At 43.1% G+C, this 144,179-nt stretch overlaps 4 protein-coding genes across 9 annotated transcripts; 1 reads left to right on the plus strand and 3 right to left on the minus strand.

The window, feature by feature from the left end:
* Positions 1-3,156: 3,156 nt before the first annotated feature.
* Positions 3,157-81,330, minus strand: KIAA0319 (KIAA0319 ortholog). Of its 5 annotated transcripts, none has more exons than XM_034762427.1 (21): positions 80,791-81,330; positions 63,944-64,108; positions 44,609-45,357; positions 43,330-43,525; positions 40,097-40,201; positions 37,383-37,480; positions 35,848-35,935; positions 34,613-34,705; positions 32,812-32,944; positions 30,365-30,593; positions 27,141-27,264; positions 25,399-25,549; positions 24,009-24,157; positions 21,168-21,319; positions 19,488-19,626; positions 17,288-17,447; positions 13,234-13,376; positions 11,158-11,280; positions 8,298-8,388; positions 6,055-6,143; positions 3,157-4,833 (listed from the first exon to the last, which is right to left on the minus strand). In XM_034762427.1, the coding sequence occupies exons 2-21, from the start codon at positions 63,990-63,992 to the stop codon at positions 4,655-4,657; spliced, it is 3,240 nt and encodes a 1,079-aa protein (XP_034618318.1). In that variant the 5' UTR covers positions 63,993-64,108; positions 80,791-81,330; the 3' UTR covers positions 3,157-4,654. The 5 variants fall into 5 exon arrangements, with proteins under 5 accessions (XP_034618318.1, XP_034618317.1, XP_034618322.1 ...); XM_034762426.1 differs by having other exon boundaries at positions 6,055-6,146; XM_034762431.1 differs by having other exon boundaries at positions 25,417-25,549; positions 80,791-81,329.
* Positions 81,331-94,983: 13,653 nt separating this feature from the next.
* Positions 94,984-107,526, minus strand: TDP2 (tyrosyl-DNA phosphodiesterase 2). The gene is made up of 7 exons (XM_034762433.1): positions 107,234-107,526; positions 107,069-107,154; positions 105,905-106,072; positions 104,547-104,638; positions 103,952-104,070; positions 96,833-97,003; positions 94,984-95,640 (listed from the first exon to the last, which is right to left on the minus strand). Exons 1-7 carry the CDS (start codon positions 107,489-107,491, stop codon positions 95,359-95,361), a joined length of 1,176 nt encoding a protein of 391 aa, XP_034618324.1. The 5' UTR covers positions 107,492-107,526; the 3' UTR covers positions 94,984-95,358.
* Positions 107,527-107,845: 319 nt separating this feature from the next.
* Positions 107,846-112,460, plus strand: ACOT13 (acyl-CoA thioesterase 13). 2 transcript variants are annotated; one of them, XM_034762434.1, is made up of 3 exons: positions 107,846-107,985; positions 111,160-111,344; positions 111,841-112,460. In XM_034762434.1, exons 1-3 carry the CDS (start codon positions 107,902-107,904, stop codon positions 111,995-111,997), a joined length of 426 nt encoding a protein of 141 aa, XP_034618325.1. In that variant the 5' UTR covers positions 107,846-107,901; the 3' UTR covers positions 111,998-112,460. The 2 variants fall into 2 exon arrangements, with proteins under 2 accessions (XP_034618325.1, XP_034618327.1); XM_034762436.1 differs by having other exon boundaries at positions 107,866-107,997.
* Positions 112,461-121,077: 8,617 nt separating this feature from the next.
* C2H6orf62 (chromosome 2 C6orf62 homolog) lies at positions 121,078-137,639 on the minus strand. Its single transcript, XM_034762437.1, has 5 exons — positions 135,494-137,639; positions 132,249-132,425; positions 131,372-131,497; positions 126,926-127,060; positions 121,078-122,378 (listed from the first exon to the last, which is right to left on the minus strand). Exons 1-5 carry the CDS (start codon positions 135,620-135,622, stop codon positions 122,253-122,255), a joined length of 693 nt encoding a protein of 230 aa, XP_034618328.1. The 5' UTR covers positions 135,623-137,639; the 3' UTR covers positions 121,078-122,252.
* Positions 137,640-144,179: the final 6,540 nt, after the last annotated feature.

A 144,179-nucleotide genomic window follows, 5' to 3' on the forward strand; every position in this document is an offset into this window, starting at 1 on the left:
CTCCCAGCACCCGGGGCATTTTTAATATTTTTATTTTGTCTGTCAGAGTGGATCTTGAGTTCTTCAAGTCCAGTACAGTCCATAAAAATAGGCAGAATTCCCCACTCAGTTCCACCAATGCATTTAACCCTACCAGTTAATAGCCTTGCCCTCCCAGTTCTGGGAATTGCCTGGGCAGAGACTCCAGGAATTCGGCATTATTAGAAATAAAAATTACACTGATCCAAAGTTCAGGGCTTGTTATATTCAGTCCTGAATGCCTGACAAAAAAAGTCATGCTAGACTTAAGGACCACTGAGGATATTAATATTTGATATCACAAATTCTCAGAGCCAGAAAGGTATTAGCATTTAACTTAAAAAGGAGAACTACACAAAAATGAGCATGCTTGTTAGATGGAAATCAAAAGGATTTGTCACAAGGGTCAAATGCCTGCAAGCAGAATGAGGACTATTTAAAAACACCATAACAGAGGCTCAGAATAAATCTATACCACAAATCAGAAAAAATAATAAGAGGACAAAAAGAATGCCACCATCGCTAAACAGCAGAGCAGTGAAGGCCGTTAGCGGCAAAAAGGCATCCTTTCAAATTTGAAAGCCTACTGTTAGGTCCAAGGAAAATGGAGTACAGAACACTGTTTGGCCAGCTTAGCCAAAGTTAGGCTAACTGTAGTTGCTGGGCCATTCCTGTCTCTCTGTGAAACATGAGGACATGCTTGCTTGGGCTTCAAAGAATGAGATAAAGGGGGGGCCGTATTCTTGTACCAAATGTACTAGGAACGGTTTGTTTAGACATATGGAGACTTGCAGTCTCCACTCCCTGTTTCTGTTCCTAACTCCCTACTTTCTCCTAGTTTCTAGTGCATGACGAAAAAGCTGATAAGAAGCTGCTGAGGAATCATGAACTGTTTGTACTGTCAAAGAACATAGATATGCATGAATATTAGAAGCTTTTAACTAGTAAAGGAAGGGATTGGGTTGTTTTAACTATGACGCGACGAAACTGTCTATATAACCTGACTAGTTATTGTAATCAGGGCTGGTTCTCTCTGGAGACGGGCCGCTCTCTATTGTTGTGTGCACTCTTCAATAAAGAGCTTGTATTGGACCTTGCTGGTGTTGCCTGTCTCTCACTCTGCGGTCAGACAACGAACCTTGCCGTCTGGGTTAAAAAGACCCCGACACTAATCATAGTGAAGATAAAGGTGCCACAAACTCTGACAGGTTACATCTTCAAGTATAAGGCAGGCCACAAAAGAATTTGAGAAGCAACTTGCTAAAGACACAAAAACTAACAGTAAGAATTTTTTGATGTACATCAGAAGCAGGAACCCTCCCAACCAGACAACAGAACCACTAGAATACCAAGATGTGAAAGGAGCATTCAGGGAAGACAAGGCCATTGCAGAAAAGCTAACTTAATTCTTTGCATCGATTTTCACTGCAGAGGATGTGGGGGCGATACTGACTTCAGAACTATTCTTTTTTGACCACAAAATCTGAAGTACCATTCCACATTGATGTGTCAATAGAAGATTAAACAGTAATACGTCACCAGGACCAGATGGTATTCACCAAAGACTTCTGAAGGAACTCCAATAAGAAATTGCAAAACTATTAACTGTAGTATGTAACCTATCACTGAAACTCTGCACCAGCTGACTGAAAGGTAGTTAATTTAACACTGATATTTAAAAAGGGCACCCAAGGAGATCTTGACCAGTGAGCCTAATGTCACTGACCAGGCAAACTGGCAGAAACTATAGTAAAGAAAAGAATGATCAGACACAAATAAACACGATTTGTTATGGAAGAGACAGACTTTTGTAAAGGCAAGTCATGCCTCCATCAATCTATTAGAATTCTGAGGGCATCAACAAGCATGTGAATATGGGTGATCCAGTGGATATAGTGTACTTGGATTTTCAGAAAGCCCAAGGTCCCTCACGAGAGGCTCTTAAGGAAACTAAGTAATCATGGGATAAGAGGGAAGGTCCTTTCATGGATCATAACTGGTTAAAGGATCAGAAACAAAAGGTCGGAATAAATAGTCAGTTTTCACAACGTAGAGAGGTAAACAGCAGGGTCCCAAAGGATCTGGGATCTGTGCTGTTCGACATATTCATTAATGATCTGGAAAAGGGAGTGAATAGTGAAGTGGCAAAGTTTGCAGATGATACAAAATTATTCAATATAGTTAAATCCAAAGCAAAGATTTACAACAAAATGGAAGATGAAATTCATCACTGATAAGAACAAAATAATGCACATTGAAAAAATGGGGTTGCTTTTTCTTGAGTGGTAACAGCTAATTTATAATCCATCATTATGTATGTGTAGTTGGGATTATATTTTCCAATCTTCCCTCATAGGTCATGTTTTCTAGACCTTTAGTTATTTTGTTGCTCTTCTCTGGATTTTCTCAATTTGTCTACATCTTTCCTGAAATGTGGCACCCAGGACTGGACACAATACTCCAGTTGAGGCCTAATCAGCGCAGACTAGAGCGGAAGAATTATTTCTCATGTCTTGCTTACAACATTCCTGCTAATACATCCCAGAATGAGGTTTGCTTTTTTTTGCAACAGTGTTATACTGTTGACTCAGATTTAGCTTGTGGTCCACCATGACCCCAAGATCCACCATGACCCCTTTCTGCAGTATTCCTTCTTAGCTCTTAGGCAGTCATTTCCCATTTTGTATGTGTGCAACTGATTGTTCCTTCTTAAATGGAGTACTTTGTATTTGTCCTTATTGAATTTCATCCTATTTACTTCAGACCATTTCTCCAGATCATTTTGAATTTTAATCCTATCCTCCAAAGCACTTGCAACCCCTCCCAGCTTGGTATCGTCCACAAGCTTTATAAATATACTCTCTATGCCATTATCTAAATCATTGATGAAGATATTGAACAGAACTGGACCCAGAACCGATCCCTGCGGGAGCCAACTTGTTATGCCTTTCCAGCTTGACTGAACCACTGATAACTACTCTCTGGGAATGGTTTTCTAACCAGTTATGCACCTACCTTATAGTAGCTCCATCTAGGTTGTATTTCCCTAGCTTATTTATGAGAAGGTCATGCGAGACCATATCAAAAGGCTTACTAAAGTCAAGACATACCACATCTACTGCTTCCCCATCCACAAGGCTTGTTACCCTGTCAAAGAAAGCTATTGAGTTGGTTTGACATGATTTGTTCTTGACAAATCCATGCTGTTACTTCTCACCTTATTATCTATTAGGTCTTCGCCAATTGATTACTTAATTATTTGCTCCATTAACTTCCTGGGTACTTAAATTAAGCTGACTGGTCTGTATCCCCCACCACCGTAGCCATGAACAAATGAAGTACTGGGTTCTCCTTACACAGATCTCAAGGATGTGATGGGCACTTCAAATATGGCACCCCTGAATAATACCTGGGTGCTGAATTATGAACAACAGTGAGCTCAAAACTCAGAATCTTGCCCGTCTTCCTGACCCACGACAGCCAACCCCCTAGCAAAGAGTAAACAAAAACCCCCTCTAATATTCAAGTAAAAGTTTCAGTCAGCCCTAACCAATCCTTACTGTGTGATCAAAGCTCCTGCTTCCTATATGGCTCTTTGTTACAAGCCTTTGCTCAGTAACAGCCTTGACACATTCTAACACTCCCCGGCTGACATAGTCTAGTGTCCATCTCAATTTAAGTGCATTAAGGGTCCAATCTTGAAAGGTCCGGAGCCCCTTAAACTCCCATTTAAGCCAAAGGAAGTTTAGGGTGCTCAACACATAGCAGGAGGCATGCAGGTGCTAAGTCCTCCCTGCCCCTCTCTCCTCTTTATTACATACCCCTGGCTTGGGTCTTCAGGCCCCAGAGGGAACAGAAATACATGCCTCAGTCATCATAACGGAAGAGAATAAAAAGCAGGATTTCTGTGCTGCCGTCATTTTTCGACATAAATATAGGGGGCATATGTTTTGTATAGGATACAAACGTATCACATTAGCTTGCAGCTGATTAAATGAAACTGCTAGATAGTAAACATCCCTTGAAAACAGAGGCATTTTCACCTGAGGCGTGCTACCCTAAAAACCACAGTCATAAAGCAGAGCGTAGAGGCAAATACTATGTATTAAAAATGCTATCTATGGACCTCCCCTTTCTGTATCCAACTTAAAAACTGTATATGAAGACGGAGCTTGTAGCCAAACTCTTCTCTTTGCAGCTAGAAGGGAAACGCTGAATTCTGGCTTTTACAGTTTTACATTAGCTACATAACATAACAGTGCTCCTCCAAGTGACGGAAACAAAGTAAAGACACAGCCTGTATATAGCTCAAAGCCTCAGACAGTCACCGTTGTTCGTAACAGAACACTCCTGGCTGGGGTCATAGCTGTGATTCATTGGTCTACTATAGGAAAAGTGTCTGCTGACACTTATACATAAAAGTTCAGCACAGAGCAAAGGAGGAATTAAATGTGCTTCTTACATCAAATGACAAGAGTTAGTAGTCTGTTTAATCCCCCCATCACTGTACTGGAATTTTACTTCATCTGCTGTTAGGATAAATTTTAGGAAGCTTTTGATTTTGAAAAACAAAAGGTGGATCAACACTTTCTTGGTGTGTCAAATCAGCACGTCCTTTCATTTTACACTCATTCAATTATCTGTCTTTCGAGCTATAGGTGAAGGAAACTCCATTTTTGACCGAACCATTCATGATGTTCTTAGGATTCTCTCTTCCGACCTTTTCTCTGCTGAAGATAGTGTCCTGGTCACTGTCGAACTCTGACTCTGAAACCATCAGACTGGAATTGTGTTCTGTACTTCTGTGTTTTATACCTGAAAATATCAAACCAAAAGATTCTCTGGAAAGTTTTACTTTTAAATTTAGTAACCTCTCCCCAGTGTAGTGTTGTGCAAAGTCAGTGATGCTGGGCTGCATTGCCTCAAAGAGTAACTATTCAGACCACCATCCATATTAAAGATTATACAAACAAATACTAAATATTGGGGGCCAGATACTCCATTGACCGCAATGGAGATTGACATATTGATACTATCTGAGCAGCCGGCGCCTTGTGCCTTGTTCGGCCTCTATTTTACTACAGATGTTCACAATTCATTTAAAGCATCTCATCATGCAGCACAGTCCTTTCTAACAGTTTGAACCAATCAATTAAATCTATCCACACACACAGCTCTAAGATTGACCACGAAAATTCTGTGCTCCTGGGTGAATTTATTACTTTTTAGGATGTCTATTGTTCAGGAGGTTTTCCTCTACTGCAAGTGTCCCCCCATTAGACTGAGGGAAATTAAAATTAAAAGCCTTTCATTGTGAATGGAAGCTGTTAACCAGGGGCATGTTCCAAAGCCCATTGAAGTTAAATGGGACATATTTGGGCCATGCAACATTGCTATGTATTAGCTAGAAAAGCAGGGGAGGTGGAAGGGGGGGGAGGCGTTTGTTTTGTTTTTTGTTTTTTTAACCTGTTACAAAGTTAAAAGTTGTTTGCATGTTTTCTTTTAAAATGAAGAAAATATGTCTGGAAGAGAATGTTGTAACTAACTGCTATAAAATTAAGAACATAACATAAGAACAGCCATACTGGGTCTAGCCCAGTATCCTGTCTTCTGATAGTGGCTAGTGCCAAGTGCCCCAGAGGGAATGAACAGAACAGGTAATCATCAAGTGATCCATCCCCTGTCGCTCATTCCCAGCTTCTGGCAAACAGAAGTTAGGGACACCATTCCTGCCCATCCTGGCTCATAGCCATTGATGGACCTATCCTCCATGAATTTATCTAGTTCTTTTTTGATCCCTGTTATGGTCTTGGTCTTCACAACATCCTCTGGCAAGGAGTTCCACAGGTTGACTGTGCGTTGTGTGAAGAAATACTTCCTTTTATTGGTTTTAAACCTGCTGCCTATTCATTTCATTGGTGACCTCTAGTTCTTGTGTTATGAGTAGTAGTAAATAACTTAAACAAAAATTAAGACAAACATAGGAGTTTAATGATCCACTGCTAAGAAAGGCCCCAATTAAAAAATAAATCTTACCATATTTGGGCCTTAGCTCCATCCTCTCCTGGTCATCTATGTTATCTAGGATAGTGTATTTGGTTTTCTTTCTTATCTTTGTCCTCTTTCTGCTAAAAGGAAAGTTACCACCAGTAAATCAAGTTCTCATGCACAGTAAATAAATTCACACACATACACTGAACAGGGACAGCCAAAGAGGCCAATTTTGCTCTCACACCATCGCTACACAGATGTAACTCCACCTATTCAAAGAGTCACTCCTGATTGATGCTGATGTAAATGGGAGCAGAATCTGCACCACTAAGTGCAAGTCTTCCTTTCATATGCAGATGGTGGACAAAAGTGGGCCTGCTTAACTAGGAAACAGACTTCTACACTACCTAGAGATGGGCCTGAGGCACACAGTTTGGTTCCAGGACAAAATTTTCCCAAAGCTTAGGACTGTGTCCAGACCCAGCATTTTGGTTTAGCCCTTACAGAGAGCAGATTTCAGATCTGGGTTTCCACCTATGAATTTATGTAATAGATTTATCCTAGGAGTTACTTGTTCATTTACAAAGCAACAAAGAGTCCTGTGGCACCTTATAGACTAACAGATGTATTGGAGCATAAGCTTTCGTGGGTGAATACGCACTTCGTCAGACACATGTGCTTGTATGCTGTATCCCTTTCCCACACCTTTCTGCTGTCTGTCTTTTTTATATGATAAGCTCTTCAGGGCAGGGACTGACCTCCCCTGTTTGATAAGCACGTAGCGGGCACTATTGCAATTTCAATCAATAAATAGTAATAAAAATAATTTGGACTCTGCACTCTCCAGACAGGCTGACTTAATCTGAGATGTCAATAAAGGTATCTAAAAAACAATCCAGTCCCTGGAAGCCATGCCATCATTTACTTATAAACCCCATGGGGCCAAGGATATCTCCTACCTCTGACCCCACCCCCCCACAGTCCCTGCCCCTTCTCTCCACGTCGATCTCTGGACCAGTCAGATACTCTCTGCAGAGTCTGAGGCAAGGGAGGACAGAGTCAGAGAGGCAGATGAGCCCCAGTTCCATGCAGGAGTTCCACCAGTCCCTGCCACATGCCAGTCTCAGAGGTCCAACACTGGCCACCCCCGTGTCAGAGAAAGCAGCCCAAGGGGGACAGCTTTTCAAACAATATCCTGTATGTCTCATTATCCTCAAAATGTCATTGTGGGGAAGACTAAACACCCAGACAATTTATTTTTTGTTTCATCAAAACAAACTGTCTCTCTACTGGGCAGTTTGATAAGCAACAAAACATTCACACCAATGACTTGCACCAGCAAGGACCAAGTGGACAAACACGTTACTTGGGAGAGAATTACTGATTGTCTTGCTGACACACGATTTATGCTTAAAAGTTAGGTCGACATAGCTAGGTCGGTGAGGGGCGGGAAAAAAAAAATCACACCCTGGACCTATTAGCTATGCTAATCTATCCCCCAGTGCAGATGCAGGTATGTCGACAGAAGAATGCTTCTTTGTCCATAGCTACTGTCATTCATAGCTACTGCAGTTCCTACACGAATGGAAAAAAATCCATTCCATCAGAGAGGGCTGCTTTACACTAAGGGGATATGCTGGAGTAGTGATGCTGATATAGCTAAATCAGTGTAGCCTCTCTAGTGTAGCCACACCTGAGATTGATAATGAGATCAGAAAAAGCATATTAATAAGGCAGACAAAAAAAAAAAAAAGAGCTGGAAGCAGGGAGAAGCTCCTGGGATAGACAGCATTAGCATACTTTGTACAGACTAGTTTCTTTGGACCTAAGCCAGACCCAACCTGCCGAGCTATGGCCATTCTCCATGAAGTACCCTCTGCTTTATAATTTCCTTCCTCCAGGTCCAAAACAGCCCTAGTTTAGTGACCTCCAGGAGATGTGGCTTTATCTAGGTGTGAGAGACTGGGAAGATTCTAGAGGGAGGATTTTAAAGATCTTAAATATGTTTTCAGCTGCTGGACTAGGATATATGTTAATTATTAGGTGGAGAGGTGGTGGGTGGTTCCAGTAGTAGTCTCTTTTTATAACTGTATTTTTAAAGTGTGTCAAGGAGCACCTCAGGCAAAGGACAGGTCCTGCTTCTCAGTGGGGTAAGTATATAAACCCAAAGACAGAAAAATATCCACAGAGGACAGTAGAGTGTTTGAGACAAGCAGAGTGGTTTAATGCTGAGGTGCAGTGATGTCACGTTTAAACACACTGCACTGAAAACAATACAAAACACATACCTCTTGCAGTAGCAGATGCAGAGCCATGCTAAGCTCACCATGAGCACAACCAAAATGAAAGTGGATACTGTCACGTAGAGTATGCTCCATTCTAGAAAATAAAACAAGAGAGTGATGTGCAAAGGTATCATGAATGTAACTGTCTCAATAACTGATCCCATGAGGTGGAGTGCGGCTTCATTTTTCATTAAGACTGACTGGAACTTGAGCGTTGTTCTCTTAAAAGGGAATCTGTAAAAATGACATCACCAGGATCCCTATTTACCATTGCTGAGACTTAGACTTCCGGATCAAATAGTCACAGGTTGTAAGTAAGATATATTTTTTCTCCTGCCAGCCCAGCAAATTCAGCCTGAGATCTCAAAGTCAAACTGGGTTCTTTCCAGCTTGGGCATTTCACCCAAGTGAGACGTGTACCTTTATGCACCTTCTGTACAGTACAGCTCTGATAAGGCACGTGATTGATGATAGTGTGCTGTTAGAAAAAGAATTCCTTCATATGAAGAAACTGAAAAAAATCTCATAGGATCAGGGAGATCCCTCCTGCACCCCAACGTCCTGCCCAAACCCGGAGCCTCCTCCTGAACCCAACTCCCTCCCAGAGCCTGCACCCCTCACCCCCTCCAGCACCCCAACACCCTGCCCCAGGCTCAGCCCAGAGCCCTCTCCCACACTCTGAATCCCTTGGCCCCAGCTCAGAGCCCGCGCCCAACTCTCTGCCCTAGCTTGGTGAAAATGAGTGAGGGGGGAATGGAGTGGGCAGGGCCTCAGAGAAAGGGCAGGGCAGAGGGTGGGGCAAGGGTGTTTGGGTTTGTGTGATTAGACAGTTGGCAACCCTATGTACAAAACACATGGGTCCAGATTCTGATACCCTTGCTCATGGGGAGTAGTATCTTATTCCTCGAGTGATGCTATAGAAATCAATCAATCAATCAATCAGAGTACTTGAGGAGTAATGTATTTCTCAACATAAGAGTAGGAGACTCTGTCCCATGCAAAGAATAGAATTGTATTTTGGCTAAACGAATGCTATTAAAAATTTTTAAATTAAATTAAGGCTATTAAAACTAAGTATAGAAGAGGAGATTTCAAATAGGATGTCAAAGGGGTATGCCTAACAAAGGAGTGATAGTCCTGTCAAACAATAAAACGTAAACCAGTGACAACTAAACTCTATTTTCCAGAGGTAACTGTAATACATGGGAGATAAAGAAAATGGTGAAAGTTTTTAAAACTCACGAGACTGTTTAGTATAAAACACAAGCATTTTGTAGCTACTGCTACAAATATCTAGGCCACCGTATTAAAACATGCTGCACAAAACACATTCGCCAGAATGCTGTGGAGTGTTATCTCTGTGTTGTTCCTTTTAACCTGAGCAGAAATCAGAAACTCCCAAGCAACTGCAGGTGTAGTACCAGGATTATCTACAGAAACATCCATCTGGTCCAAAATAATTTCAAAGTGCCCCAGAAGTAACATTTAGCTATTTTTATACTTTTTTCCTAAAACCATTATGCAAAATTTGAAAAAAAAAATTTTAAATGACACCATCTAGTATTATTTAGAAGATGATTCTCAATCGCTTTAAACTCTCGTGCAGATCATCTTCCACAGTGTAATATTGAGGGGCTGGACAGCCAGAGAGCCTCCCAATTTTCTTTCATTATTCATTTCCAAATTTTCTCCATTTCCACAAGTAATACAACTCCAACTGTGAGGTGCATTCTTCCTTCCTTCTGTGCATGTAACTGCTAATGTCAGTAATGGGGTCACAGCACACACACGGAGGTGCCCAGGCCTGTGAAATGTCCTGCAAGTTGCTGAGTTCCCTCCATTTTGGCTGCAGTTTGTGGGAGTGAGGTGTTCTGCACCTTACAAAATGGAACTCTGACAAACTGTTTTGGGGAAAAATAAATCTTAGTAAACAGCCAAGGGGGAAAAGAATTGGAGAAAGGAGACCGAATTTCCTGCAATATACATTACACTAACATTATCTCTGTCTTTTTTTTCTAAGCTTTGCCCGTTACATAAAAATAAATTTCCCCTTTAAAGAAGCAGCTACATCAAGTCAATCCTATAAGGTGCTGAGCACTCTGGTCCCATCTGGCAATTATGCACATACTTTCAGTTAAGCACGAGAAGTCCTACTGATGTCAATGAGATTGTTCGTGTGCTTCAAGTTAAGCAGGTTCCTAAGTGTTTTGATGGATCAAGCTAGAGCAGTGGTTCTCAAGCAGGGATACCTGTACCCCTGGGGGTACACAGAGATCTTCCAGGGGGTACATCAACTCATCTAGATATTTGCCTAGTTTTACAACAGACTACATAAAAAGCACTAGTGAAGCCAGTACAATCTAAAATTTCACACAGTGACTTGTTTATACTGCTCTATATACTATACACGGAAATGTAAGTACGATATTTATATTCCAATTGATTTATTTTATAATGATATGGTAACGAGAAAGTGAGCAATTTTTCAGTAATAGTGTGCTGTGACACTTCTATATTTTTGTGTCTGATTTTGTAAGCAAGTAGTTTTTAAGTGAGGTAAAACTTGGGGTTGGGGGTACGCAAGACAAATCAAACTCCTAAACGGGGTACAGTAGTCCGGAAAGGTTGAGAGCCACTGGGCTAGAGTGCTTGGCACCATGCAGGATGAAACCCATACGGACTTGCTTCTCTCATGTTATACGACTGCATTTCCTTGTCTGGTTGGTTGGTTCTGGAAGAACAGTTGTGTGTATTGTTCATTGTTTTTCAGCATGCGTAATATTCATAGATACATTTACAGAACTGCTACACACAGGAAAGGGAAATCATTCTTGGAACATGTCACAATGTCATCCAAACTCACCACAATTACTCTCTCCATCATTCAGGTAACGCTGGATCAAGTTCTCCATCCACAGCTGATAGCAAATACAACGCTTTGTGATGGGGTCACAGTGACCATGTCCAGAGCATTTTAAAAGGCAGACTAAGAACAGAACAAAGGTGAAGATAATTACAATGTAAAAGGGCAACTTGTAAAGCACACTCTGTTGAGGCACTAACGTGGGGGCGGGAGGGTGCATGGTGCATTCTGTTGCCCACAACTCCAGTGCAGAGACTGACAAATGAAAAGGTCACTTAGAAATCCAACCGTGAAAATTTCACTGATGTGTTTCCATGAATCATTGGTAGACAAATATACCCCAAACCATTGCTTTAACTGTCACTAATAAACGGAACCACTGCTGGTTCCTAATCTGCCAGTCATTTGTTGGGGGTCTGAGTTAGGCAGATTTACTTTAAAGGCCCAGCAGCCTGGTGGGTGGGATCAGAAAGATGAAAATATATTATCCAACTGAATAGCCAGCCAGGGAGCCAATGTTAATTTACTGACACTAGACCTGGAGATCGACCTGAGTCAGGGAGTTCAGTTTTATTTGTTTCTGTATCATTTATTGGTATTTCTATGGTGTACAGTCTCCAGAATTCCTGAGTACTTGAGAAATATTAGTGTTCCCAGACACCAGCATAATGATCATCATACAAATACCTGAAATAAATGTACCATCAGAACTTCTTAGGGCACAGCATTCATATAGTTAATTTTTAATCGTAAACGCACCAAGATGTAGTGTGATGTGTGTATTTTATCAAAATATAAAACAGTCAAAATAAATTGCTTTCCAAAAAAATACATAAAACTTGCAGCAGCTTTTTTTTTGCCTGAAAACCTGCTATGTAACTAAAAATGAAGTGAATACAAATTTGAAAATTATACCTCGTTTTCTTCTATTTCAAAGTGGGGGAAAAAACACTTAATTTTTACAGTATAACAGCTGTAGTTTTTTCCTCGCGGAGTAAATTAAAAAATAAGCCGTATTAATCAATGAACTACAGCTTATATCTCTCCCCTTGCATTCTGATCCTCAACAAAAAACTCCCCTTTGGCTATAAATTATAACAAATTCAGATCTGTAATGCCCCAGTGTCATGAAGTGTTCTAATTCCCAGCAGCACTGCAACTTTATGGCAGATTAAAACTTGAAACTTGGCTTGAAAGCCCAACCATCATTATGAAAAGATCTCTCATTATGAAGAAATACGAGGGGCCTGTCTTCACCAGAATATTTATCACATTAGGGGACTGGGTTATAATACAATGATGGCCTGACCATTTCGCCTGGGGAGATGGGAACGAATCATATTATAACTCTGTTGGAGAATAGAGTAACAACCTCAAAGGAACCAGGAATAACACACAAATTCTATATTACGGTTACAGCACAGTTTGTCCCATCCACAGAGTAAGAACAAACAGTGTTCTATCCAGGGATGAAAGTAGAAATAGGGGCTTACCAGTACGGGCTGGGTTGGGGCCGGCTCTTGCCCCCGGAAGGGGCGGGGCTTCTGGCAGAAGGGGTGGGAGTGGGCGGGGGGGTCAGAGCCAGCCCTTACCCGCCCTGTACCGGTAAGTGCCCTCCTCTTCCAGCCGCTGCTGGGAGCCCCAGGCCCTTTAAATTGCCACCTGGGGAAGCCGGGCCGCTCCAGTACAGCGCACCGGCTCTTGCCGGTATGCCATACCGGGGCGTACAGGCTTACTTTCACCTCTGGTTATATCACAGCTGGGATAGTATAGTGTTATAACATGGTTTCCCAACAGAGTATATTTCCTAGTATACAGTAAATGAGCCTTAGTTTACAAAATGATTGACAGCCGTCATACTCTTTGCCACTTGTATCTTTAAAAGGAAAGCAAGTAACTGGCAAAAGTCTGTCCTAGATAAACAGATATTTCAAGCATTATCAGCCTCATCATTCAGAAAACCAAATGCAAAACAGTGTAGAAAGGAAGCTCCTGCATACTGTACCATGTTGCTATGCTAATTAATATTCTGATGGCTGTAAAACTCAAAAATAGGAAGCAGCAGGCAGAACGTACCAGCTGTGTCAACCCGCAGAACTTTAAAAAGCAGGAAGTCAGCCTTCTCCTTTAGCAGCTGCACGTGCAGCATCCGTGCGACATCTGAAGCTTTTATTACTTTGAAAGGATGCCCATTCTGCACATAGAATACAACTGCTGTGCTGCAGAGAGAACGCACAAACAAAATTAAGATTTATGTTGTCCAAGGAACTAATATTTTTCAATTTGATTGTAAGAGCCCATACTCTGGAAATTAGAAGTTTAAAATCGTTGTCTTTGGTGTATAGATATTATTTAATCTGCCACCAGGTTAACCAAATTCATCACAGTGACATGGCTCTTGCATTACCATGCAGTTCAGGAGCAATAACAGTTCTCTAGCTTCTCAGCTTCATGGGAGAAAGCTGAGGAGAGGGGGACACACTCTTCCTTCCCTCATCCTCCCATTTGTTAAACTTCCAGGCCCACTTCAAAGCCCCCTCCCACACCCTACCCTGCTTTCCCACAAGCATCTAAGTCAGGGGTCGGCAACCTTTCAGAAGTGGTGTGCCGAGTCTTCATTTATTCACTCTAATTTAAGGTTTTGCATGCCAGTAATACATTTTAACATTTTTAGACAGTCTCTTTCTATAAGTCTATAATATATAACTAAACTATTGTTGTATGTAAAGTAAATAAGGTTTTTAAAATGTTTAAGAAGCTTCATTTAAAATTAAATTAAAATGTAGAGCCCCCCGGACCAGTGGCCAGGACCCAAGCAGTGCGAGTGCCAATGAAAATCAGCTCGCGTGCCGCCTTTGGCACGTGTGCTATAGGTTGCCTATCCCTGATCTAAGTTCTGATCCAACACCCATTGCAATCACTGAGAAGACTGGATCAAGGTATTGGAGGACTGGCAATCAAAAGAGAGCCAATCTAAAATCATTATGTCACGTTATGCTGCATTTGGGTGGGATGCTTTGGGGTGGGTGGGGTGGGGAGGGAGTCTTACTTGGAGATTAGTCATTGGGGTTTGAAATACTGTAGTGATGGTATTAGATTTTCTAATAGTGTATTTTTAAATTGGAGAGGTGCATAGAGATCTGAATAGATTCCAAAAAGGATTTAAAAAAAAAAAAAAAGATTGATTAGTTAATTTAGGAAGACAGTTTAAAGATTAGTCATCTCAATAGATTCCATCAACTGCATTGTCAGGTCTCAGTAGATGTGCAAGCGACACTGAAATCTGTGGTAGGTTCAGCTGTGTACAACCATTTCCAGTCTTTTTGCTCTGAATCTGCCACTCAAATGCATCCATGGTATATACGTAGAGCTGTACCAAATTCACAGCCATGAAAAACAGGTCATGAACTGTGAAATCTGGTCTTCCGCCAGGAAATCTGGTCTTTTGTATGTTTTACCCTATACTACACAGATTTCACGGGGGAGACCAGCGTTTCTCAAATTGGGGGTGCTGACCCAAAAGGGAGTTGCCAGGGGGAATCGCATGGTTATTTTGGGGGGGGGACACAGTATTGCCATCCTTATTTCTGTGCTGCCTTTAGAGCTGGGCAGGCAGAGAGCGGCGGTTGTTGGCTGGGTGCTGAGCTTTGAAGGCGGCGCCCTGCCAGCAGCAGTGCAGAAGTAAAGGTGGCAACACCATCCCAACACCCCTACTTCTACGCTGCTGCCTTCAGAGTGGGGCAGCCAGAGAGCGGCGGCTGCTGACTGAGGGCCCAGCTCTGCAGGCAGCAGCGCAGAAGTAAGGGTGGCAATACCATACCGTGCCATCCTTACTTCTGCGCTGCTGCTGAAGACAGTGCCACTGCCAGCAGCAGCACAGAAGTAAGGGTAGCAGTACCACGACCCCCCCACAACTCCTTTGTGGGTCAGGACCCCTACAATTACAACACTGAAATTTCAGATTTCAATAGCTGATATCATGAAATTTATGATTTTTAAAAACCTATGATAGTGAATTTGGTAGGGCCCTATATACCAGGGTGGGCAAACTAGAGCCTGCTGGGGAGCGGGGTCTCGGGCTTGCCCTGCTCCGGCACGCCAGCTTGGGCACTGGGTTGGGTGCTGCACCACACGGCTCCCGGAAGCTGCGGCATGGCCTCGCTCTGGCTCCTACATGCTCCAATGGCCCCCTCCGGCGCTCCAATAGCAGTTGCAGGGGCGGTGCCTGAGAATGGGGCAGCATATAGAGCTGCCTGGCGCGCCTCCGTGTAGGAGCCGGAGAAGGGACATGCCACTACTTCCGGGAGCTGCTTGAGGTAAGCGCCGCTCGGAGACTGCACCCCTGAGCCTCTCCCCACGCCCCAATCCCCTGCTCCAGCCCTGATCCCCCTCCCGCTCTCCAAACCCTTCGATCCCAGCCCGGAGCACCCTCCTGCACCCCAAGCTCCTCATCCACAGCCCCACCCCAGAGCCTGCACCCCCAACCAGAGCTCTCACCCCCTCCCACACCCCAACCCCAATTGTGAGGATTCATGGCCCACCATGCAATTTCTATTCCCAGATGTGGTCCTCAGGCCAAACAGTTTGCCCACCCCGATATATACACACTTCTCCAGGCTACTCAGAAGCCAGGTAGACTGCTGAGCATGCTCAGTGAGCTTCTGCTCTCCCAGGGGGCAAGATCCCCCAATACTGATTGTGAAAAACCATCTAAAGCACCTGGGGCATCAAAAATTTTAGAGGGGAAACAAAAAGTAGCTTTGATCATACAGACCTCGGCCAGACGAGTACATTTGTTTAATGAAACATTTGCTTATTGTGACAGTCTGTCTGTCTCACTCCATCTAGCCTTTGGAAGGACAAAAAGACAGTAAATGAAACAAAGACATCAAGATAAAGAAATGCCGTCTCTTTGAAATAAAGGGAAAGATGTGAAAGAAGGGTCTGCAGGGAGGTTTTTTAAAATGAGGTTCTCCAGTTCCACATTCCTACCTCAGGGATTTTACCACCTATAGAAGAACTTCTGTTGCTAAAACATATGCTCCAGGGAACTCTCTCTCAACTTCTTTACTCTTCCATGCAGCTTGCCAAAAAGCTACTAGTGATGAGCTTTGGCAGAGTCAAGAAGAATCACAAGCTCATTTACTAGTTTTGAAAAGTAAAAATTGTCTTTTAAAATCTATCTTCTGCCATCCTGCAGCCCCACAAAAGACTGTCAGTGAAAAAGCCATCTTGAAAGGAAAATCTGCTTATAGTATTTTGCTGGTATAACTTATATCAGTTCTTCAAGCAAAATAAATTATACTGGCAAAAGCACTTTTATGCCATCATAACTGCACCTATAGTAAAGCTTTTGCTCGTATAGAAATGTTGTCATCTATTTTTTATATATATATATAAAAAAAAAATCAATCTCATCACACACCCCTGACATTGCTAAATTAGCAAAAGTTTCTAGTGTAGATCTGGCCTCAGTGTAGCTTATTTATAAAATGTATACAATGTCCTAGTTCCTTGAAGAGAGCTGGTAAAAAATGGCACATAGACATCTCCCTTTTGCAAAAAGCTCACATAAGGCTCAACAGCCCTGTCCAAGAAGCAACTACCTTGGGCTGCCCCTCTCTCTGGTGCCTCTTTTCCTCCCTCAGCCTCATCACTTTTCACCGGGGAAACCCTAGTCCAATACTCCCCCTTGGACTGCAAGATTTGGAAAAGATGGTGAGACAATTTTTGCAGCTTCTCTGCAGCGCAAAAGAAACTCAGAAAGGTCTAACAGCCCAGGCAAAGAAGAGTGCTTTAAGCCGTACAATATCCCTTAATAAAAACAACAAGGAGTCTGGTGGCACCTTAAAGACTAACAGATTTATTTGGGCATAAGCTTTCGTGAGTAAAAACCTCACTTCTTCGGATGCAGAAGATACAGATACAGACTAACATGGCTACCCCCTGATACTTAATATCCCTTAATGACTCTCTGGGTGCAGTTACTGTAGTTTCCCTAGGTACTTATACACAAGTGACCCCTAACATGCAACCCATTAGCATCTATCACAATATTTTAACTTTTATTTTATGATGTCACAGGGGGGCTGTCACCTCCATAATCTCACACATCCTGATATCTGCATACCTTAAATCTGAATAGGCTTGTATCTTCTGAACTTTGATGTCTGAATCCAAGACATTCAGCAGCACGGCTAGCTGTCTCACCAGGGTGTCCTTTTGTTGCTCAGTCAGCTGGCCAACTGCAACTTGCAAAATCAACTCCACCAGACCATTTCTTTTAGGGTCTGAGAAAACAAACACACCTGGTTTTTTTTCCAGAGACTGGTAAATATTTCAGTATTGAATGAAGGGTGTGATCAGTAACCCAGATTCCCCTACCCTTGATCTTTATGGGCGAAATAGTAACTTGGAAGGGTACTTAGTTAATTTTGAAACATACCAAAATATCTACGTTTCTATCTCATTACCCTCTACCCCAGTTAGTTACAATCCAGCACTGTTTCTACAGACAGGAATAAGAAATCAATTAACCTTTTCAGCTAATGCCGAGTCCTGCAGGGGTTGCTCATGTATAAAGAGGCCAGACCCAGTTAGTTAAGTCAGTGGTTCTCAACCAGGGGTACGCAGAGGTCTTCAGGAGGTACATCTAGATATTTGCCTAGTTTTACAACAGGCTACACAAAAAGCACTAGTGAAGTCAGCACAAACTAAAATTTCATGCTGACAATGATCTGTTTATACTGCTTATATATTATACACTGAAATGTAAGGACAATATTTATAGTCCAATTGATTTATTTTATAATTATATGGTAAAAATAAGAAAGTGAGTAATTTTTCAGTAATAGTGCACTGTGACACTTTTGTATTTTTATGTCTGATTTTGTAAGCAAGTAGTTTTTAAGTGAGGTGAAACTTGGGATACGCAAGACAAATCAGCCTCCTGAAAGTGGTACAGTAGTCTGGAAAGGTTGAGAGCCACTGAGTTAAGTCACAGTGCTTGAGTTCAGTCCTTAAAACCCTGAGAGTGAACTCACACTCATTTATATGTGATCCATGTAAAACAAGCCTGATATCACCTTCTCCTAAAAGCCTCCTTAAATGCTGTCTCATCAGTCTTTAAGGTCCAGAGTCAGGAAAAGCACTTAAGCATGTGCTTAAATCCATCATTACTGGGACAGCATGTGTTTAAGTGAGTCTAAATGAGGAATATAAACTTGGGACAGAAAAGTTTGACACATTTTTGAGGCAAATTTAACTCGATAATTGTAGGTTTTGTTAAATATAATAAGAACATAAGAATGGCTATATTAGGTCAGACCAAAGGTCCGTCTAAGCCAGTATCCAGTCTTCTGACAGTGGCCAGTGCCAGGTGCCCCAGAGGGAATGAACAAAACAGGTAATATTTTGCCCTTCTATAGGGCTTTACAAACATCGCAAGCCTCACAGCAACCCAGTGACATAGTAAGTATTATCCTGATTGTACAGATCAAGAAAACATGGCAGAGAGGCTAAGCGACTTGGCCACAATCACACAGGCAATCGGTGGCAGAACCAAGATTAGAATTAAGATCTCCCAAATACCCGCCTCATGCCTTCATCACAAAACTATCCATCCCCAAATAAGTTGTATAAAAAAAGTTAAACCAAGAGAACATTTTTATATATATAACAATTGAAATGTTCTCTTGGTTTAAATTTTTTAATACAACTTATTTGGGGATGGATAGTTTTGTGGATGGATAATTATATATATATATATATATTTTTATATATTATATTTAATTAAAGAATTCCAACTGAAATTAAGTCTTATTTAAGCAAATGAGGATTCCGTGGAAGCATTTTTGCACCCAAACACGGCAACTGGATGTGAGAACCAGGAAGTGTAACTGAGCGGTAAGTGACTAAAAGTAAAAGTGATTAGTCCTTTTGCACTGTCCAAACTGACTGAAATGCAAAACTGAAACAAATAATGGAAAATAAGTAATGTAGATACATCTTTCAGTTTTAATAAAGAAAAGGTGTCTTAATATAATCAAGAAAGCAACTTTTTTTAAAACTATGGGGCCTGATTCTCCATGGACTGAAAAGGATGCAAGCATTTATACCTGTGCAAAGTGGATGTACAATAGTATCACCAATGCACGTAAAGGGAGAATTCAGATGACAGTATTTTACACCCACTTTAAACAGGTGTAAATAGCAATGCAAGGTGGTGGTGAATCAGACCCATGATTTTTAACCTGACAGGATCTTGCCAGCAGCAAAGAAAAGAATGTGGAGGTATACACAGCTTATAGATGACCTTTTAATGATCATACCGGGCCGCACTTCAACAGTGGCAGCGTCAATAGCTGAATCTCCTTTAGCATCTGTGACTTTCAAGTGAAAAGTATAGAGTCCTTCCACAAGATTGGTTAGCTGCAGAACTGCCTCATGGTCTGAGCCATGAATCACATCCTGCAAAATAAAGATAGCAGCAGAGGGTTAAACTCCTTGAAAGGACAGAAGTTTGTGAGCTGTACATCAATCTAGCTGCAGAATGTGAATTCATAGATTCCAGGGCCAGAATGGACCCTGTGATTATCCAGTCTGGCTCTTGTATAACACAGGCCATTGAGCTCCTCCAAAATAATTCCTAGAGCACATCTTTTAGAAAAACATCCGATCCGGATTTAACAATTTTCTGCAACAGAGAATCCACCACAAAGCTTGCCCTCTGACCTTCAAAACAAACAACAAAGGGACCACCCTGAAAGAATCCTTCCCAGGGTTTACAATGGACCAGTGCAAGTATGGGAGGTGTTAATTAAGCTATGTCTACACCGCAACTGGAGGTGAATCTGCAGTTTGTGTAGACAAACCCGTGCTAGTTTTAATCTAGTTAGCTCTCTAAAAATAGCAGTGAGGACACAGCACAGTGGGTTTCAGCATGGATTGTACAAGCCACACCGCTGTGCCCCCTCACTGCTATTTTTAGCAAGCTAATTAGATTAGAGATAGCACAGGTATGTCTGCACAAACTGCAAATTGCACCTCCAGTTGCAGCACAGATATAGCCTTAATGCTGTGTACATCCCCATGCAGTGTGGACACCTTCGATAAAGCTAGTAAAAGGAGATTGTGTGTTCAAGGCAGACATACAGTACTTAGATGCACATTTGTTTGAAAAATAGAAGATTCCGTCTACATTTTTGTTTTTCAATTTTATCCCCATATTCTTAATTCTACCTCCTTGGACTCTAAACAATTCCTCTCCTTCCTTGGTGTTTATGCCCTTTATATGCAGACTTATCACTCTCTGCTGTTGTTATGCTAAGCCTATTTAGTTCTTTTAATGTTCTCACATAAATCACTCCCTTCAGATCCATAATCATTTTGCTCCTCCTTCCCCCCACCTCAGTTCCTGCCAATTTGTCACCATTTTTCTGATATCGAAGAGCTCTGACCCACACTCAACATTCTGGGGGTAGTTCCACCAGTGTCCTATTGAGATAGATCATCAGCTCTTTGGTCTAGGATAAAACCAGACTGGTTTCTTATACCATCTCACATTGCAAGTTCATATCTGATTTGCTGCTTTCCATCATTCCTCAGGCTTTAGCAGCACTTTTGCTTTCCAATGATCTTCCTCCTTTTTGAATACCTGCTTTTCACATTATTTTCCCTCCGGCGCATTAGCTTGTATTTTTCCCAGATGAATCTCATTTTACGATCACATGGCCATATTTCTAAACTCTTTATCTAGTGTCTTTAGCATCTCTGTCCTCACTGCTCTGGCCCTCCGAACAGAGTATACTCTGTAAATGTAATTAAAGTGCCATTTACCCCTTGTACCAGTTTATTAATATAGAGTTGTGAAATAAAACCAGATGTAACACCAAACCCTATAGCAACTGACTGGACACATCTGCCAGCATGGTACATTGAAGTCAGAGGGCTTGCATGAATGCAAGAGAGGGCAAATTTTGTCCCCAATTAAATACTTTCAAAATACTTACGCCAGCGGCTGGGCTCTGGCCATCCCGAATCCACAGATACGATACAATCCCTTGGTCGTCAGTAGACCGTGAGCCATCCAATGTAATAGAGTTATTCGGAAGCACAAGAACGTGTTTGCCTCCTGCATGAGCCCGGGGAGGAATGTTGTTTTCTAACCACAAAGACAGTAAAGCAGGAGGATTTTCTCTCAAAAGGAGCAAGATATAAATGACACACAACTGCAGAGAAACACACACAGCCTCTCCATAGTACAATCCTCGGTTTCAGACAGTCAAAGGCAAGAAAAATAATTCTGTTCAAAAGTGTCAGCAAGGGAGTAGGTGAAATTCAGCCTCAGTGAGAGAAGGCAGACGATTCTACTGATGTCAATGAAGCAGTTACGGCAGGGCTGAATTTGACCCCAGGATTACTACAGTCTGGAAAAACAGCTGCATTACTGACAGGATTACTATTGAAGGGCACTCCCACTTTGAAAAGTGACCCTGTAAACATGGCACTGTGGGGTTCTATATTTACTGTCTCTCAATTTCCAGATTAGATTTTCTCAGTTTACAAGGAAAAAGTTTTTTTCCCCCCACAAGTGCTAGCCTCAAACTCAACTTGGGATCTGAGAGTCAAGCTGGGTTCTTCTCTTCTTGATCATCACCGCTTGTACAGCCTCCACAGCTCATATGAGGTCCTCAGGGGCACCTGTGCAGCCATGCTGTCTTCAAATTATGCCCTCAGCAATACCTGTGCAGCTCCTTTGCCTTCAGTGAGTTTGCACAGGTCACCGATTGGATATGTAACTGGAATTTGGTAAACAGTTCTGTTGATAGCAACAAAGAGTCCTGTGGCACCTTATAGACTAACAGGCGTATTGGAGCATAAGCTTTCGTGAGTGAATACCCATTTCGTCGGATGCATGTAGTGGAAATTTCCAGAGGCAGGTATAAATATGCAGGCAAGAATCAGTCTAGAGATAATGAGGTTAGTTCCATCAGGGAGGATGAGGCCCTCTTCTACCAGCTGAGGTGTGAACACCAAGGGAGGAGAAACTGCTTTTGTAGGGCCTCATCCTCCCTGATGGAACTAACCTCGTTATCTCTAGACTGATTCTTGCCTGCATATTTATACCTGCCTCTGGAAATTTCCACTACATGCATCCGACGAAATGGGTATTCACTCACGAAAGCTTATGCTCCAATACGCCTGTTAGTCTATAAGGTGCCACAGGACTCTGTCACTTTTTACAGATCCAGACCAACACGGCTACCCCTCTGATACTTGCAGGGCTGGCTCCAGGCACCAGCCCACCAAGCTTGTGCTTGGGGCGGCACCTGGAGGGGGACGGCGCGGCGCTCCGGCCGGGGAGAGCGGAACCCCGGCCGGGCTCACCGCCCCCCGCCCGGTGCTCTCGCCGCTAGGGAGAGTGGAGCCCCGGCCGGGCTCGACGCCGGGGAGAGCGGAGCTGCGGCCGGGCTTGACGCCGGGGAGAGCGGGGAGCCCCGGCCGGGCTCCCCGCCCTCCCCCAGGCGCTCTGGCCGCCAGGGAGAGCAGAGCCCCGGCCGGGCTCGACACTGGGGAGAGCGGAGCCGCGGCCGGGCTCGCCGCCCTCCCCCCGGCGTTCTGGCCGCCGGGGAGAGCGGAGCTGCGGCCGGGCTCTCCGCCCTCCCCCCGGCGTTCTGGCCGCCGGGGAGAGCCGAGCCCCGGCCAGGCTCTCCGCCCTCCCCCCGGGGCTCCGGCCGCCAGCAGAGCCGCGGCGGGCTTGCTGCCCACTCCCTGGAGCTCCAGGAGAGTGGCCCGCAGGCGGGCTCGGCGCCCTCCCCTGCCGCGCTGGGGGGGAGGGGGCGGGAGGCTTTTTTGCCTTGGCCGGCAAAAAAGCCAGAGCCGGCCCTGGATACTTGACAGTTCTGTTGATGATGCACATGAAGAAGAGAGACCAGATCTTCCCCCAGCTATGCTGGTGCTGCAGTGCTAACCAGAGCAAAAAGCCTTAAAAAACACATTTTTGTTACAAAAGCCAGCTCTGTTGTGTAAGAAGGTGCCATATTTACAGAGTGGAATGGCAGGTAAGGCTACAAACAAATTAACTTGGCAGAATACACACAAGCAAAATTTTGCAATAAGGGCCTCAGCTGATTTGCATGCAATAGAACAGAGTGCATCTTTAACACAGGGATGCAAACCCATGGAGATCATCGGCCCCTAGATATTCAGACCAAGAGGGAACAATAGATGCTGGGATTGGCCACCCCCACCCTCTGCATCTCTCTATTAAAGATGAATGTAAACTGCAGGGTGAAATATAGATTGCATTTCTCTCCAGAGTTGTACTTGGGCCACTCCTGTTATACAGTGCAGGACAGCAGACAAACCACATTGTAACTACAGCAGGGTTTTCTGCAGGGATGAGTGTGGGGCAAAACACTGTTTCTCTGTCTCTGTCCTATAGATGAACAAACATGTACTTACTGTGAGATTTTAGTTGGGACTTGAGCCTGTGTTTCTTGAGTATTACTTTAACCACACAGGCAGCGGCTGCTAACGCTGTGAGAGTGCAATATTACTCTATTCACAAAGGATACATGCTGAGGTTAACACATTCTTGTGGACATTTATTAAACAATTAATACATGTATTATTTCTGTATGTAATTAACACAAAGAAAGTCCTAAAAGTAATTATATTACAGTCACATAAACAATATCTCTTGATTAGATATTGGTTTTAGTCCAGTAGGTGCTCCGAGTTCCCTTGAAACCAAACCTGTAATCTAGTTCTGTACTAATTTCCTCCCATTTTCTAAATGATCAACATAAATCACATTGCTTTGCACATGAAGAGGTGATTTGGCTTACCTTCCTTCACTGTAACAGACTGTGTAGCTGTGCTGCTTAATCCCTGGTAATCTTTCACAGTCAGTCGGAAGTGATAGGTACCAACCTGTAGACCACTTACAGTTGCCACTGCTTTGTCAATGTTTCCTATTTGCACAGTGGTTGGCCCACTGAAACAAAACACCACAGGAAAATAATCAGGACAAATTCTCCCCTTCGTGTCACTCCGTCATTCATTCTATTTGCATTTATGAAGCACTTATAACCATAGTGTTTAAGCACCTACTGTACTGGAATTACACCAGGCATGAATTTGGCTCATAGAATTTGAATTTTTATACCTGTTTTACAGATAAACTAAGGCATGCAGAGGTGCCCATGGTCACACATCAAGTCACGAGCAGGAAAAGAATCCAGGAATACTGATTCCCACTCTCCTTCTTTAATATTTCAACACCACTTAAGGACACATTTGCTGTAAACATAGGAGTGCCACACAGTCACTAAATATACTGAGTGCCAGCAAATCGGGTGCCTGTTGTGTCACAAGTGTGACAGCTGAATGAGTTTGTATCTGTTACTTTTTATTAAGTATCTGGTCACTTGCTACATACAAATGCAATTACAAAGTTTTGTAAAAAATATTGTAAAATCACTGTCCATAGATGTTAAAGTTATAATACTTAAACATAGAAACAGTCCAGTGCAGTCTGTTGATGAAAGCCTGGACTCTAACATATTGGGGATTTAAACTATCATTCAGTCCCCTGTATTCACTGAGAAGTCTAGGAACATACAGTGGTAACTGTGTACATTACTGATGTGCAAGTCTCTGGTTCACTTTTTAATGGGAGATGGGTGAGTTCCTGCCATTCTTTTTACAAACTTTCGTTTGTACTAATCTGCCATGACTCATGACAGGATGCAGGCAGAAATCTCACAAGCTTTCAAGTTGAATCTGACATTCCTGTAGGCCACTACCAGACACGCTGCTAATCCCACTTAGCAGAATGGCGCGTAGATGCAACAGCATTACATGGCATCCAGGAAATCCAACGCCTTTTTGCTTTCATATTTTGGTTGAGGTGGGGAGGCAGAGGGACCCAGTATCAGAACACGATCCTTCCTTTCCTCCCACCATCCTCCTGGCTGTGTACAAACAGTGGTACTTTTCGTGTGAGTAAAGTTACTCAAATTTGTAAGTGTTTGTAGGATCAGGGCTGGTTTACAGTGAAAGAAACAGGCTGAAGGGTTTTCCAGTCAACATTGTGGGGCATTAGTTTGCTCTGTTTAAACCCTTTCAATCCCATCCTCCGCCAAGCAAAGCAGCATGAACCCCAAAGCTATTCTCAGTCTTGCAACTCCTTTATAATAGGGTTGGATACTCTTTCAGCCAAGCAATTGGACTAACCTCATTTTTACTAGATACCTGATATTTTCCCAGTGATAGAAAACAATGCCTTGGTCATCATGACTTTTGCTTCCGTCCAGTGTAGTGCTTTCTACTGGAAATGTTAATTCCTTATCTGGACCAGCCACCGCTACTGGAGGACTGTTATTTTCTGTAAAAATATTTTTTAAAAATACAACATATTTCCTAATCAGTCACTTGTGGGGGTTATCAATCACTGGGACCATTTTTAATGAATACAGAGATTTAGATTTTATATGATAAGCTGCGCCCACTTGCTCAAAGAATATAAAGGCAAGGATCCCCAGGGTCTGGTTTATAAAAGAGTCTGCAAGATCCTCCCGGGTGTTAGTAAGTAGTTCTGCAGAAACCCTACAGTGGGACAGATTCTGTCTGTCATTTAAGGGAATGCTCAGAATGGGGCAGGGCACGTGGAGTTCTTCTCCCCCCAACCAGTGCCATTTTTACAGTCACTTTTCATGGAACAATCACACTTAAAGAGCTTTTGCATCTTTTCATACATAACATTTAAAAATGCTTTGCCCCCATCAGCATCGGGGTATTTTTTCCTACTTTATCTGTGTTCCACTTAAACTCCTAGTGGTCACGTGGGATCAGATGCATCCAGCCCTGTGGAAGTCCACTGACTCCCACTAACATGAAAATGGCCCTTGATTATAAAAGAAGGAATCTTGAGCCAGATCTTAATCAGCAAAATGCTTTTGACTTCACTGGAGTTATGCCAATTTACGCCAGCTGAGGATTTAATATGGAAATGGGTTTCATACGATTCTCCTTTCAATCCTTGCTGATACCGTTACGTCACAGTCACGATCCCATTCCCCAGGATATTGGGTCATCCTTAGACCAAAATTTTCAATTTTAAAGGCACAGACATGGGCTGCATTTGGGATGTGTGTTCCTGATCACTGCAGTAAATAGCTATAGTAGAGCTTTACTGCAGCGAGGTCATCTGCATAGAACTCTATTCTCGGGGTATGTCTACATGGCAATTAAAAGCCTGCGGCTGGCCTGTGCCAGCTGACTTGGGCTCACGTGGTTCAGTCTATGAGGCTGTTTAATTCTGGTGCCAACATTTGGGCTCAGGCTACAGCCCAAACTCTGGGACCCTTCCACCTTGCTGGGGCCTAGAGTCTGGCAATCGCATTACCCAGAGAAAACCTTCATGAGAATCTGATGAGACCTAGACCATTTGGGGTGTCCACCAGTCAGCTTCAAATCCAGAAGATAATTTGAAAGGGGAAATCTTTGAACATTCATAGTGCAGTTTTCCAGCAACACTTATCAAGCAAGCCTATTGAGAATTCAAACCACAAAAAGGAATCCTGAAGGTGAACTGCAGAGCAAAATGAAAATTGAGTGAAGCACTGATTTATGTGCCGAATGACCTCGCTAAGCGGGCTGGCTGTGCAGGAAATTCAGCACAGAACTGCATTTCAACTTTCCAAAAGTCAGTTGTGCTGAATGCCTTATGCAGTCTGCTTAGTGGGAGCTTTCAGCACAAACAGACGTGCTCTAGTCTATTTTTATTTTTCACTTTGCTGTTCACCTTTAAAAGAAAAAGCAAGAGAGTCTTTGATGCAGCAACCATTGGATACTCAGTCTGCCAGCTGAGAGATTCAATGCAGAAGCGACTCAGGTAAGCAGGGCCTTCAAGAACAGCTGTAATTATGATGCTGATGTATCAGCTACAAAGCTAAAGCTGTTTCCAGTCTACCTACCATGTTGTACAATCACAGTGACCTCAGCTGTGGACCGCTGTCTCGCTGAGTCTGTAATAGTCAGCTGAAATGTATAATCTCCTTCCTGCATTGCAGATAACTGGAGGTATGGAGTCCGCACTCCCTAGTCATTAGGTAAAAAAGAGGATTATAGGAGATGAAGAAAGAAAAAGAAAAAAAGGTACAAAATGGTCTAAACAATACAACTTAGTATAGTAGCCAACTAACAACAATAAACATTGTTTGTCTTTGTCTGCTCAAATGTGTCTCAAGGGAAAAATACATATAAAAGCAAATTTCAGGTACACTATTCAGACTCGCGTATGCAAACAGCAGTATTTCATTTGTAGTCAAATTAAAATTTCTTATTTTGCTATAATTGCTGATTGTTTTGAAAACAATGGCAATGAACAACAATAATTTCTTGTGGCGCACATGTGACATTTACATTCATAATTAACAAGTTAAATTATGATCATTATTATTACAACTTGTTTCATTTCCTTGAGGATATGTCCTTTTATTTAAACACGGCAAAGCTGTTTAAATGTAATATTTGTAAAAAGAACAGCTTCTCTCAGTTAATATGAACACATAGTTTAACTAAAATGTCATTAAAATGCAAAAACAGATTGCATTCATATTGGGAAGATAATATAGGTTTGGGTATCTATTTCATATCAGTAAGACATCTTATAACATTATATTTTGTTTATTGTATATTATTGATATTTTCACTAGAAGACAAAGAAAATATTTAGAATACAGAAGGCCCAAATCCTGGACCCACTGAAGGTTAATATCACTAATATCATAATAAGTTATGTCACTGACTTTAGTAGGATCCGATTTGGTCCTAGAGGTAAATTGCCCATCAGGTACTCTCTCATAATGCTCACCACACAATTAATGGTAATCCGATATTTAAATATAAAAGTGTGTAAAGGGCCCTTTATAGCTCACCTCCCAACCACCATATTAATAAGTGATCATTTGTGGCATCATAACAATGCATACCATAGCAAATTATGATGCAGCACCACCTATGTCTTTGAATAAAGATGTCATTTAAAACAATCTAAAGTGTAATTTTTATTATTAATTACCCAGAGCTCATTTCTGTACTAAAAATCAGCTACTGGCAAATGCAACACTCCTCACATCCTCAGCTTTGTAGCCACGAAGACTATTCCCAGTTCTTGAGCAGAAATTGTAACATGCCCTCGCATTTTAGCATCAGCTAATTGATGAGCCCATTAGACATATTAAGCCAGCGTCCCATTCACACAGGGGAGTTGCTTTGGGCTGTAGTAACTCCCAGAGCTAGTTACAGGTTGTACAGACACCCAATTTCTCAGACTTAGAGCTTGTCTGCACAGTTTCTGTACCACTGAATCAATTTAGAAATGAATATAGCTAAAAATCAGTGCAACCTTCTATTGTGAACAGTTATAGCAGTCGAAAGCTGCTTATATGACTGGGAATAACTCAGTCCATGCGAAGGGTTTGTACCAATTTAATTATAATCAGCTTCTAAACGAATATAATTATAGTGATACAAAAACAGTGTTGGCAAGCCCTGAAGCATCCTCATTTTCAACATGGACAAGCCCACGTATCCTACAAAAGTGGCTTCTGTGGTTCAGCTGCTCTGGAAATTAATTAAGTCAACTCACTGCAGAGTGAAGAGCTGTGGCCTTGCAGAGTGCAAAAAGCCCTGGATAATTTTCATTAAAGTGAGTTCTTAAAAGGGAAACAGCCATAAAAATTAATAGAGTAAATTGGCTTAACTTTAATACGACTCTACAATGTTACTGAGAGTGGAAGATACTGTTATGATGAATGTTGAGGGACTGAAGCTGATGGATCTAAAAGCTGCATTCTATTCGTGACAAATGTAATAAGCAGTTAAGCTTATTTTTGGAGTAAGAGAGCTGAAACAATAGGATCCACCATGCAAACAATAGGCCACATGCCCGGCTGGTCAGAAGCTGATCTATGTAGGTGCAGGGGTTTCACTGGGGACTGAATGCAAACATAGGGGGCTGGGTATTGTTTGGTGAAGCCCCCTCTCTCTGTGGGAGAAGCAGCCAGCAAGGGAAGCACTGGTAATGTGTGTCAGAAACCACAATGGGGATGGAGCAAGACCATGGCTGGAGCAGGACTAGGAACAGGGCTGGAGCAAGGCCATGCCTGGAGCAGACTAAGGCAGGTAGGGGAGAGTTCTAAGCCCTGGAGTGACATTGAGCAGACTGGGCTACTGTTCCTCCTGTGAAGCATATATACCTGCCCTGAAAATCACCAGGCCAGTTCCTGGCTTGTGGACTGGCTGGAGCCTAGCAACGGAATGACTCATCAGTGCACAGGGCCGGCTCCAGGCACCAGCGCAGGAAGCAGGTGTTTGGGGCGGCCAATGGAAAGGGGTGGCACGTCCAGGTCTCCAGCGGCAATTCGGCGTCGGGTCCCTCAGTCCCTCTCAGAGGGAAGGACTGGCTGCTGAATTGCCGCTGAAGAATGAAGCGGCATGGTAGAGCAGCCACCGAAGTGCCACCGATCGCGGCTTTATCTTTTTTTCCCCTCTTCGCCGCTTGGGATGGCAAAAAAGTTGGAGCCGGCCCTGTCAGTGCATGTGATTTAATCAGACTCTAGTTCGGGGATGACTCGTCACCTTACAATGTGGCCCTGGAAAAAAGCCAAGTGAGAGTGGGCAGAGTGCTGGCTGGAAAGAGATTTGGAAATGTGAACAAAGAAACTGTCCTCTTATCTGTCCCTACTGTGTTCAGGGAAACAGGACTTTGCGTACATTCTTTTTACATAAACAGGATTGTGTCAGAGAAATACCTGACCCCACCATCAATTTCTCCTCCTAATGGAAACAACTTGCAAGACCCTGAATGCTTGAGGCAGAAGGGATAATGCTGCTATTAACAGCTGGATGCAAGGAGAGAAACTGGGAGCTGGTATTCCTGTTGAACCAAAAGGGAACACATAATGGAGCTGCTCACAGAAATCAAACATGGCCAAAATAAATTAAAACAACATCTCCAGACTCTAAAAAGAATTTAATACAAGAACTGCATATTTTGCATGAGTCAAAAGGAGTAACAATATGTTTTAAGTAACAACTAGCAAATGTGGTGAGTGACAATTTCTAGGTATTTATCTGCTGAAATTAGAAGCAAAGATAAAACAAGCTTTTGATATTAAACAAGAAGTAAGCTTACCTGCATTGCTACTACTTTGCCTTTACTTTTGGGGCTAAGCGACCACTCGTAGCTGACAATCTCATGATCATCACTGCTCTGGTTTCCATTCAGCGTGATGAAGTTTTGGGGCAAAGTTATTGCCTGATTTGGTCCTGTGTTGGCAATGGGTGGGTAATCCACTTGTTTGTTGACTGTCAGAGATGCAATTGTGGAGTTAGCTGCTCCATCTGAATCAGTTACTGTTAACCTACAGGAGGAAGGAGGATATTGAAAATTCATTAGTTTGGATTTCTGCCAAGTTCTGAGTTCAGATGCCCAGGTTTCTCCTGCAGCAGGAGATGGCAAAAATAACACCTAAAACAAAGCAAAGTCAAGAGCACTTTCCCACGCGGATGTAAAGTGTTTCTAATGTGATCAACTGCTACAAAGGAAATCCAGGTCTTAGGTAAATGATGCGGCAATGATTTTCAAACACTGCCTTGCACTATACTGAAAATATACCTGAAATTTTTAAACTCTCCCTGTTCTTGACCACAGATGAAATTTTGACTCCATTTAAGTCAATGGCAAAGCTCCCATTGACTTCAACAGAGCCAATATTTCATCCCAAGTCCCAAATTCCTAACACTTACTGAGTAAGAACCCAAGGATTTAGCTCCCCATCTAATTCCTGTTAATAACTGAAGAAAAGATTGTTTGAGAAGTTCTGAAATTAGATACCAGACATAGCAGAGGTGAAGAAATTAACATTCATAGTGTCCTCTTTTTCCTTTGTGGAACTAAAATTATTTACTTTAGTGGGGTTTAGCATCCTCCAAGTTTTTTGAAGACAATGTCAATGGAGGCTAAGTCACAATACCAAAACAATGACGTATAAAGCTATATTACTGCTAACAATAAACAAAATGGAAATCCCATTATACGTTAAATTACGATTGAGATCTAAATCTACAAGTGAATGAACTTCTGAAGTAAAGCTACCTGGTTTAGGCATTTATACCGTGCTCCTCATTGTGGTATCAGAACACATCTTTAACTGAATTCGGGTGTATCTAATGTACATAACGGAACACTTAGAGGGAGTGCACTTTGAAGCTGTCCACAAAATTGGGCAAAACTAGTGTAAAGCGAATCTATCATGAGGGGAAGGATAGCTTTGCAGTGAAAGCAAAAGGACTGGAAGGTAGGCGCTCAGTGTTCTATTCCCAGCTTTGCCACAAATTGCCTTTGTAACCTTAGACAAGTCACTTTAATGTCTCTGTACTTCAGTTTCCCCACCTGTACATGCGTATAATAAATGGTCACCTGACATAGGTCCTTTGAGACTTAATTATTGTATGAAGAGCACTTTAAGATCCTTATTCGGAAGGGATTCTAGAAGCATCCCCAATATGGGCAATGGGTCAATTTCCATTCTCATTTACACCCCTGAGAATATGGAGTAACTCATGAAGTCATTAGAGCAGCTCCAGACTTACATCTGCATAACTGAGAACACAATATGGACCTAAGCAAGTATTAGCACACAAAGCTTGCATAGAGCACCACACTTTACACACATGTACGTGAACTCTAAGTTCCAACACCTCAATGATATTCTGTTATGTTAAGAAGCAATTTTATATTAAATTTAGAGCTCACATTAGCGGGCAAATCGCCCGGTGAAGTCCATGACAGTTCTGCCTATAAAGGGAGTGCAAGACAGGGCCCTAAACTAAAAGCTGCTAGAAAATGGAGAGTTTATCCTACTGAACAAGCACTCAGAATTACGACAATCTCTGCTGTTGCACAGAAACCTGGATTGGCTCCAGTTTCAGCAGGCTATGCTGGGAGGCAAATGGTAACAGTGAAAAGGCTTTACTGAAGAAGTTAATGATTCTTGCAATATTGACTCACCAGAATGCTTTGCAGTGCTGAGTCTCCTAATCCCATTCTGTCTACAGTTAGTTCTAGAGCCTGACTACAACAGCTGACTACATACGGATACCAAGGACACTTGCCAACTTGTGGAATGAAAAATAATGAAAATAGTCTCTCCTCAATTATAGAAAACATTGGGGCAGGGGGGGTGTTGCGTTTCTGATGTATCATTTTGCATAACACCACGCTGCAAAGCAAATTTTGATTTGCTGCAACATGTCAGTCGTGTGAAATCCATGTAAGTGTTTCTGCATTATCCTACTCTCTCAGATTCTGCAACAAGCTAAACTGAGGGGAATAATTAGTCAAAGACATAGCCCTCTGTTTGAGGCAAACATCACCACAAAGATTATTGTTTTATTATTTGTTTTACCATAGTACCTAAGAGCTCTAGTCAGGGACCAGAACCCCAGTTTGCCAGGCACCATGCAAATAGAACAAAAAGTTGGTTCCTGCTCCAAAGGACATACAAAAAGAAAAAAATCTTGAATTAAAATCATGATGTGAGACTTGAAACACAGGAGGAGGGAAAGCAACCCACTTACCGGAAAGTGTAATTTCCGGGAACAAGGTTAGACAAGTGCAAAACAGGCGTGTCAGCTGATGCCTTCTGTTCTCGCAAGGGACCTTTAATTTCCTCCCAGTGGTAGCTCAGTATCTTAGTGTCATCTCTACTTTCTACACCAATTAAAGAAAAATACCAGAGTCCCGTATTAGCGCTATGAATATTAAAAACTCTCATACTAAGAAACTTTAATTGGTTTTCTATATTTATCTTTTCAGACATGTTCACACACACACGAATACACAGAGCAATCTCAATTTGCTGACAAGTATTAAACCACAACATCTGACACACAGCAGTATTTCCCTATACTTAGAATATGATAACTCCTGGTTATGTTGAGGTAAATGTTGATTTTTTTAAATGGCAACAAGTGTATAATACAGCAATTACATTTAGAAGGGGGTACAGTTAGCTTCCTTATTCCATTTTAAAAGGGAAAAAAAAAATCATGAAAGGATATAATATACCAAAGAGACCATAGGTAATTGCACTCCAGCACTTAGGGTAGCTATCTATTTAAACTTCAATCCTGCTTAAATTTTAAAATATGCAAGTAGTTCCATTGGCTTGTGTGTGTTCAATGGGACTACTTGTGCATGTAAAGTTAAGCAAGTGTGGAAGTGTTTGCATGATTGGGGCCCAAGGGTTGGTGATTAAATAACACCAATAAAAACAGAAAGAACGGCTCAGATGATGATGAAGAATAAGAGTGATATTCAACACAAAGCAGAAGGAGCAAAGGCAGGCAGCAGCCTTCAGAAAGCTTAACTCTATACTGAAGCTGTGAAGAGTAAGAAAAGCGGTTGTAGAAGAGGTCTCAGCATCCCCTATGTCACATGGAGAGATTTCCATACTGGTCCTGAACAGATTGCCATGACGGATGACAACGGGAACTGGAGGAAGGACAGGCTATGAGATTAGTAGGTCTGTGGGTCCAATGGCCCCCAACACACTGCTCAAGTGGAGAAGCAGCTGAGGGGGCTGCACCCTGGCCCCAAATTGGAGGATGCATTTCATCTTCCCAACCTCCCCATGCAACTTGATTATGTGAAGTCTGATTGCCTGAGCTTTCTGTGGGTGAAGAGAGTAGAAGGAAAGAGAGAGCTCAAGAGTGGATTATTCCATAACGAACTTCATTCAGCCTCACATCTTATACATGTTCAGCCTGAGTATCTCCTGCCATGCACCTTGTTTAGTCATATATGCCCTGATTCAGCAAAGGTACTTAAACACATGCCTAACTTTAACCCCATGAGTAGTTCCATCGACTTCAGTGGGACCACTCACATGCTTGAAGCTGGGCATGTCTTAAGTACCTAGGTGAATCAGGATCTTATCCCTGTGCAAAGTGAATGTAAAACACCACCACCAGTAAGAGTGAACGAATGCTGACTTGATAGCATTCCCCACTCACATTCCCAGGCATAAATGACTGCAAAGTGGTGGAGAATTAAGGCCAAAGTCTATGCCCATGTTGCTTTCCACTTGAAAATGGATCTAGTGAGCGAAGCTTTCAAATTTTTAAAAATAAAAGGTAAACAAAAACTAGAACTGAAACAATGGGGCTCAAATTTCCTGACAAACATCATAACCAAGTGTCACTTCATCAGCAGGACAGAGATAGAGGATGTAATGTTATAAACATATAGTGCCGAGACTCTCATATGATATGTTGGAGATGGTGGTAATAAATTAAATTTACCATCCATAAGAAACAACAACATTACAATTCTATATAAGGATCATAGCATAAAAACAAAGAGTTGCCCAGTACATACGACTGCCATCAATGAAGGTAGAAGTTGTAGGCAAAGACACCTCCTGTGCGTTGGGGGAAGCAACTGCTACAGGTGGTTGGTTTACTCTGACTGCTGTGTGAAAAAGAGGAACAGAAAACTACGTTTAAAGAAGACCTGTGCATAGAACTCTATTCTGCTGAGATTGCTATCTGCCAAATCTATAGGCAAATCAACATCCAACCAGTGAGCAGGAAGATTAATGCTTAGGCACTGGGGAAAATAATGGAGGTTTTGTGTGAAATCAGATAGAAACTTTGCACCTAACAATGTATTATTTTCTATGATGAGAAGCTAAAGAACAGCACTTAAAATGGTGTTTTCTTAAAGAACTATGAGCTAGATAATTAAACAGGAGAAAGCCACTCAGCTTTGCTCAATATATTGTCTAACACTACCAGAAAATTGATTTCCTGCAAATTTTGAGAGTCGCAATGCAGTTTGCTGGATACATGAAGTAACCCAGGCAGTTTTGGAGCCATATTGCAGGTCTGTAAAACAACAGTCCCTCTAACCTTAAATTTAGGAGCCAGACTGTGAGTGATTAGGGAGAATGAATGATATGCTCATATACCACTACTGGTCCAGATCCTTAGCCCAGGCCAAGTCCCCTGTGGGCCACTCTAGCAACATTAAGTGGATTTAAGGCCACCCTATTGGAGTATCTAGGAATTCCCTTGATGTAGGGGAATGCCCTAGTGACAAAGCTAGCACAGGCAGCTCTAGAATACCTGCTGTACCTTCTGGGGCACTGTAGGGCAGAGCAGGGGAAAGGATGTTAGGTCAGAGTGCACTGTGCTCCAGCAGTCCTACCCTAGAGACTGTTCCAAATGGCCTACGTTAGATCAGTGTTGTGGCTGCTTTAACTTGTTGGGGGCTGAACTGGCCCCTTCCACAGCCCTCAGCGGCTCACTATTGGGGGGCGAGAGGGGGAAACGGGGTCTTCAGGGAGACAGACAGGTGAAATAATGCCCCTCCCCATAGGTGCATGGAGCTCTGGAACAGCTTGGGATTCTGCACACTGCACTTAATTCAATTTAGAAAAAAATTCCCTGAAGAAATGTGTGGGACTGAATACAAATGTGTGTGTTGGGTTAGGAGACTACTTATTCTTTTAACCCAATAAAAAAAAATTTTTTTTTTTTTTTTTTTATTAAAGGTGGTAAACGAGCCCTTGTGTTGAAAAATTTAGTTACTATTCCGGCAAACTGATTTACCTGGTTTGACAGTGACATTTACAAATCCTTCTCCAAATGCGTTTTCACCAGAAACGGTCACTTTGAAGGCATAGCGGCCTACTGACAGCTGAAGCATAGAAAAGAGTGTTTCCAGTTACAGGCAGGAATGTCACAGAGATCTGAACATTTAAAGATTTGCCCGTCAGACTGTAAATAAGTGACTTGAAATCCAGGCCTCCATCTATAAAGGCATGCACAAAGTGTGCTGGTCATAGGGTAACCAGATAGCAAGTGTGAAAAATCGGGATGGGGGTGGGAGGGTTATAAGAAAAAGCCCCAAATATCAGGACTGTCCCTATAAAATCGGGACATCTGGTCACCCTACCTGGTCATTGCCCAGTGGTGGGGATTGAGAAGGAGCCATTTAAGACACATTTACTTTCCCCTAAAAAGCAGTTCTCAAACAGGGGTCCAAGGTCCCCTGCGGGGCCATGAGCAAATTTCAAGGGGTCCACCATGCAGCGCCAGCATTAGATTCTCTGGGGTCCAGGGCAGAAAGCCGAAGCCCCGCGGCCCCAAGCCCCCGCCATCCAGGGCTGAAGCCAAAGCCTGAGCAATGTAGCTTCACGGGGCCCCTTGTGTGGGGTCCAGGGCAGTTGCCCTGCTTGCTACTTCCTAATGCTGGCCCTGGCTTTGATATACAGAAAACCAGTTGTTGTGGCAGAGGTGGGCTGTGGTGTTAATAGCATGTTGGGGGGGCCTCAGAAAGAAAAAGATTGAGAACCCTGCCCTAAAAGATCAGACTCCTCTGAAAAACTTTATATGCCTAGTGAAGACTCTGACATGGGCAGAGGAAACAAGGGAGCCTTAACAGTCAGTAAACAAGAATAAACTTCTCTGGGATGCATAACATATAAATTAGAAGGACAGGAGGGTCCCATTTCACTCTAATGCTATAGCTCACCAACTTTTTCTTTCTGTTGAGGAATGTTAGGCCAGATCCTCAGCTGATGTAAACTGAACATGTAACAGCTCCATGGTCTTCAGCAGAGCTCTCCTGATTCACATTAGCTGAGGATGTAGCTTTTAGGATAGCAGTTAGAATTGATTTATAAACCAACAATCCTAAAGCCAATCTGGTAACATGCTGAGGGAAGCGCAACTGAAGTACTCATACCAAATCAAAGATGCCTCCAATGCAGACTGAAAAAAATCTCATGCAGCGGTTATGAGAGTGAAAACAATCAGGAGTCCTTGTGGTACCTTAGAGGCTAACAAATGTATTTGGGCATAAGCTTTCGTGGGCTAGAACCCACTTCATCAGATGCATGGAGTGGAAAATACGGAGCAGGTATAACTACATGAGAAGATGCGAGTTGCCTTACCAAGTGTGAGGTCAGTCTAAGGAGACAATTCAGTTAATAGCAGGATACCAAAGGAGGAAAAATATCTTTTGAAGTGGTAATGAGAGTAGCCCATTTCAGACAGTTGACAAGAAGGTAGGAGTAATAGTAGGGGGAAATTAGTATTGGGGAAATTAGGCTTAGGTTTTGTAATGACCCAATCTCGCTTACTTGAGAGAGTTTCAGTGTCCGTGTACGCTTCCGCTCCATTTCACCCTCATAGTCAGCAGGGTGACTGATCAAGCTCCACTCATAGCTGTAGGCTGTTTCTGGGAGTGAAAAATGGTACAGTACTTATTAGCCTTGCCTTCCATTTAAACAACTATACAGACACATGGGGAAACAATGAAATGAGGTTGAATGTCTACAATGCAAAATAATATAGTCAGAAGCAATGACTTAATAAAAACATAAGAACGACTATACGGGGTCAGACCAATGGTCCACTTAGCTCAGTATTCTGTCTTCAGACCGTGGCCGATGCCGGATGCTTCAGAGACAGTGAACAGAACAGGGCAATTATCAAGAGATCCATCCACTGTCATCCAGTCCCTGCTTCTGGCACTCAGAGGCACAGGGACACCCAGAGCATGGGGTTGCGTCCCAGACCATCTTAGCTAATAGCCATTGATTGACTATCCCCCATGAACTTACCTAATTCTTTTTTGAACTCAGTTATACTTTTGGACTTCACAACATCCCCTGGCAACGAGTTTCACAGGTTGACTGCATGTTTTGTGAAGAAGTACTTCCTTTTGTTTTAAACCTGTTGCATATTAATTTCATTGGGTGACCCCTGGTTCTTGTGTTATGTGAAGGGCGTAAATAGCACTTTTCTATTCACTTTCTCCACACCATTCATGATTTTATAGACCTCTCCCATATCCCCCTTTAGTCGGCTTTTTCTAAACTGACCAGCCCCAGTCTTTTTAATCTCTCCTCATATGGAAACTGTTCCATACCCTGATCAATTTTGTTGCCCTTTTCTGTACTTTTCCCAATTCTAATACATCTTTTTTGAAATGGGATAACCAGAACTGCACTCAGTATTCAAGATGTGGGTGTACCATGGATTTATAGTGTGGCATTATACTATTGTCTGCCTTATTATCTAGCCCTTTCCTAATGGTTCCCAACACTGTTAGCTTTTTTGACTCCTGTTGCACATTCAGCAAATGATTTCAGAGAACTATCCACAATAACTCCAAGATGTGTTTCTTGAATGGCAAAAGCTAATTTAGATCCCATCATTTTATATGGATAGTTAGGATTATGTTTTCCAATGTGCATTACCTTGCATTTATCAACATTGGGCAGGAAAATGGCAGTCATCAAGTCTTGTGAGATCCCTTTGTAATTCTTTACAGTCAGCTTTGGGCTTAACTATCCTGGGTAATTTGTATCATCTGCAAATTTTGACACCTCACTCTTACCCCTTTTTCCAGATCATTTATGAATAGGTTGAACAGCACTGGTACCAGCTCAAATCCTTCTGGGACCCAACTTCTGATGTTTGAGTCTGATCTGAATCATTGCTCCATACAGTACGTGTCAAGCTGCTGCAACATGCTGTAACTCAGTGATATGAACGGTGGTGGGGGAAGAGGGATGCAAATTAAGGGATTCTGCAGGCATTTTAGCATGAGTACTTACTCTCCTCACGGTCACTGACACCAGCTCCTGAACTGTCCTGGTGCTAAACACTCATGCACAAAGATTTCATTCTTTGCACCAGGAGCCAACAGCATTAAGAAAAGTTCAGCTTAGTGTTCTCAGCCTAAATTTGTTTCCAGCAGATAGTGTAAGTGGACATATTAGTCCAGATCCTCCCTAGTGTAAGTCAGTGTAGCTCCAGAGGAGGAGATGGTTAATTAATCTGCATGCTCAACACAAAAAACACACCCACTAATCAGAGTCATAAACGTTAAGGTCAGATGGGACCATTACGATCATCTAGTCTGACCTCCTGCATAACGCAGGCCACAGAATCTCACCCACCCACTCCTGTAACAAACCCCCAATAGCTCAGACATAGGCTAGAAGTCCTCAAATCATGGTTTAAAGACTTCAAGGTGCAGAGAATCCTCCAGCAAGTGACCCGTGCCCCACGCTGCAGATGAAGGCGAAAAACCCCCAGGGCCTCTGCCAATCTGACCTGGAGGAAAATTCCTTCCCAACCCCAAATATGGCAATCAGCTAAACTCTGAGCACCTGGGCAAGACTCACCAGCCAGACATCCAAGAAAGAATTCTCTGTAATGACTCAGATCCCACCCCACCTAACATCCCATCAGGCATATTTACCGCTAATAGTCAAAGATCAATTAATTGCCAAAATTAGGCTATCCCATCATACCATCCCCTCCATAAACTTATCAAGCTTAGTCTTGAAGCCAGATAAGTCTTTTGCCCCCACTGCTCCCCTTGGAAGGCTGTTCCAGAACTTCACTCCTCTGATGGTTAGAAACCTTTGTCTAATATCAAGTCTAAACTTCCTGATGGCCAGTTTATATCCATTTGTTCTTGTGTCCACATTGGTACTGAGCTTAAATAATTCCTCTCCCTCCCTGGTATTTATTCCTCTGATATATTTATAGAGAGCAATCATATCTCCCTTCAGCCTTCTTTTGGTTAGGCTAAACAAGCCAAGCTCTTTGAGTCTCCTTTCATAAGACAGGTTTTCCATTCCTCCATTAATCTCTAAAAACCCCTTCGAAATGCCCCTCTGCAGCTGGTGTCACAGAGAACTGCCTCCGCAGATTAGAAGGGGAAGTTCTGCCCCCTAGATCCCCTCCTAGCTGTGGCTGTACGTACAGCCTCAGCGCCAAACTGTGTTGATGTATCAATATTTTATGTCTCCTTGTTTGAAAAGATTGTTAAATTCACCTGTTGGGGGTGGTGGCACAACAAAGGCATTCAGTTCAACTTCGTTTTTTGGTAGAGTCACCTGTAAATTATCTCCAGCTGACACCACGAGTTCTTTTACTGGATCTGAAGAAGATAAAAGCATTGCATTTTAAAAAAACAGAATAAGGGGAAACTGATTTGAAAAAGAAATTGTAATAGGGATTGCATATTTATTGTACATCATGTGACAACTTTCTGGGGAAAGATGGGGAAGAGTTACATTTTCTTGATAAATTTGATTACGGATTAATCTTCTCTCACCAGCCTACACTTGAGATTGGCTCCCCCTGAAGATGAAATCAGAATTAACTCATTTTTGTTTTACATGATGCTTCCAGAATACAGACCAGGAACCAGTTAGCAAATTAAGAAGCAGTCTAAATCTTGAGAGGCATAGCCAGGCAGACTCGGAGAAGTCAGTTCCTGCAGACCTGCTAACACCCAGAGGTCAGTGCTTACTCTTTTTTACAGGTAAGTGCTATTGCTGCATGCACTCTCCCTAGCATGCCCTGAGGCACTCTTTTTCCTGCAGGATGCCTCTGATTGCATCTGCTCTGCCTCTATAGCTCTACGCAGACCACCAAACCCAACTGTGTCTGTTGTGCTTAAAGGCACAATTCAGCCCTAAATTCAATCAAATGCGTTTGAGTCATCAGTCAAACAACTCTCAGTGATTCTGATAACAGGCTTCTGAACAGTTTCTAATGCTTCTTGGAAGCATTCCAAAGAAATCACAACCCCCAGCCGAGTCAGAACTAAAAAAGATTACACCAAATAAAGTAACACAACAACACTTACTAATGCAATAGGAGCTCGCTTTTCCCACCAATTGTGTACTTTTTACAGGTTGGCATGATGCCGCAATTGACATGATTAATAGGTTATTCATAGCGTCACATTTTCAACGTCCATGAAAATAGCAGGAGAACATGGAAAAAAACACAGCTTGGCTAAAAGGTGACCATATGCTTTGCATCTTATTTCATGCTGCCCTCCCACTAGGAACAGTCTTCCACTTCTTGGCCACAAAGAGTTCTTCCTCTCTTCCTTCAAACCACTCTTCAATCTACAAGGTCCACAGATCCTTTAACCAATGGGATTTATGTAGCAGTGCACTTTCAGGCAGGGTTCAGTCAAACAGAACTATATATACCTAGGGTTTTATAATCCTTCCCCACTACTCAGAGACCGCAGCCTGGAGCACCCTGCTACCAGAGGCTGCATTTGCTGATGCCCAAATGTCGTTTGTAAATTTTGAGCAGGTATGCCCAGCAGACCTCATCATCTGGTGCAGAAGATCTCTCAGCCCAGGAAGCTGCTACCACTCTGAGCAAGTGCGCTTTGATGCTGGTTGCTGGAGATGTTCTTGTCTGAAAGGCTTCATATATGCACTATCCCAACCATCTTGAAATAGTAGATTTTGATGCTCTCTTTTCTTTGGATGATAGAGAGCAGATCAAGCACTGAACTTGCAAAAAGCCTGTATGCAATTGATTTAGAGCTGAGGTCTCCACGAGCATCCAATGTATGCCAGAGCTTCTCTCTTGGGTGGACAGGATCACAATTTCTTCAGTTCTGAAAAACTGAGTTAGTTTTTGGGATACAGGCTGGGTCTTTTTGAAAACCACCTTTTCATTGTAGAATGTGCTATATTGCTTCTCAATAGGTGAAGCCCCAGACTCTACACTTTCTGGGTGGAGGTGATGTCCATCAGGAAGGCATCCTTGGTGGAGAGGAAATACAGGGATACCTTCCTGAGGGGCTCAAAGGAATGCAAAGTCAGTGCGTTAAGAACCACATTGTGGTTCCATGGCAGCACTTGATTAATCTTAAAAGGATGAAGAAAGATGCAGCTCTGAGGAAACACTAGGGGGAGGGAGGTTCAGTGCTACCTGCCCCTTGACTTCTCCCAAGTCCCATTTTGAGTCTTCTTCAGCCCTCCCCCTCCCTTGGATGCTACTGAGGAGAGGCAGGAGGGAGAAGAGAAAAAGCTGCCTGGCCTGTGGTTGAAGCCACACCCCATTGTCTGAGGTGGGGCTCATCCCATTGCTCAGGGGGCCCCTTTGTAGCTTTTTTTCCTTTGTCATGGTAGGGGAGACTGACACCTGCTTCAGGGTCCTGCGTTCCTGCAGGTTTGGGTCCAGGCTGGCTACGCTTGGCTCAAGAGAGAAATTCTGCAAAAATCCCTGCTCTGATGGCTCTACTGAGATGTGCCGGGCTCTTCTGCCAGGCACTCTCATGAGCAGAGTGGAGCAAACAGCACACATTCAGGCTTTCCCCTTCTTCCCAGTCTCCTCCATGCTGAATTCAAGTTTTGCCCTCTAACAGTTGAGCAAAACACTGACTTTTGGAAATATATTTGCACACTGACATCATCATCGTCATCTCCATAGCAGGTAGGGAGTAAATGACTACACTGCATATTAAGTCTGGGCTCTGACTCAGGTTTGAGTCCAAGCCCCACTGCTGCCCACAAGCAAACCAGTCTGACTCAGGCCAGCAAACACTCAGGACTGGGTCCTAGGGCACTGCTGGGGAGTGGGTCAGAGCCCAAGTACTGTTGTGACTTGGGTCCAAGCCTGTCGTTTTGCAGCGTGGATGCAGCTCAAGCCACATACCCGAGTCAGAAGGGCTGAGTAGTGCAGTATGGACGTGATAACATGGCTGCGAGACCCGGTTCCAGCAACTGTAAGCCCAGGCTTAGAATGCAATGAGGAAAACGAAGTGTGGACTTGGAAACACTTTGTCCACAAGTCTGGGTCTTCCAGGACCTGGCTCAGAGCGCAGTGTGGATATACCCAGAGTGAGAAAGCTTTAATCAAACAGGGCCAGGATTGCAGCACGCTGTAAAAGTAGCGAGACTCTAAATTAGCCTACTTGCCTCTGGAGGCTCATTTCACAGCCAGTCCTTCTCAACTGAGAGTGCCTTCTAAGCATTTCCATACTATCCATTGCCAAAGATAAACCAATGAACTCTGGTTTTCAGGGGTTTTTTCCCATGCAACCTGTGTCACCATCTTAAAGTGCTGATAAGCTGTGTTTTGGTAAAAACCTGCACTGCCCCATTGAAGTTGGTAATCAGAAATGACTGGAGCCACCAACATGGCGCTCAGTGTCAGCACTGTCTGGGCATCAGAGTAGGGCTATTTGCCTTAGGAGGAGTCAACAGTTCTCATTTTATTTTTAAAAGTTCTGCCTTGAAGAAAAGTTACCTGCTTTAGCAGCAGTGGTGGGAGATGGGACCTGCTGCATGACAGTGGCCTGAGAGATGACAGAACTAGCTGGAAGTGGTGTGATCCCATCTTGTGTCAGACTCCAGGGGGCTGTTGTTGGGAATTGAGTTCTCTCTGCAATAGCTTGGGTAGATTCCAGATTGTCTGAAGGAGGATTATGGGAAGGTGTTACAACCTATAAGGGGAACAAGAAGGGTAAAATTATTATGAATCAATCATTTTTCCTATTCAGATATACATTATTTATAATGCATAAACTGAGCCCAGCAATGTGTGTCATTGGGATATCCTGACCATGAAGAAAAACATTACCAATGAAGGCCCACATTCTCCCAGTATATTTTTAAGAAACTGCTTTCAACCTCAACAGGAGTTTCCACATGCAGAACAATTCAAAGATATGGCTATTAACATATAGTTTGTCACATTCACTTGTGTCTACTCTTAATTTAAGACTAAGCTTTTCAGGGCAGGGGGTGTGTCCACTTTTGTGGGTAACGATCCTTATCTACTCATAAGTACCTGAACACTGATCTTCTAGGGTTAAAAGCAGTGTTTCCTGTAACTTTTAATGTCCTTTAATAATACTTAGCATTTATATAGTGCTTTACATATTCAAAGCACTACACAACTAATAATAAATCACCACAACACACCAAGGACATAGGAAAGTATTAGTATACCCATTACACTGACTTATTTTATTGAACAGAGGCCGGGACTTGAAATAACTTGGGCAAGGCCACACACTGACGCAGTCCCACGGCCTGGATTCAAACGCAGGAATTTCTGAGTCCCCACCCTGTGCATACTCCCCTAGACCGCATTGCCTTAGTGCACATTAGAATGCATGTGGCACGTGGAGCTGTTAAAGGAAGATGCATTTTGAAGGCCGGAAAGCCAGAATACCACACAGACACATTGTAACCCAGATGCATGTCGACAAGTCTGAAAGTTTAAACTGGAATCCCTATAGCCAACTACCAGAAGTTTTACTCCTCATTGTCTGATAGTTATCTGAGTGCCTTCCCTTAATCTAAGTCGCATTGCATTGCAATTACGTTAGCCAGGAGAAGGGCTGTTTGTTTGTAAAGAGCACAGTATTTTCTTATACTGTCACATGATAATAGTGGACAACGAAACACTGATTTCCTCTGGGGATACTATACTAATCTATTTTGATTTGAAAAGGGCCTACAAAGCAGAACATTATGGTGCACACTTCACTACTACTTCTGGGATCTTGAGGCAGCCCTACCTCTTTCCCCAGGTTGTCACTGGCTTGTACAGGTGGTTGCACTGGGAATGGTGTCATCTCAGCGAGAGATGGCAGCTTCTCCTTGGCGTGTTCAATAGGAACAGAGTTTGAATTGGACCCACTTTTAGTCATGAGATTTTCCAGTCTACTGCCTTCCCTCTGCTTTTCAGCCAAATCCTCATGGTCGTCTTCGGTATCAGCTGCTGTAGAGTTGAAGCCATTTTCACTGGCCACCATGAGACCCCAGTCAGTGTAATCAGTGCTCTCTTTCTGTTTGTGCTTGACGCTCAGCTGAAAGGGGTCCTGTTCCAAGTCCCTGTAGTCACCAGTGTATTCAGGTATCTCCTCAAAGCTGTGGTCTTTACTCAGCAAAGACAGCTCCTTCAGGTTACTCACTTCCTCAGAGGGCTCACCCTGTAGTCCCACAGAGTGAACCATATTTGGCAGCACCTGTCCATACCCTAGCAATGCACCTGGCCTCTGAGAAGGCCTAAGTACAAACGTAAGGTAAGACTTCACTGTTTCAATTTTCTTGGGTTCACAATTTTCTTTATGCTGGCAGTTCACAATGTAGCAGCGCCGTTCAAACATCCAGGACAAGTCACAACCCGAAAGATCGCAGCAAGCCGCTGTGCAGTCTGACATCGACATGGCATGGGGAACTCTCATGATTTTAGTGGTGTCTAAATTAGGAGATATCACTGCGTCCGAGTATGTGGCTCCTTCCGTGCACTGCTCACAGAAATACCCTGAAACACCATATGCTGACGTTAGGCAAAGAACTACAATCACACAGCTGTATAAGTTACCATCGTGCCTTGGAGGGACTTTTCATACAAAAGGGCAAAAATGTAAACCATATTAAGATTAATTATAAATCCTTTTACCATGCACAAATTTTGCCATTATTTTTCTTACAAGGTTTGCTAATTCTTGAAGATGTGTGTGCATTAATATTTTACACTCAGGTAGCATTTCTCATCCGATGGTCTCAAAGCTTCTTACAAAGTATCTCTTATCCCATTTTACAAATACAGATGCTAAGCAAAGAAGTTACATGACTCACCGAACATCCTACAGCAAGCTAGTAGCAGAGCAGGGAACATAAGAACCCTGATGGCACAACATACATGTTGTGACACTAGTAGACCAGATGCCAACTTTTGCCAAGGCTGTAATCATCGGCTGAGCACTGACAAATTCAGAGCTGGAAACCAGACCAACTCACATGTATGTTAGTATTGTTCAAGACAGGTGTTAGACTTGTAAGATGTGTTCAGTCTTTAGGAGATATAAAATGCTTTTAAGTTGCTGTCTGCACTAATTTTACTTGTAATGTCTGTATCCCATGCTATACGGCAGTATGTAACTTTTGCTTTAGAACTGTAAAAATGCCTGCTCTGAACTTGTGAACCCAGGCAGAAGGAGTGGTTCACCACCCATCAAGGAGGACTATCAAAACTAAGTGGGCCATTGTGAAACATCACCATACAAAGGCTGGGTTAATGGCCCTCTCACCTGGGAAGGTGCTACATGCAAGGAAGCTCGTCCCATTAGCTTGAATTCTGGAAGAAGGAAATAGAGAACTTCCGTAGACGTGCACGGGCTGAAATTGTGGAAAAACAGCATCACTTGCCCCATAACCTCAGCCGTGCTGAACACAATGCCATCAACCACCTCAGGAACAACTCTGACATCATAATCAAAAAGGCTGACAAAGGAGGTGCTGCCGTCATCATGAATAAGTTGGAATATGAACAAGAGTCCGCTAGGCAGCTCTCTAACACCACATTCTACAGGCCATTATCCTCTGATCCCACTGATGATTACCAAAAGAAACTACACCATCTGCTCAAGAAACTCCCTGAAAGAGCACAGGAACAGATCCTTAGAGACACATGCCTAGAATCCTAACCAGGGGTATTCTATTTGCTACCCAAGATCCATAAACCTGGAAATCCTGGACGCCCCATCATCTCAGGCATTGGCACCCTAACGGCAGGACTGTCTGGCTATGTGGACTCTCTCCTCAGGCCCTACGCTACCAACACTCCCAGCTATCTTTGAGACACCACTGACTTCCTGAGGAAACTACAATCCATCGGTGATCTTCCAGAAAACATCATCCTGGCCACTATGGACGTAGAAGCCCTCTACACCAACATTCCACACAAAGATGGACTACAAGCCGTCAGGAACAGTATCCCCGATAATGTCACAGCAAACCTGGTGGCAGAACTTTGCGACTTTGTCCTCACCCACAACTATTTCACATTTGGCGACAATATATACCTTCAAGTCAGTGGCACTGCTATGGGTACCCACATGGCCCCACAGTATGCCAACATTTTTATGGCTGACTTAGAACAACGCTGACTTAGCTCTCGTTCCCTAATGCCCCTACTCTACTTGCACTACATTGATGACATCTTCATCATCTGGACCCATGGAAAAGAAGCCCTTGAGGAATTCCACCATGATTTCAATAATTTCCATCCCACCATCAACCTCAGCCTAGACCGATCCACACAAGCGGTCCATTTCCTTGACGCTACTGTGCTAATAAGTGATGGTCACATAAACACTACCCTATACCAGAAACCTACTGACCGCTATACTTACCTACATGCCTCCAGCTTCCATCCAGGACACACCACACGATCCATTGTCTACAGCCAAGCTCTAAGATACAACCACATTTGCTCCAATCCCTCAGACAGAGACAAACACCTACAAGATCTCAATCAAGCATTCTTAAAACTACAATACCCACCTGCTGAAGTGAAAAAACAGATTGACAGAGCCAGACGAGTACCCAGAAGTCACCTACTACAAGACAGGCCCAACAAAGAAAATAACAGAACGCCACTAGCCATTACCTTCAGCCCCCAACTAAAACCTCTCTAGCGCACCATCAAAGATCTACAACGTAGCCTGAAAGATGATCCCTCACTCTCACAAATCTTGGGAGACAGACCTGTCCTCGCTTACAGACAGCCCTCCAACCTGAAGCAAATACTCACCAGCAACAACACACCACAGAACAAAAACACTAACCCAGGAACCTGTCCTTGCAACAAAGCCCGATGCCAACTCTCTCCACATAACTATTCAAGGGACACCATCATAGGACCTAATCACATCAGCCACACCATCAGGGGCTCATTCACCTGCACATCTACCAATGTGATATATGCCATCATGTGCCAGCAATGCCCCTCTGCCATGTACATTGGCCAAACCAGACAGTCTCTACGCAAAAGAATAAATGGACACAAATCTGACATCAGGAATCATAACATTCAAAAACCAGTAGGAGAACACTTCAACCTCTCTGGCCATTCAGTAACAGATTTAAAGGTGGCAATTTTGCAACAGAAAAGCTTCAAAAAGACTCCAACGAGAAACTGCTGAACTTGAAGTGATATGGAAACTAGATACAATCAATTTAGGCTTAAATAGAGACTGGGAATGGCTGAGCCATTACACACATTGAATCTATTTCCCCATGTATCCTCACAGCTTCTTGTCAAACTGTCTTAAATGGGCTATCTTGATTATCACTACAAAAGTTTTTTTTCTCATGCTGACAACAGTTCATCTTAATTAGCTTCTTAGAGTTGATTGGCCAACTCCCACCTTTTCATGTTTTCTGTATGTGTGTATATATATATATATATATATATATATATATATATATATATATATATATATATTATATATCTCCTCACTATATGTTCCATTCTATGCATCCGATGAAGTGGGCTGTAGCCCACAAAAGCTTATGCTCAAATAAATTTGTTAGTCTCTAAGGTGCCACAAGTACTCCTGTTCTTAGAGCTGACATGAAAATTCTTCATCTCTTTGCTGTTTGGACTCTCAAAGGACTGGAGTTAGGAAACAAAAGCAGGGATCCCCAGGGTCAACCTGGGTTAGCCCTGAGAGGCATTCAGTGTTGACAGGTTACTACAACTCCTCCTCCTAGGAGAAATCTGCACCAAAAAATTAAAAGTTCTGTACATGATATTTTAGAATTCTGCATATTTTATTTGCCAATATAATCTTGCCAGTTTCAATTTTGGTAATTTATTTCCAAATACCAGTCAGCGAGTATGTCTGTAACAATACAGACAACCAAAAAAGATTCAGGAAATTTTTTTTTTTTTGACAAATAGATTCCTTACTAGGCATATTAATACAGAACTTTGAGTAATACTTCATTTAAACTACAGAACAGAAACATATTTCAAGCATCCATCAGAAGCAGTGCAAAAGCTTGGGGGAGTCAGAGGTAACAGAGGAGCTGAAGGAAAGGGAAGTAATTGGTGGGTAGGAGCCTGGGAGTGAACCTGGAGGGTTGTTGGGTGTGGGTAGGAGAACTACGGAACACGGGAGGTTTGGGGGGGGGGGGGGGAGGAGAAATTATTAGGGAGGCTGGGAGCCTCACCCATGTAGACCCTGGCTGACCCCTAGCCTCTCCCATTCAATCAGGTACATCTGCCCCCATCCCCAATTGTCCCTGCACCACCCTTCCCCTGTTTCCATGTGGCCATGAACCCTTACTCAGCTGCCTCTCCCTCCCCCATCACCATGTGTCCCTGCATCCCCACTCAGCCACCCCCTTCTCCCCCATCCCCATGTGTCCCTGCACCCCCACTCAGCCACCCCTCCTCCCCCTGGGTAGCAAGATAGACTGAAGTGCCCAAGAGAATTGTCTGACTCCACTGTAAGACTGTTAGAGTGCTTCAGGAGTTCACATTTGTTACTTGGTTCGTGAAATCTAGTTATAGAATATACAACTAGTTTGGGGTGTCTTCCCTGCTTTTGACAGTCCACCCTGACGTTGGCAGTCACCCAGGCATGGTCCTGCACCACTCCAGACAGTGTGACACATACTTTTTAAAATCAAATTCAAAAAGTAACACACACATTTTCATTCCGGTAAGAAAGAAGGAAAGCGCCACATATGTCAGATGTTAGTCACATCACTTAATGAACCACATGATGGTGCTCAGATACCAAGGTGATCTAATCTGACTCCTAGTCCCCTGCTTTAATCATTAGCTCCTGCTTCCTCCCAGGAGCTTGCTCCTTCCAACACAACATTTCTTTACTACTGGATCTTGCTGTGACATCATGAGCTGCATGTGTGACATCACAGTTATTTCCATAACAAGAGACTATTAGGTCATGAATGCAGGATTATGACATCGTTGTAGGATGAAGTGTGTGGGGGGGGGGATGACTTTCAATCAAGCACAAATACAGACAATACTTAGCTCAGTCAATTACTTTTTGTAAAAGGAATTATGTTTCAAGTTTGCTCCAGTGTAAAAAAAATTCCTCTTCAGATTTGATTATTTGTATAAATAGTCTCCTCAAAAATCCAGTTGCTATGTAAAAATGGCACACATTCTTATTAACATGGTTTTGAGTCAGATTTCCTGACTTAACTGATGAAACCAAGATGTTATGGTTAGTGCTGCAGAACTCACACAATTTTGGAAGAGTGAGCTGGATTCTACTCTGCCTCATGCATCATTGACAAAAGCGTCAGCCGAGTTCTGATGACAGAATCTTTATCACTGGTGATGGTAAAAGAGTCAGAAAGAAAACAACCAGGGATCTGACATTCAAGCTAAGGATCAAATCCTACTCTGCTAGACTAGTGAACGAGCAAGGATAAGGTGCACTGCAAAGTATGGTATCCCCAGTCAGCACCGGCCTTTGGGCAGACAGACCCTCTGCTCGACTGTTACTGTTCCCCCCACAGCATGACAGAGAGATGGCAAGGCAGGATTTGGCCCTGAGTTTGCAGTGCTGGCACTTTGAGAGGAAAAATAAATCTTTAGACTTGCAAATGGACAACATTTAATAAGGTACTAATAGAGCATAAATGCCTCCCTGTCATATTTACAGCAGCACTTTTCTGACTACAGCTAGAAGGCTTAATACAGTGCTGCGGTTTTGTTTGTGCCTGTATTTGACACTTCCAGCAAGACCTCTATTCAAGGGAACATGAACGTAAAATAACAGCTCCTGTACAACATAACTACAACAGTGTGTGATTCTTTAGCTTATCAGCACCCCAGGAGACACACTTATTTTCATTCTTCTCTCCCACACCAAGTACACTATAATTAGTTCCTCCACATTCCCATTCACCTCTGAGAATATCAGGGATGCTGTTGCAGAGGTCTATGAAAACACTTACCATAAATCAGTACTTTAAATGTGCTACTCAGCTTCTGACAGGGCAGACACAGGAGCTCATGGGTAAAGGAGAGGCCTGGGAGGTAGGAGACCAGTTTAACTGCTGTGTAATTTAGACATATTTATCCACTTCAATAAAAGCAGAATAAACAAGAACTTGAACAAACAACAAAACCGCTTGTAGGGTAACACAAAAGTGTGCCTCAGGTTCGTGTACAATAAGAAGTAAACAACCCTTCATTAAAAATAGGTATAAAGCCCAAACTTTCAAAAACTACTAGTTACTTGGATGATCAGCATTTTCTGTGAATCAGGTGCCTTTAAGGTTTCTCAAGATGGGCACCCAAATATTCAGGCAACCCAAACAGTAACACCAATAATGACATGCAGCCCTTATATAGCACTGGTCATCAGCATTTTACCCAGGAGATCAGCATCACTTCCCTCACTTTACTGGTGGAGGAAACTGAGGCACGAAGAGGTGAGGTGACTTACCCAACATCACAAAGCAGATCAGTGGCAGAGCTGAAAACAGAATCCAGGTCTCCTGAGTCCCAGGCCTTTGATCTAGCCACTAGGTTCTACTGCCTCTCCTATCACTAGTCACTTTTGAAAACCGTGGCCTAAATTTCTATAAGTGAACTTCATGCTGATGCAACGTGGTGGATTGACATTCCGACAGATTGAAGTCCTCCATTTACCCACAGAATAGGTACAGCATGGATCAGTTTTACCTGTCAAAATATAGTTCAATCTTGGTAGTTGTTTCAGATCAGTGATTCTCAACCTTTTTTATACGGTGTCTCCATGTCACAAAAGCAGAAGTTTCAGGACCGCTTCTAATTCATTCATTCAGAAAGGAAGATTAGCAACAACCCTCCTGGACCTGTTCACAGCCCCCAGGTTGAACACCTATGTTTTAGATCTTTTACAATTTCCCCTGCATAAGCAGGAATTCACCTTGTTATGTCTAAGCATTACAGCACAGGTAAGTAGCTTGATTTTCAGATATGCCGAGTACCACAAGCTCCCGCAAATGTCAAATTTGGCCAAAATACAAAACAAACAAACAAACAAAAACGGTGTCAAATCTGACCATTGGAAAATCAGCTCAAGAAGTTCAATGGTGCCCAGCATTGAGCAACACGCATCACCGAGGGAAGCTCTACACTTAAAAAGATGCAACAGTTCAGCTGTGCCACTGTAGCACTACAGTGAAGATGCTTCTCCCGTCAGCAGAGTTAGCCCACCTCTACGAGAGACGCTAGCTATATCGATGGGAGAAGCCCTCTGGTTGACATAGCGCTGTCTATGCCAGGGGTTAGGTCAGTATAACTGCGTTGCTCAGGGGTGTGAATTTTTCACACCCCGAGCGACACAGTTATACCCATGTAAGTTTATATTCTAGACCTGGCCTGAGTGTCTTGGAAAGTCAGCTGCTGCCCTTCCATATGGATGCACGGGAGCGGATTTTTCAAGAGATGCAGTGATATGCATCACTCCTGCAAGAAACAATTGAGCCTACGGGGCCTAAGCCAAAGCCCCATGAAGTCAATGGAAGCTTTTCATTTTCCATTCCGGCTTCAGCAGGAGCACCAACTGGCCCACTGTAGAGTCTGGAGAAGTAACTGGGCACAACTGGATGATGCAGGGATGAAGTTTCAGCCTCAGCACTACATTTCTTGGTTGGTTGGTTTCAGCTGGGATATGAAAACCCTGCTTTCAAAAGGTAACTCAGTCTGATTTCCAGTTTTCCCATCTGCACTCCATAGTGTTCCCAAGTGAGAGAATTTTGATGTCTGTCTATCTGATTTGTGAGAAACTTCCTGAAAAATTAGGTACTTAGATGGTCACGTTTTAACACTTGTGCCTGCAAAACTGTGACCCCAATTGACTGCAGGCATAAAATTAAGCAGTTTTTAAAAAAAACTGTGCCTACAATCAATTGCGGTCAGAAAGTAACATGCCATTCCAGTCTGGAAAGTGACTGTGCAAAAATAGCATCAAGCAGTTCCACATTTATAGTGCCTGAATGACTTGCAGATCATATGTGCTCAGTTTACAGTTAAAAAGATGGTTTTCCTAATTGCCAGCGCTGCAAAGTCATGCTGTGAGCTTTCTGGCTCATGCAGCGTTACCAGCAGTAAAGGTTCTGTAGGCCAAATACACCTACATCTGTGCTACCTTATACCTACAGCAGGCTTACACAGGCATAAGTGAGGACATAATTTGGAGATAATGGAGTTGCACAAGTGGCTCTATCACAGATGTTAATAATTCTGTTGATAATGTGTAAACCAGTAAAGAATAAACTCACACTCCCAGAGCTGTTTTGGGCTGACTTTAGGACAAATTAATAAATACAATTTTCCCCCCACTAAAGTCAGCAGACTTAGCTCTTCATACACGTGCAGGAGGGAGCAGATCTGCTGAGTAAAAAGGCACCATTTTTACAGTTACTTTGTAAAGTTATTCCTTATAAGGAATCCCCCAAGCCCCTCTTTGAGCTGCAAGGTTCACCTGTGCCACACACTTCCTGCTTTACTTCTCTGCCTTCACTGCCTGAAATCATAACAACGATCTTTCTACCTGAGCAACATGGGACAGCACACCTGAACTGGGCAGAAGGATTCCAACAAAAACTGAGGCTTCCTATTCTCTGTCAGGTTTATAGGCCAACTGAGGCATGAATGGCATGGAGATTGTGGTAATTTATTAGGCACAAAATTGTGTGTGGCCTGGTGATTACATGGTAATATATTGGGAGTCATCAGGGTTGTTTATAGGGTAGATGGAAGCTCTTGCATGATTACGATGACAGTGCACATGGACTGGTTTGGTCATTGGGTCTAACAGTAAGCTGTGCAGCAGGAGGGTTTTCTGTATTTTACGTGAGAAATAACAGATGGAATTAATCCAGCCGTTAAGGACTGCAATGGGGAACCACTGACAAGGAAGAGCAGGTCAATTTTAACCCCTGTCCCTTTAAGAAACTGATTTGATGTCAAGCTGATGCTCTGAGATTCCCCTCCATCCCACTTACTCCCTCTCCAGCATTCTTGGCCCTGGCCTCACCATAGCCAGTCAGAATTGGCTGTGGCAGAGGAGATCTTAGGGGAACAGCTCAAAGCAGTCCTATCTCCTGGAGACTGAGCATAAGAACATAAGAACAGCCATACTGGGTCCATCTAGTCCAGTATCCTGTCTACCGACAGTGGCCAATGCCAGGTGCCCCAGAGGGAGTGAACCTAACAGATAATGATCAAATGATCTCTCTCCTGCCATCTATCTCCACCCTCTGACAAACAGAGGCTAGGGACACCATTCCTTACCCAACCTGGCTAATAGCCATTAATGGACTTAACCTCCATGAATTTATCTAGTTCTCTTTTAAACCCTGTTATAGTCCTAGCCTTCACAACCTCCTCTGGCAAGGAGTTCCACAAGCTGACTGTATGCTGTGTGAAGAAGAACTTCCTTTTATTTGTTTTAAACCTGTTGCCCATTAATTTCATTTGGTGGCCCCTAGTTCGTGTATTATGGGAATAAATAAATAACTTTTCCTTATTTACTTTCTCCACATCACTCATGATTTTATATACCTCTATCATATCCCCCTTTAGTCTCCTCTTTTCCAAGCTGAAAAGTCCTAGCCTCTTTAATCTCTCCTCATATGGGACCCGTTCCAAACCCCTAATCATTTTAGTTGCCCTTCTCTGAACCTTTTATAGTGCCAGTATATCTTTTTTGAGATGAGGAGACCACATCTGTACTCAGTATTCAAGATGTGGGCGTACCATCGATTTATATAAGGGGAATAATATATTCTCCATCTTATTCTCTATCCCCTTTTTAATCATTCCTAACATCCTGTTTGCTTTTTTGACTGCCTCTGCACCCTGCGTGGATGTCTTCAGAGAACTATCCACGATGACTCCAAGATCTTTTTCCTGATTCGTTGTAGCTAAATTAGCCCCCATCATATTGTACGTATAGTTGGGGTTATTTTTTCCAATGTGCATTACTTTACATTTATCCACATTAAATTTCATTGGCCATTTTGTTGCCCAATCACTTAGTTTTGTGAGATCTTTTTGAAGTTCTTCACAGTCTGCTTTGGTCTTAACTATCTTGAGCAGTTTAGTATCATCTGCAAACTTTGCCACCTCACTTTTTACCCCTTTCTCCAAATCATTTATGAATAAGTTGAATAGGATTGGTCCTAGGACTGACCCTTGGAGAACACCACTAGTTACCATTCTGGGAATTTACCATTTATTCCTACCCTTTGTTCCCTGTCTTTTAACCAGTTCTCAATCCATGAAAGGACCTTCCCTTTTATCCCATGACAACTTAATTTACATAAGCGCCTCTGGTGAGGGACCTTGTCAAAGGCTTTCTGGAAATCTAAGTACATTATGTCCACATGTCCCCCTTGTCCACATGTTTGTTGACCCCTTCAAAGAACTCTAAAAGATTAGTAAGACAATTTCCCTTTACAGAAACCATGTTGACTTTTGCCCAACAATTTGTGTTCTTTTATGTGTCTGATAATTTTATTCTTTACTATTGTTTCAACTAATTTGCCTGGTACTCATGTTAGACTTTCCGGTCTGTAATTGCCGGGATCACCTCTAGAGCCCTTTTTAAATATTGGCATTACATTAGCTATTTTCCCGTCACTGGGTACAGAAGCCAATTTAAAGGGCAGGTTACAAACCATAGTTAAATGTGAAGTAGCGGAACTATTGAGTTCTTCACACACACAGACTCCTGTCTCCTGCCATTGTGGGAAACGTGGGACGGACTCAAAGCCCAAGCGAGGCCATGCTGCCACTACTCAGCCGGGCTAGCCGTAGATTTTAAAGTTGTAGGCAGGAATCCTGCTAATGCACAAGAAAAACAAGCTGAAACTGCAAACAGGTATTTCTTGCTGAGGGGCTGTTTCCAGCCATTTACGGCATAGCTAGTTTTCAATCCCCAGGCTTGCTGGAGTCACAAATTCAAATTCTCAAAGGAGTGACTCAGCTCTTCATCCTTCCAAGGTAGATTACACAGAATTCAGTGTAGTTTTCTATATGAGCATCTTTTGAAATAGACCTTAACTGAGGTCACATGGGCACAATCTACATGAACACAGAAGATCCAGTGTTAGTTTTCATAAGGGTAGGGTAAGGTGGGGTCTGCCCCAGTATCCTGGGCCAAAAATCTCCTCTCCCCACACCACTGGCTGGCTTCCACATCCAGAGGTGGCTGCATTTTAGTGGTGTTATGTGTACATTTATTTTGGTCAGAACTTTGGGAGCCTTTGAGAGAAAAGATGCAATAGAAGTGCAAAATATTGTATTTTACTATCCTTCTCCAGCATCATAAAGGGCTGAGACACTTTTGATGAGATTCTGGAAATAATAATAAAAAAAAATAGCTGTCTCCCAAGATGAGAACTTTAATTCCAACTTTCAAACCAAAGCCAATTTTCACAGCTGAGTTATAAGCCTCTGAAGAATAGGATTTATAACATAAATGCTGACAAAGGCTTAACTCCAGCAGCCTTAGCAGGGACCTATAAAAATCACTATCCTCAAAACCAGAGAAGCCAGATTAGCCAGAAGTTCATCAAAATCTAAAGTGTCACTGCATCAGTTTCTGAGGGGATGGCATACACCTCTGTACATAAAGAATATGATTTCACTCTCTCTCCGCAGGCTGCTTCCATGTTATTTAGAGCCTCCCCGTCCCTGAAATCTTGTAAGCTTTTACACAGAGATACTTCAGGGAAAGCAGAAGGCCTGTTTCTTGCTTCAGAGACCATTCTAATTGCAGATTAAACACTGGGGGAGGGGGAGAGCAAATAGAAAAAAACGCTAAAATTACATAAAAGCAAATCCTTGACACAGGACAAAACCAAGAGTATTGCAATTAGATTTACAAACAATGGGCTGCAAAGCTTTTACAGTAATTAGAGCTGCAGTCTGTTTACAATTCTGTTATAGGGCCCAGGATCAGCTGCTGAGCCTCTCTAATTGGTTCACTGATCTTGATGGTTCACTTGATGGTTCATCTTCATTTCACAGGTTGCCAGGGTCCCTGTTTGTTGCTGATAAATCAAGAAGTACTGGTGGGCGGAGTAGATGGATTCAATTTCTCCCCAGTACTCTCTTGACCACTTGGTGGGAATCTTTCCCCACAGCTGTGTTTATGCTCTGGGAAGAAAGAGGCTACTTACCCGCCTCATCCCCAGTATCCCTATGTAATACTGGGCAGGGTTTTGAGAGACACAGGTCCAGTTCTCTGCTACTGATTTTTTGTAGGACCCTGGGTAAATCACTCATTCTCTCTTTGCTTTGGTTTCTCAGCTGTAAAATTGGGGATAAAGGTACTTCCCTAACTCACAGAGTGTTGTGAAGGTAACTACGTTACAGACTGAGATGCTCAGAAAACAGGGGCCACATCAATACCTTAAGTAGATATAATCTCCTTTTTTTCTGAATGGTGAGTAATTAATTCAATTTGAAATATACTTAAAATATGTCCGTATGGTAGGTGATGTACAAACCCCATAGACAAAGATAGTCCCTCCCTGAAATCCTATAACCTAAAAAGCCTGATGCTGCAGAGACAGGACTCACCATGAAATCCAGAGGAGGAAATAGCTTCACGCGCAGTTCTGTTCTGAAAAGTGACTCTAAAATGGGATTGTGGTGTTTGTTGATATAGATATTCCGGCCTGTCTGCCAAGGCCTATACTTAAAGAATTTAGGTGTATTCTTATCACTTAGCTAGTTATAGAGGTATAAAAGAAAGAATCAAAATCACTCTCTGTATGTGTAAGGGACAGTCTAAGGCCTGGTTCTTAGGCTAAGGCCTTCGGCTAAGCAGCAGAGGCAGCCATAAACTGGGAAATGTATGGTCACATCCTTACATTCCAAACTCGTCACATTGAAATAAGGTGCTATTGGGCTGTTAGGAATACAATCCTGTCCTGATATTCCTATCACCTCCAGAGAAAGGGAAGAGCCTAGAAGATCTGAAAGGAAATTTAGTTGGATAGTTTTCTGTCTGGTAAGAACTCACTTATCAATAGACACACCTGGAAGACCTTTAAGTCTGTATAGATGTAGTTGTGAAATCCTCGCTTCTGTATTGTTTTGTATGTATTTGCATGGTCTCTGTCTGGTTCTATGATTGTTTCTGTCTGCTGTATAATTAATTTTGTTGCGTGTAAACCATTTAAGGTGGTGGAATATAACTGGTTTACACCAATTATATTACAATATAAATAACCGTGTTACAATGTGTCAGGATTGGTTAGTTAAATTTTAGTAAAATAATTGGTTACGGTATAGCTAAGCAGAACTCAAGTTTTACTATATAGTCTGCAGTCAATCAGGAAGTAAGGGGGGGGAAAATGGGAACAGGGACTGGGGGTGGGGGAATTGGGATCATGTTTTGCAAAGTGGGGGAATGGGAACAGGGAATGGGAGCTGGGATGGCTCTGTGGTGTCAGAGCTGGAAAGGGGGATACTGAGGAAGGAAACTGGAATCATGCTTGCTGAAAGTTCACCCCAATAAACATTGAATTGTTTGCACCTTCGGACTTCGGGTATTGTTGCTCTCTGTTCATGTGAGAAGGACCAAGGAAGTGAGAGGGTGAAGGAATAAGCCCCCTAACAGTGTTCAGTTTTTATTATCTCTTGATAAGTTTAATATCGAACTCAAACAACTAAAAAGTTGGTCTTTCCAAGTCCTGCACATACAACTTGACCCTGAAAGTCAAGCTGGGTTCTTTTCCTCTCCAGACATCATCAAACTCTTAACTTGTTGCTTTCGGGTCAAATTATACCAGCTGTTGTGCTGGACAATCCCACTATTTGAAAATTATGCCCTCAGTGACACTTGTGAAACCTCACTGCAATGAGTAGGCCTGCACAGCTGTACCTGATTGGAACTCAGTAAACAATTCTGTTGATGATCTCAAGAAGGAATAGACTCTAGGCCCCTCAATAAGCTATATTGGCTCCACAATGCTAACAGCTATAAAAATAGCCTTTACTCACTGGAGACAGCAGCTATGACTTTGCACAAATGAAGAAAGGAGCTGTGTTGCAGAGGAAAGTGCCATATTTACAAAATAATTGATCAGAAGAGAATGACACATTTTGTTTATGATGTTGCTAACTCTCAGGATTTTATTGTGACTTTCGGCATATTTGGAGTTTTTCTTAAAGCCCCAGCTCCTGGAATCATGTGTTCCATGAAAATCCTGTCTTTCATTTAAAAAACAAAGTTTCTAGCCCCTGCGGTTGTGAAGAAAAGTTTTAAAAACATGAACCTTAAAGCATCAAAAATCAGAAAGCAAATCAAAAGTAACCAGATTTTTAGTCTCATTGTGATATTTTGGGGTTTGACTCATGATTTTTGAGCACATAAGGTTGGCAAAAGTGTGCGGAGAACTTACAGCTTGTAGGAATCTCAGGAGAAGTGTGTTATTAGACAGAGAAACAGGAATGGCGCCTTTGTAAATGGCATTGAGAGGTTGCTTTATGCACGCAGGGCTGCATTGCCCAGAGCAAGGAGATGGGAGTTCTACAACACCTGTAATTGTGACTACACACTAAACTATCTTTGTGATTTTGTTATAAAGGCTAATCTCAGAACAAAGTAGCAGAGCATGAAAATGCAATAACTGAATATTGCGAGTCAGACATTATGGCACCTCTGAGCTTTATTACGCCAGTAGAAATGAATTGCAATAAAATGATTTTATAAGATTACTGTGATGTCAGGTTGGAGTAGGTCTCTGCAAGTGTGCCATACTGAATTTAATCCAATATATTGCACTGTCAACTAAACAGTTGTGTCTAGGATGGTAACCAATGCAAGCTGCCTTTATCAATGAGACAGCTGTACATTCCCTGCTTTAGTTCAGTTGGAATGGCATTTTATAGTTATATGAGATATAAATAAATATAAAATCAATTTTGGAATGCATTAGCACAACCACTCTTGATAGTTAGCATGGCCAGAATAAATTTAGACCTCATTCAACACAAAATGATTTCATCAATTAATGGATTTATATCAGTGGCAATAGACTACATCAGTATTTCCCAAACTTGGGATGCCGCTTGTGTAGGGAAAACCCCTGGCGGGCCGGGCCGGTTTGTTTACCTACCACATCCGCAGCAGGTCCGGCCGATCACGGCTCCCACTGGCCGCAGTTCACTGCTTCAGGCCAATGGGAGCTGTGGGAAGTGGCATGGGCCGAGGGACGTGCTGGCCGCCGCTTCCTGCAGCTCCCATTGGCCTGGAGCAGCAAACCGCGGCCAGTGGGAGCCGCGATCAGCCAGACCTGTGGACACGGCAGGTAAACAGGCTGGCCCGCCAGGGGCTTTCCCTGAACAAGCGGCGTCCCAAGTTTGGGAAACACTGGACTACATTATAAGAGACTCATACATACTTAAGGCCTTGTCTACACTACACAGTTTTGTCAACAAGTCAGCTTTCAACAACAAAACTGTGGAGGTGAACACACAGAAATGCTCCTCCCACCGATATAACTCCCCTTTACTGATGACATAATAAAACCACCTCGACAAGAAGCGTAAGGCTTATGTTAGTTTAGTTAGGGCGATGCAGTGTCTCTGTGGACACTGCGTTCCTTATATTGGTGATCATTCTTGTCTGTTTCATGGCTCCCAGCAAGAAAGCTGGCTTCTGGCTCCCAGCCAGGCCTCCGCTCCGGGCTTGGGTTCCCCACTGGGAGCCCTGCTGCCCACCAGGATGCTGTCTCCCCGCTGGCAGCATGGCAGCCATCTGGACTCCGGGTGCAGATCACACACCCCGGAGGCGAGATCAAAGCTCAGATGGGAGTAGGGAGGCAAGAACTCCCGGGGGAGGGAGATGGGCTCCCGGTGGAGAACTGAACGGAGCCGAGAGCCCTGGCCCTCAGTCCCCCCACTGTCCCTCTTCAGTCGGTGGAAGTGCTCCAGGCGAGGATGCGCACCACTGACAGGAGGAAGGTACTGTGAACATCAGCCACCACAGTAATTAATGCCGTGGCTGTAAGTCATAGAATCATAGAAGATTAGGCTTGGAAGAAACCTAAGAAGGTCATCTAGTCCAACCCCCTGCTCAAAGTAGGGCCAACACCAACTAAATCATCCCAGCTAGCGTTTTGTCAAGCCGGTCCTTAAAAACCTCTAAGGATGGAGATTCCACCACCTGCCTGGGTAACCCATTCCAGTGATTCACCACCTAGTGAAATAGTGTTTCCTAATATCCAACCTAGACTTCCCCCACTGCAACTTGAGACCATTGCTCCTTGTTCTGTTATCTTCCACCACTGAGAACAGTCAAGCTCCATCCTCTTTGGAACCCCCTTCAGATAGTTGAAGGCTGCTATCAAATCCCCCCTCACTCTTCTCTTCTGCAGACTAAACAAGCCCAGTTCCCTCAGCCTCTCCTCGTAAGTCATGTGCCCCAGCCCCCTGATCATTTTCATTGCCCTCTGCTGGACCCTCTCCAATTTGTCCACATCCTTTCTGTAGTGGGTGGCCCAAAACTGGACACAATACTCCAGATGTGGCCTCACCAGTGCCAAATAGAGGGGAATAATCACTTCCCTCGATCTGCTGACAATGCTCCTACTAATGGAGCCCAATATGCCGTTAGCCTTCTTGGCAACAAAAGGGCACACACAGGTCAATTTAAGATTGTAGTGTAGACACAGCCTTAGTGAGATACAAGGAGAAATTATAAGTTGCAACCCGAGTTTCATGAGGCCAGTTGACCCAAGCATGGGAGGTGCTGAGTGTCAAAGGCAAGATACATAGCAGTAATAATACGACACCAATATTCATTGCCACACGTGGGTCATTCATCACATGAGTCAGTGTTACATAAAGTCACATAAGTGTGTACATAAGGTCACACAGTAGGGGTCAGTACCCACTGACCTCAGTGTCTGCTGTTATATGTTCCCTTTACAAAAAACAAAAATGCTCTCAACAAAAAACAAACAGCCACTCCAATCTAATTCAGCCAACTAATAAAAATACAAATAGAACCATCCAGCGTACAGGTCAGGGTAGCTCATCTCAAAGCCTTTGACAAAGGAGAGGACTGTTCTGCCTCTTTTTAGCACCTTCCAATCACTACTATTCTCTCTTAAGCACATGCATCAAGCCCTTATCATGCAAAGTCAAGTGAGCTAGTGAAAGAGTCAGCTCAAATAGCCCTGGGAGACTTAACAAATCCATGCTTAGGACTATTAGGAAAATGCAACACACTTCACAGTTCTTAGTTTAGAGGATCACTAGTTCAGAGAATCAGAGACAGAAAAGCTAAAATTTTTAGCACAAACATCTAACAAGCTTCTTGAGCCACAGACAGTTCACCTGGAAGGTATTACAAAAGACTATGTCACTGTCACACTGAGTGAGCATACATTGACTTATTACAATGAGCATCTCCTGGAAGATGCTGAACACCCTGCAATTCAGTTCGGGTGTACGGCACCTTATAGAACCACACCCATTACTGATCTGTCTTGGCAGGGCACTGAAAGGGATAGTGCCCCTGAATTTTCTGCCAGAGTTAATGGAAGTGTGCAGAGGAGGGAAGGCACACAACCAGCATAAAAGGCTATATGATAACAACATTCATTAACCCCTAATTTACTGTTCAGAACTATTGCCTCAGGGACAGAGAGAAGTCTGGAATACATACTCATCTCTCACATCATAGGGTAATAGGTTTGCTTTGGAAAAATAATTGAGACAGGGTAACAAGACATAATTAATGAACAAGTCTTTTTAGATGTCATGAAGGACTTTTTAGCCTAGTAATAACTAACTAGAACCATTATTATACACTCCTATAATTTGAGAACACTCTTAATGAGTCAAATTCATTATTCCTTTCACACAATGAGCTCCCACTGAAATTTTCTTCAAAGAATACCAGTGTGGGCCACATATCAGGACCTCAAATATGGCTTAAATAGGATTGACTACATGAATAGACACATGCATCCACTGTTTACGATACAAAAACAGGCACATCTTCCCCTCAACGGATATTCGGTACGACAGTTTCACAGTATTCTAGAGGATGGTTCTAGACTCACCACCAAAATATCCCGGAGTTAATGCCATCTCATTCCCAAATTCAGCAGTTTTATTAAAACTAGGCATACTAGCAAGAATCTCCCTTATTAAGTAGCTAATCCTGCTTGTATCTCAACAGACTTGCTGGAGTCCAAATAATTCCTCTATTTACATTACTGGAATTCAATAATGTAGATTCTGCCAGTATCTCCACAGCCACAATTCCAAAAACTGTTAGCCCTCTGGCAAAATAAAGACCTTATATGTGCATTTAACCTTTGCTCTGTAGTGTCTGTTCTAACACTGCCAACATTACAGATAAAATGACGGATGATAACGAGGTAGTAGTGAGAATCTATACTACTTTTCATTTGTTTGTTTATAGTTAAAAAAAAAAAGTCACCAGTGGTGGTTGGGGGGTGGGAGAGAATTGGTAGCATTTCCCTAAACTGTGTCTTTGTGAAAAGAACGTCTACTTACCTGAAAAAATGCATTTTTATTTTCCATGCACTAGTGGTTTGATCAGACCTCAGTTCTGAGGCCTGAAAGCATCCATCCTTCAAAACACTGTGCCTTTCATACACACCTGTGAGGGCCTGCTCCATCTAAACAACAGGTGCGGTCAGTGCTTCTTCTCTACCACAGTGTTGCTGGTGCATATGGCCCTGCCCATACCTAGATATGCCTCTTATAGTGCTCCGATCCCTTTGCATGCCCCAGCACCTGTACCTAATTATGGCTGACCCAGAATAGATAGGGAAGGGTTTCTTGGAACCTTTCCTCCACCCTCACCTGCACCCTATCTGTAATGGCCAGAAATCAGTTTTGAACAGCCTCTGTATAAAGTCCCCTTTCTGCGATCAGATATAGAGTTGTTATGTCACCAGAACTCTTCTTAGTGAGGAACAGCAACAGTCTCCTTTCCTCAGCCTATTCTTATTACAAACATCAGTAACGTTTGCCTCATTCACTGTGCACGATTCAGACATTAACACAAGAAGTAAACTCCTACCTGTTATTGCCCACAGCAACAAGAACAGAGTGCTGAGCCCAAATGCCATTCTACACCGGGTAGGCAGTGACAACCAGGCTTCTGGCCAGCTGTTTGGAGATGATATATGACCTTAGTATAGGTTTCCTCTAATACTGTTTAGTACCTAGCAGGAGCCTTGAAGGACTGTAATAGACAGCAGAGGAAGAAGTAGGTTAGACGTTAGCATTTTAGACTGTCACAGCACAAGCAGAGAGGATAAACGTAGGCTGCACAATTACTTCCCCAGCTTCTGTGTGATGGATGAAATAGGAGATTGGGCAAAATGAAGATAAAGAATTACTTACCTGTAACTGTTGTGCTTTGAAGGTACAGAAATAGCCTACACTCTTGGGTTCCTGGATCTACAAAACACCAGTAACCCCTCTATGCACTTATTGAACAAAGGGAGTTTATTTCTGCGGAAGTGGAAAGTGAAATGCAACCTTCACTGTGGAGCCATTAAAAACACCTTCAATATTAAAATTCCAGGCTTCAAAGATAAGTCTGTTAATTTATGGGACTTCTTGTGTGAGTAGGGCAAACAAGGGCCTCTGGGATTTTCAGGAAGAAGACCTTTCTTCTCAGGACAGTCAAAGTTCCTCGGTGAAACCTGAGCAACTAACATATGGGCTTAATAGGGAAGAACTCGTTCCAACATCCCATTTGAGAAAGAAAAACAAGTTTTATTTAGCCAGCTATTTAGCTACAATTTACTATGCATACAAAGGATACAGAGGCATACCCATGAGGGAAGGGAGCTGAACCTTTCACTTGGGTATAGCCCTTTCAGTACAGAGAATCACAGATAGTTTCCTTTGATAGTCAGTGAATGACTGGAGTTTGTTACCTTTACAAGTCAGTCACTGAGCTGGTTACTGATGTGACCCTTACAACTTGGCCTTATATATGGCAAGTGACTGGCCTGCTACAAAACAAAGAGAAATACAGGAAGAAGAGAGCTGTTTTGACATGGTTCTTTTACACAGGCTGATCTAAACAGGGTAGATATTGAAACAGCTCCAGATTCCAGTTGGTCTTCATCTGCTCCACATACAATCCAAGTGGCCATGCAGCACCAATTCATTAGGAAAGGAAGAATCACCAGGGTCCCCACAAACAATCTGCAGTTTTGGAGAAGGGGAAGGTTAAAGTAGAAAAACATTTTCCTGAGAATCTCAAGTCCCAAATGTGAAAAGCAGTGAATTTGGCAAGCTGCCTGCAAAACTGTGGAAGGTTATTCACTTTTCAGAAGCCCAACACTCATTTTAAAATATTGTTTGACATTTATAAGCCTAATTCTGCCAAACAAGCAATAAAATTCCTTTTTGAGAGACACACTGTTACAGAGACTCCATGGCATCAAGCATCAAAACGGTTATCCTGAGTTATTCAAGTGATACAAAACCAAGGAAAGAACAACTATCTGTCACAAAACAACACTACTTTATGCTTAAGAGTGTTTTGATATTTGCAATTACAACTCCCCTTCCAAAAGAAATTCCTAGAAACAGGATGAAAATGTATTAATCCACTACCTCTTCCCACTCTGACCATCCTTTGGTAAGCATCAACTATTAAACAAAAAAATCTTTATTTTAATCTAGGACTGCAAAAGCTTGTGCAAAGCTGGGGTGTTTGGGTTTTTGTAATTATTCAAATAGACTAAATTCAACCCCGGTGTAGCTCCACATAGGGCAATGAAGTTACATTAGGAATTAATCTAGTCCAGTGTGCTTAACTGAGAAGGAAAATAAGGATACTTTGTTCTTAAGCAGCACCTTTTCCCAAAGGATCTCCAAACACTTATAAGCATTAGTTAATTTTCATAAGACACCTGTAAGCTAAGCAAATATTATTTAATCCATTTTACATTTTAGGAGTTAGGGACAGCGATTCCTATTATTAAAGTTGCCAACCATTTCCCATTATAACCCCCAAAGTTCAACTACTTATAACTTTGTCAAACTTTAGCTACTGGGACTGAAACTTTCCATGTTTGGTCTCTGTTTCAGGTTTAATTTCTTTAGGATGTTTCAGCTGTTTTTGAGAACAGGGAAGTTTTGCCAACCTTAAAAATTTTTACAACTTAAAAAACCCCCAGCACCTTGGGGTTTGAAACAGAAACTTGCAATCTGGAAGAGGGATAGGTTCCTAGAGTCAGAGAGAGATCTTTCTGTGCCGATAAAAATCCATCCAGAACTGGACAAGTCATGAGCCACAGAAAACTGCCATTTGTGCATGTGCAGTAGAACTTATTAGGAGCTTGAGCCTAAAAATCTAACCTCTGGGCATGCTCTGCCCCCTCACTGATTTCCTGAAGCAGTCCCACAAATCAGATGTGTCTCTTTAGGATGGACTGGACACATATGCTCCTCTGGCCTAGGGGAAGGTGCATTGGACTGGGAATCAAAACAAAGGGTCAAGTTTCACCTCTTCTTCTGACTGGTGTTAATAATAAGGATTGTGAAGTATACAGAATTATTAAGCAAGGCCTTACACCCTTACCCCCAAAGGGAGGTAAGTATTAGTCCCTTCATTTTACAGAAAGAGTAAGTAAGGGTTCTACAAGGTCATATTGGGCAGAACTGGGAATAGAATTAAGGTCTCTAATACAAGACCCAAGACTTAGCCACTTAGCTACACTGCCTCTCATAAATAATATGCCAATTCTAAGATGGCTTCAAAATGGAGCTCCTCCTGTATACATAACCCATTGTTTCACTGTACTATATTACATAGGTTCCAACTCCATGGGTGCTCCGAGGCTGGAGCACCCACGGGGAACCCCCCCACACCTCTTCCCCTGAGAGTGCCATGTCCCCACTCCTCCGCCTACCTCCCAGCACTTGTCACCTCCAAACAGCTGTTTGGCAGCCCAGCAAGCACTGGGAGGGAGAGGGAGGAGCGGGATCCTGGCATGCTCAGGGGAGGAGGCAGGGCCAGGGCGGGAATTTGGGGAAGGGGTTGGAATAGGGGCAGGGAGGGGGTGGAGTTGGGGTGGGGACTTTGGGGAAGGGGTTGAAATGGGGGCAGGGCAGGGCAGGGCAGGACAGGGGTGGAGTCGGGGCGGAGCCGGGGGCAGAGGGGGATTGAGAACCCACCGGCGTGAGCAGAAGTTGGTGCCTATACTATATTCCCCCTTTACTGGCTGGTTCACAGAGGTTAACAGCTTGATGCTGATGCTAACTAATATAGATATTGCTTTAGCAAAAATTATTATTAACATCTTTGCACTGTTGAATCTCTTGGATTCAAACCCTACTCATGATGCCTGTGGAACATAGGGTTGTTTATACAACAGAATTTGTATCTTTCTAGAAAATTAGGTTTTCTTAAAACTACTTTATAAGTATTAAAGTAAGATGTCAAAGATAAACATTAAAAAGGCGACAAAAACTTAATTTCACCCAACTTGCATATGCATTATAATACAGACTGTTTTTACCCTACAGGACACCTGCCTTACTCAGTGCTTTTTTCTGATGACAGGTAACTATTTTTATTTACTTTCTATGTAACAAATCGCCAAAGCCTGCTCCCACTGAAGTCAATTGCAAAACTACCTTTGATGTCAGTGGGCGCAATATCAGATCCAAAATGTGTATAATGCTAATACTAAGAGTGCAGCCTTTCCTCCATTAAAAAAATAGAAAACCTGTTTATAAATAATAATGACTTTAAATGTCTAAATAACTGGGTCCTTGAACACTCTCCAGAGGGAGGCAGGGTGTAGCCGTGGGGAAGGATTCCGGGGTTAAGCAAGTTCTGCAGATATGTGCCACTAAAATGAAACTATTTTCTTTCATAGGAATGCCATGTACCTTCACCCCTCTGATTTACCCCACAATAGTATACTGTCTACATACAAGTGACATCAGACACACTACATCAGAGCTTGCTTACCTTGATGTAGATAAATCAATAAATGCATATATTTAAAAAATGATGTGGATGAAAAGTCTGGTTTAAAATCAAAGCCAGGGGATCTGGTATTATAGCTGAATCTCTGTCCTGCACTCACACATCACTGAGCCTTTTTATTTTCATAATGATGCGAACAGAGAAGATAATGCTGCCAGAATTAACTTTGAATTTTCTTGGCTTTCATTGGCTTAAGTCAGACCTGTAATCTTATTCACATTTCAGAGGAAGAGCTGCTCAAGATGGACTGTATGAAAGTTTATATGACAGTAAAAATATACATCTCTACCTCGATATAACGCAACCCAATATAACACAAATTCAGATATAATGCGGTAAAGCAGTGCTTGGGGGGGGGGGGGGGGGGGGGGGCCCCCCCCGGGGGATAAAAGCAAGTTCAATATAATGCAGTTTCACTTATAATGCGGTAAGATTTTTTGGCTCCCGAGGACAATGTTATATCGAGGTAGAGTTATATTTTGCCTTACACTGAAAACCACTTATTTTTTTTCTGAGCCAGCTTTCAGCTTTACTTGACCCAAATGGAATTCTGTATCTGGGACCCTGAGACAAACATTTCCACTTCATGATTTTTAACATGCTCCGCAGCAGGGCAGACCTCCAGCACCGGACTGTTCAGAGGACAAAAAATAATAACAACAACTCAATTTCCCCCAGAAGCTTTCTCTGTATTTCAATCCTCCTGGGTTTTAACATAGACTAAAATAATTTTCCCTGTTAGAGAGAGAAAGGGACCAGCCAAGCAGTAACACATTAACATTCCCTACACATAAAAGTTACCCCAGGGTTAGAACAATAAAAACTTTACAGACTGGATTACCTAGATTAGGGACTACATCTAAATCCTTGGTCTGCAGAGTGGTGAATATAGCATAAGGCACCATATCCAGGCCCTATCTTCCTCCCATTGACATTAGTGACAAAACCCCCACTGGGCTCAGTCAGGCCCATACAGGAAAGCTCAGAATCTTCACATGTAGTCACCTTTGGTATTGATGGTACTTGCATCATCTGTGAGAACAGTTCACCTTCAAGGTAAAATAATCAAAGACTGGAAAGTGTGTGTGGTTAGGATAGTCACAGAGCAGCTCTGTAGAACTTCAGACCGACCGCCAGTGGAATGACAGGACTCTGAATACCTTGCTCGTTAGCAACAACTTTACTCCTGGGGGAATTCTAATTTATATTAGCTACTGACCATCTCCAGAAAGGTCAGTAGCAACAGTTCATGGAGCACATTTTGATAGGAATTTTTTCAGTCCAAAAATTTAGACCAGTTCTAATTAGTAAAGTACCATAAGCATTTATAAGGCCATTCTGTCCTTTACACCACTCTGGCAACGTAAAGGAGTCTTAAAACTTTTACACCTATTCTATACTCCCGTGGGAATTCACAAAGACAATGGGAACAATTCACTAAGCAGGCAGACTGCTACATTCTGCTCTGCCTGAGGGGAGAGAGCCTGCCCCATGCCTACCTCCTCAGAAACCCCCCAAAATCCTGCCCCTCCACGCCAAGCGTGTCACAATAGCAAGCGAGAGGGACAGTGTCTCTCTCTCTCACACGCATGACTGCCCAGCCCTCTCACCCCCAGGAGTAATTTATGTCTCTACTGGCTGCCCCAGGTGCCTGAACCAACTTGCCTATGCTGCCGGGGAGGGGCACATGATCGCTCTTGCAGCTTCCCTTTGCTTCTCTGTCAGAAGTCATTTTTCTGCGGGGAAGCAAAGAAATTTGCGGGGGACATGAATTCTGTGCACATGCAGTGATGCAGAATTCCCCCAGGAGTAAACATCAGCTCAGGGAGGATTTTCCACTGCCAGGAACCCTGCATACTTTGGGTTATGCTGACAGAAGAAGAATAGGTAGAAGTAATATCTGAAACACTTCTTTTTTTAAAAAAAAAAAAAAACTAGCCAGATTTTATGTTGATGATGTCCCTTCCCCAAAACAGGAAGATACAGTAAATGAAACCTCCTACTTATTAGACTGTCCTGTTTTTTTTTTTTAACAAAAAACAATTTCAAACTGAATCTTTCCATTAAATACAGCATTAAACAATCCTTCAGAAAAAGGGTTACCTCAAGTAGAACTTCTCCACCAAGTGAACCATTACAGTAACCTCTGGCATCTCTGACTAACACAGAAGAGAAGGGTGAAAAACCATGACAGCAGCACTCACCACTAGTATCACAAGGAAACTATCTGGGGCACAAGCAGGCATAATTCTAATGCCAAAGGATGATGTAACAGTGGTAAACATTTCCAAACTTAGGTGTCTCATATTAAGCATCTAAATAAAAGAGCTAATTTTCAAACTATCCAAAACTGCTGTTGAAGACAATGAGATTTACTGGGGCTCAAAACCTATGCAAATCAGCTCCCTTATGTAGGTATGTCAAGGCTGGATCCCTACTTTGAACTTTAGGGTACAAATGTAGGGGCCTGCATGAAAACTTCTAAGCTTAACTACCAGCTTAGCTCTGGTCCGCTGCCACCATTTCAATGAATTCCCTCCCTGGGAAGCCTTGAAAAACCTTCACCAATTCCCTGGTGAATACAGATCCAACCCCCTTGGATCTAAAACAAGGAGAAATTAACCATTCCCCTCCTTCCTCCCACCAACTCCTGGTGAATCAAGATCCAAACCCCTTGGATCTTAAACAAGGAAAAATCAATCAGGTTCTTAAAAAGAAGGTTTTTAATTGAAGAAAAAAGTAAAAATCATCTCTGTAAAATCAGTATGGAAATTAACCTTACAGGGTAATCAAACTTAAAGAGCTCAGAGGACTCCCCTCTAGTCTCAGATTCAAAGTACAGCAAACAAAGATAAACACTCTAGTAAAAGGTACATTTACAAGTTGAGAAAACAAAGGAAAACTAACACACCTTGCCTGGCTATTTACTTACAAGTTTGAAATAGGAGAGACTTGTTTAGAAAGATGTGGAGAACCTGGATTGATGTCTGGTCCCTCTCAGTCCCGAGAACAAACACACTCCAAAACAAAGAACACAAACAAAAGCCTCCCCCCCCCCCCCCCCGAGTTTTGAATCTATCTTGTCCCCTTATTGGTCCTTTAGGTTAGATGCCAGCCAGGTTACCTGAGCTTAACCCTTTACAGGGAAAAGGATTTTGGAGTCTCTGGCCAGGAGGGATTTTATAGTACTGTACACAGGACAGCTGTTACCCTTCCCTTTATAGTTATGACAAGGTGCCTAACAATAGGCACCCACTTTTTAAAATGGGGACCCAGGGTTATAGACAAAACCTTCTTTACTGCAACTTCAGTACATATCTGTGATTCTGATCCTCTGTCTGTTCAATTTGTATGGAGTTCTGTATGCCTTGTTTAATAACTGCTGTAGGTTATTATAGCCTAATTCTAGTCAATTTTGCCAGTCAAATTCAGAACTCCAACTAGACTCAGACTCATAGACTTTAGATGATCATAATGGTCCCTTCTGACCTTAGTCTGACCTCCCGCATGATGCAGGCCACAAAAGCTGACCCACCCCCTTTCCCTTAACTCAGCTGTTGAAGTCCCCAAATCCTGTGATTTAAAGACTTCAAGTCGCAGAGAATCCTCCAGCTAGCGACCCCCGCCCCATGCTGCGGAGAAAGGCAAAAAACCTCCAGGGCCTCTGCCAATCTACCCTGGAGGAAAATTCCTTCCCGACCCCAAATATGGCAATCATGCAGCATGCAGGCAAGATTCTCCAGCCAGACCCTCATTGACCACTGATACTATTTACCAGCGATGGCATGTTGTTGACTAATTGACTAAAATCACGTTATCCCATCAAACCATGCCCTCCATAAACTTATCTAGCTTAATCTTAAAGCCAGAGAGGTCTTTCGCCCCCACTGTTTCCCTTGGAAGGCTGTTCCAAAATTTCACCCCTCTGATGGTTAGAAACCTTCGTCTAATTTCAAGCCTAAACTTCCCCACGGCCAGTTTATATCCATTCGTTCTCGTGTCCACATTAGTACTGAGCTGAAATAATTCCTCTCCCTCCCTGGTATTTATCCCTCTGATATATTTAAAGAGAGCAGTCATATCCCCCCTCAGCCTTCTTTTGGTTAGGGTAAACAAACCGAGCTCCTTGAGTCTCCTTTCATACGACAGGTTTTCCATTCCTCTGATCATCCTAGTGGATTACTAAAATAATTATGAAAAAAAACAACAACAACAACTACCCAGTTAAAAATATCCTATTACGTTGTACTGAAGGACTGCAGGGTCACTTGTCTGTGTGATATGCCCAAACACTCATCACTGCTATCCAATGCAAGTAACACAGCTAAAGCAGAAAAGTAATGATTCATTTAAAGGGTCATTTTACTGTACAATACTTAAGCAGATATGATAGCTACCTAAATAACAAATGACTTTGTTATAATTCCTGCAGATACAGCGAGCAACAAAGGAATTCCTAATAATGAGACACTTAAAAAGGTTACACAGTACCAAGAACAGTTTACAGTAAAAAGTTTATCAATGAACTGTCTAGTGCCATTGTCAGCACCAGAATTTACATCACATTGTGACATATATAGTGACTGGAAACAAGTCGAAATCATTCAGGATTGCTGCCACTTAAATTGCAATACAGATATCATTTGCATAGCACTTCGTGTATGCACATGCCAGAGCACTTCATGCAATGTGGTAAAAATGAGCTGAACTCAATAAATGCATCAATAGAAGACGCAAAGATGCCAAAGCACTTTGAATCCTCACTTGGCATAAATCCTAATCTTAGAAGGGAGGCACCTGAGGACAAAAACTGATGGATTGTTGTGATCAACTGGGACTGTGATCAACAGATCTTTTGGTTTCCACACATTCTTGATTTTTGTCTGAAAATGGTATCTCCTATTAGTTCTCTGTATCATTGCTGAAGCTCCATTATGAAGGGGAATACAGTTGTCAATTTTCAAAATGTACTGTCAATATCAAACTAAAGAGGAAAAAAAACAGGTTTCAAGGGATTGCTAATGGGACAGACCACCTCAAAGATCTTGGTATGAATTCAGCTTATATTTGCAGTGCTGAAAGCCATGACTGCCTGATGGCTGATCAATGGCCTCTGTGATGAGGCTGCATGGACATGGTCTCAGTTCAATTCCTAGTGGATGGGTCCTCATCATAAAAAGCAGTAGCCACAACTGGCTGCCTCCCTCAGCATAGAAGTCAAAATCTAAATGAGGACAGCGAGTGAACTACCCTTTCATATCAGAGGTCTTGCAGGCCAGACTGGGACACATTTGTGGGACAGGGCAAAGGAAGTTTGCACTGCCGCTTCCCATCCTGTGCATGAACAGAAAATATCAGTCTCCAAGACTGATACCTTTCATGAGCACTAAAATAAAGAGAACACATATATTTTTATATATATATATAAAATCTGAACTAAGTAGTGTTTTAATAGATATATTTAATATATATAATATATTTACATATTGCATATATTATATATTAAAAATACAATCTCTGATCAGATTAGTTTAGAGTATTTTTGCACTTCTTTTGGTGCGCTTTTATATTGTCAAAATGGTTTACATGGTCTTTTATTAGATGCAATCAAAACTTCACTCTTAGGGACACAGACTAAGTTGCAGCTATCATCATATTTTTACAATCAAGTTTTAAGACCTTCAAAATAAAAACAAGTTACTCAATTATGCCAACTCTCACAATTTGATCACGAATCTGATGATTTTTGCCATTTTTCTTAAAGTCCTATTTCCTGAAATCAGGTGATCAAAAAAGAAAAAGAAGAAACAAGTTGCTAGTCCTCATGGCTGCGGGGAAAAGTTTGAAAACATACAACCTAAAGACTCAAAAGCTAGAAGGCAAATAAAAAGAATCCAATACTTAATATCTTTTAAAAATAAAATCTCAGGGGATGAAATCCTGGTCCCATTCAACTTCAACAGGACAGGATTTCACCCATGATTTTTAAGCTAATGTCATGATTTTTTGGAGCCCAACTCATTTGAACACTTAAGGCTGGCAATACTGTTATATAATGTCTGATTGTGACCTAAAGAATCCCCCAATGCCAATTGGCAAAGGGTTCATTGATCTGTAACTGTATCTTCTGACAGGTCTCACAAACTAACCATATCTAACACAGTGTTTTCATAGTAGATATCCAAAGAGGGTCAAGAAAAGTCTCTAATAAAAACTTATGTCATACTGATCCTAATTGTTATAAGATGTATGGATGGATGTCATTTAAGGAGTTGTGTGTATGTACACTGGAAAATGTGTTTTAAAGTCTGAATCAAAGCAGGGTTGTCAAGCAGGTTTTGACTAGACAAAGGATGCATATTCACCTGTCTGCCTCGGGTCACAGGTAAAATAGGCATTGTAAGCCAACACAACAGAAGACGGTGACGATGTCAACATGAGGATGTAAAGGCAACATGGAGCCAGCACACCAATGAATAAACCATCCTGACTCTGGGGACAAAACAATGAACTTTGGGGGATATAAGGAGAAGGCAAAAGAACACATCTTGATCCTTCACTGAGGAAGCAAAAAGAACAGCATTTTCTGCATTCATGAAAGGGGAATCCCAGCCATGTTAGTTGGAGACGCTGGGAGATTCTTTAGGTGAGAGAAACTACTTTAGACAAAGGTTTATCCTGCTAAAGTTAAGTTTAGACTCTAGGAACAGTGTTATACGGTTTTATATGTAACCATTTCTGTTTCCATTTCTATCCTTACTCACTATCTCTCAAATCTTAGCCTTTGATAATAAACTGATGATTGTTTTCACTATAAATATATCTCAATGCTGTGATGTTATATTGGAGCGGATCCTCATTTGACTCGTAGAAGTCGGTGTGTTCACTATTCCTTTTGGGACAGCTTGTCTGGTAATTTCTGTGAGTGTCCAGACATCGTGAAGGAATTTGGGGATTTGGTTGCGCCTATTGTTAACCTGCAAAGCAAAGTAAGGTCTGGCAGAGACCTGAGGAGACCGTTAGGGTGAAAGCCAACTGACTGGTGGTATCAGGGAGCTCACACCCAGTTCAGCCCAAGCAAAACTTCCTCTCATCAAAGGCAGGTGAGTGATAAGGTGACTCACAGTCCTGGGCACACTGAGGAAGCATCATACCAATCAACTACTTATCTGCAACCTACTTTTTGACTGACACTCCATTACCTGTCAAGGCCAAAATGTTCAAAAGTGGTCACCTATTTTGGATGCCTGAGTTTGTGAGCACCCCATTTGAGACTCCTAGACTCTGATTTGCAGAAGTGCTGAGCACCCAGAAAATCAGAGGGCGAGTGCCCCAAAATGGAGACATCCAAAATTCACACACTTTAAAACATTTTAGCCTGAGAGATAGTGAGCACAAATCCAAAAAGCAAACAGCTCTATTTTCTGGTTCGGTTTGCAGTGTCAGCAATTCAAGAAAATTCTGGCTTTTACTTTAAAATGGTATTGGCAATAATACTACAAACATTGATGGCGTTTACATATGAAAACACTTCACATTAAAATTTCAGTTCTACTGCAGAAGTTTTCTGGCAATCACCTCATTTTAAATATAAAAGTGAGGTTCCCCTTTTTATGAACATAAGATGTTTTATGTCATTTTTATTATTTGACAATGCCAGACCCAGAATTCTGGGTCGAGCCCCCAATGCCTGCTGGGGCAAAAAATATGAGCAACCGTTTTTTGGTATTCAAAGCCATATGCACCTGTCAACTAATGAATACTCCTAATTTTAGGGAATCGATCATGTTTTTATATTTAGGGAGTGCACTGAAGGATTCATGTTGTAAAATACAGACTCTGAAGTTACATAAGTACTTAAATATACATATTTATTATAGCCTGTCTGATTGGCTGAGACGGGCTCATGTGACTAAGGTAAGATTACATACTATTGCCCATATAGCTGATTCATTATATTTGACACTAAAAATATGGACCATCTAGCCAATGATGGAGATTGAGTCAAGTGATCTGGAGGAGAAAAGTCTCAATACAGGACTGCTTTGATATTGCAGGGCATTGCCAGCAAAAACAAAATCCTGTAACTTAGACATAAATACTTATTCCACCATCCAGAGTTCCTTGCAGCTGCTTTTAGACATGACTCCTGTCAGCTGAATTTCACACATAACTTTCGAGCTCTGAGTCTGAGTTTGTGTATGGATGGAGGGAGAGAGATTAGATACATTACCTTGGCAAAAAAAGTTTATTCACCCACTCAACCACGGCAAATATCTTTTGTTTCTCTTTGTTATAAGTAAGCAAAATATCACTATGATATTCATTATCACCAGTTATCCTGGGAAAGGCTAGAGAAGTATATCTCATGCCTGTGACAGTAAATTTTCTGACAGTTTTTCAAGGCTAAAATGGACAGTATTCCCCATCATCCCATCACAGTATGGAAAATGTTACATGCAATGTGCCTGAAAGAGTAAATCACATTATGTGCAGTTAATAGAGGGGTGGACAATTTGCATGGAGCCTGCTAGTCTTAGGACATTTTGCAGTTTATCAAAAGGCTGCAAAATTATAATAAACGTGGTCAAGTGGATAAGACAGAGGACATGAAGATATCCATGGTGACCAGGGCTTGATTGACAGGCCATACATAAAGCACCATCCACTACCAATAAGCAACAGCATGGCAAAAGAAGATGTGCCCCACATGTAGGTAGTAAGCAGTTCCAGGAGTGGCCTCAGAGAGGTGATAATATACCAGTGGGTTTCGGGAGGTGCTGTAGAATGAACTGAAGATGAATTTAGGTATGTCTACACTACAAGAGTAGTTCGATTTTACTTAAATCGAATTTGTGGAACCGATATTACAAAGTTGAACCTGTGTATCCACACTAAGGACAGTAATTCAACTTTGTGAGTCCACACTAACGGGGCAAGCATCGACATTGGAAGCGGTTCACTGTGGGCAGCTATCCCACAGTTCCCGCAGTCCCTGCTGCCCATTGGAATTCTGGGTCGAGCCCCCAATGCCTGCTGGGGCAAAAAAATGTGTCTGTTTTGGATAACTGTCATCATTCAACCATCACTCCCACCCTCCCTCCCTGAAAGCACCGGCGGGCAATCACTTCGCGCACTTTTCTGGTGAGTGACAGCACGGACGCCCCAGCACTGCGAGCATGGAGCCCGCTGCGACCATCGCTGCAGTTATGGCCGTTGTCAACACCTCGCACCTTACCATCCACCTTTTTCAGAGTCAGATGCTGAGAAATCGGGCGAGGAGGCTACGGCAGCGCAGTGAGGACATTAAGTCTGAGAGGGGCACAGACCTCTCACAAAGCACGGGACTCCGCGCTGTGAACATCATGGTGGCAATGGGTCATGTTGATGCTGTGGAACGGCGATTCTGGGCCCGGGAAACAAGCACGGACTGGTGGGACCGCATAGTGCTGCAGGTCTGGGATGAATCACAGTGGCTGCAAAACTTTAGGATGCGTAAGGGAACTTTCCTGGAACTTTGTGAGTTGCTGTCCCCTGCCCTGAAGCGCAAGGACACCTGGATGTGAACAGCCCTGACTGTCCAGAAGCGAGTGGCCATAGCCCTCTGGAAGCCTGCAACGCCAGACAGCTACCGGTCAGTCACGAACCACTTTGGCGTGGGCAAATCTACTGTGGGGGTTGCTGTGATGCAAGTAGCCAACGCAATCGTTGAGCTACTGCTCTCAAAGGTAGTGACCCTGGGAAACGTGCAGGTGATCATAGATGGCTTCGCCGCGATGGGATTCCCAAACTGCAGTGGGGCTATAGATGGAACTCACATCCCGATCCTGGGACCGGACCACCAGGCCAGCCAGTACATTAACAGAAAGGGCTACATTTCAATGGTGCTGCAAGCACTGGTGGACCATAGGGGACGTTTTACAAACATCAACGTCGGATGGCCGGGCAAGGTTCATGACGCTCGTATTTTCAGGAACTCTGGTCTGTTTAGACGGCTGCAGGAAGGTATTTACTTCCCGGATCACAAAATAACTGTTGGGGATGTGGAGATGCCTATAGTGATCCTCGGGGACCCTGCCTACCCGCTAATGCCCTGGCTCATGAAGCCCTATACAGGCACCCTGGACACTGAAAAAGAACTCTTCAACTACCGGCTGAGCAAGTACAGAATGGTGGTGGAGTGTGCTTTTGGACGTCTGAAGGGGAGATGGAGAAGCTTACTGACTCGCTCTGATCTCAGCGAAACCAATATCCCCATTGTTATTGCAGCTTGCTGTGTGCTCCACAATCTCTGTGAGAGCAAAGGGGAGACCTTTATGGCAGGGTGGGAGGTTGAGGCAAATAGCCTGGCTGCTGATTACACCCAGCCAGACAGCCGTGCGATTAGAAGAACCCAGCGGGACGCGCTGTGCATCCGGGAAGCTTTGAAAGCTAGGTTCCTCAGTGAGCAGGGTAACCTGTGACTATTACATTTGTTTAAAGAGAAGCTGAACCTGCTCCCGTTTCTTTACGCACTTAATGTTGACTATCCTCTCCAGTTACATACCCCCTTCACCCCGTTCCCCCTCTCCAACACAGGGGAACAGGGTGAAGGGGGTATGTAACTGGAGAGGATAGTCAACATTAATTGTCCTGAGGGAGGTCAAAAATTATGGAATATCCATTTGAATAGTCAACCCCCCAAATGAAGAGGCTAATAAAAATGAATGGGCATTATGCAAACAAGCAGAATATATTTGTGCTAGTGTATATATATTTGTACTAGTAGCTGAAAGCCTATGCCGTTGCACAGGTATAATTCATAAAGTTGTGCGTAAAAAAGCCAAAAATGGCTGAAAACTTAAAACTGGACAGTAACACACCACGAATCTCAGTGATGATTGAATCATGGTGATATTCTAAACACAACGAGTCGTCCTCTATGCTTGTACTTATTTCCATGGATTAACACTGACTGTAAAGACCTTCTATGCTTCAGAGGGATGTTTGGGGTTATTGTGTCTGCTGCCTGTATTGACTTGTGTCTGGGGGGGTTGTGCTGGGAGATTTGCGTAGGTGGCATTTGGGTACATGGGTGTGGCATCTGGGCCAGGTTATCCATCATCTGGGCAGTCTCTCATACACCCAATGAAATGGTTGCATGTAAATTAGCTGTAAAATAAAACACTTGTGATAGGTTAAATTACCTCTGATATCATAATGGTCTAGGACCCTGGGCACGCATAGATACATGCCTTACTGTAGCTGAAAAACGCATGGGGTAATTCGTAAAATCAAAATGGCTGAGAATGTAAAAGTTGGACAGTAAATGATGGTGAATCAGAGTGATGGTTTAGCCTGGTGATGTTCAGAACAAAAGCTGCTCTCAACCATTCTTGTAGTTGTTTCCATCACGGACTGTACAGACATCATAGGCTCCAGAGTGACACAGAGAGTAACAATCCTGGATTTTTATTATATGGATTACAGTTATGCTGCTCAGGGTCAGGCCTCTTGTGCTAGATGCTGTACAAACAGAGATAGGACACAGTCCCGGTCTTGGAGAGTTTAATCCATAAATGGCTAGGATTGTAAATTCTTCAGGACAGGGACTGGGACTACATATATCTGTGTTTGTACAGCATGTAGTAGAAGAGACCTGGTCAGCATTACTGTAGTACAAATAATGAACACACACATGGATTGGGAGAAGAAGAAAAAAATAGGCTTGTGTTGCATTTAATTTCCAACTCACCTTTTCATCCATAGGTTGTTGATTTAGACTGTACGCTCTTTAGGACAGAAAAATGTTTTTTGTGTTTGTAAAGCCCTTCTATTTACACAGCACCCAAACTCTGCTAGTAATGAAATTATGATAATGATTTCTTTCTTAGATTGAAATGGGATAAAACATTTCACTTAGCAAATATTTAAGTGCTCACCATAACATAAATACATATTTACAACAAAAGCACACACTTCAGTAGCAAATTACTAATTTCCATTTGCAGTAATGAGATTTCTCAGCTCCATCACATCTGCATACTTCCAAAGCAACATTTGGAAGAGACTTTTCCATTTTGACCCTTTTTAACTTAAGTGGAAATTGAAAAGAAATGCCCTCACTACAGCAGTGAATACATATTAATTGTTTTTCTTCCAAGTCCAACAGGTGATACACATTTGCCACATACATTATAGTAATGTTTTATTTCCAACACTGAGCAATTGCTATAGCATTTCTTTTATTTTTTCAAATGACCCTTACAGTCATATAATAAAACCACTTTGTCCAGTATTTCTTTACACATAGGCATTATATTGCTGTGTGCTAATTCAGCAGGAGGAGGGAGGTATTTTCCTAAGAGCAGAGAGTGAAAACATATTTGCTAAGGAGCATATTTTTCCTTCCTTCCTTGTTGCTGTGAGATGCACAAGTGCAGCCAATTAGTCTTGGTTTTCAAGACCAGTAATATATTTGTGAAATTCTTGGAGGGTGCAGACCATAAAATCACTTAAAGCTCTCAATCAATATAAACTGGTTGTCATAATATATTTAAAAGTAATGCACATTTCCAGGCAATATATATAGAACAAGGAAGAACAGCCATTCTCTGGCTGGGAAGTTATTGAAGGTTTACAGCCAGAGGGGGATAGGGATGGGAAATTCCATAGTTTCCTAACCCTTTCAAATAAATAACTGATCTATGCAACAATTAGCTTATGCAGCACGAGGTACTTATTGCACAGCACCGACGCAGACCCAAATAACACTGAACGCATCAGCTCCCAAGCTCAAACAAGTGCTAGCATCTAAAGCATCCTTTGTTGTATCTATAACAGCCATCTGCGAGGCATGCGTTGCACACAGAGTTAACTCGCTCGTCAGCACCTATAGGCAAACGGGGCAGGTATGATGACCGTACCTGAGATTGCTGATGGAGATGCTGCTGCTGTCGCTTCCCCGGGGCCTGGCAGCATCCTTCACTGCCCCATCGATCGAACGGAAGCCAGCCGGGAGGAGAGGCGTGTGCGCTGGAGGGGCGGGCGGTAGCCAGGCATCAGGCCAAGATGCCTAATGTCTTCTTCCTGCTGCTGAATCAGGGAGCTGCTGCTGCTGCTGCCCGGATCCCCAGCGCGGCGGCTGCAGGAGCAGGAGCGAGACAGCAACGGCTGTTCCTCCGCTCACCTTCCAGCAGCAGCAGCAGCGGATGCTAACGCAGTAGCACCGCCCGGAGACGCCCCCTAGCGCCGTATCCCAGCCCCGCGCCAGGCAGCCCGGGGGTGCGCGCTATAGGTTGCACCGTCAGCCCAGCCCTTGCCGGGGTTCCCGGGGAGAGCCCCGGGAGATCAGTAGGGGAGGCGGGGCGCTGGGAACCTACCCTGGGCTCGCGCCGTAGCGTGTCACGCTCCCGCCCAGACCGGCCTCTGAGCCGTGCAAAGAGCGGGTGGGCTTCTAGCCGTGGTGCAGGGTTTGGTGGGTGGGTTCACGGTGCAAGAAGCGGAGGGGTGGAAAGTGGGAGGGTCTCTGGGCAGTGTAGGCGGGGGGAGGGTATTTCACGCCTTAAAGCAGATGTTTAAAAATAATGTCGATAATAAGCAGCAGATGTGGATGCAGATTCCCAGCTCCTCAAAGGTGGGGAGTTGGTCCCGCCCAAGAGAAACAGACAAGCTATAAATCCCTCAGAGTCCTGGGTTTTCAAACCTGCTGGGATATTGATTCAGAGGCATCTCTGCTTAAAACTGCACTTAGGCTAACAGTCAAGTTGACTTTTCCTCCACGGAGCCAACCCCCTTTCAAAGGTGGACAAATATTATTGTTCTTCCCATTTTACAGACAGGGACACTGAGGCACAGGGCAGTGCTATAGCATGACCAAGGCAAAGCTAGGAATAATACCCAGAAGCCTGGTTTTCCAGTTCCCTGATCTATTTGAAAGACACAAAATGGAAGTGTGCGTGACAAAGCTGGGCTTTTAAAAGGTGCTTGCAAGCAACAGAGCTCAGTCTTCAGCAGACAACCATCAAAGCCAGTGTGGGGTGAAAGAAAGGGAAACTAATGGTGATTATCCCCCATCTGCAAGCTGGGGTCAGGTCCATAATCCCAGGGGTGGTGCTAAACCCAGGGTTGTGAGTTCAATCCTTGAGGGGGCCACTTAGGGATCTGGGGCAAAATCAGTACTTAGTCCTGCTAGTGAAGGCAGGGGGCTGGACTCAATGACCTTTCGGGGTCCCTTCCAATTCTATGAGATAGATATAACCTGCAGATTTCAGTTCATGGAGAAGTGACTGTGGAATGAACACTGTCAGTTTGCTGGGAAGCTTAAATACAAGGGACTCAAAACTCAGGGGGACCCTTAGTTCTATATCCTCTTTCCTCTCAGCATCCCTAGCAATACCTCTTTACCACTGCCGCCTTCAAGGAGAACAGGGAGGCCTCCTCCCTGAGTCTTCAGGGTCTGGGAAGGAAGTGGGAGAGGGGGTAGTGGCTGTGTTCCTCCACCTTGTATCTTCTGCTAGTGTCAGCCAGGCAAAGCAATGTCTTCCTCCATGCCCATGATTTTTTGGGGAGTAGGGGGATGAGAAAATGGCCATACCTCCCCTTGTTCCTATACACACACACACACTCTCCCTCCCTCATTGCACTGCTACACTACACTAAGCCTAGGGGGGAACAACTAGAATATAGTTGCCAGGAATCCCCAGGGGTTCCCACATTTTGCTTAGTGTAGCAACAACTACAAGAGGAGATTGCCTACCTTTGCTGCTGCCCTTTGAGAGGTCCAGGGAAGATAGGGTTTTCAGGGTAGGGTGACCAGATAGCAAGTATAAAAAAATCAGGGTGGAGGTAATAGGTGCCTATATAAGAAAAAGCCCCCAAAATCGGGACATCTGGTCGCCCTATTTCAGGGGGAGGGGCAGGAAGCAGCCTGGGTAGGTAGGGGAGGGGCAAGGCAGTGGCTCTGTCTGGTAACTGAAACTACAGTGGGAGGGAAAGGGGAAATGAGTCCCTATGTGAAATTCCTGTTTCGTACATGTAAAATTTCAATCTTAACGCAGTATTAGTTATTTCACTGTCCAATAATGTACATGGAGCAAAATGCACTCTGGGAGCTGCCATCTGTAAAAGGCAGTATTGCCAACCTCAGGCATTCAAAAGCCAGGAGCCAGCCAGCCCCCCTCCCTCCCAGTTATTAGGGGGGGGGATCTTTTTGTTTGCCTTCAAGCTTTTCTCCATAATTACAAGGGCAAGAAACTTACTTATTCCCATTAAATGAAAGCTGAAATTCTCATAAATTAACATGACTCCAGAAGCTGGGGTTTTAAGAAAACCACCAGATAGCACAAGACTTGTGATAAAATTTGCAAGAGATGGCAACTCTTGAAATTGTCACATCAAATAATTAATAGAACCAATAATATAGCAAATCTCATACCAAAACACTTCATAAACCATATATACACACCACCATTGAAATGCAGCTACTTTCAGGGTAAAGCATGGTAGCCATCTGGCACACAGTACCCTGCAGAAAAGAGTTGTGGTAAGAGAAATCTTACCCAATGACACCAGGGTAAACTTTGTTCATCAAAGCAGACAGGACTTTGGTTTTAAGGTCACATCCAGACACCATAGAGACAGTAAACTTCGTGGAAAACACACACATAGATAGCTAGATAATGTGCATATGCATACCTAAAAAGGATGAAGGTTCAAGCTGAACCTGGTGGGATTTGAATTTTTGCTTCAACAGAAGATGGAATGCAGATACAAGAGGGTTAAAATTTAGTATTATGATGATCAGTACCAGTAATACTCTGGTCCCTGACAAGCTTCAACTTGGTTATTTTATCCCACATAGGATTATCATAAGAAGTGTTTTATCTTTCCACAGACTTGACTGGACCCAGGTTCTGCAGCTGCAGATAAAATAGCAGGAAGCACATGCAGCAAAAATCTGAAGGTACTGAGCCTCTGAGTTTTAAGCCTATAATAATGATTCAGATTTATGAATTTGGAATAGGAGTAATGGATCAGACAGCATCTGACTGAAATTCCCAATGTGACTGTGGGGAAAGAGGGAGGTATTAGCCTAACTTTGTCACAGATTGAAAAAAAATGGACATGACCACCTGGAAAGGTGCCAGGGAGTCAAATCCAATATCTCCATCTGAGCCTACCAGAAAAAGAGAGAGCTTGGGAGCCAGTTAGGATCCTACCTAACACAACTTGGAGGTCACATATATTGCTGCCCAAGGTCCAACATTTTCGAGGACCAGTCTGTCAGTGTATGACTTCTAGCATGCACTTACAACCCCCCACACCCTGGAAAGATGAACTTGGGGCCCAAATCTTTCTAGTCCTCAAGGATGACACCCCCTCCCCATGATCCAAACCTCCCCCACCAGCTGCCAAAATTCTCCCAACTCCAGTGATTAGAGACTGTTCCCTACCAGGTGACAAATCCCTGTGCCCTAGGGGCAAGTGCCTCCAACTAATACCTATGTAAAAATCACAATTTTTTTGTTTTATGGAGTTTTTCACTAAAATAGTCACCATTTTTTCATGAGATTTCACACTCCCTAAATGTTGCTTCATTTGTATTTTCAGCTCAATGGCTATGGCATGTTTGTATTGAAAATCTGCAGAAATGTGAATTTTCACAGATTCACTCCAAAATAGTTGGTTCATTTTCATTCTTAAACCGGCCCATTTCTGCTCAACACCAGATCCCACAGAAAACAGACCTGCTTTTGCTCAAAGAAATCTACTTACCTTAACATTTTAAGTAAGTAGCTTCACTTTCAAGTAACAGTGCAAAGAGATTTGAAATTCAAGTCTTTAATTATAAATATATTGTATAACTCTGCTCCAACCCACCTACCTGTCAAACCCTCTCTTCTACCTCCCAAGCTCTATTTTGACTACTTCTATAGCTATAGTTTCTCTAAGGCACCTATAACTGCTCACTGTTATGTAAGTACTGTATACCAGTTAAAAAGAGTGCCCTAAAAGGCAAACACATTTTCATCTTTCAGGGTACAGGAAATTGTTTTCTGCCTTTTTTCTTCCCTTCTACCTCCTCCCTTTCTGTTTTCCCAACTGTAAGCTGGTCCTGGGAAGATGCCATTTCCTGGGGCTTCATATATACTTTTCCAGAGGACCAACTAAGGCTGGTGCCTGTTTTGTGAGACAGTTAGGAATACAGGTCTCCAAATTGCAATATTGAATTATGTTAAAAACATCTGAGTGGGGTCTAAGGGGTTAACCAATTAGCATTCATAGAAATAAAATTACAAGCTATACAAAATACGTTGTGCTGCTGGTTTTGCTTCCTAGTTCTGTGATTCTCTGCATTGCCTGTCTAGGTCAGTGTTTTTCAGACTCTTCAGCTTGACAGCTCCTTCTTCTCAATAAAAAATTATCATGACCCCCTTACATTTACTGTAAAAGTAAGAATAATCAACCTTTTCAGTGCCTCTTGACCCTGAGTGCCTTGTGGGGGGAGAGAGGTGTTGCTACACACTGATTGAGAAATACTGGTCTGGTTGCTCTACATACATACGGAAACCTGACTTTACCACCTGAAACAGCTTGGTGCACCCTCTAATAAATGTGGCAGACGTATCTGCACAAATCCTGCCTTGTTGCATTAGTAGATTTTCACTTATATGCTCAACTACCTTCTGGATGGCCTAGGCAGGTGTGCTTAGTGCTCCCGAGACATTCACAGGGATAGAGGGAGAAACCCTCTGCTCATCCTTCAAGGGGGCAAATCCCACCCTCCTACTGAAACAAAGATGCAATTTCCCAAGTTTCCTGCTGCTATGTGTTCTCTTTCTCCAAAGAGGAGAATCTGGTTCAATGTGTTTAATTTTTCAACAAAGTGTTTCTCCCCCCTCCCCCCCCCAATTACAGGAACAAGTTGCAGCTGGTCACATTCAGACTCAAAGGTGTCAGAGAAAATCGTCCTGATTGCAGAGGTCCAATGACAGCAGTTATTGCCCAGTCAAAATTTGTAGCTCCAGAAATGCTGTGCAAGGGAAGAACATGACAGAAAGCAGTTTTGATTAAGGTGGTAGAAGTCAAGTTAACATTTCCTGGCTGAGCAAGGTCCTGCCTTTCATAACCATGATGAAATAAGAGAATCTGTATGCAGTAATAGTATCTGAGGACTGCTAGAGCTTCAAAATGTAAAATTCTATGTGAAGTTGGTCAGGTTACTTAGTCCTCCCCCCTGAATTACTTAATTTAATCAGTATATGACATCAGTACAGTTCAGTCTCCAAAACATTCGGAGTTACTCTGGAAGCTTGGTTCTAATGTGCACCTCTCATCACAACTAAGTGGTATACTGGCAGTGCTGAGCTCTGTTGCTTTGATTTAGGGAAAATGTGATTTTTTTTTTCTAATGGGTTATGGTTCTTATAATGGAGAAGGGAGTTTGGGGGTTATCAGGTATCTCACTTTGAGGGATCTGACAGCGACTATGTAGAAGTGTTTTATTGTTGTTAGATTGTTTGATTTCTATTTAATTACTTTTAAGAACACCATATTTCAAAAATGATGGTAAAATCTCTGCATTATGTATATAAGCTGTTGGGTTCAGCCAGGAGAGGTACCTATGAGCTTTATGGGGAGGATATTGGGGGTTAATTTTTATGTTATTTGATATAGTCTTATTTTGACTTTCCAGAGATTGTGGAAATTTTTGAAAGCCAATGGCAGTATTTCAGGTGGTCTATTTTGTCTTTTTCAAGCTTGCCTTGTTTTGATTGCTTGCTGCTCTGCTTCCAAGTAGGTTAGAATGACATAGTACATCCCTTCCTTCCATAAAATCATAGTATCCTTCATTAAGGCAGATAGATAATTATAAATTGTTTTTTTACTTTAAACAAAATAATTGGGATGATGCTGTATAAAGAGGAAGATAACTAATTACCCTAATACAATCATTGCTGTTACAAAATTGCAATAAATCTTGTACAAAGTATGTCATGTAATTTATCAATGGAAAGTTTTTATAGACTGCTAAGTGTTATTATCCTGTTTAAATCCATGTATCATCGTTGTATCTGAAGTTACAAATATAGGCTGTTTGTATCTCAAACATGCCCCAAGACAGATCTGCATCAATGCTAGCCAGCCTGCTTGATGGTCCATTAAGGACAATCAGCTCACCTAGAGATTCGGCAAAGCATGTAAGGACATGTGATAAGGACATGTGATCTAAGGCCTGGTCTACACTACGGGTTTAGGTTGACTTTAGCAGCGTTAAACCGAATTAAGCCTGGACACGTCCACACAACGAAGCCCTTTCTTTCGATTTAAAGGGTCCTTTAAACCGGTTTCTTTACACCACCTCCGACGAGGGGATTAGCGATAAAACCGGCCTTTGCGGGTCGGAATTGGGGTAGTGTGGACGGAATTCGACGTTATTGGCCTCCGGGAGCTATCCCACAGTGCTTCATTGTGACCGCTCTGGACAGCACTCTCAACTCAGATGCACTGACCAGGTAGACAGGAAAAGACCCGCGAAGGTTTGAATTTCATTTCCTGTTTGCCCAGCGTGGAGAGCACAGGTGACCACGCAGAGCTCATCAGCACAGGTAACCGTGATGGAGTCCTCCCAGGATCGCAAAAGAGCTCCAGCATGGACCGAACGGGAGGTACGAGATCTGCTCGCCATATGGGGAGATGAAGCAGTGATAGCTGAACTCCGTAGCAGTAAAAGAAATGGAAAAGTATTAAAAAAGATCTCCAAGGCCATGAAGGACCGAGGCCATAACAGGGACACACAGCAGTGCCGCGTGAAAATTAAGGAGCTACAGCAAGCTTACCACAAAGCCAGAGAAGCAAACGGAAGGTCCGGGGCAGAGCCGCAAACTTGCCGCTACTACGCGGAGCTGCATGCGATCCTAGGGGGTGCAGCCACCACTACCCCAACCGTGTGCTATGACTCTCTCACTGGAGAAACACACAGGGAAGACGGTTCGGGGAATGAGGAAGATGACGATGGAGGTACTGTAGGTAGCTCACAGCAGCAAGGAAGCGGAGAAACCGGTTTCCCCAACAGCTAGGATATGTTTGTGACCCTGGACCTGGAACCAGTAACCCCCGAACTCACCCAAGACCCTCAGGGCACACAGGAGACCTCTGGTGAGTGTAACTTTGTAAATATTTGTAAACATTACAAAAAAAAAGTAAGCGTGTTTAATGATTACTTTGCCCTGGCAATCGCGGCCAGTACATCTACTGGAAAAGTCTGTTAACGTGTATGGGGATGGAGCGGAAATCCTCCAGGGACATCTCCAGAAAGCTCTCCTGGTTGAAATGGGGTGATTTTATTAAGGGGACATTCAGAGGCGCCCGTTCCTGCTCTTCTGACCAGAAATGTTCCCCGCTGTTAACCATGCGGTGGGGGGAGGGGTGAAGTGATCATCCCAGAGAATCGTGTGTGTGTGTGTGGGGGGGGAGGGTGGTTTACTTGTGTTTGTGCCGCATGTTAACTGGGAAACCGCAGCCCCCTCCTTTTACATTGAAACCCCATTTTAAATGGACAACCCAATTCATCCTTGATATGGGAAATGCGCTGCTGTTTGCAACCTTTCCCGCATGTTAAGAAGGTTAAAAAAGCCAAAACACTGTGGCCTACGCTGGCTGCCTGCAAGCCGAAATATGCGACCTTGTAATGAAAGAGTGTACCCATTGTTCTCTAAAATGTGTCTTTTTTAACCACCTCTCCCTTCTCCTCCACCAGCTGCAAATGTTTCTCCTTCGCAGAGGCTCGTGAACATTAGAAAGAGAAAACGTAGGACGAGGGACGATATGTTCACGGAGCTGCAGATGTCCGCCCACGCTGATAGAGCACAGCAGAATGCGTGGAGGCAGTCAATGTCGGAGATGAGAAAAGCCCAATATGAACGAGAGGAGAGGTGGCGGGCTGAATCGCGGGATGAACAGAGCAAGTGGCGGGCTGAAGACGATAGGTGGCGTCAGCTTGCAGACAGACGGCAAGAGGCAATGCTCCGTCTGCTGGAGCATCAAACTGATATGCTCCAGCGTATGGCTGAGTTGCAGGAAAGGCAGCAGGAGCAGAGACCGCCGCTACAGCCCCTGTGTAACCAACAGCCCTCCTCCCCAAGTTCCATAGCCTCCCCACCAAGACGCCCAAGAACACGGTGGGGGGGCCTCCGTCCACCCAGTCACTCCACCCCAGATGATCGCCCAAGCATCAGAAGGCTGGCCTTCAATAAGAGTTAAAGTTTTAAAATGCAGTGTGTCCTTTTCCATCCCTCCTCCCCCACCCATCCCAGGCTACCTTGGCAATTATCCCCCTACCTCTGTAAGGAACTAATAAAGAATGCATGAATGTGAAAAAACAATGACTTTATTGCCTCTGCAAGCGGGAGGGGAGGGTGGGGTGGGGTGGTTGGTTTACAGGGAAGTAGAGTGAACCGGGTTGGGGGGGGGGTGTTGGAGGGTTCATCAAGGAGAAACAAACAGAAGTTTCACACAGTAGCCTGGCCAGTCACAAAACTCGTTTTCAAAGCTTCTCTGATGCGCACCGCGCCCTGCTGTGCTCCTCTAACCGCCCTGGTGTCTGGCTGCGCGTAATCAGCGGCCAGGCGAGTTGCCTCAACCTCCCACCCCGCCATAAAGGTCTCCCCCTTACTCTCACAGATATTGTGGAGCGCACAGCAAGCAGCAATAACAATGGGGATATTCTTTTCGCTGAGGTCTGAGCGAGTCAGTAAGCTGCGCCAGCTTAAACGTCCAAATGCACATTCCACCACCATTCGGCACTTGCTCAGCCTGTAGTTGAACAGGTCCTGACTCCTGTCCAGGCTGCCTGTGTACGGCTTCATGAGCCATGGCATTAAGGGGTAGGCTGGGTCCCCAAGGATCACAATAGGCATTTCAACATCACCAATGGTCACTTTCTGGTCCGGGAAGAAAGTCCCTTCCTCCAGCTTTCGAAACAGAGCAGAGTTCCTGAAGACGCGAGCATCATGTACCTTTCCCGGCCATCCCACGTTGATGTTGGTGAAACGTCCCTTGTGATCCACCAGGGCTTGCAGCAGCATTGAAAAGTACCCCTTGCAGTTTACGTAGTCGGTGGCTTGGTGCTCCGGTGACAAGATAGGGATATGGGTTCCGTCTATGGCCCCGCCACAGTTTGGGAATCCCATTTCAGCAAAACCATCCACTATTGACTGCACGTTGCCCAGAGTCACTACCCTTGCTATCACCAGGTCTTTCATTGCCCTGGCAAATTGGATCACAGCAGCCCCCACCGTAGATTTGCCCACTCCAAATTGATTCCCGACTGACCGGTAGCTGTCTGGCGTTGCAAGCTTCCACAGGGCTATCGCCACTCGCTTCTCTACTGTGAGGGCTGCTCTCATCTTGGTATCCTGGCGTTTCAGGGCAGGGGAAAGCAAGTCACAAAGTTCCATGAAAGTGCCCTTACGCATGCGAAAGTTTCGCAGCCACTGGGAATCGTCCCATACCTGCAGCACGATGCGGTCCCACCAGTCTGTGCTTGTTTCCCGGGCCCAGAATCGGCGTTCCACGGCATGAACCTACCCCAGTGACACCATGATTTCCACATTGCTGGGGCCTGTGCCTTGTGAGAGGTCTATGTCCATGTCAATTTCCTCATCACTCTCGTCGCCGCGCTGCAATCGCCTCCTCGCCTGGTCCGGGTTTCGCCTTGGCATGTCCTGGCTCTGCATATACTCCAGGACAATGCGCGTGGTGTTCATAGTGCTCATAATTGCCGCGGTGATCTGAGCGGGCTCCATGATCCCAGTGCTAGCTATGGCGCCTGGTCAGAAAAAAGGCGCGAAAGTAGTATCTGATGGACCAGGAGAAGTAGGGAGGGCGGGAGGGAGGGAGGGTCGAGTGACGACATGGCGTACAGGTACAGGAACAGGGAGAAACACAAACAACTGTCACACAGAATGGTCCCCCCAAAGATTAAACTGGAAACCCTGGGCTTAGCAGGCCATTGATTTCACGGAGGAAGGGGAAGCAAATGAATACAGAACAAATCTATTTTTTACATCTTAAGGTGGCAGCCGACGGTGCAGCATGAGTGATAGCCTCTCCAGTACGATGATGACGGTTACCAATCATAAAATACCATCATCTGCAAAAAGGCAAGGGGCTGCTGCTGTGTAGCAATGCAGCCCCACGTCTGCCAGCCCCACGTCCGCCAGCACCCAGCATCGCCCTCGGCCTCTTCTGGGTGCTTAGCAGACAATACTGGGCAATTGGCAGAAAATAGTATATTACGACTGGTAACCATCATCATCAAAACAGTAGCATGTCTGCCCAGGTGGCCATGATTGACAGCCATACCAGTATGACGACGATGGGTACCAGTCATAATATACCATCGCCTGCAAGGGGCTGGTGCAATGCAGCCCTACGGCTGCCAGCCCCACGGCTATCACTCATGCTACACCGTCTACCGCCAAAAGGCAGTTAGCAGCTGCTGCTGTGTAGCAATGCAGTCCCACGTCTGCCGGCACCCAGAGGACATATGGTGACGGTGAGCTCAGCTGAGCTGAGCGGGCTCCATGCTTGCCGTGGTATGTTGTCTGCACAGGTAACCCAGGTAAAAAGGCGCAAATCTATTGTCTGCCGTTGCTGTGACGAGGGGGGAGGGGCCTGACGACATGTACCCAGAACCGCCCGCGACACTGTTTTGCATCATCCGGGCATTGGGATCTCAACCCAGAATTCAAAGAAAAGGCGCGAACCGCTTCTCGGCTCGAGCTGTGGCGCAAACGTAGTATCTGACGGCCTAGGGGAAGGAGGGAGGGGGGCCGAGTGACGACATGGCGTACAGGCACAGGGAATTAAAATAAAGAACGGTGGCTGTGCATCAGGGAGAGACACAAACAACTGTCACAGACTGGTCCCCCCCAAAGATTAAACTGAAAACCCTGGGTTTAGCAGGCCGTTGATTTGACGGAGGGAGGGGGAAGCAAATGAATACAGAGAAAATCTATTTTTTACATCTTAAGACGACGGTGCAGCGTGACTGATAGCCCTCGGCATCTTTCTGGGTGCTTGGCAGCAAATACTGGGCGGTGTATGACGATGGTCTTCAGGCCTATTGCACGAGCTGCTGCTCAGGGAAGACTCTGCTAACGTGCGATGACCCGACTTGTAATAGGCCGGCTAACAGTCATAATACACCATTTACTGCCAAAAGGCAAGCCCCACGGCTGCCAGCACCCAGATCGCCGATGAAGGCTACCAGTCTACTGCACCGTCTACCGCCAAAAGGCAGTTAGCAGCTGCTGCTGTGTAGCAATGCAGTCCCACGTCTGCCGGCACCCAGAGGACATATGGTGACGGTGAGCTCAGCTGAGCTGAGCGGGCTCCATGTTGTCTGCACAGGTAACCCAGGTAAAAAGGCGCGAATCTATTGTCTGCCGTTGCTGTGACGGGGGAGGGAGGGGCCTGACGACATGTACCCAGAACCGCCCGTGACACTGTTTTGCATCATCCGGGCATTGGGATCTCAACCCAGAATTCAAAGGGGCGGCGGAGACTGCGGGAACTGTGGGATAGCTGTGGGATAGCCACCCATAGTGCAATGCTCCGGAAGTCGACGCTAGCCTTGTACTGTGGACGCGGTCCGCCGACTAGAGCACCTAGAGCATTTTATTGTGTGGACACACACAATCGGCTGTATACAACCGATTTCAATAAAACCGGCTTCTATAAATTCGAACTAATTTCGTAGTGTAGACATACCCTAAGGCTCCATCTTTTGCCAGTAACATTTATACATTTAGGCCAAGTGCATGGAAAGGAGACGGTGACATCACTTCTTTGTCTTCAATCCTGCTCCATATCTCTGGATATGATTTCTAACAAAGGAGATCTTTGAACAATGGACTGATGACCCCCAATCAAATGGGTGAACCAGAGAGACTTATTACAAACTAGCAGAGGTATCACTGCTATTATCCTGACCTGCAAAGTTTTAAGGCTAAGATTTTGTCAAAGATGTTTTTAGTAAGTCAGACAGATCACAGGCTTCTGTGAATTTTTCTCTTTCTTGCCTGTGACCTGTCTGACTTTTACTAAAAATATCCATGACAAAATGGGGAGATACGGGGTCCTCACATCGCCTGTAGCAGCTGGGCAGCTGCAGAGGCCCCGACTCAAAGCTCCGGGGGCCCCCACCGCCCGTGGGGGCTTAGAGCTCAATGGTCCCCCACTCCCTAAGGGGGCCCAAAGCAGCAAGGTCCCTCCCCGTCACCTGCGGCAGCTCAGGCAGCAGGGGGACCCCATAGTTCCCAGCCTCCACGGGCAGGGAGGGGGACCCTGAAGTCACTGAGGTCTTTGGAAGTCATGGATTCCATGACCTCTGTGGCAAAATCATAGCCTTAACTGTAGTGTATATGATTCCTTAATATGGTCATCTTCACCATGACTGTTTCTCACCCTAGGCTCCCCTTAAGCTACAACATGGTCAGCTAACATGGTTTCAAGCATGTTAGGCCTGGTCTGCGCTAAGAAATTAGGGCAGTATAGCTACATCACTCACGTTCTTTAGGTATTAGAGTGATTTTTTTAAGGTGATGAGCACCTACCGCTCCTCTGGAGGCAATGGAAGATGCAAATACTGAGGATATTAGGCCTTGCTCCTTTCAGGGTATGTCTACATTACAATTAGCCACGCCAGCTGTTGCAGGCTCTTGGGGCTCAGGGTAAGGGGCTATTTAACTGAGGTGCCTCACAGGGTCCTAGAGCCCAGGCTCCAGGCCAAGGCTGAACATCTACATGTTTAAACAGCCCCTTAGCCCAAGCCCCATGAATCTGAGTCAGCTGACACTGGCCAGTCGTGGGTGTCTAACTGCAACGTAGACATACCCTCAAAGTTCATGGATGAGTCCCACAGAAACAGAATCCGTGTTCTGAACATTAAGTGTTAAATCCAGGGCAGAGACTAAGGCCCAAATCCTGCAAACACTTACACCCGTGTTTCGTCTAAGCACATGACTAATCCTACTGATTTTAGTGGGATCTATGTATGTGCTTACACAAGACATACAGCCAGATTTTTCAAGTATTTGGTTGCCTAAAGATGCAGATAGGCACGTAGGTGCTTTTGAAAATCCTGTTAGGTGCCTAACTCCCTGTCTACACCTATAGGCACTAAATACCTTTGAAAATCTGGCCCTTGCTTCTTATCCCCTCACAGTACGCAACACTAATTTAGATTCCCTTGCATCCCCTTTTCTGAGGTGTTGCATGCATTTGCCACCTCTGAAGTTTCCCTCATCTTTGGAATGATGTACATTACCCACAAGTTCAGCTAAACTGATTTAATAAAAGGCTTCTATATCTATTTAATAAAAGGCTATATCCATAGTGCCACAGTGTTCTCCACCTTCACTCAGTATTCTGAACTTTAGCCCTTAGTTATCACACAGCTTGATACTTTGTACTTCCATAAAATGTCTTTCAAGCAGTTAATTATGCACACCCTAAAAACAAAACAAACAACAAACCTCTTCTGTTTGCTCTTTCTTTTGGAGAGCATGAAATAAAATTCAATTACACTTTCTGACTGCTCCAGCTTTACATAGAAGAGAACATTCTGTTGATGAAAATGTGGCAGCAGAAGTGCACTAGATGAAGGAGGAATGCTCAGAAAGGTAAATTGACTCCAGGGATTTAAGAAATCTTACAACAGATAATTTTCAAAAGTTACCAACATTTGTTCTCGTGTTTTAAAACATGCCTCTCCCTCATATCTAGATTGATAAAGTGAGCTATTTAAAAGCCCAAGAGCATAACTTCCATATGTCTATTGTAAGATGGATGACTGAAGAATTTATCATCCAATATCTCCAGTTTTTAAAGCCATTCTGTGAAATATTTCAGTTGTTTACTGAACTATTTTTTTTGTTTAAATCTATTCATCCTTCTGAAAATGCCAATGTTATCCTTTAAGACTGAACTCTGAATTACACTGAAATGTCCTGAGTTATGTGAGATACTAGGTGCCTTATGAGAAATAAGACAGTGATTATGTCATTAGCCATGAAAGAAACAAGACATTTACACTAAAAAAATTTACAATTTATTGAGACTATTACAACAAAAAGTGATAAAAGAAAAAGAGCGTGAATGACAATGCTTTAATTCTTTGATGGATTATATTTGAGATTGTTTTTGTCTCTTCCATTTAAAAATGGATTTTATTTTGTATTTCTGTACTTTATTGCCACATTAAAATATATTTTTAAAAAGTCTGCTAGAATGCATACAAAGAAAATAAAAAGGTTTTGGCTTTTTACTATACAGTCTGGGAAAACAGATGTTAAATGAGTGGGTAAAACTCCTTAGGATTGTAAAATAAATCTTACGTAAGCTTAGAATTTAATTTTTGTGAAATCCAAAGGTTAAAAAATTTAAGAGCTTTTGCAATAATACAGACTTTAAAAGCTTTGTTTTCTTTATAGTATCACATCAAAATCACACAGAAGACCCCAGTGATCGCTGGGAAATCTACCACAGTCTAATTTTTCTAGTCCAATTAAGTCCAAACTCCGTGGAATAATTTGTCCCCCTTCTGCTGCAGTTCTGAAGAATATGCGATCAAATCGGAACTTACATTTGTAACTTGCATCCAGGTTAGAATTGCAGTTTGTGTCCCATGTATAACGGCAGTGCCCTGGTTTGTCCAAGAATTCCCATATGTCCAAAATATTGTTAGGTAAGCCACCTACTTGAGTAACCTAAAGAGAAAAATGGAACGTTATACCCACTAATGCCTCTAATATAATATGCATGACAATCATTTGCTGAACCTAGAATTTAGATATTACAGCATATCATTTTTCTGCACAGCACTGTCCAAAACAGGAAATCACAACTACTAAACCACAATTTAGAATAGGATAGCCCCTCAAGAATTTCAGAAATATAAAAATATAAACCACTTAAAACACTTACTGTTCATGTTGCACTTTCCAAACCAAAGTGTGTGTAAGAAACCATTGCATTATTAAGTGATTAAACCTGATCATGCAAGACTGGGCCTTTAGTAATACGTAACACCCTCAGTTGTTATCCCGGTAACCAATTTTTCAAAAGTGACCTTATTTTCAGTCCCTCCATTTTTTGGGTGCTCAAATTTAAACACACAGGATCTGACTTTCCAGAAGTACTGAGCACCAACAGCTCTTGCTAATTTCAACTTGAAGTGTCAGCGCTCAGCATCTCTGAAAATTGAGCGCTAGGTTTCCAAAGTTGGACAACTAAAAATGTGGCACCCAGAATTAGGATATTTCTAAAAGTTACAGCTTGCACAATAGACTGTGTGTATTTCTTTAGAGGAGCAACACAAAGCCAATTGGGGAGGGAAAAACCACCATCTCTTAATTCTGACGTCACTTCAGCTGTAACATTGCTCCAGAGTAAACATGCACAATCAAGCATAAACCTCTACTTGGCAGCAACCTCACTTGTCCCACTTTCACTTAATGGATGGGGACACTACACGTATGTCTACACAGCAACTAGACACTCCTGACTGGCCAGGCCAAACTACTCAGTCCTGTTTCATTACTGTGTAGATGTCTGGGCTCCAACTGGAGCCCAAGCAATAGCAGCCTATGAGGTGGGAAGGTCCCAGAGCTTGGGTTCCAGCCTGAGCCCAGAAGTCTACACAGCAATGAAACAGCCCCGCAGGCTGAGTCCTGTCAGCCGGCACGGGCCAGCCGTGGGTTTTTCTTTGCTGTGTAGAAATACCCTAGGAGGCACACCTGTGCATGTATGAGGGTAGAAAGCTCAACATCTCTGTCATGTATGACTGATTTATGGGAAAGTCACTGTACCCTATAAAAAGAAAGGAAACAAAAACCCCCACTAGAGTTCACCATGGTGGTTTGTCCTCAAAATAATTCTAAGTGGTTTACTGCTATTCACCTCGTGGTCTCTTAGGTTTGTATCCCCTCCAAATATAACGGTAGTTGACTCTGATGCCTCCTGCATTGTCTTTAACACCTGCCTCAGTTGGTTTAGGCGTTCCTTGGCATGACCTTTTGTGCTCTCTAGATGGGAAGTCATAAGGCAGAGTTCGTTACCAGATATATTCACCTGTTAGACAAAGAGAGAAACATTAAATCATGTGTCATGGAACAAAGTTGAAGGCCAAAGACAAAACATACTGTTCAAATATTAAACAGAAACATTCTTCTGCTTGTTAAAACTGCTGTTATACAGGATAGAAGTGATTTACAATTTGATATTGGGCCTCTCTAATTCTGCTGTCATAAGTGAGGTTTTTGACAGTGAATGTGCCACTAGCAGCAGGCTTAAACGTTGATTTTTAACTAAGAATTCAAATCCGGTTCAGTTCACAGCTTATATATGGCAAGAAATACTCCTCACCCTAAAATCTTTCAGAATATTTTGCTGAGCAAGACAAGGGCAACCATTTTTAGAGTTCCTTTATGAGGGCAGAATTTTCAACTTTTTATTCCAGAGCCATGTTAACCACTCCACGCTTAATACTGAAGGTGGCTTTCGGTTAAAAAGCCAATGCTGACCTCTACTCCAACCCAAGTGAAACAAGTCTGCCCAAAATTTAACATGTATTATCTTATACCAAGGTAGAATATTTTTCTGAAAAGTCTGAGGTGTATATACAACTATTTGAAAGACAGAAAGGTTGTAAATATGCATCAGTAACTGAAAGGGAAAAAATTAACAAGATGTATTTTTAAAAAACCAACACACACCTGCCTATCAGGAAAGTCAAAAGTTTAGGTTCTAGTTTACACTATCTGGGTGGTTTTGGTTTTCTTAAAGTATATAAATGCAGAGCTAAGGTATCCCAAATAATCTAACTTTGCCCTTCTTTTCTTGTCATCTTATGCTCCCTCTATGTAAAAAGCTCAGGTCTGGCAAGTATGACAGCTAAACCCTTTCTCAGAAGGGGTATTAACAGGCCACTTCACCATGAATGGTCCCTTGAAATGTGTGTTAACTACTAATGCTAAACAATCTGTTCCACCTTGTACTTAGCTAGGATACTCGAGTATGGCTATACTGCAATTAAAAGCTATGGCTGGCCCGTGCCAGCTGACTTGAGCTCAGGCTAATGGGCTGTTCAGTTGAGATGTAGACATTCAGGCTTGCAGAGTTGTAGAGCCCTGGCTCCAGTCTAAGCCCAATTTACACCGCAACTAAACAGTCACGCAGCCTAAGCCCTGCAAGTCTGAGTCAGCTGACACTGGATAGCCACGGGTTTTTAATTGCAGTACAGACATACCCTTTGAGTATATTTGCCAGACCTGAAGAAGAGTTTGTCTTTGTCACCAACAGAAACTGGTCTAATAACAGATATTACCACAGCCACATTGTCTGTCTAATATCCTGGGACTGACACAGCTACAACACCAGTGCATATTACAGCTGGGGACATACCAGACCTTGTATACCTTACAGGTCTACCAGCAGTTGAGGACAACTTAATCCATACCTATTCTTAACTTACTCAGGCCTGGTCTACACTACGAGTTTAGGTCGAATTTAGCAGGGTTAAATCGAATTAAGCCTGGACACGTCCACACGACGAAGCCCTTTTTTTCGACTTAAAGGGCCCTTTAAACCGTTTCTTTACTCCACCTCCGACGAGAGGATTAGCGATAAAATCAGCCTTTGCGGGTCGGATTTGGGGTAGTGTGGACGGAATTTGACGTTATTGGCCTCCTGGAGCTATCCCACAGTGCTTCATTGTGACCACTCTGGACAGCACTCAACTCAGATGCACTGACCAGGTAGACAGGAAAAGCCCCACGAACTTTTGAATTTCATTTCCTGTTTGCCCAGTGTGGAGAGCACAGGTGACCACGCAGAGCTCATCAGCACAGGTAACCATGATGGAGTCCCAGGATCGCAAAAGAGCTCCAGCATGGACAGAACGGGAGGTACGGGATCTGCTCGCCATATGGGGAGACGAATCAGTGCTAGCTGAACTCCGCAGCAGTAAACAAAATGGCAAAATATTAGAAAAAGTCTCAAAGGCCATGAAGCACAGAGACCATAACAGGGACGCACAGCAGTGCTGCGTGAAAATTAAGGAGCTAAGGCAAGCCTACCACAAAGCCAGAGAGGCAAACGGAAGGTCTGGGGCAGAGCTGCAGGCCATGCTAGGGGGTGCAGCCACCACTACCCCAACCGTGTGCTTTGACTCCATCAATGGAGAATCACGCAACAGGGAAGTGGGTTCGGGGTACGAGGAAGATGATGATGAAGACAATGAAGATAGCTCACAGCAAGGAAGCGGAGAAACCGGTTTCCCCAACAGCCAGGATATGTTTATCACCCTGGACCTGGAACCAGTAACCCCCGAACTCACCCAAGGCGTGCTCCCAGACTCTGAGGGCACACAAGGGACCTCTGGCGAGTGTACCTTTGTAAATATTACACATGGTTTAAAAGCAAGCGTGTTTAATGATTAATTTGCCCTCGCGGCCAGTACAGTTACTGGAAAAGTCTGTTAACGTGTAGGGGGATGGAGCGGAAATCCTCCAGGGACATCTCCAGAAAGCTCTCCTTCATGTACTCCCAAAGCCTTTGCAAAAGGTTTCTGGGGAGGGCTGCCTTATCCCATCCGCCATGGTAGGACACTTTACCATGCCAGGCCAGTAGCACGTAGTCTGGAATCATTGCATAACAAAGCATGGCAGTGTATGGTCCCGGTGTTTGCTGGCATGCAGACAACATCCATTCCTTATCTCTCTTTGTTATCCTCAGGACAGTGATATCATTCATGGTCACCTGGTTGAAATGGGGTGATTTTATTAAGGGGACATTCAGAGGTGCCCGTTCCTGCTCGGCTGAACAGAAATGTTCCCCGCTGTTAGCCACGCGGTAGGCGGGAGAGGTGAAGTGATCATCCCAGAGAATTGGGTGTGGGGGGAGGGTAGTTGGGTTTGTGCTGCATGTTAACCCGGAAACCGCAGCCCGTCCTTTTACACTGCAAACCCATTTTAAATGGCCAAACCAACGGGTGCTTGGTACGGGAAATGAGGGCGCTACTGTTTGAAACCATTCCCACATGTTAAGAAGGTTAAAAAAGCCAAAAGACTGGGGCTTACCATGGCTGCCTGCAAGCCGAAATCTGTTGCCTGGCACTGCGTGAGTGATTTCTCACACCAAACTGGCAGGCCCTCAATACAAGAGGAAAAATGCGACCTTGTAACGAAAGCACGTGCTGTGTAATGTGAACAGCAAAATTTAACGTGAAAGAGTGTACCCATTGTTCTCTAAAATGTGTCTTTTTTAACCACCTCTCCCTTCTCCTCCACCAGTTGCAAATGTTTCTCCTTCACAGAGGCTAGTGAAGATTAGAAGGAGAAAACGGCGGACTAGGGATGATATGTTCTCGGAGCTCCAAATGTCCTCCCACGCTGACAGAGCACAGCAGAATGCGTGGAGGCAGTCAATGTCAGAGTGCAAAAAAGCACAATATGAACGAGAGGAGAGGTGGTGGGCTGAATCGCGGGCTGAAGAGAGCAAGTGGCAGGCTGAAGAGGATAGGTGGCGTCAGCTTGCTGACAGAAGGCAAGAGTCGATGCTCCGGCTGCTGGAGCATCAAACGGATATGCTCCAGCGTATGGCTGACCTGCAGGAAAGGCAGCAGGAGCAGAGACCACCACTATAGCCCCTGTGTAACCAACAGCCCTCCTCCCCAAGTTCCATAGCCTCCTCGCCCAGACGCCCAAGAACGCGGTGGGGGGGGCCTCCGGCCACCCAGTCACTCCACCCCAGATGATTGCCCGAGCATCAGAAGGCTGGCCTTCAATAAGTGTTAAAGTTTTAAAGTTTTAAACTGCAGTGTGTCCTTTTCCTTCCCTCCTCCCGCACCCCTCCCGGGCTACCTTGGCAGTTATCCCCCTAGTTGTGTGATGAATTAATAAAGAATGCATGAATGTGAAGTAACAATGACTTTATTGCCTCTGCAAATGGTGCTCGAAGGGGAGAGGGGAGGGTGGTTAGTTTACAGGGAAGTACAGTGAACCGGGGGGAGGGAGGGAGGGCGCGGAGAGTTCATCAAGGAGAAACAAACAGAAGTTTCACACCATAGCCTGGACAGTCACAAAGCTGGTTTTCAAAGCTTCTCTGATGCGCACCGCGCCCTGCTGTACTCTTCTAACCGCCCTGGTGTCTGGCTGCGCGTAATCAGCGGCCAGGCGATTTGCCTCAACCTCCCACCCCGCCATAAATGTCTCCCCCTTACTCTCACGATATTGTGGCGCGCACAGCAAGCAGCAACAACAATTGGAATATTGGCTTCGCTGAGGTCTATCCGAGTCAGTAAACTGCACCACGCGCTTTTAAACGTCCAAATGCACATTCCACCACCATTCGGCACTTGCTCAGCCTGTAGTTGAACAGGTCCTGACTACTGTCCAGGCTGCCTGTGTATGGCTTCATGAGCCATGGCATTAAGGGGTAGGCTGGGTCCCCAAGGATAACGATAGGCATTTCAACATCCCCAACGGTTATTTTCTGGTCCGGGAAGAAAGTCCCTTCCTCCAGCTTTTGAAACAGACCCAAGTTCCTGAAGACGCGAGCATCATATACCTTTCCAGGCCATCCCACATTGATGTTAGTGAAACGTCCCTTGTGATCCACCAGGGCTTGCAGCAGCATTGAAAAGTACCCCTTGCGGTTTATGTACTCGGTGGCTTGGTGCTCCGGTGCCAAGATAGGGATATGGGTTCTATCTATCGCCCCACCACAGTGTGGGAATCCCATTGCAGCAAAGCCATCCACTGTGACCTGCACGTTTCCCAGAGTCACTACCCTTGATATCAGCAGGTCTTTGATTGCATTGGCTACTTGGATCACAGCAGCCCCCACAGTAGATTTGCCCACTCCAAATTGATTCCTGACTGACGGGTAGCTGTCTGGCGTTGCAAGCTTCCACAGGGCTATCGCCACTCGGTTCTCAACTGCGAGGGCTGCTCTCATCCTGGTATTCTGGCGTTTCAGGGCAGGGGAAAGCAAGTCACAAAGTTCCAAGAAAGTGCCCTTACGCATGCGAAAGTTTCGCAGCCACTGGGAATCGTCCCACACCTGCAACATGATGCGGTCCCACCAGTCTGTGCTTGTTTCCCAGGCCCAGAATCGGCGTTCCATGGCATGAACCTGCCCCAGTAACACCATGATTTGCATATTGCTGGGGCCTGCACTTTGTGAGGTCTATGTCCATGTCAATTTCCTCATCACTCTCGTCGCAGCGCTGCAATCGCCTCCTCGCCTGGTTTTGCTTTGGCATGTTCTGGCTCTGCATATACTCCAGGACAATGCACGTGGTGTTCATAGTGCTCATAATTGCCGCGGTGATCTGAGCGGGCTCCATGATCCCAGTGCTATGGCGTCTGGGCTGAAAAAAGGCGCGAAACTATTGTCTGACGGAGGGAGGGAGGGGCGAGTGACGACATGGCTTACAGGTATAGGGAATTAAAATCAAAGGTGGCTGTGCATCAGGGAGAAACACAAACAACTGTCACACAGAATGGCCCCCGCAAAGACTGAACTCAAAACCCTGGGTTTAGCAGGCTGTTGATTTCACGGAAGGAGGGGAAAGCAAATGAATACAGAACAAATCTGGCCATCTATTTTTTACGTCTTAAGCTGGCAGCAGATGGTGCAGCATGACTGATAGCCATCGGCATCTTCTGGGTGCTGTACTACCACTGCTAGCCATCATCGTCAAGACGATTCAATAGGACTGCCGGCAGGACTGAGTCTCCAGCAGACAAAACATGTCTGCCCAGGTGCCTCTGATCAAACTCACTGAGGAATACGACGACGGATACCAGTCGTAATACACCATCTACTGCCAAAAGGCAAGGAGCTACTGCTGTATAGCAATGAAGCCCCACGTCTGCCAGCACCCAGATAGCTGATGCCCAGGTGCCTCTGATCAAACTCACTGAGGAATACGACGACGGATACCAGTCGTAATACACCATCTACTGCCAAAAGGCAATTAGCTGCTGCTGTGTAGCAATGCAGTACCAAGTCTGCTAGCACCCAGATGACATATGGTGACGGTGAGCTGAGCTGAGTGGGCTCCATGCTTGCCATGGTATGTTGTCTGCACAGGTAACCCAGGTAAAAAAGGCGCAAATCGATTGTCTGCCGTTGCTCTGACGGAGGGGGAGGGGCCTGACTACATGTACCCAGAACCCCCCACAACACTCTTTTTGCATCATCAGGCATTGGGATCTCAACCCAGAATTCCAATGGGCGGCGGAGACTGCGGGATAGCTACCCACAGTACAACGCTCCGGAAGACGACGCTAGCCTCGGTACTGTGGACGCGGTCCGCCGACTTAATGCACTTAGAGCATTTTATGTGGGGACACACACAATCGACTGTATAAAACCGATTTCTATAAACCGGCTTCTATAAATTCGACCTAATTTCGTAGTGTAGTCATACCCTCCGACTAAGGACAAGAGTATTTGAGGTTTAAGAAGACCGCAGCAGAATAGACTTACCACAGGATCGGAGTTTAACCATTTAAATGGTTAAACAACAACCACCAGTGTGATGTGGGGAAAATTCAATGAGAAGGTGCAGTGGAATTTCATAGATCTTTGGTATGTACATGAAACCTAAGAGGTACAACACTGAAGGTCTCTTTTGTTGAGGGAGCGTGAAGTGGGGGATAATCTCTGAATACATGACACATGGTGGGTTGAGAATGGTACAGGAAAATGGAGTAATGTGACCTCTATAATGCACATTTGTTGGGGGTAGCATGATTTGTTAAGAGCATGGGTTTGTGTAAGAGTACAGTTAAAATTGTTTGATGCATCTTTTTAGTGTTTTTATTGGAGACTTCAAATCTAAATGTCCTACTTTTCATGTTATCTTTTCTCTTAAATTATAATGTCCTGTTGATGCTTTTTCCCTTCAAATTTAGTACCCATATTTACAACCTTAAATCCAGACTAACAAAGATTTGTCCCCTTAAATTAGACATTCAACTGCTTTGTAACATATAGTGACCCACTTACATGCACAACTAATAAATTTCTCATCATGGAAGTTGTTGGGAAAGGTATTATTTCTTGCCTTAAAAACTTCACTCTTGATTTTTTCAGCATTATGGCAGTGAAATAACCATCTATATTACCTAAAGAGGAATAAGAAAATGAAAGAAAAGTTCAGTGCTGCATGCACTGTATTATTCCATCCCTTCATACAGAAGAATTATATATTTTCAAGAGATCTTTTCAGGGTGCACATTTCTTATCCTAATCCATACATGTAGCTATTTTCATTAATAGTAAAGGATCGGAAAAAATGAATTAATTTTGACTCTGTCCTTAAACTTAAAATCTGCCTTTCTAAAAGAAAAAGAGCCAGAAGAAAGTGACGGTTAATATATTCATTTATAATTTGCATCAAACTAGATTCCAGAATTTAGAAGCCAAGGAAATCCATTTCACTGATTCTTTCCCCTCCTTTTTTCCCTTTTCACGTCTACCAATGGTCAGAGGAGTATTAACAAGCTAGTGAGTAGAAAACAATAACATTTCTTGCTTCTTCTATCCATTTGAAGCAGATTTCTCAATTTTTTAGGCCTTCCCTTTTTTTTTTTTTTTTTACCTGGAATGATTGTGTAACTGACTGCTCTCTTCTGTAGGTAACTCAAGTATGGTGAAACAACCTCCTGTAAAAACACCACATCTGGACTGTATCTGAAATCAGCAAGACAAGTTTACAATACAACTTTTAAAGCAGACAGTTTTTTGCATTGTAATGACAAATGTAAAGAGTAAGGTTCTGGGTGTAGGGCTGGTTTTTTTAAACATGCGAAGTGGCTACAATGGTTTCCAAAGAAGCTGTCACATTTGTTGGCATATAAACATGTCACTATATTTGGAGGAAACAAATAAGATTCAAATCTGTATTTTACCAACAAGTTACTAATAAGGGGGCCTCATTTCCTCACGTAGATCTGATCTCACAGCATCTGTCTAATTTTATGCACGTGGGGGAATTTCAGTTAGTGACTGAAAATATAGCTTCAGAGCATATTTAGAAGACCTAAGATTTCTAGGAGAGTCCACTTAACACCCATCACCTTTGTGATATCAACACCCAATCTCCCAGTCCAGACTGACAGGTAAAGGGCAATTGCTCTCCTTAGACTTGTCTACACTAGACCTTTTTTTAAAATCTCCTTCTGTTGCACTACTATCGGTGGCTCTCTTGTTACTAGCAACACTGGGAGCATTCACGTAGACAGGACACAGGCAGCAGCCTGTCACTATTATTTTTATGTAAACATGCTCCAAGCAGGTAAAGGGTTTGGTACTGGGATAATTTGCAGGAAGGGAAAACAGGGCCTTGTCTATCCACGAAAAATTGCACCAGTTTAGTTATCCATTTAAAACTGACCTGATAAACCAATTTAAATGTATCTAAAGGGTTAATTTGTTTTAAATTGGTTTAGTTTGCACTGCTAAATTACAATATTAAGCTAAACCAATATAGGTAAGGATTACACCTATGTGAGTGTAATCCATCCATTTTACGGGTAAGCACATATTTAACTAAAAATAGTCATCAACTCTGCAGTTTTAGTGTGTCTTCACAATTTTTACTGCATTCTACCTATCCTGCAAATTTTAGGTTTTCATTTTACACAAATGGTTCTAAAGTTATCCACTGCAAAGCCATCACAATAGATCAACTGAAGACTGTTGAACAGCTGCATTTTTAAGATGGGAACTCCCTGTTCCCAACCCCACTCACCTCAGCAAAGAAAAATTTTCTCCAATGCAATGGGACTATTTAGCTGCTAACATTTTTAAAAGAATATGGAAAATAAATGATATAGTATATCTGTATTTGGTGCTTGAATACTTTGGGGGTATACATTCTATAGATACTTCAAATAAGATACGACACTTCAGAGTCCAAATATTAAACTGACTTATAAAGGAGATAACAATACTTACAATGCTAAATAAGAGCAGACTCCTCTAGCTCGGTCTTGTTGATTTCTTCGATCCAGACCATCAATATTCCAGGTAAGTAAAGAGAACCTGCTGTCGTCTTCTTGTTGCCTGCAGTCTGCGTTGTTGACTCCAGCACTACTAGTAGTAACATCAGCAGTCAAGTCAATGCTAGGAAGAATATTTAAAATGTTGCTTTCAGTAAACAGAGCATTCCCCTGCAGTAACTTCCATCTTCTAAAGCAAGACATTTTTAGACCTCCCCAACTAAAAATTTGAACATACTGCAAAAATTAACATGAATCAATCTCTAATTTAAAAACATCTAAATTAAATACACTGACTGAGAACATATGCGTCAATCATAGAATATCAGGGTTGGAAGGGACCTCAGGAGGTCATCTAGTCCAACCCCATGCTCAAAGCAAGACCAATCCCCAGACAGATTTTTACCCCAGTTCCCTAAATGGCCCCCTCAAGGATTGAACTCACAACCCTGGGTTTAGCAGGCCAATACTCAAACCACTGAGATGTGTTTAGTATGTAGTTGTAATTAATGTTTTCGGTTTTTTAAAGGGCTTGATTGTGATTTAAGTTAAGCTGGTGGAAACAATCTTAACACAACTATTTCACTAGGAGGATGGTGAAGCACTGGAATGGGTTACCTAGGGAGGTGGTGGAATCTCCTTCCTTAGAGGTTTTTAAGGTCCAGCTTGACAAAGCCCAGGCTGGGATGATTTAATTGGTGTTGGTCCTGCTTTGAGCAGGGGGTTGGACTAGATGCCCTGAGGTCTCTTCCAACCCTGACATTCTATGATTCTAGGGGAGTCCGTACATATGCTGTTGTGCAGGAATATATGAAACAAACCGGACTTGGGGGCAGGCAGCTCACTGATAGACAGACACACACCATGCACGGAGCCTGCGAGCCTCACACGGGGGTGGATTTTGAGACGCGCCTCGCCTTTGGGAGAGGGCTTCACGGCGGGGGACGAGCAGCATCAGCAACGCTAGCGAAGCAGAGCCTGGCCGCGGAGCCTCCCCTGCAGCTGCAAGGCGCTGGCCAAGGGGGGGGGGGGCGCGAGGGAGATGAGGTGGGTGCTGGGCCGGGGCGCGGCTGCCAGTGCCGCCTTCCCTGCGAGCTTGAGCCCCCGCGGCCTCGCTCACCAGGTCTCCAGCGGGGAGCGGGCCGGGGTCCTCCCGCCCTCGTCTCGCTGGTCCACGGGCGGCTCGAAGTAGGAGTTCAGCGCCCTCTGGAAAGCAAAGGAGCGGGAGTCAGGGCCCGGCGCAGCGGCAGCCCCCAGCCCGTCCCGGGCCCGTCCCGCGCCCCACCTGCATGTGCCAGTCGTTGTCCGCCAGGCAGCAGCGAGCCAGGGCCAAGTCGCTGCTGGTGATGGAGGCGAACTCGGCGCACAGGAGCTTCCTACGCTTCGCCAGGGGCGGCGTCTCCCCCTCCGCCTCTTCCTCCTCCTGGGGCCGGGGCAGCGCCTCCGCCTCCTCCGGGGGCCGCGAGGGCGGCTCCGGCTGCAGACTCCTCTCCTCCTCGGGCCGCTGCTCCAGCAGCCCCTCCGCTGCGCTCCCCCCCTCCATAGCCCCGCGCGCTGCCCTCCACCGGCCGCCTCCAGGCAACACGCCTGCGCAGCACGCGCCCAATCCCAGCGGCCCTGCTAACAGACGCACGTTCCGAGCTCGGCGTTGGAGGGTGAGGGGGGCAGCGAGCTCAAGCCCCGCCCCACGGGGGTCCCACGAGCCCAGCGGGGAGTGCGAGCGCGTGACCTCCGTGAAGGTGGGAACAAGAGCCGCGAACGTTCGGCCTGTGGAACGTGGTGAATCGCTGCGTGTATTGGAGGTCACCCGGCCTCTTGTTGCTGCAGCTGCTGCCTGCCCCACGGAACTCACTGGGTGCTCCCAGTTCTAGGAGACTCTTCCCAGCTGGTAGGAGCAGGTGTCCCACGCCGGTCACTCTACGGAAAAAGGACGTCGCAACCAGTCTTTAAACCATGAGCTCCCTCACGATCCACTCCTTCCGGGAGATGATGAAAAGCCTGCTGAGCTCATCCAGCTTTGATCGGGTGTTGAGTAAGGTATAGTTGTAGGTAGGATTGATGCTTGGCAGTTGCATAGCATTTGTTATATGAGGAGTGCATCCTCCAAAGTGTATCAGCAATTTGTGTAATATGGATATAGATATGTAGGTTTGGCAGAACTTGATTTTTTTTTTTTTTTGGATAATTTTGATGGATAGTATTAATGTTTATTTTAAAGCATCTTTCTACATTTAAATTTTCACAGTTGTGGGAAATTACGGGGGCGGTTAAACAATGATTATTTAATATAGCTGTTAAGATTCAAAAAGTTAAAGCTCATGTCAACAAAACATGTCAAAGTATGGAAAGTAAACAACCTGAAATCATACTCTAAATTCTCTAGCAGCATTTTTCTTGCTTTATTTCTCTGTAAATTTTGATTATTATGGATGGAAATATTTTATCAGTAAAAATCCAATCCATCCAAGTTAGTGGGTTTGAACCTGTAGTCTATAGACCCTTGTGGGTCTATAGACTATGGGCTGGTCTACACTGGGGGAAGGGGGGGATCAATTGAAGATAAGCAACTTCAGCTACGAGAATAGCGAAGCTGAAGTCGACGTATCTTACATCGACTTACTTCCCGTCCTCACGGCACGGGATCAATGGCCGCGGTTCCCCCGTCAACTCCGCTTCCGTCTGTCGCCCTGGTGGAGTTCCAGAGTGGATGGGGAGTGCGGCCGGGGATCAATTTATTGCATCTAGACGAGACACGATAAATCAATCCCCGATAGATCGATTACTACCCTCCGATTCGGTGGGTAGTGAAGACATATCCTATGTCTAAGGAGTCAGCGAAAGGTTGGTGTTAATATAGAACAGTGTTTTAAAACCTATGGTCTGCAGACTATGTCTAAAATTTCTAAAGGGGTCTGTACCTCCATTTGAAATTTTTTAGAGGTCCACGCATGAAAAAAGGTTGAAAACCACTGTTCTAAGCCTATATATATGCAGCACACAGTCACTGTCTTGAGAGGCTTACAAACTAAAATCCCAGTTGGATCTTCTCAATTTAAATCCATAGGGTTGTGGAAGAGGGCTGTCCATTCTAGGAGATGCAACTGCAAAATCAAGGCCAAAGAGTATGATCCTCCAAGCTCTCACATGAGTACTGCTTCCTCAGATGAGAATTCAGTGGGACCAGTTGCATGATTTAGGCCTACTCTTGCGAATAAGGATTTTTAGGATCTAGTCCTGATTAGCCAGTATACAGAAAAAGGGGTGGGATGCAATGAAATGTTTAGACAGAATCCTGACTTTCTAAACACCCGATGTCTGATCCCGTGATATCCAGAATTTGTATTTAGGCCTCCATCTGACATTTGTACTGAAAGTAAAATTGTTTTTCTAGAACCCTGACTTTCCAAAATATGTTGTCCCCTGAGGCTTTTGTAAAGGTCAGGAGTGACAGATGGTTTGGATTGTTCAGGTTAGGATTTTTAATATTACAGTATTACTAGTATTCTTCTCCTCAGACTAGGTGATAACACAGGAGAGGTTGTTTAAAATGTTATTTCACAATAGCTATAATACCTCTCTGTTTTGTAAAAAGGGGCTTTATAGCAGTAGCTGAGGCCTGGTCTACATCTAAAATTTAGGTTGACCTAGCTATGCCGATAAGAGGTGTAAAAAATTCACACCCTGAGAGACATCGTTAAACCGGCTTAATCCCCAGTGTAGACAGTGCTAGATTGATGGAAGAATTTTTCTCTCGGAGAGGTGGATTTACTACGGCAACAAAAGAACTCCTTCAATGGCTGTAGTTAAATGTCTTCTCTACTGTGGTGCGCCTACACCACTGTAATGTTTCTAATACAGACGTATCTTTGGACTCCATTTTAGGGTTTTTTTTAAATATTGTTTCGGTGATACCAATCAATAGTGAACTGATAATGTTATGAATATATTCCTCAAAAATAGACATTCATATGCCATCTTTAGTAAAATATTACTACTTCCAAATGTATAGTAAGAATCTCTTACTGAAATAACTTAATATTTCCATCTCTATGACATTTCATCCTAAAGCCACTTTGAATGATCTATTTAAAAAATAATTTTGCAGGGATGAATATAGTTACAGAAACTACTTTTTCCAGTTTTGTGGGCACCTTATGTCTATTGTTCTCACTTTTGAAATATGCAAAACTTTCAGTTGTTCCAACTGGAATTAGGGGAATGTATTTTAAATGCTGTAGATTAACAACTTCTAGGCATTAGAATCAATTAACTCTGCTCCTGGCGCTTGTCTGCATGGGGAAATTTACCCACATAATTATTCTGCTATAGTTACTCAATATCTTCCCATGTGGGCATTTTTATTCTCAGAATAAGAGTTCAACACAGGGAGTTATACTAGTGTAATTATAGTAGCAAATTTTCCTGTGGTGAAGCCTTGAATATGTTGGGCTAACATTTCAAAGTATTCCTTTCAAAATACTGATTTAGTTCCATTATTTAAATATTAACTGACATTGCTTCACTTTAAGGATTACTCACGTGTTGCTGATTCTCATTCTGTCAACAAGAGGCTGAGCAACTGTGCTAGCCATCAATGTCATGTGGGGAAAAATCAAAGCAAACACTTAGTAGTAACTTTCCATTAGCTTTATGTCAGGTATAAAGTCAGACAAGTCAACTTTCCATTTTTAATAAGAGTTCAGTAGAGTTTGTCTCAAACAACTCCTGAAAGCTCAAGATGATTACAATAAACTGACGGAGTGCATATTTGAGACACAAGATGGGTGAGGTAATATCTTTTATTGAATCAACTTTTGTTGGCGAGAGAGACAAGCTTTTGAGTCTACACAGAGCTCTTCTTTAGAAGTTGGTCCAGTAAAAGCCATTACTCACCCATCTTGTCTGTTCAATATCCTGGAACCAACATGGCACCCCAACACTGCATACAGTTTTTATAGGAGGTATATATTTCCCTAGGGAAACAATTTGCAACTGGAGATTTATAGAAACATCTGACTTGACACTTAAACCATAATGTTTTAGTTCTTTATTTTTCTCCTCCCCTCATTAGTCTAAAAACTGAACCAAGATTTACTTTCAAGTTGATCTGTTTACTTTGAGAGCAATCACTAGACTTGTAATTGTCCGTATGTTTCCCCTTATTGAGATTTTGAATTAATAGAATTTTGTTCCTCATTTCTGTTTGTTCAGATGACCGTTCTTTCTGCAACTCCTGGAAAGGTTGTTTGTGAAATGAAAATAGAGGAGGAGCACACAAACAGAGGTGGCACGTTGCATGGAGGTTTGACTGCCACACTGGTAGACGTAGTGTCAACAGCAGCATTGTTGTACACAGAAAGAGGAATGCCTGGGGTCAGTGTGGATATGAACATTACGTATGTATTGAACATGCTTACTGTCAAATGTTAAATCTTAATGTTTGATGTGTTCTACTAAAAGGGCCTGGATTCTGCTAAGTTTCTCTTCCATGGTCTAGCTACCACTTGAATGACAAACTGCAGTCTGAAAGAACAACTTCTAATAAACTCAGTATAGATCCTGTTTGGGAATATCATCAAGTGGTCGAGACACTAATTTGAGGCAGTCTAATGTTCTTTAAGCTCCCTCTTTTATTACGTTTGGTTTAATGCCTTAGTTATCTTTAGGTAACAAAGTCCAAATTCTATAATCTTCTCATGTGTGGAATTTCAGTGGGAACATTAGTGTGAACTCTGCCCGAGGAGAAGCTGCAAGATTCAGGCTTGTGAAAAGGTGCAACGAGTTAACTGCAAACTGACTCTGGTAGCTCCTTCAAAAAATTATTTTAAACAGATGAATGTTCCCTGAGTTGTAGCATGTTGTATAAAATGATTGTTCTGTTTTTTATTCAAGATACATGTCTGCTGCTAAGATTGGGGAAGAGATATTGATCACTGCTCAGATTTTGAAACAAGGAAGAAGGCTTGCCTTTGCCAGTGTGGATGTAACAAACAAGGCGACAGGAAAGTTCGTAGCACAAGGCAGACATACAAAATACCTAGGACATTAATATAAGAAAATGATATCTAAAAAGGAAAGTTTGTGCTTAAGAAGCTAGCATTGAATTATTTTTTCTAATTTAAGCTGTATCAAGTTACCACGCTCTGAAAGCAGTTAAATGATCTATGTAAAATGAGTTGGTCTCAGTCTCATTCCTAGTGGACAATTGTTCACACTGTAATTGGCACCACTTCTGAGCTTGTTGCAGTCTTGGTAGAGAGACCAAGAACTGTAGAGACATGGAGACCAATGTACTTTTTTTGAGCCTGAAGATAAGGTCAATGTTCAGGCTCACTGGTGGGACTGTGTGGGGAAGCTTTCTGCTCCCCATTCTGTACCTCTCTCATGCAAACATGTTTCCAGTCTCCAGGGCTGTCAGTTCATAACCTTTCAAAAATCAAAGCAACTAACCAACTGCATTTTTTTGTCCTATGCTATAAAGTGATATTAAAGTAACAGGTGTTACAAATGCAGTATTGCTGTTTTAAATTATTAATCTGAAATAAGAATATTTTGCAAATGGGAAATGTAATATATTGAGAACATAGGTAAGTCTTTATATTTGGCAAATGCCTAACTGATTAAAAAATTCAATAACTATTCAAGAAGTACACATTTAATAAAAGCTCTCATACTACTACATTAAGTAAGCTCATTCAGCCCAGATGAAGAAACTCTTTTCTGTGTGGAAAGTTGTATAGTTATACTGTGCTAGAGCTGTGTTTCTCATCCTCAGTGGCTCATGACCTCTAGGGGTGGGATTGTGCATCACAAAATGCAATCAGGAGGGTTGTAAGGTATTGAAAATTTCACAACCATTCTGAAGCAAAGAACACTTCCAGAATAACTTTAGGGGCAGCCAAAACCTTAAAGTGTATGAGGTCAAGTAATAGTATAGAGAGTTATCACTGACATTTTTATTCTTTAATATAAAATGGAGGGGGGTCAACTTTTTCCAAAATGACCATTACCACCTCTTTTTTTAAATTAATGTATGTAAATATGGCATGGCTATGCATTTAAAAAGTCTGACATTCTTGCCAAGACAAATTGACCCATCCAGTTCTTGCTTTTTATATACAGTAAAATGGAAAAAATCTTTCCTATTTTTGCCATTTAATTCATTTAAAAAAACCAACAACAAAAAAAAAAACTTTTCCAGTCATCAGTATCTATTCGATTTACAGAACGATCATACACTAACCATTTAGTGAAAATAAATTAATTTTAATTAATAGTATTGCACCCATGTCGTTTTAACTGACTGAAAGAAAATCTGCCATTCTGCAATTATATACCTTTGTCTTAAGTAGGCTATTGCCTTATCTGTGCACTGAAACAAATCAAGCTCTGTCTCTACCATGCCATCTAATAAAAACATAGGCCCTTCCCACATGGAATCAAACACTGTTACTGTTGGAGATGAGTGAATAATGGGGGAAATGATTAACTGAATATTTTATTTGCAAAAGTTGACAAAATTAATCAATTCTATGACTAGAGTTAGAAATTCATCAATGACATGAACTATTGCAGTAAACAGGTTAGCCACTATCCTCTAGTCATATCAGTCAAAACTTCCATTTTCTTCATTGCTGCTTATGTTGGTGATGGAATAGAGAATGAGCCGGTCTGTATTCAGAAGGCATCTGTGTAGCTTTGGAAACAGAATTTAGACTTCAATGGGAGTATAATGAGTGCAGGATCAGGCCATTAGCATTTACCTTTGCTGTAATTCTAATGCAGTCCTTTATGTTGCATTTAGTCCCTGTTGAATAATTAAGAAAATGGGATATAAGTGTTGTTAAGCAGGCCACTTGTTTTGGATGAAGCTGTTAACTCATTTTAAAGCATCTTTGAATGTTTACATCCCTCACAGTTTATGCAGTTTGATAAATGGGGGGCGGGGAGAGAGAGAGATATGAGATACTTGACTAGAGAACCTATCTTGGTCTGTAGACCAAAATCAGACCCTTACATGACCAGGGTTGCCAACTCTCCAGGATTGTCCTGGAGTCTCTAGGAATTAAAGATTGTCATGTGATGAAACCTTGAGGAATAGGCATTGCTACACTGTACTACCTTGCTGAGATAGTCATTAAGTGTTTTTAAGAATCTCATTACTTTCAAAAGTTATGGAACATGAATTGAGCTTTTTATGCCACACATGCCTTTCATTTTCTTTTGAAAAAGAATATTTATTTTCTTTGTGAAAAAGACTTACTAGCAGTCTGTAAAATGTCATCTTTGGGTGCCACATGATTTGATTAAAAATGTATGTGAAGCATTGCCATTTAGTTAAATCAGTGCTAACTACAGACAGACTTCCATTTAGAACAATCTTGCAGATTGTGAAAGATACTTCTCATTTTCTGAAGTGTTATTGTGAGCATTGAGAATCTTAGGGAAAAACAACTGACTGGAAAAGAAGAGTAGTCAGTGCTGCTAGATAACAGGATCTCCGATTGCCTGCACAGCCCTTGTGTCTATGCACCCAGCTAGCCAATTACATACTCCGTGAGACTGGTTCCTGTCTAATCACTACTTATTATCAAACACTCATTTCTGGTCTCAGCAGAAATAAAACTCTAGGGAAACAAATCATTGCTAACAACACTGAATGGCTGTGGATACAAGAGATGAGCTATTATTATACAGACAGATTGGGAAAAATTTTATGCTCTAGAGCAGTGGTCTCCAAACTTTTCTGATCGCGCACCCTTATCAGTAAAAAAAATTTTGAGCACGCACCCTCTGCTGCGCAAAAAACAAACAAAAAAAACCCCACCTCAGACTCCTGCCCAAACTGCCGAAGCAAAAACAAAAAAAAACCACCACGGTCCTCTGCCGCGCACCCCCAAGGATCCTCTTGCACACCCCACTTTGGAGACCACTGCTCTAGAGTAAGAAGCAGGTGTAATGACGTATGTAGAACTTATCTGCATTACTGTTCTCTTTATGCTTTTCTGACTTATCTTGTGATTACTGCTACCTAAGCCCTGTGGCCGTACTCATGAAGCCTCTTGTTTTCATCATTTCCTTTGCCCTACTTAGCCCCCAATAATTTCACTTGGTCTGATCATTTTTATTCACTTACCTACATTCTTCCTTATAACATCTGTGGATATTTAAAATGTTTATAGGAATTAATGACAAAGTTGAGAATTTTTTTCTAGGAGGTAGATGCTGTGTATCAGCTATTCATTCATACCATGAGAATGTCATCATATTTTAGACAGTTTGACTTTATACATGTAACCTGTTCAGTAAAATAGAATTTGCACTTATTTAGATTGCACTCAGAGTTGGATTCTGATATCCCTACTCTGAATAGGTTTCCCCTATTGAAATGGCAGGGATTACTCAAAATAAGGGACTAGTCATTTTGAGTAAAGAGACCAGAAACTGAGTGCAGGTTAGTCATATATACCTCAGTATAATAGCAGTAACAAGTAACTATGAAAGAGAAATTCCAGATCAGATGTCAGTAAAAATGACAAACCAGCATGTGGAAAAATGCCAGAGCTGAATGGTTCAAATTCATTCTGAATATCACTATAAAAGCTTATTCTCTACTTGGGTTTATAATAGCAAACACACCAAAAGATTGAGAGTTATACTTTTGGACCTCTCAAGTGTCTAGCTAAAGTTATGGCTGGGAACGCAAGACTAACCTGCTAAGTTGCATGCTACACTTAAGATTTTTTTTCCAGCATTAGAGCTGGTTGGAAACTGTAAAAATGCAGATTTCTATTCATTTCTTGTGTTCTGTCAATGTGTCAACTAACAGATAATGACCTTTAAAAAGTCTGAAAACTATGTTTGCTTAACAGTTTTTCTTTACTTTCCTCCAATTCAGGAACTCCTGCCTTTCTGATTATATTCATAATTAAAATAAACATACCCATATTTGATTCAAACAGTCCTACAATGAAAACAACGAGGAGTACTTGTGGCACTTTCGAAAGCTTATGCCCAAATAAATCTGTTAGTCTTTAAGGTGCCACAAGTACTCCTCCTTGTTTTTGCTGATACAGACTAACACGGCTACCACTCTGAGTCCTACAATGTTATTTTTGTAATATCTGCATAGAGAATTCTACAGGGTTTCTAGACAGAAAAAGTTGGTTAAATTTAGGCCAATCAACCTTGACATTGTCCTTAACTATGAAGGAGTAAAGGCAGGAAAATTTATTAGTTCAACATCTCAATGGAAACCCTGTGTAAATAATTAAGAACGCAAGGTATACACTAATTTCAGTGCAGGTAGATTAATCAAGAGCACAAAACAGCAGCAGTCTGGCCTGATCATTTATTTCACAATTTAGGCTCTGTCTACACTGGCAAGTGAAAAACAAAACTTTTGTTATTCAAAGGTGTTAAACACATCCACACACCCCGAAAGACGAGTTTTGCCTATAAGCGCTGGCATGAACAGCGCTTTGTTGCCAACACTAACACAGCTCATTGTGGGTGGAAGTTTGTCAGCAGGAGAACTCTCTCCTGCAGACAAACAGCAGCTACACTGCGTGCTTTTTAGCTGCATGGCTGTAGCAGCACAGCCCTGTTGCTAAAAGCTGGATAGTGTGGACATAGCCTCAGGGTTCCAATCCTAAAACCTAATCTGCAGACAAACCCATGCATCATTGACTTTAGTGGACCTGAGGATAAGCGTCTGCCCTTGCAGAGCAAGTTGCAGGACTGGAGCCTAAATTTGGTATCTGGAAGTAACCTACCTCTCTATTGTGATGCGATCTCCATGCTGTGAAAGTTTAAGAACTCCATACTTTAGAGAAGTTTGAGAGCAGCCTAGTGGGGAAAATGAGTGTTTGCCCCTCTCTCTAAAGTAGGGACTAAAGTTAAACTCTAGTTAGGTCTTGATGGATAGAGCTGGTTCCAATTTGCTTCTAGGTTGAAGTTCCCTTTCTTGTACAAGTGGGTGAATGACTTACGCTGACACTTCTGTAGTTCCCTAGTTGTGGGAGAACATTATGATCATTTGAATGGCTCTGTGTTTATGCTTCATAAATCATGACTTTAGGATGTTGCTAGTACAGGTCTGGGCACTGTAACCATTGTTGGCCTTATGAGTTTTTGCAAGATCTCCTGTGCTGAAACTAAACAGTTTTTCACAAAAGCTATTGAACAAAAGACTGCTGCTAAGAAAAAAAAAAACCAAGTAAAAAAGCTAAGTTTTACACTTTGAAAAATTGTATTACTAGTCTACTTAAAGCCCTTGCTACTACTGGCAAAAATCTGCTCCATAAGTGATTGCCAAAGTGGAGGAATCTTCCTCTGGTCTCCAACCACTGGCAAGCAGGGCTTCAGAACTTGGAATTTCCACTAAAACTACTATTCTCAGCAACCCTTCACCCCCCCCCTTCCCTCAAGTCTTTACACCTCAAAGAAGTTTCTTATAATTCTCAACTCCTCTGCATTCTTAAGGTCTGTAGTATTCAATGCAGGGGAGGGTGGAACCAGCACAGAGAGGCAGTGAGAAGCCTGCTGCAACAAAAAAGTGGCCCTTGCTGCCTTAAGGCCAGAAATGGTTTTTGGAAAGGAAAAACCCTAATCCCTACAGGAAGCTGAGGATGAATGATATCTTCCCTTAATTCTAGACCCAATTAAAAATAGGGAAATAATTAATCTATACAGTTTGCACATTTGGTTAAAATGTATCTATGAAAGTTAACCTTACATATTCCCACACTTACTTTGAGGCACAAGACACATGGACTTTCTCCATATACGTAACTATAAAAAACCCTCAAAAGAACATTAATTTCAAAGTAAAATACTAAAATATTATGAACGCAATCTTAATTTACTACCATTTTATATATGCATTAGGACGCTGCCTTTCATTGCCTAATCATACTCTTTCCCACAGGACCCTTGAGGGAGCAAAAATGGTATGAAGTGAACTCAGATGATCCTCTGCATTGTTCATCAGTGGGATTCACACCCAGGGTTTTCAGATCCACAGCACAGATCTAGACTATTTGAGCTGAAGGAGTAACTCCGCTAGCTGGTGTACTATACTGTGTAATGCACTGAACCAATAAGTTACATATGCAGCAATAGCCCCATTTTTGCAGACAACATACTCAAGCATATGGAGATGACACTGTTTGAGGCAACTTGACTGTAAATAACACTTGCATCTGCCATATTAGAGAACTGTAAGCATACAAGGCCTTGCTCAGTAATAATGGTTGTGAAGTGCACACAATTAGTACTAGTGCCTGGTATTACAGAAGAACCCATGATCATCTTCCCAATTCAGTATTTCCATTTTGCATCTCTCCCCCTCCCCCTTATGAAGATTTCATCTCTATGTAATTGCTTTGGAACATGGGTGGTGTAATTGAAGCTTTCAGAAAATGAAGGAGCATCCAATAAGCTCTCTATGCAAGTAGAAATTTCTGTGGTTTGTAACTACCAAATCTAGGATTGGACTTTCACAAGGATAGCCAAAGGCCCATCCCTGTTCCCAGCACTATCATCTTGCTTAATTTCATAGTGTTACTTTACACCACAGAACTACCAGAGCTGTTTAAAAAAAGTCTGAAAAGTTAAAATTAGCAAAACTTTCTACTTTTCATTAGCCTTGTTAACAGGATTAAAAACTTTCTGCTCAATAAATTAAGCTGAGGCATGTAAAAATTCAGCAACACCAGTTAATTTAGTATTGTTATGAACATTTGGAAGCATGGGCTTAATAACAGAAGTGTTACGTTATGTAAATGTGTTACAGCTGCTTGACCTATGATGCATCATTTATTGTAGCAATTTAAGTGTAATCTAGTAAAGATCTGGGGAAGGGATTTTATTTTAAGTATAATGGAGGAATAAAGTATGTTATTCAGTACGTGGATAAGATGTAAAAACCTAGTTCAACCTTCAGTAAGCTCCTGGCTCCAGACCCTTCTCAGACCCACTCTTCTCTCCCACCCTAAATGCAACCATTTCCTCATGTTATTTGGTACGCCACAGTAACTACTTACCGGTTTCTTCATCTGGACAAAAAGCTATGCTACTGAGTAGGTTAGGAGTGGAGATTTGGCATTTTGAAGCTTAAGAGGATTATAAAGTGCTTGTCCCATAAATTCATATATTCCATAGTTGGTAGGTAAGCATCCTCTTCTGCAAGCATCCTTTTCTACTGCCAAGATACATGGAAAACTTGGACCAACCACAGATACTTCTAACCGGTCTGCTCTGTTGTACCCAAATCCCTGCCCAGGTTTCAATTCCTATCACATTCAGACTTAAGAGCCACAAGAGAACTCTCCTACCAAGAATCAAGTAGGACTCTTGCTACAACATGGATAGTGAGAACAGCCTCACAGAATTTCGTATTTTTCCTGTTAGACTGTTTAAGGACATAAAAGGGAGGTGTACATGTGTCAAAGAATATTAAATAAACAGCTCAATCTTTTCAAAAGGTATGTTTTGGGTGTTTATGCAGAACTGTTACACATACTTAAGTTAGCACAATTATGCTTCATAAAAGATTTAATAAAATGAACCCTAGCCTTTAGAGTTGTGAAGATTGTATCAGCTCACACACCTAGCAGGTTATGATCCCAAAGATGACCTAAAAATAATAGCTCAATGACATGAACTGCTCTCATAGGGTGGGAACTTTAACACCAGAATATTCAATGTTCTCCATAGTTGGAGATACTCTGCCTCATTTTGTCAATGTGAGAAATTCAACATCCTTCCAAAATGCAAGGTCTCTTGTGCCCTTCCCAAGAGGAGAGGAAAGATGGTGAATCCCCTTCTCAGAGCAAGAGATTTAAGTTTCGTAAATACTGGGGGGGAGAGAGGGAGGGGAAGCCAGCCTCCTACACCTTCCCTGGGTGTCAGAAGGCTACAATGACATCCCAACCCACCTATTAAAACCGGTTTCCCTTTCTCCTTTCCTGACAAACTTCTACAGTTATGTTACTTGACAGAAAGTTGAAAGTTTGGTAGTGATATATAATAATTTAATTTATCAAAAAGAGTGTAAGAAATAATGTATAGCTTGGAATGGGAAGTGTTTTCAGAGTATACTACTGTTTAAATTGAGTTCTGCCACATAATGTAGGTCTGATACCTATACATCTATAAGATTCCCATACAAATCCATAAGACAGCAGCAATATAATTGAGTACAGATTACTTTCTGGAACAGAATTTTAAATTAAGATGAAGGATCTGGCCACTGTGGATAAACCTGGAGAGGTCCTCATAAACCAGTATCTTGACTTTCTTTTATGACTTAAAAGATTCTATAATTAGAAACACCAATTCCCTGACTAACTCTTATCCTTCGAGTCATTTGCTTGTCAGTGACCAGAATCTCAACTGAGATGGCCAATGCCACACCTTATAATTAGTTTGATCAAGGACAGAGTGAAACACTAATTTCCACCCGAGATGCATTGCCCAAGACAACACATGAGCAACCTTGAACAGCTCATTAGTAGGTTACAGTATTCAAACAAGACTGCTGAAGACAATATTCTAGAAGTGGAACCGAAGTTTCACCAAGCTGTAGTCTGGTGTTGCTATTTGTCTCACAGGTCACTGAAAAGAAACAGTTACCAGCACTACTGACAGTAATACCAATTTTCAAGTACTCCCAAATGCCTAGCAGCATTTTTCAGGATCAGGCCCTAAAACAGAAGTAGGGAAAAGAGGAAGCAATGTTTTCTTAATAAATTGAAATTACATAATTTCACTTCAACAGCCCTTCCCTTTTGAGAGACTTGCCAGGACAAAAAAAGCGGGGGGGGGGGGGGGGGGGGAATCAGTAGAATTCACAGTGCTTCTGGCACACCAGCATGCCCTTAAGTGAATTCAGCTGCTTTTGGTCGCTAGTTTAATATTAATGTTGTCACATCACTATATTTTTAAATGCCAGACTGATATTACCATAACCATATCAGATGCTGAGAACATGCCTTAGTCTCTCTAGTGAAAATTAGTGGCAATGCTTAGACTGTTCTACAAGCTTTCAGTCTGAAATATTTGTGGAGGACATATTGTAAGAAAATAGTATGAGCTAAGTAATTAAACAAACGCATGAGCTTTGCATAAAATTAATTGTCATCTTTCACCTAATTTATTTAATTTCCAATTTTTCCAATTCCAAACAAAAGCTAAATACAAATTTAAACAGGTAAGCACTAGTTTTACCCAAAGGGAGCAGGCTTATACAGATTTACTCCAGTAAAGTACTCAACCCTTAAGCAAAAGCCTTCTTTGTCATCAAAACTATACAGTAGTCTTCCTTATTTCATTGCACAGTCTTAAAATGTTCTGCCAGAACCAACTTTTGACACTCCAAACACTATTTTACAGTGAAGTTCACAACTGCTTTATAACGTCTATTTCAAAAACCCTCAATGGGTTTTCCATAAGAAATGTTTTAGAAACCAGTATTTTCCTGCAGTTCGCCAGCAAGTTTACAAGTCTCAACTCTCAAGAAAAAATAATTCTCTACCAAGAACATGGTTTCTGCAGCTACTATTTTACTTTTAGCTGCTTTAACTACTTCAGACTCCAGGTCTGCCTCATAATCTGTATAAATGTATCCAACTCAACAGAATACTTTTTTATACAGTTATACAGCAACTTGGGGAAAGATCCAAAAGTGAAAGTGCCAGTAAACTTAAACATGGCCCAGCAAAATAAAAAAAGGCAAGAAATGCCTACACTGAATGAGATGCTTTTTTCCTTATAAGAATTCTTTCCCCACATTTACATTTCTATTGTAACAGCCACTTTTCTGTTCATTAGAATGAATAGGATAGTGCTCTCTGATACAATCATTAACAGCAAAGCTATAAGGCTTTTATACCCGTTACATTCACTTCTCACCCTCCAAATACTGATGACTAACATTAGATGTTAGGGGGCATGATCAGCACAAATGGGAACACCACCACAAATGATCACCTTGTGCTTTCAGATACATTTGTTTCAGTGTACAACAGTCCTTTCATTTCACATTTTAGTAAGATGCTGACACAATGCAAAAATATGCAGAGCATCCTCTCTTTCACAAGGTCCATGCAGAAAACATTTAAAAAAATTGTAAAGTTCTGATACAAATGATTAAAAAATAATCCAGGATGATAAAGTTTCACAATGTATAGTGTTCTGAACATGAGTCCATTTTCTTCTAAATTCTGAAAGAATGAAGTGGTGAGGAAAGTGAGAATTCACTGCTGCATTCTGTGATCTTCCCCATTTTGCTGGCCAGTACCCTACTCTGGCATGTAAGGACGGAGGTGATCCTCTATGGTACCAACCGCCCAGTGGGTGAGCTGTTCCTGTGGCAGGTACAGGCAGATGCTGCATAACTTGAAGATTGTAGCTTTGTTTTTTGGAGTCTGGGAGGGGGAAAAAAAGAAAAGGAAAAAAAAGCATTTAGTTTGTTCAGACCTAACATGTAGACAAACAAAAAGTTACATTTGCACAGGTTTAATATTTACCCTTCCCCACTCAAAACAATCCCTACAAATAAATGAAAGATTCTTATAACCACTCTGCTTCAACCCCTTCTGTGTATGCAGTCTGATCAAAATATTGAACAATGTCAAACTACTTAACAAGTTTTTACAACCATGAGTGGAATTTGACAAGTAGTATAGTGTCTTTGAAAGAGGGGCTAACAAATTAGACTGTGTGTGTGAAGATTTAACATTAGCTATAGAACAATTAAGAGATTCACCAGAATATATTTTCATACAAAAATAAGTTATTCAGCTCTACATGGGGAAGCTACAAAGCCACATCTCCTCAGGCTGAGATCTCAGCTCTCAAACTAAATTGAATATAATCTGATCATGGTCAGCATGCAGAATAGAGAGGCAGCACTATTCTCTGCTTCAGTACCAAATCAATACCCCAATATTAAGATACACTGTTTGAGCTCCCCATGACTATGAGTAGTCAGGATCTGCTGAAGATCATTTGGCATTTGGAGACTAAAGGTGGTAGCTACAGTGTTTCCTAGCCAGAAAACAGTTTGGATAATTAGAGTTCCCCCAATTTCCTCCAACAGTTTCAAATAGATACTGTACTTGCTTTCTGTTCTGTCAGTTGCATTTAACAAGCTATTAAAATAAGATCCTGTTTTCAACCTCAAGATTGCTGAGTTTGCCTCGTTTACACAAAGCTGTTCTAAAGGGTGGGAGAAGTTGGTGGTAAGATGTGGTATAGAGGTAGGCTTCTGCAACCTTTTGGGGTTTGTGTAGCTCATGTGGTCATGCATTGCGATTCTAGTCCAAAGCATGAAGAGCTTGTCCAGAACTACCAGCTTTCTTTGGTTGTTTTAAATTAACCCAAACATTTATAAGTATTTATTTAGGAAACATTGAGATAAACCCAAGGATTTCAAGGGAATTCTGAAAAGAAGTTACATTTGGAACAGCAGAGGTGTTACAAGTGAGTTTAGAAAGGTAGCCCTCTTTTGATATTTGAACAAATGAGAGTTACAGTTAAATTAGAAGTCTTTGTATCCTGAATTGTCAGCCCTGCTTGAGGTTATTGCAGCAGCCACCCAATAAGAAAGTACTTGCTATTGTTCGCTAACTTTAAATTTGGATTTTTTTCCTGCCATGGTTATGCCAGTTTGATCAGTTTAAAAAAACAAAATTGTTTCGAGCATTAGTCATTTAAATGTAATACATTTCTAACTTGATATCTATTTTCAAAGTTCCACGTATGGTTTCTGCTGTAGGGAAAGGGGAACAGTATTAGGGATTTGCAAGTCACCAGTAGCCTCCTGGAACACTGGAAGATTGGGCTGGGATCTCTCCCCCTATACACAAGAAACACTCCGCTTTCCTCCTCAACTTCACCGCTGTGTTGACCAAAGACAATATTTGGGATGGCAAGGGAAATACCATTAAGAAAGGCAAAAGAGATTTAGTAGTCAAGAAGGCAGTTACAATCCTACAACTATTGGTGGAGGAAACTGGCATAGGTTATATCATTGTGGAAGCCCTAATTTAAAGGGTTTGCCTTACTGTTTTCTGAGCAGGGCATATGCAAAGCAGTGGTCTGAGCAAAGCTTCTGGTGAGTCAATGACTAGTTATATTATTTTCTTACACCAGGTATCTTAAACCTGAAAGGGCCTGGAAAGCTAAAGATGCCAAGAGAAGGGTGGGTGGCAACTCTTCCCTTCCTTGAAATTCTGCATCAAAGAGGGTGTGGTGAGCAAAGGAAGAAAACTTAGTGAAAACTCCTCTAGATTAGTTGGAAGTGGAGACAAATTAGGTTAGGCTACTAGATACATGGAAATTTTACTTCTCAAACTAGAGACTCTTTCAAGTCCAGCATCATAGTCTTATGAAAGAGAAGAGGCAACCTGTATTAGCTGTTTCGTGCTAGCTACTGTATATGGAAATCAGAGAGTCACTGGCTTCCTCTTCCATGAGGTTTTACATAATGGTTTAGAGCAAGGGATTGGTCTGAAAAAGGGGTCTGCTAAAGGAGGAGCTGAGTGAGCAAAGACTTAAGTTTCCACAAAGCTTGTTGTCCCTGTTTACAGGGCTTTGGAGCGGAGCCCGGAGCAGCAGGTTTTTGCCTGGAGCAGAGCCGGAGCACAGCTCCAAAGCCCTGCCAGCTTATATAAAGTCCTGACATCTACTCTCACAAGTGGTATGGAAAAAAACTTGATCTCAAAACAGTCTCAATATTCTGTGATGGCAACCATTTGTTAACACTAACTCTTGCTTCTAGGTAAGTTAACATAAATGGCAAAATATAAACTTAGCGATTAGTTTGATTTAGCAATTTCTTCAGTCTATAGCTAACAGATAACTAATTGTGGAAGGTATTGTCCTTCTCCAGCAATAGTAATCCTACTTTTAACTGTTGCTGTTCAAAAAAATTGTTAAAAAGCTCATTACCTAATTTTTGGACAAAATGATCAGTTTTAAAACCTGCAAGAATGGGGGCTGTTGCAATGGAAGACAGATTCAGTTCTACATAGATACTAGTGAGCATGGTATAAGAACCTGAGAGCCTTCCAGTGCAGCATGACTAACATGTCATATGTTTGTTCTCATCTTCTCCTCAGGGGGACAAGCATGCACAGCAATTTTCAAATACATGTGTATACTAGAGAAAGCAAAGTCAAAGAACTTCTCCAAGTTCAAGCTACTTAAGGTGGTGAGGTTTGTAATGGTCCTTAAAGAGCTCATTCCAGTCTTGGGCCAGCTCCAAAGGTCAGTCTCCTAAACAACCTAGCTTTACCCTTATTGTAGAGACAGTGTTCCACTGTGCCACAGGAGCAAAAGTTGTCAACCGTGGCTCTCACACCAGAGCTATAGTCTATCTTATATGTACACTGAGTCTCTTCAGTAAGGACAAATGCAGAGTACTCCACTTAGGAAGGAACAACCAGTTGCACACATACAAAATGGGAAATGACTACCTAGGAAGGAGTACTGTGAAATGGGTCAGTGGATCATAAGCTAAATATGTTAAAAAAAAAACTCATTCTGGGATTTTTTTTTTTTGGGGTGCATTAGCAGGGGTGTTGTAAGCAAGCCAAAAAAATTCTTCTGCTCTACTCCACACTGATTAGCCTCAACTGGAGAACTGTGTCAAGTTCTGGGTGTCACATTTCAGGAAAGATGTCGACAAACTGAAGAAAGTCCAAAGAGCAACAAAAATGATTAAAGGTCTAGAAAACATGACCCATAAGGAAAGATTGAAAAAAAATTGGTTTTGTTTAGTCTGGAGAAGAGAAGACTGATGGGGGACATGAGTTTTCAAGTATACAAGAGTTGTTACAAGGACAAAGAGGGAGAAAAATTGTTCTCCTTAACCTCAGAGGATAGGACAAGAAGCGATGGGCTTAAATTGCAGCAAGGGCAGTTTAGGTTGGACATTAGGTAAAACGTCTTTAATCTGCTCCATAATTGGAGATTTTTAAGAGCAAGTTAGACAAACACCTGTCAGGGATGGTCTAGATCAGTGGTTCTCAACCCATTTACCACTGTGTACCATATATGCAGTTCTGTGTTAGGTGGGCCACATCCATACAAAATATACTACTTTTATGCCCCAAGGATTTCACATGGGCTGCAGTTATGCGATGACTGGGCCGCACGCAGCCTATGTGTTGAGAACCACTGGTCTAGATAATACTTAGTCCTGTCTTGAGTGCAGGGGAGTGGACTAGAAGACTGAGGTCCTTTCCAGTTCTATGATTCTAGGAGTTCAGGCAATTGAGCGCCTTGAAAATAGTTAGATGTTTTAAAAGAGGATGCTATTTAGGATACTATTCCTGTCTAATGGAGATGTTTCTGTAGTTTGAAATGAGAAACATGGCAGGGCTCCAAATAGGCCTCTGATTGATCATTGGCCTGAGTAGGAGGGATTTTTGACAATGACCATTTTGTATGTATAAGAATTAAGTCTTCGACAAGATCTGCAATGTTTAGAAGATGAAAGTGTTATGAAACCACTGAACTGTTCTTCCAATAATTCTTCATTCCAACTGTAAGTTGTGAGTTGAGTTACTTAATGAAACTACAAAAAGGATTAAGCCAAAATTGCTTTGATTTTTCAAAATATAAGGAATCTGTTTTAGCAATTATTTCCAATAGATTCCAGAACAAAAAAGCCCTGAATCAATCTTATTTGGCAACATTTTTTGCTTACATCCAGTTGTTGCATCTTTAAGTCTTCAGAATGGTGGTTTGTTGTACCACCACTTAATAGCAAGCATACGACCATGGCAATTTTGTTCATGTAAACTTAAATAATTAAATACTTACAACTAGATCACTTATAAACCCTTGGACAATTATTCTCCTTTCATGTGCTTACAAAAGGATAAAGTGTTGTCTCATAAGCTAAGACTTAATATTCCAGGTCCTTAAAACTATGCTCTGAAAAGTGTGAAGAGGACAAGCTTACCTGCAAGTGCTGTCTGTCAATGAAGAGAAACACTGACTGGTTAGGATTGTTGATAACAATTCCAGTCTTGTCCTTTCGGCTCAGAACATGCAGAAACTGTTTTTCATAGTCACCATGATGAAATTCAAACTTGGCCTGTACAGGAATAAAGGCAGTGTTTACAAACAAAGCTTTCCACATTAAATTACTAACATTCTGTGTTTGATCTGAGTAGGGTCAGACTCATAAAATCCAGAGCTGATCCCTCTCTACTGCTCAGATTTGAGCTTGGGGGAAGAGACACTATGATCAGTTTTACTGCTGCTCATTAGGTTTTTAAACAGTGGAGAACGTGACCAGAGATGTACATTTCATTCTGCTACTGGACAGAGACGTAAGCAGTGCGGAGGCACATGAGCAAGCTGCATTATTATAACAAAGAAAAAAAAGCTCTAGGTTTATTTATTTTGCACACCTGACAGCACTTCAGAGTATTGTCAGTTTTTCCTGAAGTATGGGTGTCAATTATGAAGGGGGGGGAGAAGAGAAAAATATTTGAAAAAGCTGAAGTTCAATTGATAAAAAATGACAATGCAACTGTAGGCCAAGTGTGTAGTACCTAAAAATATCAGTTTGAAATTGACATTCAAATTAACTGTATCCTTGTAAGAACTCCAAATGGATTAATTATCTTGCTTGATGAGTGTTGCTCCTTAACTCTTAGACTTTATCTGAGCAAACTTGCACCCATTTAGCTATATCAGTTTAAACTAGGCTTACCATCCATCCGGGTTTCCCCGGACATGTCCGGCTTTTTTAGCTTTAAATGGCTGTCCGGGGGGTAAGGGGATTTCTAATAAGGTAAAAATGGCCAGGATTTCCCCCTTCCCTTCATGCAGAGTGCGGCGCGGCTGATTGGACAGCTGTGCCTGATTGAAAGCCGCTCGCAGCCACTGGGTCCTCTAGCAGCCAGAGTCCCTCCCCCGCTCCCTCCTCCCCCACAAAGCAGCGCCTTATTTGTTTGGCTGCACATGGAGCCCACAGCTCTCCCTCGGCCTGGTGGGGGGGCAGGCAAGGGACAGGGAATGGGGGGGGTTAGATTGGTCAGGGGTTCTGGGGGGGCTGTTGGGAGAAGGGGGTGTAGAGAGCAGTTGGGGCAGTCAGGGGACAAGGAGCAGGGAGCCAGATAGGGGGTGGGGTCCTGGGGGCAGTTAGGGGGATTCCGAGGGGGGTGGGAAGTGGGAGGGGGCAGGGCTGGGGCGGGGCTAGGGCAGCACCCTGTGTCCTCTTTTTTGATTGTTGAAATATGGTAACCCTAGTTTAAACATGCACATATAGCTAAAGTGGTGCAAGTCTGCTTAGACCAGACCTTAAGAGTTAGACTTTTTGCAGTGTGTAGCTAGTAAGAGTATGGATAAAAATTACCAATTTCAAGGGCAACAAATTACATCAAGAATGGAAGAACTATTTACAAATGCAAGAGACATTAGCATTGCTTTAGAGGCCCTCAGATTAAGAAACATTTTAACAAAAACAGATTTCTTTTTACACCCTGAACTACTAAAACTGCTACTTTAGTAGTTACATTCTCAAAGCCAGGGTTTTTTTGTTTTGTTTTGTTTTTGCATTTACTCAGCTTAGACAAGAAAAATAGTGCTTACAGTACTTCACTTTCTGATTCTCATGCACTAGCACTATTTGTGCATTTAGGATGCATTAAAAAATTAATTTAAGTTCTAATAGATCCCTAGAAGTTTTATAAAGTAACAAAATCTAAGTAGTTTAAACAAAAAAAAAACCACAAAAACAAAAAACAAAAACAAAAACACACCACACATATCCCAAGTAGTTCAAAAAACAAAAAACAAATCATGCCAGCACCCTTTTGAAGGTGACTTGCATAGCGAAGGGTCACTTATACATTGTAGAGCAGACAACTTCTTCCAAGGCTTGTCAATGCTGTTAAAAAAAGTTAAATTAAGTCCTTGCCCTCCTTCGGCTTTTTTGGTTTGCTGTAGGTGAAAAACTGACAGGGTAGTGACTTGGATAATTTGACACCTGAGCAACTTTCCCAACCCTCAATTGAGGAAGACGGGGATGTTTGAGTATTCTGCTGAAAGAGAGAAATTTTATAGACATCTGGGAGATGTCAAGAAATATATTCAACATCTCCCCTTCAACCGAGAGCTAGGAAAGCAACAACTTATGATTCTACTCATTGTGAGTGGGCCAGTTAAAAACTGGATTGAAGTCTTCATGGGGCACATCCCTCACTATCATGAAATGTCATGGTATTTGTCAAGTAAAATAGAAGCTTAGACTTTAGACAATTTACACATTGTTAAGCAGCATTACAGGGCACAAGCACTTTTCTCAGCAGTTCACTTTTAGGGCATGGCTACACTTGCAGTTGTAGAGCGCTGGGAGTTAAACCAACCTTCGGAGACCGCAGCAGGGAAAATGCTGCCAAGTGTTTACACTCTCATCTGGAAGCGCACTGGCGGCCACATTAGCAGCTCTTCCAAAGCCACAAAGAGCAGTGCATTGTGGTAGCAATCCCAGCATGCAGGTGGCTGCAATGTGCTTTTCAAATGCAGGGGGTGGGGTGGAGTGGAGTGTATTGTGTGTATGTGGAAGGAGAGAGAGAGTGGGTTTTTGGGGGGCTGAGAGCATGTCCGCATGCTGTCTTGTAAGTTCAGACAGCAGCAGATCTCCCTCCCCACCCCACCCCCGCCTCTCTCACTCACTCAAAGCAAGCAGCATTTCTTTGTCCTGGAGCAGATAAGCAGCCAGCTGTCAAAAACTGAGCTTTGAAAGGGCATATCCGCATTTCTACAGCGAGTTCAAAACAATGACAAGGAAGAGTGGCCATTTGACTTAAGGAGATTATGGGATGTTTCCGGGGGTCAATCAGAGCGCAATAATGCAACACCTTGTTCACACTGGTGCCGCGGCACTCCAGCGGAGGCGCAGCAAACCTTATTCCACTCGCTGAGGTGGAGTACCAGCAACGCTGTAGCGGCAGAGTCAGAGCACTCTACGTGCCTTGACAGTGTGGACAGGTAGTGTGTCCGGGGCTCCTTTATTGCACTGTTAACTCGCAAGTGTAGCCAAGCCCTTAGTTGCAGATGCAAGAATATACTGAGTAGAATTCTAAAAAAACAAAAAACAAAAAAAACTAACTTATTTTTGCAGAAAACTAGTGGCTATCATGTATGCTGCACAGTAAAGTCCTTATCACTGTTTTCCAAATCTAAGAGTATTTAGATTTTATAGGAAAGAATGGTATATTTAACTCTTTAACTCGAAGCCTTAAGTGAGATCTGTGCAAAGTTTGTTCGCTTTTCGTTAGGAAACACTAATCTTGCTCTCTGGTGTTTCAAGTGTAGCAGAAATTAAGACAGCTGGCTACTTAAATAAAAAGTGGAGTTGCAAGCAGTTTCAGATACTCTGCTGGCTTTCCTTTCCAGTTTGCAGCTTTACAATCAAATTTTCCTTTTGGTTCTCACTCAGTTTATTTATGAAACACAAACAGGGGAAATGATGCTGACTGTACACTTAAAAGTGTTGACAAACAAGTTAGTAAACTCAAGGAATTATGTAGTCCCTCACTCAGACATCGTAGGTGTTAACCATAACACAGACACATTAAAAAATTTAGACAAAAGGTTCCATTTCAACCCAGTGTCTAACAGGAACTTCATCTTGTTTTGTTAGAATACCTTTGCATCACTGATGGTAGAACAACACTTGGAATTGCTTATTGCCTGTTACGCAATAGCAAGGAGCAGAGAGCATAAAGTATTTTCAATATCTGAATGTAATAAGCTAAGGCTGGCTGTGAAACATGTATATAATAACTCATTAACTTCAAGCCAAGAAATGAAAGAGGACTAGCATCTAAACTTTAGTCGCTCCCCTCTTCCATTTATCAAACATTAACAACTCCATTTATCAGGGGAACTTTCAGTATCTAAAAAAGGTTGAAGTAATCAAGTTTGGATTGTACTGAAAACAGGGATGTCCAATTCCAGTTTCTGCATCTTCTAACATTCACAAAAGTTGGAATTGCATATCTTTCAGATTCTAATAGTGGTATTGGCAGACGAATGGATATAAACTGGCCGTGGGGAAGTTTAGGCTTGAAATTAGACAAAGGTTTCTAACCATCAGAGGGATGAAATTTTGGAACAGCCTATCAAGGGAAACAGTGGGGGCGAAAGATCTCTCTGGCTTTAAGATTAAGCTAGATAAGTTTATGGAGGGAATGGTTTGATGGGATAACGTGATTTTAGTCAATTAGTCAACAAAGTGCCATTGCTGGTAAATAGTATCAATGGTCAATGAGGGTCTGGCTGGAGAATCACTGCTACAAAGAGCCTAAGGAACAAGTTGGTATTTCACAGGAAATATTAAAATCTTAACATTTCAAATAAGTTAGTGTTTTTTTTTAAATTTACAAAATACCTGAACAGGCCTATAGGGCTCATCATCAGATCCCTTCCACCGAGAAAACAGGAGACAGACTATCTTCTCAATATCATTCCGAGGCCAAAGAATGAAGTCCATCTCTTGGGTACAGCCAATTACATCCTGCAAGAAGGAGTTGAGTGGATCACTTGTAAATTACTCTTACAGCATGATCAGTGCAAGAGCAGATATAATTCACTTTTACATAAAGTAACAATGTTCACAATTCTTAAATTTGTCTCCACATTCTTCCATCCTAACCCACTAGTTTATCTGATTTACCTGTTATGTCTAGTCTGAGAAAGCAAATGCTTTGGGACAAGAACTGGGAGAAATTTTCTGTGTGCACAAGAGCTAGCATAGAGACCTAGTTGGGTTTTTTACATGCTACTGCAAAGTAAGTGTTACATAACAGTTCCCCCTTTTGCAACTTCTAGTCTCAAAGAAGATTATAATTTTTTCATGGATTATCTGAGTGTCATTCATTTCAATATTAATTTAAAAATGGAATAAGCATTTAGCCATCCCACAAAAATACTGCTTTTTGAAGATTAATATTTGCCCACTAGAAGAGGACAAGGCTGGCAGGAAGAACTTTCAAATTTCTAAATATATAATCTGTCCCATTCAAGTACAAATGGAGAGTTTCAGTAATTACACAAATACACAAGTCAATCTGATTCCAGGATAAGCACGTGCCACATCTCAGTTCAGCCCCCAACCTGTACCCATAATTCACCATTCTTTATGTACCCAAAATTCTAGTTCAAAAAAAGATTGGAGGAATGCAGGATTGGGCCCAGGATTTGTAAGAACAGCTCACAATTGTTCAGAATTCAGGCCAAGAACTAGTAAGTTTAAGGAATAACTTTACCCTGCGCATAGACTGGTAGCGGGGTGCATGAAGCTGTACTACATCCTTCTGTAGAAGCTCTATGGAACTTTCCAAGGAATAGCTGGAATCCCGCACACCTTTCAGGATATTTTCTTCATAATTATTGGTCATGACTGGTATCACTTCAGACACTTCAAAAAGTGCTGACTTCTTCTTCTAAAAAAAAGAACAAAAAACAGTAGTCACATTAGGGTTCTATCCTTTTTCCAAGCAGTTTGTGATTATAACATTTCAAAGTCTGCATGTTTTCCCCTCAGTGCTAGTGTTGCTTAAGCACTGCATTAGTGGTGCATCTTGGAGTCATAACTCAGTCTTAAGTTGTTTGTAAAACTCTTCAAGACTGAGAATAAGTCAAAGAGCTCTATTAGACAGGCCCCAATCCCCACAAAAGCTTTTTTACACACATGCTTCAAGCTAAACACATGCACAAGCATTGATAGGACTGGAACTTTGTCAAAATTTGACAGCTGAGGTCTTGGCAACAGCTCTAGATAGAGATTTCTGCTGGTGAACGAAGTTAATCAAAGGCATTTCACATCTGTAAAGTTGTCAATTTCCAACAAATGGAAATTTAAGCGTCTCTTCCCCCTACTAAAAGAACTCCACTATCAGTAGAAGGGAAGCAGATCCAATTTGGGAACAATTTTAAGGGTGAGTCCACACTAGAAGCGCTACAGTGTGCGTCTGCAGTATAAACCAGACAGAGCTCTCCTGTCAACTTAATTACTCCACCTCCATGAGGGATAGGAGCTATGTCGCAGGAGAAGTTCTCCCACTGACTTAGTGTAACTTAACTCGCTCATGTGTATGGATTATTCACACCCATAAGCAACACATTATACTGAAGCAGGTGGTAGTGTAGAAAAGCCTTAATTTTAGCAATCACAGACTGTCAACTAGTGAAGAGTTACTTCATTTTCACAGCTGATTCTTGCATTGTTTCCACACTGACAGTTACTTATGAACAACTGCATCAGCATCTCCCATTCACGAGAACACGTATAGCAGTAATTCTCAAATTTTTGTACTGGTGACCCCTTTCATTTAGCAAGCCCCTGAGTGCAGCCCCCCTTTTAGATTAAAGACACTTTTTTATATATTTAACACCATTATAAGTGCTGGATGCAAAGCGGGGTTTGGGTGGAGGCTGACAGCTTGCAACCTCCCTGCCCCTTGTAATAACCTCATGACCCCAAGGGGTCCCGACCACCCTTTGCGAACCCGAGTCATATGAACAAAAAGCAGTTTTACATTACAGGTGATGTATGTGCAAACAAAGGTTGTTTGCCTGTAGGACTTTCTTATAACTTAGAGGCTCTTGATTTCCCTTCTGAACACCTCATTAGAGATATGGCACATACTCAGTCTCCGTAATAGCATTATTTTATCTTTCCCTTTTTTGCATGCTCCAGGCTGGGCTACTCTAAATCTTTCCTACACCCATTAAGCTTTCAAACACCCTAAGTCTTAGTGTGCAGGTCCAGGACTGACCACAAGATGGACTCTGGAATTCGCTACTTGGATGTTAGCAAGGTTTCAGAACACCTAAACAAATTTGCATGCGTAGGACACTTCCAAAAAACATTTAGGAAGTTACATTGGTATTATCACTAGTTTTCAAGCAGACAAAGCTGAGAATGTAATTGCTATCATTACTTAAACATTTACATTTCTCTTAAATGAGTGGCATACGCTGCCATCTTATTACTGAGCATGGAATCTTTTAGCATGATAGTGGCTATGTGAATAAGCTAAGAAGTCATCTTTATTGCCCTATGGCATAGCAACTACAGACTAGTAGATCCACACTATCACATTCCCACATAGATGATCACAATAATTTTAGTTTATGCTCCATTGAAAAAGCAGAGAAAGGTATAACACGGTTTGACAAAAATCATTTTTCCTCAGTTACTTAGATTTTCACTTCCTTAGTGGCTGGTTTTCACAGATCTGTGATTGCTGCAATTGTCTATGGAATTTGTCCAGGAAGAACAGGGGAAACCTGCATATCCATCATCACTAGACAAACTCTGAATACTATTTGCCATGGATGGGTATCACTCTCACAAAACAGGAGTTAGATTCAGAGCTAGAGGCTTGTCAACACCATCTCAAGGAGTTCAGGAAAGGAGCTTTCAGAAAGTAACTGCAGATTAAGGCCATGTCTACTCTTACAAGCAGCATCGATACAGTTGTGCTGCTGTAAGATCCCTCGTGTAGCCCTGTTACGACAACGACAGAGAGAGCGTCTCCCACCACACCAACACAGTGCTGTGCACATGAGCGCTTATGCCAGCAAAACTTATGTCGCTCGGGGGTGGGGGGTTGTTTTTCCACACCTCTGAGCACCAAAAGTATTGCCGACTTAAGAGCTAGTGTAGACATGGCCTAAAAAAATGTGTCTTAAGTCTGCTCAATTTCTTAGCATCACATTCTGGAATATAGCCTCCTCCCTCATTCCTGGAATAAACACATACTGCAGTAGTTAAAAGTTTTCATCCTAGTTTAAATTTAAACTAGTTTGATGTACTAATGAATTATCCTAGAAATTCAATCTAATTCTAAGTGAACTAAAGAGTTTTACAAACATTAAAGTGAAAAAATAGCTGCCAACAGTTAGACAGAACCCACATTGAAGATACAAATGCAGGTATAGATGAGTTATCCAAGGACAGACAAACATGACAACATCCAGAAGTTATGTTCACTGCAGCCAAACAAATAAAAACTTGTTTTCAAGAATGACAGCAGCAACTTCAGATATCCATGCACATTTGTACCATTTCAAGAGGTGTTTTAAAAGGAAGTGACAACCAACTTGTTTTAATCTGATAAAGGTGATAACTTCAGTAGTTGTTGCAGTCAATTCTCGTCACAACTGTGACTCTCATAAGCACATTAGCATCTGATTCAGGCCCCAAATTAGGCTTCATAGACAAGTTACATACTTTACTTTTTAATTCCCTCCCACTCTGGGAAGAGATTTATTTGGATGCAAGTGTCCCAATGATGAGCTTGCAACCACTATGTTACAAGCCTGTGCAAGCACATGACAAATGAAAGCCAGAGTCACTTAAAGGCAAACTTTAAGACAGTATGGTGACAAATGGATTTTAAATTTCATTTTTGACCTTCAATCATTTTGCAAAATAACTGTTAACCGTTAGAGTTGAAATCCTATGGTAACAGACAAGACAAAAAAGATTTTAAAATGAAGTTACCTTGTCCTTGAATACAAAGGCAATATACATCTTGAAATCAAACTGGTCAGCTAAAGATTCTTTTTTCTTTCTAAGCTGAGCTCGAAGTCTGTTCAGAGCTTGTTTCTTCCGGGAGTTTGGGTCCCCCATTTTGTAACACAGGTGGTACTAAAGCCTTTGGAAACTGTCACTAAACTATGGGCACTTTTTCATAAGACTCAAGTACAACAGAAACAAGTCATTTTATCCCCGCTAATACGACTGAATAGATAAAACGCGAATGTAACCCAAAAAAACGCACCTCAGGTAATATTTTATGATGCTATCACATTAGAGGGGTCAAGAAACAAAATATGTAATCGTCCAACCATGATTGGACAAGAGGCGATTCTGCAACAGTACCAAGAAAAAACAAAACCTAAAAATTCTGAAGAAAATATGCTTGTGTGAAGAGTTTAACCACACGAATAAGTGGGTGAGAATGAAAAGGAAAAAAAAAAAATCTTATCACGATTTATGTGTACAATAAAAAGCAACTGGCACAAGCCCAATCCATGTGGGGTTATTTTTGCCTTGCTTACAAAAAAAAAAAAAAAAAGAAAGAAAAAAAAAAAAGAAATATATATATATAAAAAACAAATTACAAATTGCGTTTTACCCCAGCCAGATTCATGACTCTGCTGATTATTATTCTCAGATTTCCACTATTGCTATGTTCCCCCCCCCTTTTTTTTTTTAGGATTATTACACTTGATGGAGAGCAGAGAAGAGAGTGCAAAGGAGGAGGAGTGCACGTCCCGGGAGGTACGAGATTTCCCTGCCAACAACAAAATCATCAACTACAAATAACACGGCACTGGTTTGCAGAAGAGAAAAGAGGAAAAACAGCGGAGTCATTTCTAACTTCATCCTGCTCATCATCAGGCACATCATCGCCCTAAGGCTGCCGCTACCAAGGAGAAGAGGGATCATGATGGCCATAGATGAGGGGTGGGTGTGGTCGAAGGGACAATATTATCTCACCTAGAGACTCAAACACGACTTGATACCTCGGTCCCGACTCTCCCCACCCCTCAGGGTGAGAGTCCTACATTCCCCAACACCCCACAGTCTCCCTGGGCTGCTGATCCCCCGGGGATCCTCCTCTCTCTGCCGCTGCTGCTGCGCTCCGCAGGGAGCCCGATTTAGCTGGGGCTAGGCATGGCCGATGCTTTTCACTTCCCCTTGGGCCTCTCCCTACACAAGGCGGCGGCGGGCGGCCTGTGCCCAAGGCAGCGAGGCACCGACTCAGTGGCCTGGGGTTCCCCCTCTCACTTCATGGTAGCGACTTTACAGACCTGGAGAGGCCGGTGGGTTGTTTTAAAAACAGATTTTGGGGGTGGGGGGAGGTGCAAATTTTTACCAATTTTCCCCCGTTTATTTTGAAAATTTGGTGGCAGATTTTTTGAAAAAACAAAAAACAAAAAACAAAAAACAAAAAAAACACCCTTTCAAGGTTATTTTTGCCTCACTCCAGCCATTTTTTCTCTAGGGGGTTGGGGCTTTTAAAAGGGTTTTAACCCAAAATAAAGTCGTCGGACTAGGTTAAAGAAACCCACCGATTTTTTCCTCCCCTCTCAAAAAACACCCCCCCAAATCCCCCCCAAGCAGGAGACGGAGAGACTCAGGCAGAAACCGAGGCCCGCTCGCTACCCGCAGCCGGCGGGCGCAGGAGGAGCAGTGGAGGCGGCGGCGCTGCTAGCAGCACGGGGAGGAGCCATGTCAAGATAAAGCCACGAAGTCGCCGAGCCCCCCCATCCCTGCTGCACTGGACACGGTGACCGGGCCGCCCGCTCTGCCGCTGCTCAGCCCCAGCGTGGTCCCCATAGTCTAGCTCAGCGCCCCGGTGCCGGGGGAGGGGAAATGGTGGCAGAGGCGGCAGCGGAGGAGGGAGGAGGAGGCCGGGTCCCTGCGCTAGCGGCTCCTACGGAGAAGACCAGGCGATGGCGGCGGGTCCCGGCGGCGGGTGCGTGGGGAAACCTCGCACCGCCCAGGCGGCCCCGGCGTTTCCTCTCAGGCGGCGGCGAGAGCGGAGGCGCCTCTGAGGCCCGGGAGCGACCGGCAGCGACAGGACGGAGCGAGAACAAACAACTTAAAATGGCAGCGCCTGCCCGAGTCAGAGACCAGACGCCGCCCGGGACTCACTGCGCAAGCGCGCTCCGCTGGCACGTACCATCTCCCATCTCTGCGGGGGGGGGGGCGTGAGCCTAAGACCCAGCAGTGAGCCCACCGTAGCGGCCAAGCTAGTGGTGCCTTTGGCAGGGGGGAAGAGACAGCTTATGCCCCGCGCGTGACAGGGAAAGCGGGGGGGGAAGGAAGGCTGTGCATCGCTTTACGGTACGGAACCCGGGTCCCCCCCCCAGTTCAGCGCAGGTCAGAGGGCTCTAGCGACGCACGTGACCCGCAGCCATCGCCGCTGCTTCCCGCTCGGGGACCCGGATGGAGTTGCTCAATCTGACCCACGCTGCCCCTCCCCCAATAGGGACACGAGGGGGAGGGGAGCGGGGCGTCTCGCTCTCGCCCCATGCCCCGCCCTTGGCTCTGGGCGGGGCTCCGGGCGTCGCCTTCAATCGCTGGGGCCCAGGGTAGGGTTAGCAGCCCCCCCCCTCCCCGCCCCACAGTGCCGCGCGCCCAGACGGCGGCCGCGGCATCCTCCGCCCGCAGAGAGCCAGGCGGGGGGGGAGGCGGCCCCATGTCGTTGCGCATCGCCCAGGGCGGTCCGGCAGCTGTACACAGAGTTAAAGGGCAAACGGCAGCCAGTGGCGCTGAGATCCTGGCAGCCAAGGCCGGGGAGACACCTAGTACTGGGCTGTGGCTCCAAGAGCGCAGGGTAGCGTGGAGGAAGGGGCTGTCCATAAATTACATAACACTTTTTTTGGTAACTTTTCCATACCCACCCTCCCTTGTACCACTATAAAAAACGCACAGTATTAAGAACAGGAGTACTTGTGGCACCTTAGAGACTAACAAATTTATTAGAGCATAAGCTTTCGTGGGCTACAGCCCACTTCTTCGGATGCAGTAGCCCACGAAAGCTTATGCTCTAATAAATTTGTTAGTCTCTAAGGTGCCACAAGTACTCCTGCTCTTTTTGCGGATACAGGCTAACAGGGCTGCTGCACAGAATTAAGGATCCCCTGTTACATAATGTACAGACAGCAGCCTAGTAGATAGCCACTAACCATCTGCTAGGGTGACCAGAAGTCCTGATAAAATCGGGACTGTCCCGATATTTAGGAGTTTGTCCCACGTCCCAACCGATGTTTGGTTGGGATGCATTTTGTCCCAATATTTCGCAGCACTCCATTTTTGCTTTTTGCTGTGCCGGCGACCTCCACCCCCATATGTCCCGATATTTTCCTCCCATTGTTTCATGTTCTCTGTGTATATATATATATCTACTGTATTTTCCACTGTATGCATCTGATGAAGTGAGCTGTAGCCCATGAGAGCTTATGATCACATAAATTTGTTAGTCTCTAAGGTGCCATAAGTACTCCTGTTCTTTTTTCCTCTCATCTGGTCACCCTACCACTTGCAAAGGGGTGCATCAGTGTAAGAATCCAAGACCCATCCTGGTGCTGTGGTGTTTATTTTGTCTCAATACAACGTAATGCTATTGTGCCAGCCCTGAAATGATTTTGAAGTGCAGCACGAGAGTCGGGACAGTGGGTATGAGACTAGGTAGGCACAGAGAGTGTGGAAGTAACATTTGTCGATATTAAACTCTGTGAGCAACATAACTAAGGTAGAAAGACTTTATGTTAATGGACAGGGATCTGTATGTGGCAGCTAAAGGCCAGGACGTGTATTAATGCCCTTGCAAGATCACTGAATCAGAAATAAGCTTTTAGAGGGCTAACATGGGAGAATGGGAAACTCTTTAACCATAAAATCCAAACAATGTATGGTGGCGGTTAGGGCCGGCTCCAGGCACCAGCCCACCAAGCATGTGCTTGGAGCGGGGCGGCGCTCGGGTTTTTATTTATTTATTTATGTGGTTCGTAGGGGCAGTGCTGGAGGGTTTTTTTGTTTCCGCGGTACGGCGCTCGGGGGGGTGGGGCTTCGGGCGGCGCAGCGCTCGGATAGGGGGGCTGGCGTGGCGCTCGGGAGGGGGGTCAGGGGTTGGCGCAGCGCTTGGAGGGGGGCGGGGGCTGGTGTGGCATGGCCCTTGGATGGGGGCGGGGCTTCGAGCGGCGCGGCACTGGGAGGGGCCCGGGGGCTTGCGCGGCGTTCGGGGGCGGGGATTTCGGGTGCGTGGTGCTGGGGGGGGAACGGGGGGGGGGGCGCGGGGGGGGGGGGGGACGGCAGGGCGGCACTCTTCTTTTTTGCCTGGGGGCGGGGCGGCAAAAAAGTTAGAGCTGGCCCTGGTGGCACTATATTGTCAGCAATTCCTTAGCTACTCAGTATCCTCTAGGACAGTGTTTTTCAAAGTTCGGGTTGCGACCCAGTACTGGATCATGGCACGTAAGGCACTGGATCGCCTTGCTCAGCACCCAGGGACCCTAGCATTTCTGGTCAGCACCGCTGACCGTGCCATTAAAAGTCCCGTTGGCAGAAGGCAGGCTAGTGCCTACCTGTTCCAACACCGTGTTGTGCCCCAGAAGTGGCCAGCAGTGGGTCCGGCTTCTAGGCAGGGGGGCCATGGGGCTCCGTGTGCTGCCCCTGCCCTGAGCACCGGCTCCACACTTCCATTGACTGGTTCCCAGCCAATGGGAGCTGGGGGGGACGGTGCCTGTGGGTGAAAGCCACGTGGAATTAGGGTGACCAGACAGCAAGTGTGAAAAATCAGGAGCCGGGGGTGGGGGGAATTGGCGCCTGTATAAGTCAAAGCTCCAAATATCGGGACTGTCCCTATAAAATCGGGACATCTGGTCACCCTATATGTAGTCACTTGCACGCCTCCGCCTAGGAGCCGAACCTGCTGCTGGGTGCTTCCGGGGTGCAGCATGGTCCATGGTGCCAGGACAGGCAGGAAGCCTGCCTCTGGAGTCGCCGGAGGTAAGTCCTCGCTCCAACCCCGCGCCCCAATCCCGTGCTCCAGCCCTGAGCCCCCCCAAACCTGGAGCCCCTCCTGCACCCCAAAACCCTCATCCCCAGCCCCACCCCAGAGCTTGCACCACCAGCCCAGAGTCCTGACCTCCTCCTGCACCCCAACTCCCTGCCCCAGCCCAGAGCCCCAGCCCACACCTTGAACCCCTCATCCCCAGCTCTGTTGGGTCGTGAGCATCAACAGTTTTCTTCAACTGTGTCCCCAGAAAAAAAGTTTGAAAATCTTGAAAACCTGCTCTAGGACAGTTAATTCTCAAATAATTGTACAAAAAAAGCTCATGACAGGTATGAGCTAAAGAGTTTTTCCTTTTTACTAGTCAATAGAAATATGAGAGAACTGTTGAAAAACTGATCTTTTCCACAGTACTTCGATTAATTTAGAACTTGCGACATTAAAAGTTATAAGTGACATGCATCACTTTCTACCTAGACACCTAGGTACAAATATAAATTTGTATATAGTAGGGAATTTTTAGAAAAATTTCCAATAATTGTGAACCAATATTACCCAAAATGAGAACAGTAGTGTAGGTAGGGTTTGACTTGCATTACTGTTTTCAGTAAAGCATTATTTAGCCATGAACAATAGTGCCGATAAACATCTTAGCAGCCAAAACCTTGTCTACATTAGAACTCCCATATCTGCTAACCCCAGTGCAAGCCAGCATTAACAATGCAAGACAAGACCTTACTGACCTATGAAGGGCTACTCCAAACCTGGACTGCTACTGACCTATGAAAGGCTACCCCAGATAGGTTTGTTAGGGTATGTCTTCACTAGCACGGCAGCACTTTAAGGTGGCTGTGTAGTCGCAGCATCAGAGCTGGGAAAGACAGCTCTCCCAGCGCTGTAAAAAAACCTCCACGGGGGGAGTAGCTACCCACGCTGGGAGCGCGGCTCCCAGTGCTGGTGAACTGTCTACACCAGGGCCGGCGCAACCCATTAGGCGGCGGTCGCCTAGGGCACTACAATTTGAGGGGGGCAGTGACCGCAGTGGTATTTTGGAGGCAGGACCTTCCGCTGCTTATGTGGGGAGCAGCATTTCGGGGCGGGACCTTCCGCCGCTTAGGGCGGCAGAAAAGCTGGCGGCGCTCCTGGTCTACACTGCCATTTTACAGCGCTGAAACTTGCAGCACTATGGGGGCTGTTTTTTCACACCCCTGAGCAAGAAAGTTTCAGCGCTGTAAAGTGGCAGTGTAGACAAAGCCTCAATTTCAGTGGTGTAAGAAGAATTGCTGAGCAGGAATTGCCTTTGCATGCCTACTCAGCATTTTGCGGGTGCCACAAAAGGGAGGAGGAACAGTCACAGAACCTGTCTAACCTTATACCTTCAGTAAGAGTTGTGGTAACCAGCTCATCTAAACAAAGGCAGCAAAATGGGAGCACTTGGAAAATTTGACAGAAGGCCAACCAATACATAACTTCTTTTGCATTACAAAAGAGAAGTTTTCCATTCAACCAAGACCTTTGATCCTGAACAGGAAACCCAGGTTAAGAGAGAGGAAGTAGAGTAGAAGCCATTATAAAGTCAACAATTGATAACAGACACTATACAGTTATTTCTTATTCTAAGCATAAGTGATTCATTATTAATTAGATTTCAGAAGCAGCCACTGTCAGAGTTACAGAGCTAGCTGAATCTGTCTCCTTTCTGGTCCCTCTGAGTGCTCCCCCTCAGGGGTCAGGCCTCGTGCATTTACCTCTTCTGGGGTGGAATTCTGCAATTCTCCCACTCTTAGGCCAGGCCCTGATCTACAATATACTGTGGATCAACCATCCTTACGCAACAGGTCTAACTTAGTTCAAGTACCTGTATTCTTTCCTTCAGGAGCCTGTGACCTGGGGTATACAGTAAACAGACAGAATTTTTAAAACCAAAATACAATAACAGTAGGAGCAAAGCATTTAGCAAAAAAGTATTTTAAAACAGCAAACAGACTACACATATGTTTATTTTACGTAAAGGTTTATCATTTCTTGATGGTAAATTAGACAGGCCTAACTTTTTCAAACACCCCACAGAGTGCCTGTCTCAATTTGGTTCCCCCAAATAATTACCCCCATCTCTTCAGAGACAGGTTTCTTTTAATCCTTCCAGAGTTCCTTTGTTCTTGTGAGTTCCCAACTTTTACCCCTTTGATCCAAACCAGTCTGATAGGATCAACAGGAGATAAGGCAGCATCCTCAGAGCCAAGGCTCCTGGCATTGTCTGCTAACAACTCACAAGAAGAAGAGGTTCTCTAAATATATTAGCAGCAAAAGAAAGAAAAAGGAAACTGTAGGTCCTCTACTTAGCAAGGGAAGGAGGGCAATTAATGACATTGAGAAAACTGAAGGGTTTAATGGCTATTTTGCTTCAGTTTTCACAAAAAAGGTTAATAGTGACCAGATACTTAACACAGTTAATATTAACAACAAAGAGGAAGGTATGAAAGCCAAAACAGGGAAAGAAAAGTTTAAAGAATATTTAGATAATTTAGATGTATTCATTTCAGCAAGCCTGATGACATTCATTCTAGGGATCTTAAGGAACTATCTCAAGCAATCTCAGAACCATTAGCAATTATCTCTGAGAAATCCTGGAGGACAGGTGAGGTCCCAGACGATTGGAGAAGGGTAAATAGCACCTTTCTTTAAAAGGGAGAACAAAGAAAACACTGGAAATTAAAGATGAATCACCTTAACTTTGATACCTGAAAGATACTGGAACAAATTATTAAACAATCCATTTGTAAGCACCTGGAGAATAATAGGGTTATAAGGAATAATCAGCATGGATTTGTCAAGAACAAATCATGCCAAACCAACCTAATTTCTTTCTTTGACAGGATTACTGGCTTACTGCATGGGAGAAAAGCAGTAGATGAATAGATCTAGATTTTAGTAGGGCTTGTGACACAGTCCTACATGACATTCTCATAAGCAAACTCGGGAAATGTGATGCAGGTGAAATAAGGTGGGTGCATAACTGGTTGAAAGACTGTATTCAAAAAGTGGTTATCAGTGGTTCACTCTCAAACTGGGAGGGTGTATCTATTCGGATCCTACAGGGGTGAGTCCTTGGTCAGGAGCTGGAGAACTAGGCCATACTGCCCTGAAATACACTGCATGGCAAACCATAATTGAGGGGGACAATCAGTTCATTGTTCTGCAGCTATATGTGGGACAACTGGGGTACCACAGTAAAAAGGAGTTGGTGGGGTGAAAGTGTCTCTCTCACCTTCTCCCTTCACAGTGTCTGTGAGAAAATTGTTTATGAGAAAATAGTTTATGTTTATGCCTTTACACATCATTGCTTCAAGAAAATGTTGATCTCCTCTGATGTTTTTTTATGGCAATGCTTGCTAACAATACCCCTGTATTTAGGAGTAAAAACAAGCAGTTTAAATAGGAGTACCTAATTAGCCCTAGATTGTCAAACGTTTGTCATTATAACATCAGTCGGACCTTAACCAAAACTATATTTGGTTATCCACATTTTTTCCTGCCCAGTAAAGCTTATCAGAGTGACAACCAGCAGTAAGGGTAACCTATAACATGAATGGACAGTACTGGGTAGTAACTAATTACAAGACATTTATATATAAAGGCCTCATTTGTAGTGTCACTACTCCA

Source organism: Trachemys scripta, chromosome 2 (assembly GCF_013100865.1).
Source record: "Trachemys scripta elegans isolate TJP31775 chromosome 2, CAS_Tse_1.0, whole genome shotgun sequence".
Classification (NCBI taxonomy): Eukaryota; Metazoa; Chordata; order Testudines; family Emydidae; genus Trachemys; species Trachemys scripta.

Excerpts from the sequence above, each read along its gene's own strand:
- TDP2 (XM_034762433.1), bottom strand. The coding sequence starts at position 107,491 with ATGGAGGGGGGGAGCGCAGCGGAGGGGCTGCTGGAGCAGCGGCCCGAG. Across the intron at positions 97,004-103,951 it reads GAAATTTATTAGTTGTGCAT|GTGAATATATCTGGTAACGA; the intron begins GTAAGTGGGTCA and ends TTTGTCTAACAG. Across the intron at positions 95,641-96,832 it reads CAAACCTAAGAGACCACGAG|GTTACTCAAGTAGGTGGCTT; the intron begins GTGAATAGCAGT and ends TTTTCTCTTTAG.
- KIAA0319 (XM_034762426.1), bottom strand. The coding sequence starts at position 63,992 with ATGGCATTTGGGCTCAGCACTCTGTTCTTGTTGCTGTGGGCAATAACA. Across the intron at positions 34,706-35,847 it reads AAATGTCACTGTCAAACCAG|CAGTCAGAGTAAACCAACCA; the intron begins GTAAATCAGTTT and ends TTTTTCACACAG. Across the intron at positions 32,945-34,612 it reads TACCTTCATTGATGGCAGTC|AAAGTAGAGATGACACTAAG; the intron begins GTATGTACTGGG and ends TAATTGGTGTAG.
- C2H6orf62 (XM_034762437.1), bottom strand. The coding sequence starts at position 135,622 with ATGGGGGACCCAAACTCCCGGAAGAAACAAGCTCTGAACAGACTTCGA. Across the intron at positions 132,426-135,493 it reads CCTTTGTATTCAAGGACAAG|AAGAAGAAGTCAGCACTTTT; the intron begins GTAACTTCATTT and ends TCTTTTTTTTAG. Across the intron at positions 131,498-132,248 it reads GCTACCAGTCTATGCGCAGG|GATGTAATTGGCTGTACCCA; the intron begins GTAAAGTTATTC and ends TCCTTCTTGCAG.
- ACOT13 (XM_034762434.1), top strand. The coding sequence starts at position 107,902 with ATGAGCTCCCTCACGATCCACTCCTTCCGGGAGATGATGAAAAGCCTG. Across the intron at positions 107,986-111,159 it reads TTGATCGGGTGTTGAGTAAG|ATGACCGTTCTTTCTGCAAC; the intron begins GTATAGTTGTAG and ends CTGTTTGTTCAG. Across the intron at positions 111,345-111,840 it reads AGTGTGGATATGAACATTAC|ATACATGTCTGCTGCTAAGA; the intron begins GTATGTATTGAA and ends TTTTTATTCAAG.